The sequence below is a fragment of the Kogia breviceps genome, chromosome 1 (assembly GCF_026419965.1).
Source record: "Kogia breviceps isolate mKogBre1 chromosome 1, mKogBre1 haplotype 1, whole genome shotgun sequence".
In the NCBI taxonomy this organism is placed as follows: Eukaryota; Metazoa; Chordata; class Mammalia; order Artiodactyla; family Physeteridae; genus Kogia; species Kogia breviceps.
This window is the reverse complement of record NC_081310.1, coordinates 100,935,153-101,079,331: the sequence shown is the minus strand read 5'-3', so window position 1 is coordinate 101,079,331 and position 144,179 is coordinate 100,935,153. Positions and strand designations below refer to the sequence as shown.

At 38.2% G+C, this 144,179-nt stretch overlaps 2 protein-coding genes across 4 annotated transcripts; one reads left to right on the top strand and one right to left on the bottom strand.

Annotated features, from left to right (window-relative positions):
* Positions 1-66,630: 66,630 nt before the first annotated feature.
* On the top strand, positions 66,631-143,617 carry ARHGAP29 (Rho GTPase activating protein 29). Of its 3 annotated transcripts, none has more exons than XM_059069860.2 (23): positions 66,631-66,810; positions 82,561-82,797; positions 96,728-96,862; positions 106,225-106,321; positions 106,689-106,761; positions 109,641-109,689; positions 110,120-110,257; positions 111,157-111,221; positions 111,647-111,757; positions 111,858-111,938; positions 112,142-112,330; positions 113,054-113,191; positions 124,812-124,969; positions 125,512-125,651; positions 125,932-126,036; positions 128,721-128,819; positions 130,387-130,526; positions 130,816-131,004; positions 131,269-131,406; positions 135,738-135,970; positions 137,191-137,521; positions 137,655-137,763; positions 139,929-143,617. In XM_059069860.2, exons 2-23 carry the CDS (start codon positions 82,593-82,595, stop codon positions 140,810-140,812), a joined length of 3,807 nt encoding a protein of 1,268 aa, XP_058925843.1. In that variant the 5' UTR covers positions 66,631-66,810; positions 82,561-82,592; the 3' UTR covers positions 140,813-143,617. The 3 variants fall into 3 exon arrangements, with proteins under 3 accessions (XP_058925843.1, XP_066896270.1, XP_066896272.1); XM_067040169.1 differs by lacking the exon at positions 66,631-66,810 and adding an exon at positions 77,138-77,315; XM_067040171.1 differs by lacking the exons at positions 66,631-66,810; positions 82,561-82,797 and adding an exon at positions 84,485-84,572.
* On the bottom strand, positions 106,897-107,416 carry LOC131760221 (large ribosomal subunit protein uL24). The gene has a single exon (XM_059070138.2). It carries the CDS (start codon positions 107,382-107,384, stop codon positions 106,947-106,949), a length of 438 nt encoding a protein of 145 aa, XP_058926121.1. The 5' UTR covers positions 107,385-107,416; the 3' UTR covers positions 106,897-106,946.
* Positions 143,618-144,179: the final 562 nt, after the last annotated feature.

Here is a 144,179-nt window from a genome sequence, read left to right as displayed (position 1 = left end):
CTTTGACGGCTTCCCAAGTGTACATATTTTCTAAAAAACAAAATCATCCTGCTGGTGGAGGAAGCTATATGAGGTGACCTATCTCCTGCACAGGACTGGTTTGAGAAGGAGCCAAATTAAACACTAAGCCAACAGCCTAGCACCACAGTCATTAATCCAAAATGACTTTTTCTCTGCAGATTGATTTTGTTTTTAACTGTTGCTTCTCACCTATCTACTCTAATGGGTGGGGAGGCATAGGATGAATAATCCAAAACAGGGTAATAGAAAACTAAACTGTGGAACATATGATATATTTGTGGGAGGGTTGCTATTTATGTCACATGGTGGCCATGCTCCACGGGGATTTGGCTGTCCATTTGTTGTTGTGGCAGAACAAACGTGCACTGTGTCCTGCAGGAAATCTGGCCCTGGCCCATGGGTACGCCTTAGTTGGCCTCTTTACAGAGGTAGGTCTATGCAGGCACCTGGCCTGGGTAGGAGCCTTTGTTTTCATTAAGTAGATGCCATGCTCTTAGTTATAGACCTGCATCTAGTGAGCAATACAGAGTTTTGACACATTAGGTCCTTACCAGACAATTTATCCTTGACTCCGCTATTGCTTGATTCTTTTTGAAGCTTGATTGGAGAAAATAACATGTATGGGAGGATGCAGTCCTTTGTTTCTTTTAGATATTTTAAACTTTATCTCTGGATCAAATCAGACAATTAAAGAACTTTATATTTGAACTACATCACTTTGTTCTCTTAGAGAACTGAGTTTTTGAGGACTTCACTTTGCTGTTAGGGGCCTTAAGTTAAGGCTCCTTGAGTGACACTATAAGAAACAGCTATTGGAAACTCACTTTAAATGTTATTTATGACATCAAGTGTCCCTTTGCAAGATGCCTGGGAGAAACTTCACATCTCCAGTCTCTGAGCCCCTGGTATCCATCTTACAAAACATCTTGAATCCTATGACTGGTTTGGTTCCTTCGTTGCCCAGAGCCAATTTTGTGGTCCCTCTGTAGTAACTGCTTAAATCCCTATGGTTGGAATTTCTGTGCAGTGGTTTTACTTCTTGCTTCATTTTACTGTCTTTTTCTCTTTGCTCTGACTTATCTCTTTTATTATTGCATGATTTTTATGTCACCTAAGATACATTTCAAAATGAGGCAGGGGTTAAATTGGATACCTTTACCATTCTTATGGCATTTCCTGAGCAAACATCAATAAGAAAATACCACTGGAGATACTCCCCAAAGTATGAATGATTATGGGAGAAAATTTTTAAATGTCTTAATTACCTCTGATAATTGAGGATTGGAGATATGACAGCTATTTTTAATCAATTTGACTGAGGCACAGAGGAAATTGAAGGACATGTTGATCTCAGACTCGATGAAGAGGAAGCAAAAATGCTCCATCAGCTAGGACTCTCCTGTTGAAAAAACTAGGACTCACAAGAAGCGAGGAAGATACCATCTGGCCCTCACTGGATAGAAAAGGTCCCGAAAGGGCCCATCTGGAGACCTACTTCATCTGGAGGGAAGGGTTACTCTGCTGAAAGAGCGAAGGAGGGAGAAAATTCATTCTCCATAATATAATTCAATGCTTCATACCCCCTTTTTTCATACTGTTTATACATTATGATGATGATGCTTAAAGCTGAGCAAACCATAACTTGATGCCTGTGTCAATCCTTAGTAATGAAGCTTATTTATGCAGATAAAGTCTATCAGATACATTCAACAATGTGCCTGGCACTGAGGATAAATGAACATGTCAGAGTCCTTGTCCTCAACAGGCTCAGCCTTTTAAGCCCTTTTGTTTATTCATTTATTCAAACAGTATTAATTGAGAAACTGAAAAGAAGGCTGTAAGAAAAATTATGATAGGGCACCTAAAGTTCGGGGACCAAGAAAGCCTACCTGAGGAGATGGCATTTAGATGAGATCTGAAGGACAAGGAACTGGTCCAGGAGCCAGGGATGGGAAGGGAGAACGCTGAGCTGGCGGAACATTGTGTGCAAAGCCCTGGGGTGGGAAAGGAATGGCTAGCTAGCGTGGCTGGAGAGCAGAGAGGAAGGCGAATGCACATGAGAGGAGGTGATAAGGTACCCAGTGAGGTCATGCTGTAGGAAGGCATCTCTCCTTCTCCCAGATAGCCTCATGGCCCATGCCCTTCACCTCCTTCAAGTCTTTGCTCCAACCATCTTCTCAGTTAGGCCTGCCCTGACCATCTCACCTAAATCGTAACAGCCCCCTTATTCCAATTATTTTCCTTTGCACTCATCATCTTCTAATATAGTATAATACATTATTTATTTATTCTGTTCTTTGTTTGTTTTCCCCTTACCCTCTTCTGTAAGCTTCAGGAAGGCAAGAATTTTTATCTGTTTTGTTTACTGATATATTCCCAACATTCAGAACAGGGCCTCACAGATACTCAACCAATAGCTGTTGAATGGAACTAAACTGAAAGGCAATGAATGTTTTAAGCATGGATGTGACCTTACCTCACTTATATTTTTCAAAGATAACTCCAGATTCTGAGTGAAAAGAATATTTTAAATCTGAAAGACACTTTTCTGCATTGCTTTACATCAACACCATAATCTAAAACCAAGATTCAGCCAGGAGGTTGTTGAACTTCTTTCCTTTTTAAATCACCCAGGTAGAGAAAGAGACAGAATGGGTATTATGGAGGCTTCAGGCACATGGACGAGAGCCACAGAAGGAAGTCCTATGAAGGCAGGTCAAGTTAGAAGCACACCCTGCATGCGTGCCTACCAACAAAGCCCAAAATAAATGGGGTCGTTAAAGGACAGGTTACAAAAGGTGTGTTTGTACCTTGATTCTCTTTGTTGGGGCTTGCTACTGCCTTGAGGAAGAAAATGTTTACTTTTCATATCAGATTTTTTTTTTTTTCAGGTTTCACTCAAAATCAAAGCAATTTGTACTGGTTAACTCTTTTCAAAGAAGTCTGTTGAAAGAAATTGCCTCGGGATGGGGCGCTCATACTCCATTAACAGGAGATTTATTGGTTACACAGGCTTAGAAAGCCTACTCTAGGCTGATTCATTCCTTCAGCAAATATTTATAGAATCTTTTCTATGTGCATGGCCTTGCTGGGGAGTTAAAGGTGCAGTTCTTATACAGGCTTCTTATAAAGCTTACCTTCCAGTTGAGGAAATGACATATGTGCACAAGAAGTTAAATAGAGTCAACAATGCAAAATATGCCCCAAGGCAGCTTGCGAGTAAGAGCTAAACCCGAGGTTGAGAAGCCAGTCTAGTTATTTTCACTACCTCAGATGGTCACACAATAAAGAGAAATGCAGTCAATTTTCCTAAAGCTGAGTGTACTACATTGAAAGAACTGACTTTTACTCTGAGAATATGTCTTTTGTGCTTTTTGAGGGATAAAATGTCTTTTCTTTAGTAAGATAATTGTGGTGGTGGTGTTTGTTTTAAGTCTTTATTTTGGTAAAATAAAAAATTGACAATCCTGAATTGGACTTTATTATTATTTTGAAAAGCCTTACTGGCCCGTTAAATCCCTCAAACTAGAAAGTGCTACATTTGGGGGAAGCAGGATGGATAGGAGGGGTTCATTGACCACGTGGGATAACTGGGTGGGATTCTGATGGTCAGACTGGATGCACACGGACATCCTATCCTGCCTGGCCACATCTTTGTTGAGTTGAATTCAACCATACTCCGGATGGAGGGGATGCGAACAAAGTCGAGAGGTGACAGTGGGAACCGCCAGCTTGGAGTCTCCCTCCATGAGGAGTGTGTATAGGTGATTCTTGGGAAATAAGTTTGAAGAGTAAAATTGGGTTAGGTTATGGAGAACCTTGAATGTCTAAGTAAGGAGATAGACTTTAGAGAAATGGGCACCATTTTAATAAGCAGTCTTAAAGTGGGAACGTGACATGAAGGAGTATTCCCTTTAAAAGACTAATCTTAATGTAAACTACAGACTTTGGATGATAATGATGTATCACCGTAGGTTCATCAGTGGTAACAAATGTACCACTCTGGTGTGGGATATCTACAGTGCGGGAAGTAATGCCTGTGTAGGGGCAGGGGAAATCTCTGTTCAATTTTTCTATGAACCTAAATTGCTCTAAAAAATAAAGTCTATTTAAAAAAAGGTTAATCTGACATCTGAGTGCAAAGTTAATGGGGATGAGGAAGATCCTGTTTTGAGAGACCGAAAGCTTATGTGGTTTGGGGAGTCTTCTTTAAGAAAAGGAGTATAAATTCACAAATACAAAACTAGGTACAAGCACTTGAAAGAGGTTTGTCTAGGCAAGGAAGGCATCCTGGAGTTTAGGATTTATTAGCTAAATGATAAATCCACTTCTAGAAGGGAGTGACTCTAAAAGCAGGGGATCCAGTCATAACGCAGTTGTAATATCCCAGACCCAAGAACAGAAAGACAGGGAACAAAGTATCAGCCGAGAAAATGGAAAATGGAGAATGAGTTTGGGCATTAACAGGGGAGGAAAATCCATAGTGATTAGTGGGATATGAGGGGAGGGAGGGATCAGCAGAAGTGACTCTAAGGTTTGTACCGCAGTCAGAAAAAGGGAAATCAGGGCAGGAAACTGGGGTGGGGGGTGGGGAGGGAGTGTTGCCTTTAGGTTGATGGCAGCACCTCTCCGGAGAGGTGGGAGTCCATGGGCAAGCTTTCCTAAGTGCCGGACAAAGTGCTAGGCCCAGTATCTTGATAGAAGCTGTGCATGAGAGAGATTTCTAAGCCAGAGAATCTGACTCTGAAGAGAGGCAGCATCCTCAATGGGAGGAAATTTTCAATCCTGTGACATTTCGATTCTGTTTTCCCGTTAGCCCCAAGAAATCTTAGAGGAATAGAAAATTGTGTTACTTGCTCCAAGAATCAGAATAAAGACAGGAAGCAGTGGTTGCTGGTTACCTTTTCCGGGAGTGGCCCAGAGGATGTTTACAGGAAAGATTCCTTTCTGACCTTTGACTTGTAGATCTTTTAGACTAGAAATAGGGCCTCCAGAGTAGAAATCCTAAGGGGACAGAGCAAATACAAATAATAGATAAAACAGAAGAGGAATTTTCCAAGTCACAAAGCACCCTTGCACATCCCTCAGAAAGAAAGGAAAACGGCTGGGGAGGGGGTGTGGAGAATCTTCCTTGATACAGGATTACATCTCCGTTCCTGTCGCTCCCCTCTTCAGTCTCGCTCTTTTCACCTTCCCCCCTCATTTCCTAAATTCCCTTCCACTGACTAAACAAGAATATTAAATGGAGGTAGGGGCAGGAAAAGCCTATATATAAGTGGTTTCCCCAAATCGTAGGTTATTTTAGAAGATGAGCCATCCTTGCTGTCAGTACAGTTACATCAGGTAAGGTCACAGTATTTACCAAGTACACAACTAATTCAACTAGGACTGCAGTCAGGTTTGGCCTCTCCTAGTGATCAGTGGAGTTGTCAAGTTGTTCTCAAATATCAGGGTACAAATCCTTGCATATCACACCCTAGTGGGGTAACTGTGGTCAGGTTATCCTGTTTCCTTATCTGAGAAGTGGAAATAACAAGAGGTGACCATGGAAAGTAATTAGCAGAGTCCTTAGACAGGCAGGAAGTACAAAGGCAGGTCCAGATTTTTGGGGGCCTGAAGATTACATAACTTTGGGGGGCCTCTTAAATAAAAAGAAGCTAAATCTTACTTTTGCAAGTTTTATATGAATACATTGCTAAGGCCCCTCCCAACGTCTGGGAAAGACTTGTTAAAGTGGGAGGACCTGAAGCTTCAGCTTCATCAGATTCAAGGTAAACCCACCTCTGAATAAATGTTCAAAATTGATGGTAGCTTCTGCTGTTCTGTATTTATTTTTAAAATGTTTATAGAGCACTTACTATGTGCCAGGCTGTGAGGTCCTGCTAGGTGTTAGGGGTGTTGCACATCTGGAAATTCTATGCCCTAGGTAAAAGGAAGGTCATTAAATATCAAAGCAAACCAAACTCCTTATCTAAAGAATGTGGTTTGATTTGACAAAACATCCCTAGCTAATAAATGACTGCAAAACCCTTTGCAGACCTCCTTAACAGAAATACAGCACCAGTGGAATGATGAGCTTTTTGTAATCAGTATTTAAATTGTTTTTCATTAAAAAAAAATGTGGTAAAATACATATAACATAAAATTTGCTATCTTAACCATTTTTAAGTATACAGTTCAATGGTATTAAGTATATCCATATTGTTGTGCAACTATCACCACCATCCATCTCCAGAACAATTTTTATCTTGCAAAACTGACCCATTAAACCCTAACTCTCCATTTCCCCTTCCCCAGAGCCCCTGGCAACCACCATCCTATTTTCTGTCTCTATGATTTTGACTACTTAGACTAGTCAAATACTCTAAGAATATTTGTATCTTAGATCTGTAAGAATCCACTTATAGAGTACTTCATGTAAGTGGAATCAGACAGTATTTATCTTTTTGTGACTGTTTATTTCACTTAACATAATGTCCTCAAAGTTCATCAATGCAGTAGTATGTGTTAGAATTTCCTTCTTTTTTGAGGCTGAGTAATATTCCAGTGTATGTATATACCACATTTTCTCATTCATTCATCCATCGATGGACACTTGGGTTGATTCCATGTTTTAGCTATTGTGAATAATGCTGCTGTAAACATGGGTGTACAAGTGGTGATCATTTTTACTTTGCTTTAGAACTTTTGCATCCCCACGATCACTGGTTAGAATGTACTTGGATTATTGCTTTCCTTTGTCACATGTGAATTATATAAAGCAGTCAAATGCCCGAGAGCCAGTAATCAAACTTAAGTTCTTCCTCATAGTCAACCCCTATATTACTGCCAGGACAAGGACAGTGGGTCAGTGGAGCCCCAATCTAGGACATAAGAGATCTGGGTTCTGGTGTCAGCAATGCAGTGAGTGTTAGCTACTTATGTGATATTAGGGAAAATTCTTTCATTTTGCTGGACCTCAGTTTCCTCATCTGTCTTGTGAGTGATTTGGACTAGGAATTCCTTTCCAGGGTGATCAGTTCAGCCTGCATCTTGGGAAATGCCTCATTCCCAGGCAAACTAGGATGGCTGGTCACCCTCCCTTCGTCAAGTACTCAAATATGACAGCAGATTTTTTTAAAACGTGCTGGATTAAACAGAGTAAGGCTGTTTACCACTCTCCCCCAGGAAATATCAAAAGAGAATGCAGCAGCTGAGTCAGGTTAGGACAAAATTCCAAATGTGTAATTTTTAACAGGCCTTTTGGGAAAGGGTTGATTTCAGATCCCGTTAAGTAGTCATCCCTCACAAATGTTCTGGTTAGGGAGGTTTGTATGTTAACGATTAGACAAGAGCTGTTAAAATCTCAGCTGAGCAGCTTAAAATATTTTCTACTATTAATAAATAGCTTGGCTTCTCATGGAACCAACTGTAAAGCAAGTAGGATTTTTTTTCCCTCAAAGTGCACACTTCTATGTCATGGAGGAAAAATAAAACAAACAATAATAGCAAGTGAACAAAATTAAACTAAGATGTTCTCCTTGTCTGATCTGCAATTAAAAGGAAAGCTGAGCCTGGAATATGTTGTAATTCCCCCCCCCCTTATATAGGAATGTGCTGATGTGCCTGCCTCAAATCCCACATGAGCCCCCTTTACTGGGAGGATAATTCACCCAGATTTCAGCTACCATAAGCAAACAGGCAGGGCTGGTGTGAATGAAGTCAATGAAGATTTTGAGGACTGTTAACTTCTAGGAGTGAAATGAATTCCTGGTTGATTTGGACAAAAGAAGCATTTCAGCTCAATCTGTTGGTTGCATATTTTTAGATTATTTGTGGTTTCAATATGAGGTCCATGGGCAGTTATAGTGCATTATTGATTAGATCGGGTCTTGACATAGGGCCTAAATGGCAACCTTGGGCCCATACAACCTTCTACCTACAAGTATACATAGAAATAAAAAGACAATTCCCCACATCAGTTATTATTCCCTGTAGAAAATAGTTCAATGACCATTTTTTTCCCAGGCTGTCATGATAAAATCTGTATTTATAGAGCAAGTTATATTTTATAACACATTGTTTTATAAAACAAATACATCATTCAAATTTCATACATTAAGATAATATGTGTAAGGTAAGACATTATTATCCCCATTTTGTAAATGCAGAAATGGAAGCCCAGAGAAGTTAGGAGTTTTTCCCACAGATACAAAACTGGTAAGAGACAGAGCTGGTCTCAAACCTAGGTCTTCTCAACCAAAATCGGGACTGATTACAATGCAAAGCAAAATGTGTTTTGCTTTTTAAAGATATTCCTCTAGCCATTTTGCTAATCTTTCTCATGCATTGATACCGTCTAAAGATAATGATTCACAGGAGTTTAGAGAGAGTTTTAAAAGAGAAGAGGGTCAAAAGCAATGTTGGGTAACACCTCCATTTAAAGGGCCAACAGGAGGAAGAGGAGACAGCAATGAGGTCGGTGGGGTGCTCGGAGAAGGGGCAGGGGACCCAGCCAGCTCAGTGCTGCCTCCAAAGCCGAGGGAGGGGAGAGGAAACATGGTCTATAAGGATAATAACTGACAGCGACCTGGGGTTTGGTGTTCAGGGATGTACTGATGACCTCAGGGGGCACAATTTCATGTAGCCAGAGTCTTGGGTTCAGTAAACCCAAATATTCACCCTCAGCCCCACAAACCCTCAGATGCTGGCTGTGTTCCCACTGCACTCCAGTGACACTGATGAGCAGCTCTCCAAGCAGCCACTGCACTTTTTAATAACTTTCACTCCTTATGAGTTCATTCTTAAACAGAGTGTCTGCTGCGCTCTGGGCACTCTTTTAACTGCTAGGGTTGAGAGCTGTAAACAAAATGTTCAAACTCTCTGCACTCATAAACTTACCTTCTAGTGGTGAGAAATGCCTAAAACAAAACGAAGTGTGCTGTCAGGTGGGAAGAAGTGCTATGAAGAAAAATCAAGCATGAGGTGATTGTGGGGAGGGAGAGGGGCTTATATCTTGCATTAGATAGTCAGGGAAGTTCTCTCTGACATAATTCTTTTTGGGGAAAGTCCCCAATGAAATGAAGAAGCAAGCCATGTGGATGGATAACTAGGGAGAAGAGCATCTCAGGCAGAAAATACAAAGGCCCTGGGGTAAGGAACAGCAGGAGGAGGAGGATAGGAGGTGAGATCAGGGAGGGATGGTATGAGGGGGAATATGGGCGCACCATGCAAGGCCTTGAGAGCCACGGCCAGCTCTGTGTCACCATGGTTTTTGCCCAGAGCAGCTAAAAAATGAAGTTGACGAGTACTGAGATGGGAAAGTCTAGGGGAGGTGCAGGCTTAGTGGTAAAGATCAGAAGCTCAGATTTTGAAATGTTAGGTTTTACCTGCTCATTAGACATCTAGGAGGATATGTTGACAGGGTGAAGTCTTCAGGGCAGAGGCCCAGGCTATCAGCAAACAGACGGTGTATAAAGCCACAGACAAAATGGAGTGTAGATGGAGCAACGATGAGGTCTCCCATTTACAGTTCAGGAAGCTGTGGCCTCCAGCAAAGGTTGAGAAGGAGTAGCCAGTGAGACTGAAGCACTTGGAGAGAATGATGCCTTAGAAACTAATGAAGCAAGTGTTTGACGAAGGAGGGCAGGATCAGATTTGTACAATGCTAATAGGTCAAGCAAAATGAGGATCAAGAACAGGCCACCAGATATGGCAACATGGAGCTCATCGGTTACCTTGAGTTTTTTGTGAGGGGGAAGTGGAGTAATGGGGAGAAAAACCTGACTGGAGTATGTTCAAGAGAAAATGAGGGAAGAGCAGGTGGAGATAGAAAGTATGACAACTTTTTCAAGGAATTTCGTCATAATGAGAATCAGAGAAATGAGGCAGTAGCTGGAAGGAGATATGAGGTGAGAGGAGAGTGTTTGGTTGCTTGTTTAAGATGGGAGATATTACAGAGTATTTGCATATTTATCCAAATAAGCCAGTAGAGAGAGGGAAATAGATGATGCAGGAGAGGAGACAATGGCAGGAGCAAGGTACTTGCATGGAGAATGTGGAAGAGAGCCAGGGTGCAGGTGAGTGTTGGCCTTGGAGAGGAACACAGACAGTTACAGAAGGAGCCTTGCAATGGGAGGAACACAGAATGCAAGGACACAGATGCAGACATTTGATAGATTTAGTAGTGGTACATCTGTGGAAGCTCTCTTATTATACTTTTATTTTCTAAGTAAAATAAGAAGCAAGCCCAACAGTTGAAAGTGAGAAGGCTTGAGGAGAGAGAGAATCAGTGAAAACCTGTCTTTGGAGAATGGGAGAGTCAGTTGACTGAGGAAATCGGCGAGAATTGCCAGGCAGCAAAGGTTTGAGGTCACTTACTATGATGTTGTTGCATCACTGAGATTAAACCACCAGACTCCAGGCCTCCCTATGCTCCCACTCCTCAAATGTAGTCTCTATTAAAACATATAGCATCTATCATTTTATTTGATCTACAAACATTTGTGTCACACTTAACCAAGTCCCAGGTATTCATAGCTGCTTGTTCTCTCCAGGGTCAGGCTCAGAGGTGGGTAGGGAGGAGAGAGGCGGGAGGGGGAGGTTGAATCCATAGGGTCGTTAGCTCTCATGCCCTATGAACAGAGGGAATCAATATTGTTTGAAGGTGGCAAACTCCCTTCAGGATGGAGAAAAGAAACATTTGGAAAATGTGGCTTTGATTTGAGAACTAAATGAACTTTGATATACTGAACCCCAGAATTAGGCAGGCCTACCCACCCAGGCTTAAGCTTTGATGGACCTTCACAGACCTTCCCAAGGGGCCCTGTGTGAAATTTACAGCATGGAAGAGAAAAGGCAGAAAACAAGTGACCCCCTGTAGGCAACTAACTGCCGAGAAGAGAGAGGCAAGGAAGGTGTGTTTGCACCTGGCACAGGTCCAATTTCTCCTTCCAAAGTCACCAGTGAGGTACATCATGCTATCTGGTGGGGATAGAGTGGGAGAGGGCTAGTTGGAAAGAAGGAGAGCAGGAGTGTGACACTAATTCATGTCCCCCACATGGAAGAAAACAGCAGGTATGGGGAAGGAGGTCTCCCTCCTAACAGTCATGAATTGAAAGAAAGGTCTTGGACCATGAGAAGTTGTCCAGTGCCATGCCTGGGCCTTGAACCTCCCTTCAGCCCTGAAGCGAGCACTGGATAGGTGAGAGGGAGTGAGAAATTTGAGGGTATAAACAAGGTAGTGATTACCAAGTTGGCCTATGTAATCACTCACCTTGAGCTGTCTGGCTACTGCAACTCCCATGTTTTTTGGTTCAAGTACTGCTGCCAGGTAAAGGGCCTTACCACCCTGTACCTAGCCAGCGGGATTTTTTGGACCTTATGTGTATATTTACGCATATTAAATAGCAAAGGTTGGAGGAGTGACTTATTTGTGGGTTATTTCAACTCACTAAAATTTCTTGCTTCATGACTTTTTTTTTATCCATTTCTTGATGATTTAGTATTAGTCTCAGAAATTTTTGGTGGTGAAGGGAAGTATATAATTTATTTACATCTATTTATTCAGCAACCACAAATCTTTATCAAGAAGCTTCTAAAAGGTCAGTATTGGGATATAGCATTAGACAAATCAGACATAGCCCCTGCCTTCGTGGAGTATGCAGTGTAGGATCAGAAGAAGGGCCTTTCCTTTTGGTTTGTATTTTTAATAAGGTAGATCTCAACTTACCTAGAGACCTGAACTTATCTATTGGAATTTCTTCTTTTCTCCTCTAGTTATAACAGAAGAATTGACCCTATCCCTCCAAAAACCAGTCTCTTTGCTTCTACTTTTGGATTCATCCCTTCTTACCTATTTCCTCTCTCTCCTGCATCATCCATCTCTTTCTCTCTACCAGGTGATTCCATTCAGCACAGGCATCTGCTCAAATATTTCTCACCTTCAAAAACCCTTTCCTTGACCCACATTCCCCTCTCCAGATACTGCTCGATTCCTTTGTGTTCCTTCATAACAAAACTTCTTGAAAAAAAAATCCTCTATGCATGATGTATCTGAGGCTGGAAACAACGTGGATGTATTTGGAACAGCTGTGAGTATCATGGCAGAGAGCTGAAAAGCGAGGAACAGCACTTTCCAGAGTGGTAGACACTGAGAGCAAGGCCCTCTGCAAATATTTTGATGGTAGGTGGCTGTGTCATAGCAAAGCAGGAACTGACCTCCCCTCGGCAGACCTATGCTGAATCCTGGTCCTACCATTCTCTAGCTGATGTGACCCTAATCAGGTTACTTAACTTCTTTGAGCCTCAGTTTCCTCATCTACCAAATAGAAGTAGAGATATTGTTCTCATAAGTTTGTTGTGTCAATGAAATAGAACACCTGAAAGTGTGAAGCAAATGTTAGGATGTATTATCATACAGTAACATTTAAAAGAAGGAGGTTCACCCCAGTCGGCACCTGGGTTCATACCAAACCAGAGCCTGAGCCAAAGGCTTGCATGCACGACACCCCTATTGTACACTTGGAAATGTGATTTGGGGAAGCAGGACTGAGAAGAGGAGGAGTGAAAGAGAGAAGGAGGGAGGGAAGGACAGTACAAGTATGTGTTGGTCAGGGCTGCGGGTGACAGGTGCTCAATGTCACACAACCTTCTGAGGAGCCTTATGAAATGCATCTCTGAACAGTCCCCTGAGGAACTTAAAGGGGGAGCACTTATCCAGAGATTTGTACCTCTGTTGGTCAAGGGTGGCCCACTAGCCATTGACTCCCCATCTCTTCAGGGCTGCACAGATGTGAGTGCCAACTGGACCCCAGGGGAGGAAGTGAAAGCAAATGGTGCAGGATGAGGAAAGGCTATATCAGGTTGTACCTTTGACACTTACTCAAAAAGGGTTCCTGCAGCAGCAGCTGGAGTAAGGGAAGGGATCAGGAGGGTTTGAAATGGGGCAGAAGATACAATCCCAGCTGACAGAAATGAAAACAAAGAAGATGATGACATGCCTTGGCTTTAGGATTGATAGCAGTTATTATATACCATCTCTCTGCAGAAAAAGAGGGTAGATCTTAGACATTATTTTTCCATCATATTTTCTGAGGAACTATGTATTTCTGTAGAATTAAGAAATGCAATCCCCAAATGCCCCACCGGGCTTTTTGTAGCAAATTATAATTAGAAATGTCATGACCTAATTGAAAGAGACCCAGACCAAGACCAGACAAGAGGTGGATGGATGTGTGAAGATCAGGGAAAATTTTCAGAGACAGAAGATAGTAGATTATGTTTGGAAGCCGATGAAAAGAATTCATGATAGTAATGTTACCTAAATCGTTTTTTAAGGTGCAAATTCCAGTAAGAAATATATCTTACTCACTGGGACTCAGTATGTGCTCTACACACATACAATTGAGACAAATGTTTCAGAAAACAATAGTTTAATGAAATAATGTTTGCCTTTATTATGTGCAATGGCTCTGATAATTTCTATTCTATTCATTTAAAATTAAGTTTTAGAAGTATAATTGGGGCTTCCCTGGCGATGCAGTGGTTGCGAGTCCGCCTGCCGATGCAGGGGACACGGGTTCATGATCCGGTCTGGGAAGATCCCACATGCCGCGGAGCGGCTGGGCCTGTGAGCCATGGCCGCTGAGCCTGCGCGTCCGGAGCCTGTGCTCCGCAAGGGGAGAGGCCATAACAGTGACAGGCCCGCGTACCGCAAAAAAAAAAAAAAAAAAAAAAGTGTAATTGATTATATGCTCTATGTAATAAATTCAAACAAAAGTAGTACAGTAAAACTAAAATTTCTCCTTCATACCTGCCATCCTTCCAAATCCCATTTCCCAGCTCAGAGGAGGATTGGGAATTAACAATTTGATGTGTATCCTTTGAAAGCATTTCCTGTGCATTTAAATAAGTATGCACACACACCACAAAGTTGTTTTGTTTTGTTTTTGGTTTTTATGAATGTAATCATACATACTCATGTTATGAAACTTGATTTTTTTTTTCTATCTCTCTCTGTTGAAGGGATTTTTATGTCAATACATTATTATCCACCTCATTCTTTAGAAAGGCTTGTAGCTTTCCGTATGAATGTACTGTGATTTATTTAAAGCATCCCTTTATTGCAGGACAGTGAAATTGATTCTAATTTTTTAGTTTCACACAGTGCTACAACGGACATCTGTCTACAGATGTGAATAAGTTTAAGGAAGAGAACCTTGGAAATAAATAAATAAATAAAAGAATAGGAACATTTTGATAGATATTACCAGATAGGCTTCTTTAAAGGCCAAGGTCAGTGTACACAATGACAGATGATAATCAATGATAGACTATTGTCAGTGATAGTCTATAATCAATTTGTCCATTTTTTGGGGTCTATTTCTTGATTTTGTCTTGCTTTGTAAGGACTTTCTCATTATGAAAATCATAAACACTCTCCCATATTTCTGTTTATTAATTTTATAGTTTTATTTTGTATTTAACCTACAGCTTTTTAAATGTATCCAATTTTTAAAATTGGTGAGAAGGGGAAATAAAGCTATTTTTTTCCCACATGGACAGCCAATTTTTCCAACACCATTTTGTTAAACATTATAACCTTTCCCAATGTTGTAAAATCTACCTTTATCTTATCTGTATTCTAACCTGTGGTCTCTGGTCTGTGCCATTGATGTATTATCTACTGCAGCAACAATTCCACATGATTTAATGAAGCTTTATAGTTTATTTGATAACTGGGAGGGCAATATTGTCCCTGTTGCTTTTGTTTTTATCATTTTCTTGGTTATTCTTGTGTACTTACTTTTAAGGACAACCTTTACAGTCACTTTTTTTTTTTGATTGATTTTTTTATTTTTTAATTTTTTTTAACATCTTTATTGGAGTATAATTGCGTTACAATGGTGTGTTAGTTTCTGCTTTATAACAAAGTGAATCAGTTATACATATACATATGTTCCCATATCTCTTCCCTCTTGCGTCTCCCTCCCTCCCACCCTCCCTATCCCACCCCTCTAGGTGGTCACAAAGCACCGAGCTGATCTCCCTGTACAGTCACTTTATGTTCCATTATAAAATCCCTTTAGGGTGTTGGCCGTGATTTGCCTATATTTTCTTCATGAAATGTTATCCAAAGTCATCCATTTACAGTAAGGCATAGAGGATCAGATGTTTGAGGAGAGTGAGGGTTTGAGATCATTGTAATGCAAAGTTGAAGAGAGGCGTCCCTGGTGGCACAGTGGTTAAGAATCCGCCTGCCAATGCAGAGGACACAGGTTCGAGCCCTGATGCAGGAAGATCCCACATGCCGCGGAGCAACTAAGCCTGTGTGCCACAACTACTGAGCCTGCGCTCCAGAGCCTGCGAGCCACAGCTACTAAGCCCGTATGCCTAGGGTCCGTGCTCTGCAACAATAGAAGCCCTCATCCACATGCAGCAACGAAGACCCAGTGAAGCCATAAATAAATAAATAAATTTTAAAAAAACTGGCTTAACAGAGTGTCCTACAGAGGAGGAAGCAGCCAAGAATTTATAAGAGTGTCTATCTGCAGTTTGGGTGATTTTTTCATCCACGCTCAGCTGCTCATGAGCAGGCATGAAGAAGGATTTAGCTGGGTTCATGCTGAGATTGGGTGTGGCTAAGACAAGCATAATGGAGGGAGAGAAGAATGAAAGAAATGAAGATATTTTTATCTCTTTGTCTTCCTTTTGTTAAAGACAGAACACAAATAATTTTGTTTTCTATTCATCAAATGGGAATATGTGTGAACAAATGAAGAGGTGCAATTTTTTGTTTTGTTGTTGCTTTAAACATGTTTGTTAGTAAAGTAAAAATGTTAACTTGTGAGCAAGAAAGCTAAATTACAACTGATCTTAATATTGTATAAATAATTTATCATACGTATATAATCATGTTATACTTGAGATACTTCCCTTGTAACAGGAGAGCACTTTTGGTGTGAACTCCTATTTTTTGAGTGTGTATATATTTCCCTAACATTTTCTTTGGTACTAAGCATTCTCAAATGTGTTCCCAGGGGTATCTGGAAATGTTGGTACATATCCATTTGGCAGTTTAGGGATTTGTTAGAGTGTGGGAAAATTCCAAGGTTATTTTCAGGTTACAACATCTGAATACTTCTTTACAGGTCCAAAGAATAATTTAGTTTTAAAACTGTAAGGATACCTTAGTCTTGGTCCTCACTGAGAGGAGAAATTACTTCTATCTTTGAAGAAATATCATTCAAAAGAAAATCCTGAGTTAGAAAATTGTAGACCTAAATCCAGATGAAATTTAAAAATCTACTAGTATTTCAAATTGCTTAGTGGTGTATTATATTTTCCTTTACTTAGACAAGCAAAGTTAAAGTACTACTGAAGAAGGTAGTCATAAGGGATATGACCATGGATATGATGGATTCACCATGGATGTGATGGATATCACCATGGATATAAAAAACCAATATTTTTACATTTTTCCTCTCTGTGAACCCAGGCTTCAGCAGGGTGATTTTCTGTTCCACCCTGAGGAAATAACTCAGAGTCACTCCTTTGGGGCTTTCCAAACTCTTGAGATGCTCTCCATTCTCATCATAGCTCTTTCAGCCTGACTGCCTTGTAGGTAGGGAAGGATCCAAAAAAGCTGTAGCAATCCCACTGATACCCAGGGCTCAACTACTGCAAAGAAGAGGACATGATGTCCTATAAGTTGGTTAGGAAATGGCCTCATCTGAAGGAATCTGGCTGCTGTGTCCATAGTTTCTATCAGCCTTCAGAATATTCTCCGTATCTCCTTCAGTCATGGCAAGCCTGGACTCATACAAATTTAAATGAGTTGTTGTTCTAGTCTAGACTCTCACTGAACCAAAATGTGATCAGATGGGGTGACTGCATTTTGCAAGAGTTGCCAGAAACCTCACATTCAACTGCCCTACTCACGTATCCTATGCATGATCAACCACAATTTATTCCCTGAACTTTGAGGGAAGGCAGTGAAAATAAACATGAAACTTCAGTGTATTCTTGCCATGTTCCACCAATTAGAAAATTCTTATTTCAGATTCTGACTCCTTTTGACACTGCCTCCATCCAATTATAAACCCAGTCGATTTTAACTCAAAATATATCTCTTACATCATCCCCTCCTATCCATTGGCACTGCCAAGCCCTTGGTTCAAGCCTTCATCATTGCTCATCTGATCCACTCTAAAGCCAGTCTCTCTCATCTTTTGAAAAGGTACATCTACTCATAGTACTCTCCTAACAATTCTCTGTGACTTATATGCCCAAATGGTTGATCTGAATTCTTTCAAGTTCTGGTCCATACCTATATGTTTCCTGCCTCACCTTCTATCATTCTCTCATTGACGTTCTGTGCTCCTACCACATAGAACAGCCTGCACTTCCAGTGCTGTTCCCCTTGCCTGGGGATGAAATTAAAGATACTTAAAGAACACGAACAAGTCAATCAGAACAAACCACATGACCACTGAGAGCTACTCATTAGGGCATTCTGCTGAACATCAGCTCAGACTGCTGTTTCTAGCACCTCGACCATGATTCTCTGGGGAACTTCTGCAGATCCTTTACATGGTCCACAGAAGACTGGCCATTAAGCAGTGGCTGGAGGTAAAAGACAGCATCATTTAGATGGTTTATGGACATGAAGACACCATGATTAACATTTCCAGCACCTAGGTAGAGACCGAAGTATTTGCACAGTAAGCACTATTTGCAGAACCTGAAATGACCTTTTCTATTTTTTGAGATGTGCTCAAAAAAACCACTGCCTCGTCTCTGGTTGCCTTGCAGATAGTTTTGCCTGCTTATGTTTTTCAGAATGTAATCAGCCAGAGACATCTACGTCTCACACAGGCCCACCAGCAGATCAGTTTTTTTTTTTAACCAGGCTTAATCTTTTTATTTCCATGCTGACTAGTAAACATTATGTCCTGAACTGACCTAAAAGTACAAGGAAAAGTTCCAGGATCTTCTCTAACAAGAAAGAAAATAATACACGTTTTACTTCAATCCAAATAATGGTTGTGCTAACTAGTTGTCATTAATCATATTTCCTACATCAGCATTGTTAAAAAATTACTGTATCTTCAAGTCACTGCTCAATACAAAACACTAAACTAACATTGAGAGGAATTTAAAGAAGTAACCGGCAAAATCCACGCTGTGGAGATAAGAAATGAACAACTGAAGTCATCATTTTTATGAAAGCAGTACATGGTGTGTTGCTCTCTGATAATAAACACTATGTCAGTTAAGGGGAAGAACTGACTATGCCTCTTTTTCAGTTAGGTGAGGCTTCCTGGAGGAGTTGGGTCTTGAGCTGAGCACTGAAAGGTGGGTAGAGTTTCAATACCGTCCCAGCGGGAGAACCAGTATGTGCTATGGACACAGATAACATGGGTCAGAGGGTAAAACAGGGCCTAGACCTTGAGATGAGGCTAGAAAAGTCAGTGGGGTAAGACTGCAAAGAAAATTGTGCCAGGAGGAGGCATTTGGGGTTTAGACCAGGAGTAAACCTCTTAAAGTTTTGTTAAACAGGAACTTGACATAAAGCAGCATTTAAAATACTAATCAGGGCTTCCCTGGTGGCGCAGTGGTTGAGAGTCCGCCTGCCGATGCAGGGGACACGGGTTCGTGCCCTGGTCTGGGGGGATCCCACATGCCGCGGAGCGGCTGGGCCTGTGAGCCATGGCCGCTGAGCCTTTGCGTCCGGAGCCTGTGCTCCGCAACGGGAGAGGCCACGGCGGTGAGAGGCCCACGTATCACACACACACACACACACACACACAAAAAAAAAATACTAATCAGGTGATAGTAGTTAGCAAGCAGTGTGCTGGGAAGAAGCGTGGAATAGTAGAAAACAGCAGGGGCTCTGGGGTCAAGTATTGGGTTTGAGTCTGGCTTGGACACCCTCTAACTAGGTAGGCTTGGACCAGTTACTTAACCTCTAAGCCTCCATATAACCAGTGATAAAAATAGAGATTATACCACATTCTAAGGATTATTATGAAAATAATAATATTTCACATTTATGCCTGTTGTCTCATTTAATCCTTACATCACTGTTCTATTATGGTAAAATATAGATAACATGAAATTTACCATTTTAACCTATTTTAAGTGTACAATTCAATACCGTTAAGTACATTCACATTGTTGTGCAACCATCACCACCAACCATCTCCAGAACTTTTGTCAGCGTCCCAAAGTGACACTTCATATCCATTAAAATATAACTCCTCGTTCCCAGCTTCCAGGCCCTGGCAACCACTCTTCTACTTTTTACCTCTGTGAATTTGACTACTCTAGGTGCTTCATGTAAATGGAATCACACAGTGTTTATATTCTTGTGTCTGGCTTCTTTCACTTAGCACAATGTCTTCAAAGCTCATCCATGTTGCAGCATGTGCCAGAATTTTCTTCCCTTTTAAGGCTGAATACTATTCTATTGAGTGTCTTACATCACTGCTTTATCACAAGAAAATGGGATTTAGAGAGATTAACTCATCCAAAATAGCATAGCTAGTAAAAAAAAGAGGTAGGATTTGGACTGAAACAATCTGATTCCACAGCACATCCTCGTTTCCCCTGTATCTCCTGCCTCGTGTAGGTAAAGGACCTACCACTGCACCTGGCACAGGGTGTATTGCAAGAAGATATTTAGTTGTTCTTGATTATCTGTCACTGCTTCCTCAGCTCATCCTGGTAATGCAATTCCTCTTTTCCTTGAGGAGCTCTTTCTGTGATTGTATCACCCTCCACACAAGGTCTACAAGGTTGAGCACATTACCCAGGCCAGGCCAATCAGAGTCTTGCCACTTTCCCCCAACAGGGACCTATTCAGGAGTGGTCACAAGGGTGCAATCAGAGTCCTCTCTGCTGCTATGAGGAGGTTGTGAGCCAGGGGTTGTGGCGGTCATCAATTTCCCAGATACATGATCCAATATATTCCTGGTTTTTGCTTTTAAGTTAATTAGAACTGAATTTCTGTAACTTGCAATAGAAAGGAAGTTGACTAGTACACTGTATCAAATGGCCCTCATGGGAATGGAAAGGAAGAAACTAGCAAGAAGCATTGTGAAGGTGTGTGGTGTGAGGAAAAGAGTCCTTCTGAGGTTTGGATTCCTGGTGACCAAGAATAATTTATTACTGAAGAAGTGGAAGAAGTTGCTATTTTGGGTATGGAAGAGAAAATTACTGGTACTCCCAGGAGTCTTGAGTGCTATCTAGCTTCCAAAGGTAAAATGCACATTACTTATGATTACTAACCACTTCATCCCCTTCTGGGATCTCAAACTCATGAAGTGTTCAAGGTCTGATTGGGGTAGGGCTTTTGGACTCTCACCTTTATCCTCCATCCCCACTTAGTAACCTAGTATAAATTCTCCTTCCAAATATAATCTATTCACTAATGTGCTCATTTATTCATGTAACACATACTTGCTGAGTGCTTGCTATATGACAGATACTGTGCTAGGTGCTGAAAATATAGTGATGAGAAAATAAACATGGTCCCCTCTCTTTCAGGAGTGTGTAATCTAGTGGAGAAAGCAGGCATAGAATGGATTATCACACAAATGAATAGGACTAGAAATTGTGTTAAGTGCAGTGAAGAAAATGGAGTTTCATAAGAGGTATGTTGGAAGGATCTAATTGAGATGGAGGAGAGTGAGGGCATTAAGGGATAGCTGCTCTGGGGAAACAATTAAGCTAAGGCCAGGCCAGGGTGAGAGGTCAACACTGAAGTGAAAAGTAGAGGTGGGAACCAGAGGTGTTAGTCTCACCTACCCAGAAGAAACAAGTGATTCACCCACCAGGAATGTGAGGCAGGAAGGCTTGAAACTGGCTTCTTTGAAGTAGAGCTACACAGGGCCTTAGAGAGGGACTGACAAATAAATTAGCTATTGTAGGGACCCCACTGCCTGTTGCCCAGTCCTCTCTCAGTGACTCTGCTCATTCATTTGTTCATTTATTTACTCATTCAAGAAATATTTATGGAATACCCACAGGTGGGGGATATTTTGCTAAATGATGAGAATTCAGGCGAAGGAAGACAATCTCTAGTCTAGTTCTCAGCAGGAAGGCAGATGCACTGGAGCACCCTCCCTCAAAAGGCTCCAAGAGACACCCAGATCTTTCCCTTAGGGAACCATTAGACACAGGCTTATGTGCACGTTTGCTAAGACTTCTTTCTCTAGGCACTCACCCCTAGCAGACTTGTACACTTTTGTTTTTCCTCAGAGATTTATATCTAGTCCTTCCAGCAGAAGCAAAACTCCTTTACCTACATAAAGCAAAGAAAGAGATCATGTGCGGCAACATGGCAGAAAGATACCAACCAGCAGGGCTGCTGCGCGGTCCCTCCAGATAAACATAAGAAAAGGTCATCCAAACACAGGAAGACACCCGTCCCCTTCCCTTTTCCTTTACCCCCTCCCCTTCCTCCCTCTGGCTCCCTTATCCCCAGAGGGTGGACCCAGCCTTTCCCAAAGTTTATTCTGAGCTCCAGGCTCCCACAGTGGAACGTGCTGTGGACATGGGAATACAGCAGCCCAGCCAACAGGGAAAACCAAAAATATAAACGGAGAGATTTAATAGATTCCTTTCTCTCTCTCCCTCAAAGTTAGAGCAGAAATGCCTGCTATTACTGCTTTTATTATTCTTGATATATCAGTCCTTTCAGGGAGGAGGCCTTCTGATGTTTATTGCAGTTGTCAGCAAACACTTTGCCCAGAAAAAAGTTAAGGTCTGTTTTAGGATCTCAGTGCCACTGACTTGGTCCATTAAACAAATGCAATAAACTGTTAGGAAGCAAAGTCCCGAAAGCCTTGCATCTCAAACCCTGACAATGAGTTTATGAATAACACTAAAACTGCAGGAAAAACTTTATAAGGTTAAATTTCCTTTAAACCCACTACTGGAATTTTATAAATAGGAACCCTGAGCCCATAAATAGGAAGTCATTTTGTCTTTAACGGACATATTCTGACCAAAACAGTGGTGAGAATATAAGCTTTGGTTTTTATTCTCCACTTAGGAGTAAAAAGGTTAATACTACAGGACTGTGTACCTCAATGTTATAAACCCATCTGTGAAGAAATGTTCAGTACCAATTTCAAAACAAACACAGTGTTTGAAAGCAAAGCATAATGGTGACCTTTCTCATTAGCTGTTGCTCAAACAAAGATATGTTCCAGCAATATCCGATGCTTCCTTCCTGCCAGGGCCTCCACCCTCTGCAATTTAAAACACTTGTGTTACATTCAAACCAGAGCTGAGGATGTGGTGGAGCTGAGTTTCAGCAGCATTGTGTTTACAGTTTATTATTACTTTCTAAGTTTTTTAATGCTTTGTTTTCATAAGTTTATTGTCATGAGTTGGATTTGCAAGATTAAGTCTGTGAAACCATACAAATGAGCTCATTATTTACTTATTCACTCTTCTTCATCTCTCTATTTTTTTGTGGCACATAGCATCTTAGGTTATTTTTTTTTAATATAAATTTATTTATTTATTTTTGGCTGTGTTGGGTCTTCATTGCTGCACACAGGCTTTCTCTAATTGCTGCAAGCAGGGGCTACTCCTCATTGCGGTGTGCGGGCTTCTCATTGCAGTGGCTTCTCTTGTTGCTGAGCACGGGCTCTAGGCACATGGGCTTCAGTAGTTGTGGCGCAAAGGCTCTAGAGCGCAGGCTCAGTAGTTGTGGTGCATGGGCTCAGTTGCTCTGCAGCATGTGGGATCTTCCCAGACCACGGATTGAACCCGTGTTCCCTGCGTTGGCAGGCAGATTCTTAACCACTGGCCACCAGGGAAGTCCTGCATCATAGGTTCTTGACCATAAGGACAGATAATTATATCATTGCTCTCTGGTAAATGTTTTTATGAATACATTGTAGGCAACAAACAAACTAAAACAAAAATAATTTTTAAGGACTATGCTTAGCTTGTCTTATATAAAATGCTATAGATCTAAATAAACACAAATCTGAGAATGAAAGAGAGAGATTGAGAGACTGCTTTCATACAAGTAATCCTTGTGTTCATCATGACCAATGCTCCTAAATTAGGTAATATAAGTTGAAAATCATCGAAATCAAGGTGATTTTCCCATGGAACAACAAATAATGAAGAAGTGTTCTTCTGGTCAAAGACCTAATGCTAAATCTTTATAGAAATGACCATAAACACTAGGTCCAACTATAAATGACAAAAGCCATTTATATTTTTTACAATGGACATAATTTTATAAAAGAAAAAATTGAATACATGTTATTCTAAAAGTAATTTTACTTTTTTATACTTATGCAGTATAAATTATTCTAATATACATATACATGTGTTAAAAAGAGCTACATACTAATAAATCCCATGAAAGATCAGGGAGGTGAGTATCTCTGCTTAGCTTAAAACAGTCCAGGACTCTCCCTGCATCCGAGAGTGGAATCTGTCATCCTTTAACAATTTTGCTAACAATGGGGGAGGTCCTTTTTCCCCCATGGAAAATCTGGACATTACTAGGAAAGGGGAAGGGAGAATGGTCAGTGGAGAGGCAACCAATGACCATCAAATTCAGTAGCTCACAGGAATTGTCATGAAAATTAAATAATACTGTGGATATAAGAGAGTTTGCATAGTGCCCGGTGCACATAAGTGCTCAAAGGATGGGCTGAGACCTAAGCATGGTCAGTCTCGTTCCTTACAGAAAATTTGGTCTATGGACACTGGAAGAGTCTCTCTTCCTAAAGGACCATGAGGTGCTGTCAGGTGAGCTTAGAGCTGCCAGTAACCATATTTCCCTAGGGGGCCATATGGAGAAAGTCTGTCTTTTGTAAGAGAGATTAAGGAATAGAAACCTCTAAGAAAGCTTAGAAATGAAAAAAGAGAGCCTTGATAGTGTCCTCCAAACCCATGGATCCAGATGTGTCTGAGGCTACCTCTGCCCTTGCCCTTGGACCAAGTTAAGTGAGCCAATAACTTCCTTTTCATTTTAAGCTAGTTTGAGTTTAGTTTCTATTACTTATGACTGAAAGGGCACAGGCCAATGCAACCTTCAAAATCATGAGTTCAAGAATCTTGTTTTTTCTACAACTTGTCATCTTTCCAACTAGTTTGTTCGATTATGCCTTATTAGAGCACCCATGCTCTATCAACTCCTCTATTTTTCCTTATGGATTAGTCCCCTCCTGCCTTTACTTTCCCCCCTTTGCAACTTAGATTTATGGTTCATCATTTCAAAAACTCCCTTGCCTCCATGTTGCAAAAATTCCATCCATGGAGCCTAACTACCTGCTTTCTCCATACTTGAACATGAGCAATTAAACAACACTAGAGAAAAATCACACAAAGAGCAGACTGATTTCACCTTAAGTTCATGATCATACCTCAAATGACCCTCAGTATGGTTCAGCAATCCTGCTACAATTCTCTGGTTGGCTTTCTCTGATGTTCCCCAATGGTAACAGCAAACCTTTCATCACTCTCACCTCTTCCTCCAGTCATCTCAATTGATGACCTCTGCTTCATAGACAAAATGGAAACCATAAAACTACCTGCTATGATAGCCCATCCTCTATTAATTCCCTCTTCTTATAACAAAGGAATTATCTTTCCTATTTAAGTCCCATTCTTCTATCTGAGACCGGGATCTCATCCCCTCCCACATTGTCAGAAATCCACACTGTGGATTTGCACTTCTCTAGTCTGCATCTCTAACATCACTAAGCTGAGTCGTGCTGTTTGCCTCTCTAGAGGCACTTTTATCTTGTCTACCCTGCTTATGCTGGGGGAGGCTGAAGTCTGTATGAACTGTATCAGCAGGCATTTTTGCCCTCTACCCGCTGGAGGTGTGGCCAGTGGGAAACCCCAGCAGGAGATCTGAGAGAGGGAGGACCATGGGATAGGAGTATTTATTTCTCTGACTTTTTCTTCTCTAAGTCTTCTTGGGTTTGCTGTTTTTTCTGACCAAAGTCACTGTCCTCTCAAAACAGCCCTCTCCTTCTGGTTTCTGGGAATTACTGTGTCCGCACCCCCCACCCCCCTTTAAATCTAAGGTAATGGTTCCACTGGTTTTTTGCCCCAGGATACTCTACAATCCCCTGTTGGATCCCTATATTGTAATGACACCATTGTAAATTGTCCCTTCCTCAAATTAAACTAATGTGAGTATGTCATCTGTTTCCTACTGACTGACACACTCTTCCTCTCTAATGTATTCTTCTCATCAACGTATAAACATGTTCAAATATCCTAGCCTCACAGATCCTTAATCTTTACCTGTTACCTACTTTTTCTATTCGACATTCTTGATACACCCCAGATCTTGTCATCAATTGGAATTGTTCCATCTCTGAAATCTTAAACTCCATTATCTGAGCACCATCTCTTAACCTTATCAATGCATATTTTAAAATTGTATCAAAAGCGTGAAGCCTCTTGATTCCTCCACCCCACCTCCATTTCTCAGTCTCATCTTGTCCTCATTTCCTTTTCCAGGCAGTTTAAAAGACAAAGGTACATCCTTTCAACCTCTCTCTTGTCTAGTTGATACTAGCAATTCTATTTCTCCTCATTCTTTTACATACCCATCTGAAAAAACCCCAATCCTGGGTCAATTCAACTAACCACTTTCTCCACCTTATACTTAACACCGGTGGAGAAGAACATGCATTTGTACATATTGGAGTCACTATTTTTTTTTTTTTTTTTTTTTTTTTTCTGTATGCGGGCCTCTCACTGTTGTGGCTTCTCCCGTTGCAGAGCACAGGCTGCGGACGCGCAGGCTCAGTGGCCATGGCTCACGCGCCCAGCCACTTCGCAGCAGGTGGGCTCTTCCCGGACTGGGGCACGAACCCATGTCCCCTGCATCGGCAGGCGGACTCTCAACCACTGCGCCACCAGGGAAGCCCTGTCACTATTCTTTTAAGATCTCTAACCTCACCTCTGACCCTTCTAGATGTCCCTAGTCAACAACTTCCCTTTTTCCCCAAAACAATGTAATTTCAAATCTTCTTAAACTGAATGCAGGGTCTATGCTTGCCATTTTACCTTTCTCACTCTTTTTCTCTCCTTAATTCACTCTAGTATCTTTCAGTTTCACACTGTCCCCTGATGTTGCTTTTGCCATGGTCAGCAATGAATTCCTAATTTCTCAATACAATTGAATTTTCAGTCTTTGCCTTATTTGGCCTCTTGAAGAAATTTAACACTGTTGTCAATTTCCTTCTTGAAACTCTCTTTTGTCTTGCCTTCTAGGACAATATTATTTCCTGCCCTCCCCTTTTTCTTAAATGTTGACATTTTCCTGGGGTTCCTTTTCCCTCTTCTCATCTCCCCCTTCTCATTTAATGCTCTTCTCATCTCTCCAAGTATTCTTATCCACTGTCAATGGTCACTAGCATGAACAATCTGTTCATTGATGGTCCCTAAGTCTAGAGGTCAAATTTTGTTCCTAAATTCTAAATCTAATTGCTGAGAGTTTTGACTGTATATCTGATCAGTACCCAGAACTCAATGTATTACAAATTAAATATTACTATTTCTCTCCATGTTACAGTCTGCTGCAACCCTCCTCCTTTATTGAATGGCACCGCTTTCCATTTTCCCAAATTTCTGCAATCATCTCTGACTCCTAATGCGCCAGTTCTTACCCTTTCATTTGATCACCACCCTTGTTGATCCTATTTCTTTCTCAGTAGTTCTGAAATCCAATCATCCTCTCTATTCCGTCTGACCTCATTCTTTCTTTTTTTTTTTTTTTTTTTTTTGGCTGTGTTGGGTCTTCATTGCTGCCCAGGCTTTCTCTGGTTGCAGAGAGCGGGGGCTACTCTTTGTTGTGGTGCGCGGGCTTCTCATTGCAGTGCCTTCTCTTGTTGCGGAGCACGGGCTCTAGGCACACGGGCTTCAGTAGTTGCAGCACTCGGGGTCAGTGGTTGTGGCTTGTGGGCTCTAGAGCGCAGGCTCAGGAGTTGTGGCATGTGGGCTTAATTGCTCCGCGGCATGTGGGATCTTCCCAGACCAGGGCTCAAACCCGTTTCCCCTGCATTGGCAGGCGGATTCTTAACCACTGAGCCACCAGGGAAGTCCCCTGACCTCATTATTTCTTGCTTAGAATGTTAAAACAACCTTCTAGCCAATCTCTGTAATTCTAATCTACTCATCTTCCATACCACCAAAAGAATGGTCATTCTAAAACAAAAGTATTATTATGTTAATTCCCTTCTCAGACCCCTTCAGTGACTCTCCATTGTCTTGAGGGTAAAATCCAAACACACTATCATGATATAATAATCTTTAATAGTACAAATTCTTTTGGTTGCAAGGAACTGTTTTTTTAAAAAACTTCTGGCTAAGTTAAGAAAAGAGAGGCTAGTTTATTGAAATGATATTGGAGAAGCTTGTGGAATTGGAGGAATTGAACAACCAAGTGCCAGGAAGAACCCCAACAAGGGCTGCTCTGAGGATGTCAGCAGCAGAAGTTTGAAAACCTTAACCAGGGCTACCACTTACAGTTGTGCACTGTTTGTGGTGGTCCTTCTTTTTACGGAATTGTCATTAATGTGACTCAGCTTAAAGATTCCCAGGCTCTGTGTCCCTCACTTCTAGTTTCAAAATTCACAGGAATAATATTCTGATTAGCCCAGCATGGGTAAATCAGTTAATCTCTATACTCTCTGAAGGAGCACATGGCACAGGTGTGACCACTGGGGGCTCCCTTCTGTGTATAAGGCATTCACAAAGAACTGAGAATCACTGTGAGCTGAAAAAATATCTAATGGGTGTCTGCTATACTCCGCACTTCTTACCTCTCAATTTTCTTTTTCCACTATTCTTCAAATTGTACCTTACTTTTCCAGCCATGGTGTATGTTATGGACTGAATGTTTGTGTGCTCTCAAAATTCATGTGTTGAAGCCCTAACCCACAATGAGATTGTTAGAAAATAAATCACTGTTGTGTAAGCCACCTGGTATAGGCTATTTTGTTATGGTAGCCTGAGCTAAGACAGTGCGCTACTTGTCTCCTGGAACAAATCATATTCTTTCAGACTATCTTGTCTTTGTGACCCGCCTGGCTTTTTCACTCACTGTTCACTGGGGTATGAATTAATTTCTCCTTCTCTCCACCAGTACATCCCCTTTCGTTCTTCATAATGCAATACTCACTCATCTGTTAGGCATCAACTTAAGGATCACTTCCTCCAGAAAACCTTCCTTGATTCTTCCAGGCTGATTCATATTCCTTCTCTATATACCACAGCTTCCTAAGTTTAACTTTATCACAGCTGTTATTGTAATTCCCTATTATCAAATCCGTCTCTCTCACTAGCTTGTGAGATCTTTGAGATCAGGAGCTGTATTTCTTAAATTTGAATCTGCAGAGGCAAACATAGGACCCAACTCATTGTTGATACTCAACATATATTTGCAGAATGAATGAATGAAACTCATGGCTTCCTAGTTCTACACTCTGTCTATATTCAACAACACACTCTCTCCAACCCTCTACTCATTGCCTTGTGACCCAGTTGCTTGCAAATGTGTGACTCTCACTCATAAAATCATGACTAGCTAGGAACCAATTATTTCTACCTTTTGTTTTTGTATCATCCATGACATCTCATTTTGTACATGTTAGATGGACAATACATTTTTGTTAAAAAAATAAGTATGATTGATCCAAAAACAGCTAATGCACTTTAAGCCTTATTAACAGATGTTCAGAGTTAAAAGAGTATTTGTATTCCTAATGATCCTTATGTGGATCAGATCACATCTGAAGCACTGTGTTCAGTTCTGAGCAATAAATACGCATTCTTGGGCTTCCCTGGTGGCGCAGTGGTTGAGAGTCCACCTGCTGATGCAGGGGACCCGGCTTCGTGCCCCGGTCCGGGAAGATCCCACATGCCGCGGAGCGGCTAGGCCCGTGAGCCATGGCCGCTGAGCCTGCGCGTCCGGAGCCTGTGCTCCGCAACAAGAGAGGCCACAACAGTGAGAGGCCCACGTACTGCAAAAATAAATAAATAAATAAATACGCATTCTTCCATCAACAAATACTTATGAATGGAGTGCCGAGTTTGTGCCAAGCACCTTTCTGCTCTGCCCAGGGCTTGAAAATTAAACAGACTTAGGTGTGAATCCTAGTTTTGCCACTTGCTATGTATATCCATCAAGATAGGCTAGGTTTTGCTGCAGAAACCAATAATTCCCAAACATTAGTGCCTTACCACTTCCCAATTTTGTTTCTCATTCATGCTACATGTTTATCATGGACTGAGTGTGGCTCTATTCCACATAGTCTTCACTCCAGGACGCAGACTCCCTCCATCTGCAACATTGCTGTTTTCATGGCAGAGAGAGAAAGCACGATGAACCATGAAAGCTTCTGCCAGGAGTGACACACATCATTTCTGCTCACACTTCATTGGCTGAAGCAAGTCATGTGACCACATGCGGATTCACACAGAGAGGGGCATAAAAGGATGAACCATACCCTTATTTGTATGTACGTACCATACTATGGTACAATACTATGTGTCCTAACCTGTTCAAGTCCTTGTTTTATCATTTGTAAAATAGTAATAATAAAGATAATGATAATAATCTCTGCATTGAAGACTGAGGTGAGGATGCAAAATAATGTATATAGTGTTTGATATATTGAAGTCTTCTGTCAGGAAATGGTGACTATTTCAGTTTAAGAGTTTAAAAATCCTGATATTCATAAGTAAAGTTCTCCAAACACTTCAGAATAAAGTAAATTAGTTAACTCTTCCTTTTAATTTTGTCTTTGAAGACCCCACTGAAACAGTCTGAACCATATTTCCAGCACTGGCTTCATGTTTTTTCCATCAAGGCCATTCTTGTCAGAATCAAGATGATCTGTGAAGAATTAGGTTGGCTAAAAGTTCTATGATTTATTTTTCATTTTTTCATGTTTGAGCTCTGTTTTCCGAACAGGATTGTAAGCAACTGGAACAGAACCACGTCACATACCTTTTTTGCATCACTAGAAACTCACACAATTCCCCACCCAGAGGATTTCTTGGTGCTGATAAGGATATTTGGAAGTAGAATTGGGATTTTATGCTGTCATTTCACAGTATCCACTGATTTTCTAAGTTTATAGTTACATTTTGAAGATAATTCTTTTTATTTTTAAACTTTATTTATTTATTTTTTAGATGCTGGGGGTAGGAGTTTATTTATTTATTTATTTGTTTTTGCTGTGCTGGGTCTTCGTTTCTGTGCGAGGGCTTTCTCTAGTTGTGGCAAGTGGGGCCCATTCTTCATTGCGGTGCGCGGGCCTCTCACTATCGCTGCCTCTCTTGTTGCGGAACACAGGCTCTAGACATGCAGGCTCAGTAGTTGTGGCTCACGGGCCTAGCCGGTCTGCGGCATGTGGGATCTTCCCAGACCAGGGCTCAAACCCGTGTCCCCTGCATTAGCAGGCAGATTCTCAACCACTGTGCCACCAGGAAAGCCCGATAATTCTTTCTAAAAGCATCTTATTGACTTGCTAAATTTATACACTGTTTCCTACCAAAATGTCAAAGCAAAGAGCATGGCTGTCTGATTTGGTATATAGGTTGAGTTATAGAAATCCTGGTAAGATTGCTTCTGGATACACCCATTAAAAAGTAAGTAAAATAGTAATTTACCACTTTTTCATTACTCTTTCTAGAGTGACTAAAATAAATTCTGTGTATGTATAGAGTTGAAAATTCTTTCCATGAGGTAATTGATTCTAGTTCTCTTAAATATTTGGTAACCAGGTGAATTATCAAATATGTTTTTTGAAAAATTGTGCAATTGGGGCATTCAAAAGTGTGATTTTGAAATATATTATATATCTTCCACTTCAATCTCTTAAGAAATCTCATTTGAAGTGAGGGACAGGAGTGATGCTCCCAAGTTTCATGGGTGGTGCCTTTGCAGACTTCTCTAAACCATTCAGCCCTATGAACCATGTGTGCCAGGCACAAGGCTCTCCCTCAGCAATGTCATCTTATGAAGAATATTCTTCATGACCATGCAGTGCTTTAAATACAGAAGCAGTGGTACACAGGCTGCCATTCAAATGGCTACCTATTTGGTACAAAACCAGAACCCACCACATTTGTAATCTCATTAAAGTAAACTCAGTAATAGAAAGACCTTGTAGAGTTGGCAATGGAATTTAAAACAATGCTTTTATGCATTTTTTCTTAAGCTTTAAAAAAAGGTTGCTGATCACTGTGTCTTTGCTAAACTTTTTAACTTGGTATTTATAGAGCTTTAAATACTAGGCCTATACTGTCAAAGGAGAGAAAAGTGAGGGAAGGACCATGTCCACAAAAGGGGAATGGATATATCCTCCCTTACCCATAGAAGGAGAAATACTGATTTGAACTAGACCTGAGTAAATTAGATTTGGTCAGATGTTCAGTCATAATTGTTGCCTGGGGACAAACCACACAGAGAGGAAAATCATCTTCATCAATTTACACAAAGCCCCTTCTTGGTTCTTTTTCTTTAGCATAAAGCAGTTCATTAGTCTCCAGGTTGCAAGGCTTCCCCTCTCATCATCCAGTAAATACTTCAGAGCCATGGATATTCACACAGCAGAGAAGAGCACTGAAGACCCTGAGCACTGAAGTGTTCAAATCCCATTCTGCCATCTTTCTCTTATTTTTCATTTTTTACCAAGAATTAGCAAAAATGGACCATTACTTAAACCAATGGTTCCCAAACCTATTGGATTACAAAAAGTTCCACTGATTTTCTAAGTTTATAGTTACATTTTGATATATAGTTTTATAGTTACATTGGATTTAAAAAGTTCCACCCATGGAACTTTTTAAAAGCACAGGGTTCTGGGCTCCCGCACAAATCTTCTGAATCAGAATTTTTGGGTGGTAGGCCCTAGGAATCTGTGTTTTTAAAGAGTTTCTTGGTGATCGTTATTATCTGCCAACTTTAGGAAGTATTAAGAGGCTTGCCAGGCTATGGGTTACTTTGGTCTCTGCCTTTGGTAAAAGAGCTGTACCTGGAGCTCGGATCATTTTGGCACTAGAGAGACCTGGTGAGTTCCATAACCCCCCTCACCATCTGTCTGCACTGCCCCTTCCCACACATATGCCATGCTCTCATAAACACTGAGGAGTGTAAACCTATGGACCAAAGAATATTCCATGCAGAGGCCTCAGTAATTGCATGTCCATCAGCATGATAGTCCTAGGACATGACATCCCCAGGGGAAAAAAATCCCCCAGCAGTGCTGCCAATGCTGCACACATAGCTCAGATTTGATTTTCACCAACCCTAGCTGCTCTGTAGAGCATTTGTCCAAGTGTAGGTAGCTAGTCGCTAGTTGATTTTATCCAGAACCCCTTTTTCCTTGAGTACTTGTAAGCAGTACCTGCTGCAGGAACTCATTTAAAAAGAGAAGACTGCGTGCACATAATTCAAATTCTACAGTTCCCAATGATAACACTATTATGTGTGATTGCAATTCTCTAAATTCTTTCAGCTCATTTCCTGCCACCAGAGTGAAGAATGCTTTGATACATTCCTGAATTTCTGTGATGCGCTGCCATGAAGTCCTGTAACTCGTCTCACTGATGGTGTTGATCTCAGGGTTAGCTTTAAGTGCTGGGCTGTTTCCAGAAAGAGCAGCCTCTAACGTACCTCCTGCCTTGTGCTTACCCAGAGAGATAGCACAGGGTCCTCAGTTCCTTCCCTATCATGCTGTCATATTTGGCAAACATACGGATTTAGAGTAACTTTAGAAAATTATAAATCCTTGTTTTAGAAAGTAAGTTTAAATGTGTATGCATATATACCTACATGAATATTTTGTAAATGCATGTGTTTGTACACGTGTGTGTATGGGTTTGTATATGTGTGCTATACAGTGCATGTGTATACTAATATACTATAAGACTCAAATTTTCTACTGTTTCTTGTCTCTCAGAGAGCAATATTATAGCTATCTCTATATCTAATAATCATAACAGGGCACAGTTGTCAACTGTGGCAATATGATTAATCCTTGAAGGGAGGTGAAATGTTTCTATGTCACTGGAAGTCATTATTCAAAGTTGGGAAGTGATGCCTAGAAATCCAGGATTGATGGAGGATGTGACACAGGAGAATGGAAGGGAGGACATCAGCTTTCTCTACTTATCCTGCTATTATTCCAACTTTTAGGTAATTTGACAAATCCATCCCATCCTCCTGGTTACAACAGCTGGAGACTGGATTGTAGTTTACAGAAAAGAGTCAGGATAAGCTCTAGACTTTCTTTCTCTCCTTCCCAAAACAACTCTCCTTCCTGCTAGTGTCCTCCAAGTTGTCTTCTTTTATTCTTTATTTCCCTAACTCCAGGGCAAAACATTTCTGGTTTTTATTGGAATAAAATATAAATAACATAATGTTTATCATTGTAACCATTCGTAAGTATACAAATTCAGTGGCATTAAATTTCTGTACTTAATGGTGAAATGCACGCGTCAACTGTGCTCATTGTGACCAGTTTATGTGGCCCGTGGGAAAGGTTAGTAAGGGTATACGTGCAAGAACTGTGGAAGCCTCCAACCTTCCAATCTTCCTCTATAGGTTTCTTAATGGTTTGTTAATTTTTCAATTCAAGAGATTTTTTACTGTGGGAAGGTTATCTACAGAAGACTATGCCAGGCTGGTGACTTCCCTGGTGGCACAGTGGTTAAGAATCTGCCTGCCAATGCAGGGAACACGGTTTGATCCCTGGTCCGGGAAGATCCCACATGCTGCGGGGCAACTAAGCCCATGCACCACAACTACTGAGCCTGCACTCTAGAGCCCGCAAGCCACAACTACTGAGCCCATGTGCCACAACTAATGAAGCCCATGTGCCTAAAGCCCATGCTCAACAACAAGAGAAGCCACCCCAATGAGAAGCCCAAGCACCACAAAGAAGAGTAGCTCCCACTCACCAGAACTAGAGAAAGCCCATGCACAGCAACAAAGACCCAACACAGCCAAAAATAAATAAATAAAAATAAATAAATTTATTTTTTTAAAAAAAGACGACTATGCCAGGCTGAGTGGGAAATACAACTTTGCAGACCATTTCTTGTCCTCCAAGAGCTCCTCATTTGCTGGAGAAAAAAGCCAAACCAAAAAACCAATCATCATCAAACAAAATAGAATTAAAAACAAACAAACAAAAAAAGACCTCCAGAAAACAAGTGCTAAGAGGGAGAAGGAGAAGGAAGAATTAGGTCTAAGCAGGGATGATCAGGGGATGAACAGAATTCCTAAAGGAGGAGAAGGGTGATCTTGGTAGAACACAGTAAACAACAGTGCTTGGAATATGGTAAGTGCTCTTTTTGAATGAATAAATGAAATGTAAATATGTGTGAATGAATAATGTGAATGAATAAATGAATGAGGTCCAAATCTGAGCCAAGGCTGGGAACTGTGAAAGTGTAAGGGAACTGGGATGAATGGTGTGTAAGAGCTGGATGTGGTTAGGATGTATGGTAGAAGGTGGTATCAAGAGGCTATGAGACAAAGTTAGAATCAGATTAGGGAAATCTTGGCCAATGCTCATGAAACTTCCATCAGAATAAATGGAAAGAAAGACCCTGACAGAAAGACAATAGGTACAGTGAAAGTTCAAGTCAACACTACCCTTTCATGTGCTCTCAGGACACTGGGGTGGGAGTGAGGGTGGAGGTGGGGCCCAAGAATTAAGACAGAAATTTAGACCAGAGAAGAGATTCCATGAACACATCTATTGAGTGAGCCATAAACAGTGAAGCATTGGCATGCATTTGACAAGCATGGACTAAAGGCCCACACAGGCCATCCCTGTGGCCACAGAGCTAAGCAAGACAGTCACTGTCTCCAAGGTCCCATTCTACTTTTAAAGATATGAAGGTAAATTAGTGATTTTGATAAGATCTGAAAGGTGCTATAACAAGCTTATGTGTTAAAAGAAATGATGTAGAGTGGAAGGAGAGATTTGTACCACCCCTCGAGGTCAGGCAAACCTCCTAGACAGATGACATTCAACCCTAGTCTTTGAAGTATAATGTAGAAGCTCATGAGTCAGGGAAGAGTGGCAGGGCTCTTCAGGCAGAGGGTACGGCACAGACAAAAAGGGGCATGAAATTTCATGGCAAGCAAAGCATTGCTTCATACCATAAGCAGCTGCCCGCTAATCTATGAAGAAATATTGAGACTGCTGGAGATTAACCATCTGGAGGACCCTCACAGCTGCTCTTTGAGAGCCACGGTGTTAACGGAAAAAAGGAAACCATGAGAAATACCAAACCTGGCCAAAACAATCAAAGAAGCTAGAAAGTAGGACACTACTGTCTGACACTCATACGAATGTAGCTGGATTAATTACAAGCTGCTCGTCACCTTGACTTCTTACAAATGCACACTGTAATTAGTCTTCTTTGACTCTTTAACAAATATAAATTCATCAATATCATTACCATCTTATTCTCCTACACATCATAAGTTATGGCCACATCTGTGCATTTACCCAATAAGCCTGACTACAGTCCTCATCACTCCTCTTCCTCTGAAGCTTGTGACAAACCGAAGCAGCCACAGGAGCTCTCTCAGGCAGCTGGCCTCGTGCTGTGGAGCTGCTAAGCATTTGCTCCTGTCTATTAACAGGTTGATCCAAAACCCATCTTTCCAGAATGGCATGTCTACCGAGTAATTAAAGTGAGGCTTTTATATGGCTTAAAATATTGTAATATGACTGTGCCCTGAGGGTCCTCAGCAAAGGGTTTCGTTTAATAAATTTAATAATTAAGACACCCTCAATTTCAGCTTCTATTAGGTTAACTTTTTAATGAGTTTCAGAATGTCTCTCAGGATATTTCTTCCCTGGATGTGGTGAGAAACACATGCATGTGCACATACCAGCCATGGATATTAGCCTTTGATGTATCTGGTACTAGCTGTGTAACTTTGGAAAGAATCACTGAACCTCTCTGGGCTGCTTTTTCCTTATCTATAGAGAAAAAAGTTTGGACAAGGTATTCAAAATCCCTTCCAATTCTTACCTTTTATTAAGGCAACAGTTGAATGGCTGTTCTCAGTACTTCACCTTTAGGGAGGCAGAGGGTCCTAAACTGTACAATATATTTAGTGTGTGTGTGTGTGTGTGTGTGTGTGTGTGTGTGTGTGTGTGTGTGTGTATGTTTGCACATGCACACTTAAATGAATAGCAAACATTCTGATGGCTTTGTGCAAGTCGTAGAATTAGGACTGGGTGTATTATCGGTGCACAGAAGGATACCTTGAAAGATTTGATTAACTGGCTGATGTACAGATAAAATTTGGAGACAGTCTGGTGTTACCAAGATGTATTTATTTTCCTTAAACTACATAACTCTTCCACTCCTGAGGGCTTGAATTGCTTTCCTTCCAGGAGCTACTTCTTGGAGGAGGACGCATCAGCAATTGATGGAGAAGAAAAGCTCTAACCAACCTGCCTCCCTCCAGTAGGGATCTGAGGCTAAAAGCAAATCACCAGCCTATCCTTTTCACTTCCTTTCGCCTATCACCATGTCAGGCAGATCATACTGTGGGATATTTACCTTGATGGGGTAAGGAGGAGACAATTTCAGAGAAAGGGGAAGGGGAAAATTAAAATATCAACGATTTCACAGCTACAATGGAATTATCCTTTTTCCCAGGTCGGGGAGTATAATCCCTCATTTTTTTCTTCTTCCATTCTAAGACAAAACACACAAACACACACACACACACACACAAGATAGAATCAAATACTGAATTTGATCCATCTAGTACCTATAAAAATAATTGGTCCTTTAAACAATAACTAAATTTGTTTAAAATCATAGTCAAAATGAGCATTTTCTTTCACTTGAAGCAGTAATTTAGGAGAGCATGATCTGAGGAAAAACAAGGTCTGAATTGTCTCATTCAGTACAGTCAAATGTTGATTATCCAAATCCATGACAAATCTGCCTTTCAGTTTCATTGTGACATTATTCCCTCCCCCTGCATATTTAACTCATCTTTAAGAATGAAAAGTTGGCTTGCTCTCCAATTTCTTCAGAGCTGGATCTTCCCAGAATGGTAACATAATTGTATTTAAAGTCCATTGAATTCCCAGAATTCTAGAAACATCCCTATTCAAATGTTAGAATAAAAAGACATTCCAGAGCAAGAGGAAAACTGCACTCTGCTCCAAAGCATGGACAATTAAGAGTTGACTTTTGGGGAAAGTTTCTGCTGTGTCAAAACTGGTTGAAAGGATGTCTATTTTCATTTTTAGTATTTAAAAAGGCCTCAATAACAATTTGGGGGTCATAGCTAAGACTCTTAGGATATAATTATTCATTAAAGTTAGCTGGCTCTTTACAGTGCTCAGGAGCAGGGTGACAAATATTACAAAAAAGAAATTGAAAAACTTACAGGTGGACTATTTTTTTCCAATACACCAATATATTAGTAATAGGAACTACAATGACAGTGGAGAACTGGGACTCATGAATTTCTAATACCTATGTTATATGTTTTAAAATCTCTAAAATCAACACTATACATGAATAATTAGACATTAATGTGTTTATTTGCTGCCTTTATAAGATTGTCCATATGAGATCATCTTATTTACATTTCTAGAGTCTAACAAGATGCTCCCTTCCTTATACCCTCTGAAGAGACAAATGCAATCATTTAATATCCAGGATGGCTTCCAGAAACTTTTTTAGCTTGAAAATCCTCCTGCTAGGTGTGTGGCTTTGTTTCTACCCAAATGCTCTAATTTAAAATAGAAGCTGACAAATAAAGGGGAAATTGACAGTAACACAATTATAGTAGGAGACTTTAACACCACACTTCCACCAATGGACAGATCATCCAAAATGAAAATAAATAAGGGAACACAAGCTTTAAATGATACATTAAACAAGATGGACATAATTGATATTTATAGGACATTCCATCCAAACACAACAGAATACACTTCTCAAGTGTTCATGGAACATTCTCCAGGATCCATCATATCTTGGGTCACAAATCAAGCCTTGGTAAATTTAAGAAAATTGAAATCATATCAAGTATCTTTTCTGACCACAATGCTATGAGACTAGATATAAATTACAGAAAAAAAATCTGTAAACAATACAAACACATGGAGGCTAAACAATATACTATTAAATAACCTAGAGATCAATGAAGAAATCAAAGAGGAAATAAAAAAATACTTAGAAACATATCACAATGAAAACACGATGACTCCAGACCTATGAGATGCAGCAAAAGCAGTTCTAAGAGGGAAGTTTATAGCAATACAATCCTACCTCAAGAAACAAGAAACATCTCAAATAACAACTTAACTTTATACCTAAAGCAATTAGAGAAAGAAGAACAAAAAACCTCCAAAGTTAGCAGAAGGAAAGAAATCATAAAGATCAGATGAGAAATAAATGAAAAAGAAATGAAGGAAAAAATAGCAAAGATCAAAAAAACTAAAAACTGGTTCTTTGAGAAGATAAACAAAATTGATAAACCATTAGCCAGACTCATCAAGAAAAGAAGGGAGAAGACTCATATCAACAGAATTAGAAATGAAAAAGGGGCTTTCCTGGTGGCGCAGTGGTTGAGAATCTGCCTGCTGATGCAGGGGACATGGGTTCGTGCCCCAGTCCGGGAAGATCCCACATGCCATGGGGCAACTGGGCCCGGGAGCCATGGCCACTGAGCCTGTGCATCCAGAGCCTGTGCTCCACAATGGGAGAGGCCACAGCAGTGAGAGGCCCACGTACCACCAAAAAAAAAAAAAAAAAAAAAACAAAGGAAAAGGAGAAGTAACAACTGACACTGCAGAAATACAAAGGATCATGAGAGATTACTACAAGCAACTATATGCCAATAAAATGGACAACCTGGAAGAAATGGACACATTCTTAGAAAAGAACAACCTTCTGAAACTGAACCAGGAAGAAATAGAAAATATGAACAGACCAATCACAAGCACTGAAATTGAAACTGTGATTAAAATCTTCCAACAAACAAAAGCCCAGGACCAGATGGCTTCACAAGCGAATTCTATCAAACATTTAAAGAAGAGTTAACACTCATCCTTCTCAAACTCTTCCAAAATATAGCAGAGGGAGGAACACTCCCAATCTCATTCTACAAGGCCACTATCACCTTGATACCAAAACCAGACAAAGATGTCACAAAGAAAGAAGAGTTCAGGCCAATACCACTGATGAACATAAATGCAAAAATCTTCAACAAAATACTAGCAAACAGAATTCAACAGCACATTAAAAGGATCACACACCATGATCAAGTGGGGTTTATCCAAGGAATGCAAGGATTCTTCAATATATGCAAGTCAATCAATGTGATAAACCATCTTAACAAATTAAAGGAGAAAAACCAAATGATCATCTCAATATATGCAGATAAAGCTCTTGACAAAATTCAACACCCATTTATGATAAAAAACCATCCAGAAGGTAGGCATAGAGGGAACTTACCTCAACATAATAAAGGCCTGTATGACAAACCCACAGCCAACATCATTCTCAATGGTGAAAAACTGAAACCATTTCCTCTAAGATCAGGAACAAGACAAGGTTGTCCACTCTCACCACTATTACTCAACATAGTTTTGGAAGTTTTAGCCACAGCAATCAGAGAAGAAAAAGAAATAAAAGGAATCCAAATAGGAAAAGAAAAAGTAAAGCTGTCACTGTTTGCATATGACATGATACTATACATAGAGAATCTTAAAGATGCTACAAGAAAACTACTAGAGCTAATCAATGAATTTGGTAAAGTAGCAGGATATAAAATTAATGCACAGAAATCTGTTGCATTGCTATACACTCATGATGAAAAATCTGAAAGAGAAATTAAGGAAACACCCCCATTTACCACTGCAACAAAAAGAATAAAATACCTAGGAATAAACCTATCTAAGGAGACAAAAGAGCTGTATGCAGAAAACTATGAGACACTGATGAAAAAATTAAAGATGATACAAACAGATGGAGAGGTATACCATGTTCTTGGACTGGAAGGATCAACATCATGAAAATGACTATACTACCCAAAGTAATCTACAGATTCAATGCAATCCCTATCAAACTACAAATGGCATTTTTCACAGAACTAGAACAAAAAATTTCACACTTTGTATGGAAACACAAAAGATCCTGAATAGCCAAAGCAATCTTGAGAAAGAAAAACGGAGCTGGAGGAATCAGGCTCCCAGACTTCACACCATACTACAAAGCTACAGTAATCAAGACAGTATGGTACTGGTACAAAAACAGAAATATAAATCAGTGGAACAGGATAGAAAGCCAAGAGATAAACCCACGCACATATGGTCACCCACCTTATTTTTTGATAAAGGAGACAAGAATATACAATGGAGAAAAGACAGCCTCTTCAATAAGTGGTGCTGGGAAAACTGGACAGCTACATGTAAAAGAATGAAATTAGAACACTCCCTAATACCATAAACAAAAATAAACTCAAAATGGATTAAAGACCTAAATGTAAGGCCAGAGACTATAAAATTCTCAGAGGAAAACATAGGCAGAACACTCTGTGACATAAATCACAGCAAGATCCTTTTTGACCCACCTCCTAGAGAAATGGAAATAAAAACAAAAATAAACAAATGGGACCTAATGAGACTTAGAAGCTTTTGCACAGCCAAGGAAAACATAAACAAGATGAAAAGACAACTCTCAGAATGGGAGAAAATATTTGCAAATGATGCAACTGACAGAGGATTAATCTCCAAAATTTACAAGCAGCTCATGCAGCTCAATATCAAAAAAAACAAACAACCCAATCCAAAAATGGGCAGAAGACCTAAATAGACATTTCTCCAAAGAAGATATACAGATTGCCAACAAACACATGAAAGGACGCTCAACATCACTAATCATTAGAGAAATGCAAATCAAAACTACAATGAGGCATCACCTCACACCAGTCAGGATGGCCATCATCAAAAAATCTACAAACAATAAATGCTGGAGAGGGTGTGGAGAAAAGGGAACCCTCTTGCACTGTTGGTGGGAATGTAAATTGATACAGCCACTATGGAGAACAGTATGGAGGTTCCTTAAAAAACTAAAAATAGAATTCCCATACAACCCAGCAATCTCACTATTGGGCATATACCCTGAGAAAACCATAATTCAAAAAGAGTCACGGGGCTTCCCTGGTGGCGCAGTGGTTGAGAGTCCACCTGCCGATGCAGGGGACACGGGCTCGTGCCCTGGTCTGGGAAGATCCCACATGCCGCGGAGCGGCTGGGCCCGTGAGCCATGGCCGCTGAGCCTATGCGTCCGGAGCCTGTGCTCCGCGACGGGAGAGGCCACAACAGTGAGAGGCCCGTGTACCGCACAAAAAAAAAAAAAAAAAAAAAAAAAAGAGTCATGTACCACAATGTTCATTGCAGCTCTGTTTACAATAGCCAGGACATGGAAGCAACCTAAGCATCCATCGACAGATGAATGGATAAAGAAGATGTGGCACATATATACAATGGAATATTACTCAGCCATAGAAGGAAATGAAACTGAGTTATTTGTATTGAGGTGGATAGACCTAGATTCTGTCATACAGAGTGAAGTAAGTCAGAAAGAGAAAAACAAATACCATATGATAACACATATATATGGAACTAAAAAAGAAAAGGTTCTGAAAAACCTAGGGACAGGACAGGAATAAAGATGCAGATGTAGATCATGGACTTGAGGACACGGGGAGGGGGAAGGGCAAGTTGGGACGAAATGAGAGAGTGGCACGAACATATGTACACTACCAAATGTAAAATAGCTAGTGGGAAGCAGCGACATAGCACAGGGAGATCAGCTCGGTGCTTTGTGACCACCTAGAGGGGTGAGATAGGGAGGATGGAAGGGAGACGCAAGAGGGAGGGGATATGGTGATATATGTATATGTATAGCTGATTCATTTTGTTAGAAAGCAGAAACGAACACACCATTGTAAAGCAGTTATACTCCAATAGAGATTTGAAAATAAATAAATAAATTTGTTTAAGTACCAGGGTGGGGGGGAAAATAGAAGCTGAAAATTCCAGGTCTTTGGAGTACCAGAGAACTCAAAACTCAATAATTGGTTGAATGTTTAAAGCAGAATCAGGAAACAGGAGACTATCTGCCACTCTAACATTGCTTTTCTTTCTCATTGCCTTCTAACACTCCCTCTCTTGTGTGTTCTTCATCCGTTACCCTTTTCCTTCCCCTGCTTATAGCTTTTGCCAACTGGCACTCAATGACCCTGAGGGACATTAAACCAATTTGGGTGCTAAGAAGACCTCCAAACCCCAGCCTGTCCAGAACCTGGGGGCAGAAAGAATCTTGCTTGTGCTTTGCCAGGCTTGATTTGTACACAGGTGCTGCTCTTTTTCTTTGTAAAGCACACCTGAAGTAAGCACACAGGCACGCTCCATCCAAGATTCACATTTTTGTTCTGTCACCTACCAAGGAGGAACTCCTGACCATTCTTCAGCATATTAGGGCAACAAATTTGACTCCTCCACCACAACCTGTCACACAAATCATTGTCCCTGTATGGCAGTGATAGGAAGGTAGAAACGGTGGTAAACATCCCAAAAACCAGTTAGATTTTTCCTTCCTTCTTGGTAGGATGTTTGTAAATGTAGTCATGGCAATAAACACAGAATAGCTGGCTGGAAAGGTTAAAAGCAACTTTAGAAATCCTCCTGACCAGCAGTTTCCAAACATAGCTCATGCACATCAGAATCACTTGTGACGCTTGTTAAAAGACTGGATTCTCAGACACTAAACCAAGAACTTCTAAATCACAGTCTCTAGGATTAGGGCCCTAGAACTTTATTTCAAGTAAGTATCTCATAGACAGTCAAGTTTCAGAACCACTGGCAGGCCAATCCACAGTTACTCATTTGTCCTACAGGCTATTCTTTGGGGGAGTGAACAACAAATGAGCACGATGGCTTCTTAGAGAGGGTCTGGGTTGAAGGCCATGTTACTAAGATCCTTAAAAATTAACTGGGGATTTCTTTTACCTTCGGGTGACAATGTCAAGCCTTGGTGCATGGGACATTTACACTCGAAAGAGCCTGAGACTACAGCAAGCTAAAGCCATGCTCTAGCTGTTTTATTCAAATAACCTTTGCTCCTGGAATGCAGTTGAGTGGTGGGAGCATAGAGTTGGCATTGGATCATCGGTCCGTTCTGCCAGAAACCCCCGATTCCCCAGGCCAGGTTAGTTGCCATCCTCTATGTTTCCTTGGGGCCCTAATCACTGCCCCTATCATACAGCACTTGTCACAGTCTATTAAAACAATAATTGTCTATTTACTTGTCTTTTTTCCCACTGTAAATTCCATCTAAGTTATCTGTTGTCACTGTATTGCCAACATCCCAGCAGTAAGCACTCAGCTAGTATTTGCTGAATTAATGACTTTGTATTTTAGATAGTTCCAAAGTGATTAGAATTTTCTCTGCAGGACTCCAATACATTTATTTTGAAAAACAACCTGTATGCCTCACAATTTAAAACACTTTCACCTGAGAACAGGGAAGAAGATTCACAGAGATTAGACCCACTTGTCAAATCCAGATGACCTGTTTTTTTTTTTTTTTTTTTTTTTTTGCGGTATGCGGGCCTCTCACTGCTGTGGCCTCTCCCGTTGCGGAGCACAGGCTCCGGACGCGCAGGCCCAGCGGCCATGGCTCACGGGCTTAGTTGCTCCGCGGCATGTGGGATCTTCCCGGACCAGGGCACGAACCCGTGACCCCTGCATCGGCAGGCGGATTCTCAACCACTGCGCCACCAGGGAAGCCCCAGATGACCTGTTTTTATAAATAAAGTCTTATTGAAACACAGACATGCCCATTCATTTACATTATCATTTATAGTTGCTTTCATGATGCAACAACAGAGCTGAGTAGTTGCAACAGAGAGACAGAGACTATATGGCCCATAAAGCCCAAAATATTTACCATCTGACCCTTCACAGAAGGGTATGCCAACTTCTGCCCTAGAGTTGTATAGATCTGATTGTATGACATTGGACACATTGCTTAATCTCTCTTGGTTTTCTAATCTGGGTACTGGGGATAATAATGACATTCTATCTTATAGGGTTCTTGTTCGGAATAAATGGGTTAATCCTTGTAAACCTGCATATAGTAGGTGTTCAGTAAATATTAGCTGTTATTTTCACAATTTTAAAAAACTTGCCTATACTCTTTCTTGTCCTTTTTCTGCTATTTCTCATCTGCTTTAAAAAGTTGTTTAATAATAATAGAGCCAGAGCATTAGCTTTAATAGAGGCATTGTCATTTGAAAGAACTTTGGGTTCAACCACATTTTTAGTAATAAACTGCTCAGCTCCTGAGAACAAAGACTAAAATATTTATTAATTCTATAAAAAAAAACGAAGGCAAAATCTTTGGGTGTTTAATAAACATGTTTTGATATAAGACGTTTGTTTTACATACATTTCTATCGTAACAAACAAAAATGGGGCTTGGCTTTTCACATGTCTATCCCCTAATTTGGGATCTGTCCAACATATTACTCCACTGTCTCTAAAACCAAACACGCACAGCACTTCTATTAAATTTCTTGAAAGTGTGGAGGCAGGGGTGGAGCACTAAATATATAAAAGGATTTTTCTTTTTCTAACAAGAAACGTCTGAATGATAAACAAAAGACCAAGCCAAGAATCCCCAAAGGCATCTGTTATTTAACTTGTAACCCTCATAGCTGGAAAGCCTGCTGACCACTCTTGTTAAAATAAATTGCTTAAGTCCTTTAATCAGACAAATGTCCTGCAGAGTGGATTGTAGCTCTTGCAAAGGAGGACAGCTCTCTGACTCACCTAATATGTTATTTATTAGTTTTTCTTTCTGATCATGAAGCTTGAATGGAATTTCAGTTTTTCCTTTAGCATTCAAGATTTCCAAAGTCTTGGCATTGACCAAGACTCTGCCCTACAGGAATTGAGAGAAGTCGGCCACTCCTACCTTGACTCCAGTCAGTAGTCATCTACCCACCTGAGGAGTCACCTTCTTGGGCACTGTGTCTATTTTTCCATAGCAACAGGAATTGTACAGTTTTTGTTAATGTAAAAATCTGTGCTCTGAAAGTTGGACTGCAGTGTGGATTTGTATCTGGGATGCTCACGCATTGGATTAAAATCTATCTAGATTAAGAAATCTATTTTGGAATTTTACCCTGACTCCGAGGAGTAAGCTCACTGCTTTCTGTCAGTTCTGGTAAGGATGTAGAAGCAGTCACTGAGAGGGAATTAGACATGCCCAAGATCTACTGGGGGCAAAGCCCATGAAGGATACAAGGGGCAAGAAAGCAGGAATAGACAGGAAGAGCCTTCAGACTGTGATGCAGGTCTAACATAGGTGAAAGGAGAAAAGAGGAGGGAGAATTGGGTAGGAGGAACCTCCAACTATAATACAACTCTGCGGAAGTCGCAGCCAGGCCATTGGAGAGCTCCAGAGCTAAGATTGCTCATCAGAGGAGAGCAGAAATAGCCCAGCTCCAGTACCCCCTCATCTCAGCCATTGGCTGGGGAGCTGTGGCCTCAGAGTGAACACTAGAATGCATCCAAAGGCTGGAGGCTGCACTACACTCCTTGCATCTGGTTCTCTTGAAGGGAGATCTGACAACCCACTTCCATGGTCACCACAGTCACCCCATGTGCCTCACAGACCCACTTCTTCACACAAGATCAAAGAGCAGCTCCTCTGTGGTTCCCATAGTTCTCTCTTCCTCAGGAAAAACTTAGAAGAGGAGGTTAGTGGGACAAACTATAGTCCCATCTCTGCAGTTAGTCTTAGAGTCAAAACTGGTACTCATTCTTTCCTACTTCTACTATCCATTCTAAATCTCCCTCATCCTCAGCCTTCACTTTGGCAGGTACTGGTGGCTTTCCTGGTGGTTGAATACAAACCCCCATCCTTGAAGGGTATTCATATTCTTTCTGCACCAGGGCTGCTATATGTGACTGTTCATAGTTACAATTGAGTAGCAGATTACCAAGAGGTGGCCAAGTGGATAATCTACATGTCTCCATCATATAAAAGCATCCCGATTTCTCTCGCTGATCAGGGTCAATGGATACAAATGTTCCAAAGTGTCAAGGTGGGAACTATACTTTGTAATTCAGTGGGACTCCTTGCTCTGTCCCCTGGCTAGAGGGCACTTCCTTTGAGCACCGGTACTTCTAACCCTGCAGAGCCCAGAATTAGCAGGATAAGTCATTGGGAGTAACGGTAAGTGAGATTATGCCTGCTTCTACTCTTTGTATTTTTTGTAGAGGGGATATAGTCTCATGAAGAGGTCTTTAAAAGCTATGTCCTGAAGAATGGCACTGCATCCATCCTGTAGGGTATTGCCACCAAATTGGCACTGCAGCTGTACCTTCAGTATGCCATTCTAATGCTCTAATGGGCAGTCACTACTGGCCATTGCCCAGGAATCTATTGTGGAAAGCAGTTTCTAAGATGGCTCCTGATGATCTCCACCTACGGTATTCATGCCCTTATATAATCCCCTTCTTTTGAGTGTGGGCAGAACCTAGTGACTTACTTTTAACAAACAGAACACAGTAAAAGTAATGGGATATCATTCTAAGATTAGTTTCAAAAATGCTGACTTCCATCTTGTTTGCCGTCTCTTATTCTCTTACTCGCTCATTCTTATAGAAGCCAGCTGCCGTGTTGTGATTTATCCCATAAAGAGGTCCACGTGGCAAGGAACTGAGGGAGTATTTCGGCTAACGGGCCCTAAACAGGACCCCAGGCCCTCTGTCTAACAGCCTGTGAGAAACTGAGTCCTGTGAACGAACACATGAGTGAACATTGTTGCTGATCCTTCCTCAGTCGAGCCTGGAGAGACTCCAGCTTGGCTGAAATATTGGTTGCAGCCTTGTGAGAGACCCTAAGCCAGAGGATCCAGCCAAACCACACCCGATTTCTAACCCACAGAAACTGTGAGATATGTGTTGTTTTAAGCTGCTAAGTTTTAAGGTAATTTGTAATGTAGCAATAGATAACAAATATACATTCTTACCTTGGGCCGGTTCTCCTTCTTCACAAAGTAGATATTCAGGTGTGCTGCTTGCAACTCTGCCTGTTGGGGAGATTTTCTTTCTTCATTCTCTTTCAAGTCCATCCCTGAGGGTGGCTGTAATGTAGCTGCTGTCCATTTTTGGCTTGCTCCTATAAGCAAAGTCAACTCATCCATAACTCAAGCTCAAGCTTTTCCACTCTGTTTAAGCTAGTCATACAGGGATCCCCCTCCCTCTCTTAAGCCATAGGTAGGTGCAAGTTAAGGGAGAGATGCTGATATAACTGTGGTGGGTGACATGGAACTCTGGAAGCTTACTTGTACCCTGTGGTACTGCTTGACTTCAATCCTGGATGTACCAGTTCAGTTCCTTCTTTTAATCGACTACTGCTGGATCTGTCTGATTTTATGACTTGGTGGGCCCCAAATAACCCAACTTATAGATAGTTCTGGATAATTGGTGTCCCAGGGTCAAGTATTCTGTCTATCAGGGCTCAGTAACACATCAAGAACTATTTTTCAAAAGGTGCATAATGTTTAGCTACAGATGGCACAACCATCTACATAACTCCAGGGGCCTATATTGTGATTCTCCCACTGGGACTTACCATAAACTCCATTTTTCCACCACTGACAACTTAGCCAGTACAGGTTTGTTGGAGCTTATGGCCCAAGCAACCCAGCTGCCTGCATTGGACCTGCTGCAGAGCTCTTTTCTGCTTTGGACTCCACTCACACCTGGCAATCTTTTGTGACACTGATATATGACCTGGAACACTATTCCTAGGTGTAGAATAGGTTGCTTCCAGAACCCAAAAGGCTTATCAGGCACAGCGCTTCCTTCTTTGTAGTAGAGGATGTAAGATGTTGTAATGTGTCTCTTACTTTGGAGGCATATTTCAGCACACTCTTGACCACTGGACCCTGAAAACTAAATCTTATTAGCATTTATTTCTCACCCTCTGGTGTGCATGTATCTAAACAAGGTCTCCAGCATGCTAACTATCTCTTGTTTTTTTTGCCTGATCAGAATGATGTTATCAAGGTAATTATGTTCTGAGAGAAGTCCAGCTCTCTCTTCCAGATCATATTATGACAAGCAGGGTAGTTAATAAAGCCCTGGAGCAAAACTGTAACATTGTTGTTCATCCCCTTGAATTTCTCTATCGCCAACTTCCATGTTTGTCAATCTCAGTTATACACTTGAGGACAAGAGAAATGACCCCATTTGGATCCATGGGCCCAGTGGACCCACCGTAAACTGGGCTTCAGCTGGGACTCTAATTACAGGCACCTACATATTATTTGTTCATTTGTTTATTTTATGTCTCTGTTGTATTTCTTGTTGTTTATTCCAAAAAGAATATAAGCTCTTTGAGAGCCATGACTTTTCAGGCTTTAGTCTCTGCTCTATCTCCAGCACCTTCAACAGGCCTGACACACATTAAGCAAGTGCTCAATAATTGCATAAATCTATTGCATTCTTATTTTAATATTATTTTAATTTGCATTGCTTTAATTATGAGTAAGATTATAGTTCTCATTCTGTAAACTGCCTTTTCTTCATGATCATCATTATCATTAAAAATGTAATATTACTAGTAGTAATAATAATAATAGTAAAGTTTGCTCCCTCTATTCCTGGCCACAAACAACTGCCAACTCAGAGCAGACAAAAGGACTGATCCAATCTCAAAAATTTGATTGTCTAAAGGTGAACGTGGTAGTGGTCTGGATTACTTAGAGATTGTGAGTATATCCTAGCCTCTTGTTTTCCTTTAGCATTCTGTTGTCAGCTGTACAGAGGCACTTATACTGCATTATAATTGCCTTTTTACTTGTCTATTACTTCTCCTATATTATATTCCTTAGAGGAGTGAACTTTGTCCTTTCATCATATATAGCATCATATATAACCAGGACTTAGCACAATGCCTGACAAACAACAGGAATGAATAAGTTAATTAAAATGAATGTTCATGAATAAATGAATCAAGTCAGTCTGCCAAGGCTAAGCAGCTAGAAACAAATTTATTTTAGATAAAAACAGATTCCTCCTGAGCTTCGCTCTAAAATGATGCTCTATATTCAAGCACCAACATGGTAAATGATTCTGTTGTCTAACTGGATCTTGACCAAAACTGGACTCAACTCTGGGAGTTTTGAAAAGGAAGTTTTTCTGGACTTTCACCCCAGGACATTAATTGCTCTGTGGGATATGTGAAGAAACATCTATGTTTTTAGAAATAAACATTGCCTCAAAATAGAAAAAAAGAAAAAACAATTATACTCTTTTGACAGACTTAAAAGTTATTGCAACAAAAGTTATCTTTTTACATATGTGGATATATGTGCATTTATATGTGTATGATACATGTATATGTGTATACATGTATATATATGTGCATACATATGTAAATAGCCATTACTAAAGTCTAGTTTGGTTTAGTAGGAAAATATGGAAAGACAAATAGAAGTTAATGGCTCAGACAAGACATGGAAGTAACCTAAATTGTCCATCAACACATAAATAGATAAAGATATGGTACATATATACAATGGAGTACTACTCAGCCATAAAGAAGAATGAAATAATGCCATTTGTAGCAACATAGATGGACCTAGAAATTATCATATTAAGTGAAGTAAGTCAGAAAGAGAAAGACAAATACCATATGATATCACTTATGGGTGAAATCTAAAATATGACACAAATGAACTTATCTACAAAACAGAAACAGATTCACAGACATCAAGAACAGACCTGTGGTTGCCATGAGGGAGGAGGGTGAGGAGGGATGGACTGGGAGTTTGGGATTAGCAAATGCAAACTCTTATATATATGTACAACTGAATCACTTTGCTGTACACCAGAAACTAACACATCTTTGTAAATCAACTGTATTTCAATAAAATCTTTTTTAAAAAGTTAATGGCTCAGAGATTTGTCTATATTTCTACTACAGAAGATAATCATTTGATAGTTTAAGTAGACCTACTTTAATTAAATGTGCAAATATATTTATTTAGCAAACATTCAACTGATATTTACTGTACTTATGGAGCATCTACTATATCTCAGGCACTATTCTAGGCACTTGCGATATATTAATGAGAGAGAGAGAGAGAGAGAGAGGGAAAACCCTGTCCATGTGGAAACATACAATAAACATAGTAAAATTACATGGTATGTTAGATGGTGATAAGTGCTATGGAAAAAAAATTGAGCATGATAAGGTTGTTCAGGGGTACCAGTGTTTGTGTTGGTGGGGGGTTGGCAGGAGTGAGTGAAGGTGAAAGCTTGCAGAATTCAATGGGATGATCAGAGTAAGCCCCATTAATAAGGTGAGATTTGACCAAAAACTTAAAGAAGGGGAGGGAATTAGTAAAGTGGATATCTTTGAAATTAACATATCAAATGTTGCTTATAGGTCTTGCCACTTAATACAAATATTTTAATTAAACTAAGAGTTTCAATAGTCATATTCAAAATGAATATCTGAACTGACAGACATAATTTAAAAATCAAAGTGTTAAACAGAACTATACTTAGTGCAATTTACTAATCATTCTTTCTGTTTGTTGGAAGAAGCCCAGTTTAATTGAGGTTTACACAGTGTAAAAATAATTAAGAGAGCTAGAGAAAGAAGGACAAGGTACCAGAACAAATATTAGCATTGCCAATATGTCAAAGAAATGCAATTATTTCATCAAATAGCTTGAGTATTCAGGCTCTTATTATATAGTGAAGACTGAGGCAGTTCAAAGTAATGCAATAATAATAAATCATTATTTGGGGGCATTTGCTATTGGCCACACCCAGGGTTAATCCCTTTTCATGGATTATTTTTATAATTATTTCAACTAATACTCACTTTATGAACAAGAAAATCAGATCCCGGAAATGTTATGTAAGTTACCCAAGGTCACACAGCAAGTGGTCAGGTTAGGATATGATCCCAGATTTGTTTGACTTCAGAATCCACCATCTTACTCTTTATGCTGAACCACCTTTCTACTACATTTTACTATTACATTCATGTCTATGATGGTAGATAAAATATAGGTGAGTTAAATCTTCACAAGAACATAGCAGAAATGTACATAAGATTTGATAATCGTATTGTATTTTTACCTGGTCCCAGAATTTTAAAAAGGGTTACTTAAGGACGTCATAGCCATAATCCACATGCAAGCACTGTGACACTACAGCCTTTGGAAACCAAGGCTGTAGAACTACATCTATTTCTAAGCTATGGAAGTAATTTCAACTCAAGAGACTGTTGCATAAGCCAAAGATGAACAAAGCTCTGAGGAAGACATGATAGGGTAATGAAAAGTTTCCTGAAATGAAGATGGGAGATCTGAGTTCTTGTCCTGGCTCTACCATTAACTCATGTGACCTTGGGCAAGTCACATCACCTCTGAGTCTTGGTTTCCTCATACATTTGATGCTCAATGCTGTAAAGCTTAAAGAATGCCAGTGAGTGTACTCCCTCCAAGAGTTGATGATTGGTTGTCACAAATAATTTATTTGTATATGTGTCTCTGGAACCACAAAGTTTGACTTATAAAGCTTAGAATGGGAAACTCCAGGGCAGGGCAGGCTATGAATACTAAGTGATAAGTTTTTATGAATTTAGGAACTAAATGGCCAACAGGTACTCCATTGACCCCAAAGAGTCCTCTTTAGAACTAGAGTTATTTAATGGGAATGAGTTGGTTCTCCCAGACTCTCTCTGTGTTCTACACCCTGAACCCCACCATGATGCAGATGAAAAGAAGCAAAGCCCACAGCACTGAGGGACCCAGTCCATGAAGTGGGGAGGAGAGAAGAATAGAGAGGAAAAGAGAAGAGAGGCAAGGAGATATTGTTAGCTCTTAGGTGGGCACAGTAAGCACAATATTCAGGAAGGGAGAGAGACTCAGAATCCTATTAGAAGCTCTGATAATTCCTCAACATGGTTTGGAAGGGAGAGAATATAATATAGACTGTTGAGAGCAGTTTCTGGAGCAGCATGGGCTTCAGGAGTTCCTAGGCTTTGTGTAGGCAGGAGGGAGTGTAGGAATAAGCATGCGGCAGAAAGGGAGGAATGACAGTGACCAGTGTCCATTTAGTGCCTGGCATTTGAGCTTGGCTGACTTGCTCCCCTGGACATGTCAGTCAATTTGCCTATCAACCCCACTGCCCTGCTAATTTGCCTTAGAAGGGCCAGCCCCTCCTCTCATTCCATTTGCCTGAACTCTGAGTAGGTTTTGGTTTCTTTTAATCAAAAGCAATTTGACCAGAAACAATGCCACCATGAGCCTTGCCTGCTGGCTCATAAAATAGGCCAGAAACAAGGACAGTGATTCTCCCCAGTATCCCTACATCCACATTCCTGGTTCTGTGCCAAGTCTGTAACAGCTGCTAGAGTGGATAGAGAGGACCAGACTCTCCCCATGGATTTGAACTTTGGCTTTACAAATCAAGAGATAGCTCCTCACCTTCTTGGTTTTGGTATTCCTCATTACCTCTGGTAAAATAACCCCTGGCCCTGGTGCACTTACTAAGGCAACCAGCCCCCCAACCCTTGAAGCAGTGGAATTCAGAGAGTCAGCAGCAGGTCTAAGGAAAAAGTCACTGGAACTTAGGGAACAAGCAGCAATAGCAAGGAAAGGAGATCCCAACTATGTGGTGAAGGCACTGTTGTAGCTCCCAGTAACTGACGATGTGGACTTGGGTAAGAATATCCCATAGGGGCATGATCGGGGAATTCTAGGCAATGAATGATGGCTTGTTTCTTAGAATTTCTTCAGATCTGAGTGGCTGCCCCTATTTTCCACATTCCTCCCCAGGGCATGTCCCTGGAAAGGGTTTGCTGGAAAAGGATGGTCTGAGTCTGAGCTGCCCATGTTCAAGTATTAGGCCTTAACTTTTCAGGAGAAAACTGAACGTGGAGGGGTTAAAATATCCTATCCACACAGCTTCTGGAGCAGGGCCAGAGCCTGGAAGGAGGCAGGGCCTTCAAGAATGCCAGGTCATCCTTGCCAGGGAAGCTTATGGATACAGATCATAGGGGAGCCAGACCAGGCCAGTAATGCCAAGGCAGGAGGGGAGAGCCAAGTAATGAATGAGAATATCATATGGTGGGCTAGGGGCCAGAGGGGAAGGTCAACCAAGATGCCAATGCCAGAGACGAACCTTAAACAAATGGGAGGCAGGAAGGACCAAACTGAAGTTGAGCAGGGAGGGGATAAGTCTGTGGAATGAAATAGGGTTTATTAAGATGAAACTGGCAAACTGCCACAGCCCTTTGGTGCACACTTAGTACACTCCCTTAATATCCTGAAGCAAGGCCTTGAAGTTTCAGTTTCTCACTGGACTTGCAGTGCAAGGGCCAGGGCATGCTGGAAACAGAGAAGAAGCCCTGAGCCAAAGTGACAGGTACTTACCAGAGTCAGGGGAAAAGGTAGGACAGAGGTGGCAACCCAGAGGAGAAGATGGCAATAAGAGACCAAGAAGGTATAGAAAATACCACCCCTTTTCATAGATGTCAAAGTCAAAGGGACAGCTAACATAGAGGAGCAGCTTAAGGGAGTGGCCTTACTGGCCTCTGGCTGAGACCAGGAGTAAGATGGTCTAGAGGATTGTTGGGAAGGAGGAATGTGAGATGTAAAGCTAAATCTTTTAGGAAAGTCTATCCAATAGAGGTGGAGAAGAGTGTGAGTGGCCCAGCCCCGGGAAATGGGGCAGGAAGGGTAATGCAGGGAAAGCAGATCCCAGCTTGATGGTGGGGTATAGGGTGGGACTCCCCTGAGTAAACTCAAAAGCCTAAGTGAAGCAAGTGGAAGGAGCTACAGAGGGGCATCCAGGGGCATTCAGGGAGTATCATTGCCCAAAGACCCTGAAGCCCCTGGGTCTTATGTTTCAGTCAGTAAACCAAAGACCATTCCAGAACTCCATTGACTAGTTCAGCAAGCGCCATTAATGTTCTTCCCAAATGGAGCCTTCTCAGTCTTGAGCTAGAGGGGGTAGCTTTGGATGTCTGGGTACCAATTACAAATGGTGGAGATGAGATGAGGATTAGCATAGAACCTAACAAAGAAAGACTCAGAGAGATCCCAGCAAGAACTCCTGAGGCTCAATGGGACTAATGCTAACACATGGGAGAAAGAAATCAAGGGCTGCTGAGGTGAGTTGGAAATTCTGATATGCTACTGCCAAGATTATGAGGAGGTATATTCTTTCTGGAGACAATTCGGCAATACGTAGAAAGATCCATAAAAATATGCCTACGCTTTGACCCAAAACTCCACTTCTAGGGATTTAATCTAAGGAAATAAGGATTGGTGTGGACTCAGCTTTACGTACAAGGAAGCTCACCATTGTGTTATTCATACTCAAGGAAAATTGGAAGTAATACAAACATTAAAAGGTAGAGAACTGACCTGGCAAAAGTAAGGAACTTCTGGAAAATGAACTATTATGTAGTCACACTAAATCATGCTTTTGAAGAAACCTAAATGGCATGGGAAAATGCGTATATTATAAAAGGCTAGTGGAAAAAAGCAAAAACAAAACAAGCAAACAGAAGTAGAAAGTGACATATATAGAAAAATTTCAATTTTGTGAAAACATTTAAATATATCAACACACACACAAAAAGACTGAAAGGAGGAATACTAAGGCATTAATAATCACTATCTTGGGTAGTGATATTATAGATTATTTTAAAATTCTCACAAATTTTCTAAAATAAACTTGTGTTATTGTATGCAGAAAACATAAACATATTGTGTAACACCCAAGGGGAATTAGAGGATGGGGTGAACTTTATTACATTGAGGGGTTCTGCCTCCCTATGTGACCCTTCATAACTGTATCTCAAAATTACACATGTACATAGGGTTTGCAAGTCCTCTAACATCTTTAGACATTACCATTTCTGATGGCAGATAAACCAGACACACAATACCACAAATCTTTTACTTCTAAATTACTGAAACTTTAAATTTTATTGAGATGTAGTTATACTTGACCTACATGCATAACACTGTCAAGACAAATGAGACCCCATCTTGTTGAAGCAAACACAAGAGTTTATTATTTCATTATTAAATGGGATCAGTGTTATCATAATCCATGTGCCTTGATTTACAAGGCATGTCAGAGCTTTTGCAGCAAGAGAATTGGGAAAGGAGAAGCAGCAGAGATGGGGGTAAGAAGGACTAGCCAAGCTAGAGTAATGAGTAGTCCAAGTGTCAATGTCTAACAGAAGACTGGATACTCAGGATCACTGGGCTGGTATCCAAGAATTCTAATCTAATGGAATTCAGCAGTGGCAGTTGGTTGTTTCATGGCATGGTTTTTAACGTTTCAAGAATAGAGACCGGGCTTCCCTGGTGGCGCAGTGGTTGAGAATCCACCTGCCGATGCAGGAGACACGGGTTCGTGCCCTGGTCCGGGAAGATCCCACATGCCGCGGAGCAACTAAGCCCGTGAGCCATGGCCGCTGAGCCTGTGCGTCCGGAGCCTGTGCTCCGCAACGGGAGAGGCCACAACAGCGAGAGGCCCGCATACCGCAAAAAAAAAAAAAAAAAAAAAAAAAAAAAAAAAAAAAAAGAATAGAGACCCATTTACCTCAGTTAATGGTGGGGGATACAGGGATAAGAAGATGGTATATAGGGATGTAGAATGTAAGAAAGTCAGGGAACACTCTTAACAACTGCACAGTTGTGCTTCAGAGGCCAGATCTGTGTGTCTTTTCAACTTCTGTCCTTGTTACCAACAGCAGGGGCTCTCCAAATGCCTCTTATTTAAACTCTCCAACACAGAAGGTCCTATTGGGGCTGTTGCTATCTTTTCCCTCATTGGGTAGAGCTCACTTGCCAGACTGCTTCATAGAACACTGATAGGCCTATGGATGGGCTGGCCTTGGATAAGACATCCAAATTTGGTTGAATCGGCTGAGGTCAGAATGTAGGAGCTGTGACTAGCTTTCCTCAAAAGGGGATGGGCATTTCAGGAATTGAGAGTATAAGAGATTTCCCCCCAATACAGAGAGTCCATCCAATTTGAGGCAGACCCCAGCCAGAGGCTAGAGTAATGCAGGGATTTGCCCTTAGAGAAATAAAAGCTGGTGATGTCAGAATCATAGTCCCAGGAGAGAAACTGAGCCAGATACCAGTCAGATAAACGGGGTAAATATGGCAGAGAATGGGAAAAGACTACCACGTAATGCACACTCCAGTGCCTATGACTCACCCCAGTTCTATCAGATTTCAAGTTTAGGACAGGATGACTAATGGTGGTAGATTGGTAGAGGGATTCCCTAACACAGCCAGTCTTGGTCAGGATTAGCACAGAATTGAGCCATATTGAATCAACATACTAGATGCCTTTTGTCTTCTGCAGAAATTCCACAGATGCTTTTGTATTATATAGGGAGAGAACTTTTCCTCTCTGAAGAGTTTGTTCTTTAACTAACAGTGGGTCATGAAATACTTCTTGAACTTTTGACTTGTGAACTCTGAATTTAAATATTCAATACAGATTCCTCTGCTGCATCCTGAAAGGGCATTACAGCATTCACATTTTTTTCTTTACATGTACAAGTTTCTTGTGGCTGCTGTAACAAATTACCACAAACTTAGATAGTTTAAAACAATAGAAACTTATTCTCTCACAGTTCTGGAAGCCAGGAGTCAAAATCAAAGCACTGGCGGGACCATACTCCCTCTGAAATCTCTAGAGAATAATCCTGTACCTCTTCCAGCATCTGATGAGTGCCTGAAGTCATTGGTATTTCTTGGCTTACAGTTGAATTGCTCTAATTTCTACTTATCTTTATATGGCCACCTTCCCTCTGTGTACTCTCTGTGTCTCTATCTCATTTTATGAGGATTCCAGTCATCAGATTAGGATTATGGTCCACCCTAATCCAGTATGACCTCATCTTCACTAATTACTGGCTGCAAAGAACTTATTTCCAAATAAGGTCACATTCTGAAGTTCCAAGCAGAAATGAATTTGGCCGGTGGCAGGGGGTGGTAGGGTGGGGATTATTCAACCCAGTATAACATGTTAAACATTTCCCAATCTTTGGTCAAATTAATAATGGAAAGAAAATCCCATGCTTTTTCTTAGTCCCCATTAGATGAGGTCTATTTGTTACTTGTATCTCTAAAATGGATATGGGATACAGAGATGACTGGGGTTATGAAACCTTAAATCTATGACCAGCTGCCTAGCATCACTATCAATTCTCAAAAGGTCTGAGTAGAAGGGGACACCTGGTAAATGAACACTGCTTATGACTAAGTGGAATGTTGGCTTTAAACTCCCTTGGGGTTCCCCATTCCCAGAGAAGTGAGCTGAACCACTGGACCTCTGACTTAAAGCCCTGAATAAAAGCAAGAAAATGTCTTCTTGTAGACCCAGAGTCAAGACTATAATTTTCCATAGTGACAAGAGATCAAAAAGGATTTACTCAAATGAAAAATGTCCCAAGGGAAAGAGAAAGTTGATCTCTCTACCTTGAAAGCAGCAGACACAGAGGAAAAAGGCGTGGGCTTTGGAGTTAAGTTTGTCAGGAGTTCAGATCCTGATTTTGCCACTTACTAGCTGAGTGACTTTGTTCAAACTAATTAGTCACTTAAGTTTCAGTTTCCTCATTAGAACAATGGAGATAGTAATATCGTCCTCACAGACCTATTGTGAGGAGTAAATGAGACAATCTATGCAATGCATGTAGTACATGGGAAGTGCTAGCTACAATCATTAGAAAGGCCTAGAACAACAGGCTTAAGCTGCTCATATCATATGTCCTGACTCCACACTGATTTCTACTGGAACTTCATAGAGCAAGAAGGCCCTCCCATGTAGGAGGCATCCGAAGACCCTTTGTCACCAGCTACAAGAGAGAAAAGTTCTCCAAAAAGGCAAACCGAAGAGCATTCTCATATTAGCCAGAGGTTTTAACCTAGAGGTTGCAAACTGGCAACTCCCAGGCCAGATCCTGCTCCTTATGAGTTTTCCTTGGCCTGAACAAAATTTTTAAAAATTTGGAATTTGTTGGCCACATTAAAAAAATCCAAAGATGTTCTTTAAAACCCAAATTTCTGGCTTGAAAAACCAAAAGACCAGGCTATACTATACCTAAATTTTCCTATAACTAGAGTGCCCGTATACTGTATTGTACAAATTGGCACACTTCTGAGAGTAAGGAGAGGCTCTATTAATAATTACGCCTGAACAACAGGCATTAACTGAATCTGCCTGAGGCAAATGAGAATATGTGGTTGATTATCCTACCCGTGACCTCAGTGATCTGGAGCTAAGTAAGAGTGAATACCTCCTGCAGGGGATCTGGCTCTCTCAGTTTGCCCCTACTTCTAGGGTTTTGAGTTTTAAACCTGTATTTTAACTAACCTTTGTATATCACATGTAATAATTGGTCCTCCATCATTCGGAATTTAACATCTCTGAACTGGGCTTCTATCATCTTCCTTCTCTTAGAAGAAAAGAGTGTGGGGTGAGTTATCAATCAGTGCATATGCTGGACTTCATTCAGTGCTATCATGGTTTCTGACAGAATTTCCTATAGCATAGCAACACCTATGTAATGTCATTAACACTTTATCATCATCTGGTGTCTTATTAGTTAGTCTTTCTTTGAATCTAGAGAGCATTTATCATTGGGCTATGTCACATGTGTTGTAACAATCATTTGTAGACAATGCAAGATTCTTGAAGTGGCTTCTGAATCATATAAGGATTGGTTTAAGGGGAATATAAACAAATTCTCTGAAAATTCTTAATTTTCAAGGAGTTCCCATCCAATGAATGGACTGTATTCCAAAAGTTTGCTTGTAAGTCTAGCATAAAGAATCAAAAGGCATATTCCTATAGGAACAATGTTGTTGCCTCCTCATCTCACAGACATATACACACCCCAAATAAAATACTCTATATGTGTTATAAAATAAATACACTATAGAATATCTAAAGATTAGTACTGGATCTTAATCAATCCCTGGGTATCAGTAGATGGAACTCTGTATTTATATAAGGAAAAGTATCTTCTAAGTATTCTTTTTTTAAAAAACACTCATTCTTTAGGAATTCTGGACCAAGGCCAATGGCGTGAGAAATAACTTACTAGGAGGTTTTGGGGACAGTCTCCTCTTCTGCCCATTTGCATGTGCAAAGTATTTATTCATGTAGTATTTGTAGGATAGGTACAATTTGTATAATAAATATCGAATCTCTTTACTACCTAGAATACTTGATGAATACAGAATGTGTCATTTTTTGATTAAAGTGGATTGTTTTAAACTTACAGTGGATTATTTGAAACTTACAGCTCTAAACTTATTTAGAGCTGGTGGGGGTATTGGAAAGAGTCCTGCTTGAGGAGACAGTGACCTTGATTTGAGTTCAATCTCTGCTATTAGTTCATTGTGCAGTTTTGGGTAAATAACTTACCCTCATTAAAATATAGCTTTCTTATGAGAAATCTGAATAAGAATGATCACAATAACTCATATTTCACCAACTTATTTTGAAGATAAATTGAGATAATGTAGCTTTGTACACTGTGAAATGCCATAGAACCAAAAATAATAGAAAAGTAAATTAACACTTATCAAGCTTTTATTATGAACCAAGCACTGTGATGAAATTACTAGTGTTAACTAGCCACTAATACTGCTTGCAGTGGCTTAAAATTGTATCCTTAAAATTGCCACTCTCAAATCTTCCTCCACTGGATACAAATGAAGAGACCAGGGCATCCCTTCCACTCTGAGTAGAAACTAATCAGCCTCCTCCCACTGAAAATACTCACAGAATACCAGGCTTGTAAACATCCTGCCTTCTGATTTTAATGATAATATTACAATGGATATGATGCTCCATCCTGGCCTACACCCCAGAGTAGGAGTGATATTGACTTATTGCATCTCGTGAATATTATGAAGAAGAAATGGTCCACTTAAAAGAGTTGGATTACGGCACTTTCAGCCAGACTTGGACTTAATATTTCTATGGGGTAGGGGAAGGAAATTATCTTGGGTCCAACTAGAACCCATTAAAGGTATTATTATTTGATTCCTAGAACTTAAATGGTGTTGTCTTATATGTTTTTTATGCTTGCCATAACAAAGTACCACAAACTGGGTGGCTTAACAGAAATGTATTTTCTCACAATTCTGGAAGCTAAAAGTCTGAGATCAAGGTGATGACATGGTTGGTTTCTTCTGAGGTGTCTCTCAGCTTGTAGATGGCTGTATTCTCTATGTTTTTGCATGGTGTAGACCTGATCTCCCTGTATTTTATGTGGTCTGTGTGTGTCTGTGTCCTACTCTTCTCTTCTTACAAGGATACCAGTCATATAGGATTAGGGCCTACACTAATGGCTTCATTTTAACTTAAATACCTCTTTGAAGACCCTATCTCCAAATACAGTCACATTCTGAAGTACTAGGGGTTAAGACTCCAACATATGAATTTTGAGGGGATAAAATTCAGCCTACAGCACTTTGTCTGATAAATCAGTGATCTACTTTGTTCTTAAGAAATTTTCCCAGTAATCGCTATCTCCGTTATTTTTCCTCTTCCCCATAGCCCTGCCCCACCCCCACTACCAAATCACCTACCACCTACAAAACTACAAAAAGCCCCTTCAGTTTTCATTGCTCTTCAAACATTGGTTCGCAAATACAACAATGCCATTGGCATTGGCAGCTCCATTTCACTGACTTGTTGGTGTTCAAGAAAAGCTTGTGTAAATTAAATACCAGTTCTCTGTGAAGCACATTTAAAGAGTCCTTCTAGCATCCACTGTTCCTTGATCCACATCCTATGCTTCTAATTTTTTAGTCCCTAAGTAACTCCAAGGTTTATAACAAGACCTCTTGTCTACTGGTCTATTCATTTCACTAGATTCTGGTTTCTTGGTAAGCTTGTTTTATCTTTCAATAACTTTTCCAGAATGGAACTTTTTTTTCCTCTTGGTTCTTAGTTATTACCCAGAAGGAAGATATTAGAAATCAGCTTGATATTGTTCATTCTAACCATGAGGATTGTCTTCATCTATTCACAGGAAAGATCTAAAGTACTTCACCTTGCAACCCAGCTTGAGCTAACTCCGAAGCAAGGCAACTGACTGTCTTAATAGCTTGTCATTCCATCTGTTCTCCACCTTGCATATACTAAGCTGATGTTTTCAGTGATATTACATAACAGGTATTTCATCAGCTTTTTGGTTCGTAGGATATATGTTATGCTTGTGACCTCCTATAGTCTAATACCATGTAGCTCCCAGGAAAATTTAATTACACTGATGAACATCCTAAACTGAATATGTCATCAAGCACAGTAAGTAAGTCAAATCCATCAGCATCAAAGGATGTCAATCCATCAATGATTCTCAGTTACTATTTTTCAAGGTCTTTGACACAAAAGTTTACAGACATTTTGTGATACCAATATTATAGGATTATTAAGTCATATAATACTCTTTTTTCCTGTATTTTATTTCTTCTAATTTAAGTCATACATTGTCAGCTATTGAGTTAATTTCAATATTAATTTAATTAATAATATAGAGTTTCAAAATAAAATCATTTAAATCCAGATATCTAAATGATTGAGTAATAATAGTTCTTCTGTTGCTATGGAATGTAATGTCCTCTTGAATGAACGTAAAAGATGTCACTGAAAAAGGTTCATATAACTAAATATTTTTCAGCTTTTACAAGCAGTCCCTTCCCAATCCACTAGCAAGCGTGCCACAGGCAGCCACCCCTATATAAATAGGCAGTTAGAAAGATAAACACTCATTAAAGTCCCTAGTGGTTGCATTGTTTCTCAGGGTTCAGCAATATTTGCTCAGTGGGTAGATAAAGAAAGAGATTAGCAATGTTTCCATTGGGCTCTACTCTTTCCTGAAGCCAGCCAGCCCTCTCCCTAGGAGAGAGGCGGTAATCTGTGCGTGTGTTCCAGAATGCCTCAGGACAACTTTCTACTTCTAGAGCAAACCAAGCTCCTCATTGGCTCCATGCTAAGCCACCCATTTTTTAAGGGCCATCATTTTTTAGTAACTTAATAAGTCAGACCTCTGAAATAATAGTAGTAAATTTGCAGAACAAATTCACATTTAAACATGTTAGTATAGCTTAAATATTTACACATAAATTAATAATAATTCAGGTAGGGGCTTTGATCTAATTTCATAGACTTACAGACATTTTAAAAGTTTAATTTATCAGTTGGTATAGAAAGAACCCTGGTCTTGGTTCCAGTCTACTTATGCCAATGACTAACTGTGTGATCTCTGGAAATGACCTGGGCTTTTTTTTTTTTTTAATAAAATAAAGGAGAATGTAGTAGAGGAGCTCTAACATCCTCTGACTCTGAAAATTACAATATTCTTTGGGGGAAAACAGATCTCATCTTCCCATCTCATAAAGGTTTTTGTGAGGGTCAGAAGACATGATGTACTCCAAAGCACAAGGTCATCCACCGAATAGAATATGTAGGTGAGGAGTAGCTGTATTTGTTTACTTATCTAGTCAGCATCTGGTGGAATAGATGAAAGAAAACAATAGCAGAAAATGTTCACCCCTTCACTTTAAAGAAGGAAGGAAATAATTTAAGATTCTAGAGTTATTTATGGTTCTTTCAGATAAAGACTAGGTGAAGTAATTAAACTTGGCATGTGTTAGTATGTCGGTTATAAGCAGCTAATGTAAAATTTTGTCAAACAAAGCGATATGTTTCTCTTATCTGATTAAAACCTTCAAAATGTTAAACTAATATTTTTGAAAGATAAATCTAGTATTTGAGCTGTACTGTTATTTTCTTTAAACTATTTTATTTATTGATTAATTCCAAATACTTTTCCAGGAGCTGGGGATACAATGGTGAACAAAACAGGCAGAGTCCCTTTCATCATGGCACTGACATTTCCACACTAGTGAGAGGAAATGAAAAATACACAAATAAATTAATAACTATACCAAGTCAGTAGAGGGATACTTGTTATGGCACTTTATGTCATTTAAAGCAGGGTAAGTGATAAGTTTGCCCAACTCATTAAAAGTGCAGAAACCCTGTGGGACATCCAGATGGACGTAAAGGACCGGTGACTTCTGGCTTCTAGGCTGTAGAAACTTAAAAACTACAGTGTGATTAACCATGAGCCTTTAGTTTTCATCCATGTACATGGAGCAGTTTTTGCTGTTATCTTCCTAAGTATGTGAATCTGGGCTCCCAGAATCAAAACCCAGGCTTGGTTTAATGCTTGCAAGATGAGTCCTTGAACAAATAAAATTAACTATTGTAGTAAAAAAAAATAAAGCAGGGTAAGGAAGATAGGGAGTATCAAAGAGGGGAATGCTCTTTTCTACAGAGTGGTCAGGGAACATGTCAATGATATGGAACACTTGAGCGGAGACTGGAAGGGAGCAAAGAGCAAGTCACATATATGGGGCAGGGGAGCCCCTTCCAGGCAGAGGGAACAGCAGAGGCAAGAGGGACCTTGGGGTATCAGGGGAACAGCAAAAAGGCCAGAGGCAGAGCAAGAATAAGAGTGAGTCCTCACTATCTTTTTCTAAGAAAAGTATGATCAAATTTATCTTCATTTTAAGATCGATTTTCATAAAATCCAAAAGAAACTCTTTAATGAACTTCTTTTGTTCTGTGCCTCAGTTTTTAATTTGTAAAATAGGGATGTTAGTATCATAGGGTTGTTGTGAGGACTAAATGACTTACTAAATATAAAGAATAATTAAGACAGTGTCTAGCACAGAGTAAACCAGGGAGGGCTACTTATTATTACTATCATCATAATTATCTCTTTATTCACAACAATATCAATAATTCAATTTTTAGGGCAATAGTATTATTTGGCACCAATCATTAATTATGTGGAGAGCTTCCTTACACGTGTTAGGACATTAGGTAGAGTCATGGTATGTGGTGACTCAAGCACAGAGGTTTATGTCATCAAATGTCTTATAGAGAGCTTAAAATAACATAAACAAATTGGGGCTTAAAATTTAGTACCTTAATCTAGACATAAAAGGAGTATGATATCATATCCATATACTCACTTGGTTTTCCTTTATTTTTTTCAGTCAATCTTACTCAGTTCCCACTCCTCAGACAACACAGAATTCTTGGATGTTTGTAACATCTTTCACATTCATTTCCAGCATGTGGTCTGAATTGATTCCTTTGTTTCTCAATTACAACCATCACAGAATCAAGATTAATAACCTGCTTGGTGAGTTTCGTCCACTTTGGAATCTGGAGCCTTTGTCTCACTATGGCCCATCAGGCTCTCTGTGGTTCTTTCTGAGTGCTCCAGCAGTGAGGGGCAAAGACAGCCTCAGTGACTGGGAACATGCCTGCTTCCATTATCTCTTTTCCTTTCCCAGGCATTTAGCCATGGTTGAAGAAAGTCTGAAAGTGGATTGAAAGGTCACTAATATAACCCCTGGGCTTAGAACAATGCCTGGCACAATGGAGGTACTCAATAAATATTGTCTGGTAGATGATGTTGTGCTCTCCTAAACAGGCTGTCACTGAAGCGTGACTGACAGGAAGAGCACCTGTCCATTGTACTCTCCTTTGGGGCTGGGCTCCCACCTCTATCACTCACGTGGAACATCTGCCTTCATTATCAGCCCCTTCGCCTCTGGGCACAGGGTACCTGGGACCCTCTTTGCTTTAGACATGTGGTTTTTGTGGCCATTGCACTTGATTTTATTAGTTACAACAAATTGAACAGAGCTTACGGTAAAAAAAAAAAAAAAAAGCATCCTAGAAGGATTTTTATTCCTGGACACACTGGTCAGTCCCTAAACATTCCTCTAGAAAATACTTAGTAGGGACCCTTTGTGTACTGGACACAGACTTAGGTAACATAACACTGTAGACCTCCACAATCTAATTAGTATAAATAAACATTGGTATTAGTGTAAAGTAAAAGACTGCATGAAAATCAAAAGTGCCATGAGAATAAGTTTCCATGTACCATATAATATTAAATGGGATGACTAACTTTCAGTGAGAACAGAAGGCTTCAGAGCAGAGGTTGTATCCTCTCTATCACAGAAAGACTGAAGAACATTTCAATAGGGAGAGTAGTTATGTGTTATTAATAAATACTATAATTATAAAATAGTAATACTACACCATCTGTCATGAATGTTTCATTATTGATCCAGCATCCAATCATGCCTCTGATTTTTGTTTGTTTGTCTCTGATTCCTCATCCTCCAAAGACATGACCCTGAGCCACTTTAACCAAGAAACATTTACAGGTAAAAAACAAGTTGGCTTATAAGGGTAAATGCTGTGACAGTGTTATAGGATTTGGTGGAGGTTATTTATTTCTTCTTTTCTTTACCAAACACATGAGCCACCTGTCCCAGATAACAGAATTTTTTTCCTTTTTAAAAAATTTTATTGAATTATAGTTCATTTACAGCAGATAACAGATTTTTAATGTTCATTCTCAGTTAATTGTATTTATTTTATTGCAAAAATGAGTTACCATTTTCCTCTGAGAATGTTTTTAAATATATTTCTCCCAACTAATGAAGAGGAGTGGAGAATATGGCAGATGTTTGATGTATTTTGAAAAAGGTTTAAGGGGAGGAAGAGATTGAGGAACTTTTCCAAATTCCCTTCCCATAATTTTACTTATTTACTCAGCTAACATTCACAGAGTGCCTGCTATGTCTCAGCATAGATGACAGGAAGGGTATTCTTGGTAGTTAAGTGTTACTACTATGTACTCTAACTATTCAATAGAAACGCTGTACTTTTTTCATTATGATGTGTGATCCAAATCTAGATAAATGCTTTAATTTTTGTTGTTCATTTTCCCTATAGCGTTGATGAGTCCCATCAGTAAAGGAGCATTTAATGGTAAGAACCAAGTAGCATGATTAGGGGGACATGCATTCGACTAGTATTTATTGAGTAACTCGCATGAGCCTGGTACTGTACATAATAGTTGACGTTATGGGTAATTTAGTTTTCTGAAAATGACAATCAGTCAAAGACAGAAAAGAGTGTGGCAGTTTTAAAGTTAAGCACAAAATGTATTTTTGTTCTTAAAGGGAGAAGGAAGGTGTGGGCAGGGATAGGACTAAACAAGTTGGGGACCAAATTCCTGACTAGAAGGAATTCAAAATGTCCACCTGAGAAATGTCCACTTAAACAACAAGGACCTGCTCCCTACTGGAGGGTGCAAAAGGTGACTTATCCCTAAGGTTCCTCTGCCTGTCCTGCCGCAAGCCGCACAGGGCGGCTAACACGTCCTGCAGACCTCGGGACAGTGTGCAGGCCGAGACGAAGGTGACAGCCTGCGCTGGGCGCGCGAGAGACAGTGGCCGGCCCCACCTGCCTCTGGCGCTCGTCCCCGCCCCCGGGGCGCGCGGGCCAATGGGCTGGGCCCCAGGGGGCGGGCCGCGGCCGGGCGGGAGGTGAGAGGCCGGGGGCGGGGTGGCGCGGGCTGCGGTGGTTGTGGCTGTAGCTGCAGGGGCGGCGGCGGCGGTTTGGCCGGGCGTCCGCGGGCCGTGGGGGATGGGAGCGGCGAGCTCCAGCCCTCGGCGGCGGCGGCGGCGGCGGCGGCGGCGGCCGTGAGTGTCGGGCGGGCGTCCGCGTTCGGGACGCGGGATGGAGCGCCGCGGTGAGTGGAGGATGGCGGCACTCGCTGCGGCCGCGGCTGGGGGTTGGGGTCATCCGCAGCGGCCACCCACGAGTTGCCGTCCAGGGTCCGGGTAGCCCAGGCGGCGGCAGGGAGTGGAGGCAACTTAGGGCTGCGCTGGTGGCTGGCGGCGGCGGGCCGGGCCGGTGTCCCCGGGACTCCTGGTCCTCCGGGAGGGGTCCGACCGGACGAGGGGCGCGGTGGGCGTGGCAGGAGCGGAGGAGCGGGGAGGGCAAGAGCGGGCGTTGCAAGTACCATCGGACCCCGCTGTCCCCAGTTAGGCGACGCCGCCCCGGCCGCTGGGGAGAGGCTCTCGGGGCGGACTTTACTCCCTTTCCAAGTCCCCCCTGAGCGTCTGTAGCCCCTCTCCCTTTTCTAACCACATGCCCTCATCTGCCTTTAAGCGGAGTTCAGGCGGGGGTTCCTTTACCCCTCCCCGCCCGCCTTTTGATTTCTTTAACCGTGTCTTCACATTCGTCTTCTTTACTTGGGATTTTTTTGGAAGTTTGGTGCCTTTTTCTGAAATTTTAGTCTGACAAATGCAAAGGCTGAGATAAAATAACAAACACCTCGTGTTCCCTGGCTACCTTTTATCACACTTCGTCTCACCTAAGCCCAGCTGTTTATTTATTTATTTATTTTTGTTGGGGAGTCGGGAATGAAAAGTAGAAAACCACTCCCCTTTCTACCCAAGTGCCCTACTCTGGTGCATCTCTGTCTCTCTTCACACTCTTCCCTCCCTCTCCCACCACCCCGACCCTTCTCTCTCACACCCCTGTAGCCGTCCTACACACACACACACACACACACACACACACGCATGCACGCGCGCACACACACACACACGCATGCACGCGCGCACACACGCATGCACACGCGCGCGCGCGCTAACCCAGCCTGGTCCTAGGGCAAGCCCTGTGCTTTGCGAAATAGAAGTTGACAGGTGGGGGATTGCAGCTACTGAGAGGAGAGGAGAGCGTATCCCTGTGAGTTTGTTTCCCATGCTGTCCCAGGACTCCTGTTCCAGACCTCAGCTCGAGGGAAGGCCTTCATTTGGCCAGAACAAGGTAGCTAGGGACTCTCCTTGTCTTTGAGCCCCTCTGACATTTCGAGGGTCTATCTCGCTTTTTCATCACCACTCCTCTTTAGAAACGAGGGGGAGGTTTGTTTACCAACTACCCTCACTGGTGGTATTCTGTTTTGTTTTGTTTTGTTTTGTTTGATCTTCGACATCCTCTATCTATCTCTAACGGTGGATCTTTTAGGAGCTGTTAGGAGGTGAAAGTTCAAAGACGTGGTGGAGCCAAAATAACCAAAGAACTTTTTGTTGCACATTTACCTTTTCCTTTTCTCTTCTTTTTTGACAATTAGTTTCGCCCCTTTGTTCGGTTTGAGGGAGGGGAGTTTCCTGTTAAAGAAAAAGAATTCATAATTAAATATGAAAGTGAATATTTAGAATGAGTCAAGAAATTACAAATCAAATTATGAGTCTTCTTCAGAGATTTCTATAGGCAGTTGCCAAGAATGCATAGTTAGAAATGCTTCCTGATTGTAGGAACTGTGCAATTGAGGAACCTGGACACTTAAGCTTCATTAGCTTTATGGTACAAATAGCTTTAGTCTCCTGATTCTGAGGAAAGTTTTAGAGTGAATTTGAAGGGAAGTAAGATAGACCTGGGCTGAAAATGTTTCAGTCCCCAGATTGGCAGGAGATAAAACTTTGGCTGAGATGAAGAAAGCAATGTTCAGCAAATCTATGGTGGCTGGTCATTCCTGCTCTGCCCACCTCCCTAAAATAGAACATCCACCTAAATTATCAGCACCTTCACTTCCCAGCTGTAAAAGCCCTTGACCTAGGAATGTGTGCTTCTGCAACCACTGCTGTTGGTCCCAGTGGTTAGTACTGCATTGAACAAAGCTCATGCCCAGAAGGTACCCTGGAAAGATTTTCATTCCTGTACCATTGGTGATACATTAAGCATTCGCTCAGAAAATTTAGTGTGATCCCACTCTGTGTTAGACAAGTTTCTGTGGAACCTTTCAGTCTATTGGGTAGAAGTAGACAGTTCCAAATAAATAGGGCCCAAGGCATAGTATCTTGGGTTACCTGAGAAAAGTATGTAGAATGTCCAATGGGAAAGTTAAAGGGATGATTTATTTTCAGTGGAGGGAATGAAAAGGCTTCTTGGAAGAAGTGATGTTTTGTGTGAGATTGAAGTTAATTAACAGAATGATTTTAATAAGCACAGAAGGCAGAAGGATCCTTCAGGGTGGAATTGCTGGCTATCTCTAATACATACAAGGATGTCACTGATCAGCTTCCATGATTCTGCTTTGAAGGCTATTTTGTTTGTTTTTAATTTCCCGCCTCATCTCCAGTATGATGATGAGCCACAACACAGAAAGACACATTCATGTGTAAAGAAACAAGGAGGTTTAAAAGGAAGGTTAGGAACACGTTTTGATATGGTGAGGATTTTTGTGGAGAGTTTGCATTTTCTTCCTTGCCTTTATCATTACTCTGATAAGCAAAAGAACCATTTGGTGATATTGCCTCCCTAGGATAAGGTTTTTTGCTTTTTCTTAAAAAATGTTCCAGTATTTGTCACTGAGAAAGTTTTCAAATACCATAGTCTTCCTTTCTAAGGAAGAAGATGGAAAATATTTTGAAAAATATTAAGAGAGAAAGGAAGTTGAATTTCAGGGATTATTCAAACAGAACTTTCTACAATTTAACTTTTAATTTACTTATCTAATATTCTTTGAGCACTAAAAAATGGTAACAGCTTTTTATACACTATGAGTGAGTTTTGACAATTGTATACACTCATGTAATGCCCATAATCAAGATACAGAACATTTCCATTACTCCAAAAAGTAATGCTCATTTGGAACTCCCCCTACCTCCCATACTACAACCCCGTCATCAGGCAACCGTTCGTGCTTTTTATTACTAAAGATTAGGTTCATCTTTTCTAGAATTTCATGTAAAAGGAATCATACAGCATATATTCTTTTGCTCCTGACTTTCATTTGGCATAATGTTTTTGAGATTCACCCATGGTTTTTTGCCATGTCATAGATATTTATTAAGTAGCATTTCATTGTAAGGCCATATCACAATTTGTTTAACCATTTATCTGTTGATGGACATTTGGGTTGTTTCCAGTTTTTGACTATAATGCTACATACATTTGTGTACAAGTTTTTGGATGAATGTATTTTTCATTTTGGGAGGGTATATAAAAGAGTAGAATTCCTGGGTTGTATGGTAAATGTATGTTCAACTGTATAAGGAACTGCCAGGCTATTTTACAAAGTGGAGTGTACTGTGTATAGCAACAGTGTGTGGGAGTTTTGGTTGCTCTAAATCCTTTCTACACCAAGGTTGGTATTTCAGTCTAGCTAAAATTGAGAATTCCAGTAGATATTTAGTGGTATCTCATTGTGGCTTAAATTTGTGTTTCCCTGATACTAATGATGTTGAGCACTATTTCATGTGCTTATTGCCCAGTTGTGCATCTTCTTTTTTGAAGTGTCTGTTCAGATCTTTTACTTATTAATTTATTGTGTTGTTCACTCTATTATTGAGTTGTAGACATTCTTGATGTAATTTGAATACAAGTCCTTTGTCAGATATTTTCTCCCGGTTTGTGGGCTTAACAGTTGTCTTTCAAAAAGCAGAAGCTTTAAATTTTGATGAAGTCCAGTTTACCAGTTTTTTGGGTTTTTTTATGGTTCATGATTTTTGTGTCTGAAAAATTGTTCCCTGGATTTTCTCCCAAGTTTTCCTTTAGAATGGGGATCCTCAAACATATTCTTAAAGGACCAGATCATAAATATTTTAGGCTTACAGGCTACAGCACCTCAACAACTCAACTCTGCTGTTGTAGAGCAAAAACAGTTATTGACAGTACATAAACAGTTGGGCATGGCTGTGTCCCCCCATAACTTTTATTTATAAAAACAAGCAGCTGCCTCCTCCAACTCCAGTATTTAAAAGACTGATAGTTTTAGGTTATATGTTTAGGTCTATGACACATGTTGAATTAATTTTAGGGTATGCTCTGAAGTAAGGATCAAGGATCATTTTTTTTCTCAAGACCATCTTTCCCCCTATTGAATTACTTTAGTAGCTTTTGAAAATCAACTGATTATAGTTGTGGGTCTGTTTCTATACTCTATTCTGTTGATCTATGTCTATCTCTATACCAATATCACACTGTCTTGACAACTGTAGCTCCATAGTAAATCTTAAAATCAGGCATTGTGAATCTTCCAAATTTGTTCATTTTTCAAAACTTTTTTGGCTGTTCAGATTTTTTACATATTTATATACATTTTAGACTCAGCCCATCAATTTCTATAAAAAAGCCAGGAGGGATTTTGTTTGGGATTGCGCGAACCTATAGGTCAATTTAAGAGAAATTAAAGTCTTAACAGTATTGAGTCTTCTAATCCATGAACATGGCATACTTATTGATTTATCCAGTTCTTTAATTTCTTGCCACTAGTGTTTTGTAGTTTTAAATTTAGGATCTTGCACATGTTTTGTCTAATTTATTCCAAAAAATATCTTGTTTTTTGATGTTATTATAAATGGTATTTGTTTCTAAAATGTCACTGTCCAATTGTTTGTTGTTAGTATATAGAAATAAAATTGACTATGGTATATTGACCTTGTAATCTGTGGCCTTGCTATATTCATTTATTAGTTGTAGTACCTTATTTATAGGTTCCTTAGGATTTTTGAGGTGCACAAACATATCAACTTGTAATAAAGTGTTTCACTTCCTCCTTTTCAATCTGAGTGTATTTTATTTCTTGTTCTATTGTACTGGCTAAGACCTTCAGTAACAATATTGATTCTAATCTTAAGGGGAAAACATAGTCTTTCATTATTGACTATGATGTTAGCTGTAGGTTTTTGTAGCTGTCTCCTATCAGGCTGAAGAAATTATTTTCTATTCCTACTTTGGTGACTGCTTTAATCATGAAAGATTGAAGAATTTTGTCAGATGCTTTTTTTGCATCTGTTAAGATGATCACATGTTTTTTCTCTATTGAATATTAAACTAAGCTTGATTCTTGGGACAAACCCTTCTTGGTTCTAATGTATTATTCTTTTTTACACATTGTTGGGTTTGACCTCCTAATACTGTGTTAGGAAATTTGATCTGTAGTTTTCTTGTAATATCTTTGTCAGCTTTCGGTATCAGAGTAATGTTGACCTCATAAAATGAGTTGGGAAGTTTTCCTGCCTCCTCTATTTTCTGAGAGTTTTTGTAGGACTATTTTATGTGGTTCAGTAGATTTCATTAGTGAGGCCATCTGGATCTGCAGTTTTCTTTGTGAGATATTTTAAATTATGAATCCAATTTCTTTAATACATATAAGGGTATCCAGATTTTCTGTTTCTTGTGTTAGATTTGGTCATTTGTGTCTTTCAAGATATTTTTCCATTTTATCTGTGTTGTTGAATTTTTTGGCAAAGTTGTTTATAACATTCTCTTGTTTCCCTTTTAATATCTGTAGGGTCTGTACTGATGTTCCTTATTTCATTCATGATATTAGTAATTTGTGTTTTCTCTCTTTACTTTTTGATCAGTTCAGCAAGCTATTTATCTATTTAATTGATATTTTTTAAAAACCGACTTTTAGTTGAATTGATTTTTTTCTCTGTTATCTGTCTTCTATATCATTGATTTCTACTCTTACCATTATTTCCTTCCTTTTACTTACTTCCTGTTCAATTTGCTCTTTACTTTCTAGCTTCTTAAAGTGGAAGCTTAAATCATTGATTTTAGGCCCTCCTTTCTTTCTTTCTTTTTTTTTTTTTGGCTGCATTGGGTCTTTGTTGCTGCACGTGGGCTTTCTCTAGTTGCAGAGAGCAGAAGCTACTCTTTGTTGCGGTGTGCGAACTTCTCATTGCGGTGGCTCCTCTTGTTGCAGAGCATGGGCTCTAGGCACGCGGGCTCAGTAGTTGTGGCTCAGGGGCTTAGTTGCTCCACGGCATGTGGGATCTTCCTGGACCAGGGCTCGAACCCGTGTCCCCTGCATTGGCAGGTGGAGTCTTAACCACTGCGCCACCAGGGAAGTCTCCCTCCTTTCTTTTTAATAAAGCAGCTAAAGCTGAATATTTCTCTAACCACTGCTTTTACTGTGTAACTTACCCATTTTGAAATATCGTGTTTTCATTTTTATTCAGTTCAAAATATTTTCAAATTTGCCTTGTGAAAATTTAACCCATGGATTAGTTAAAAATATATCTTATAATTTCCAAATATTTGGGGATTTCCCAATTATCCTACTGTTATTTATTCCAAATTTAACTTTGTTTGGGTCAGAGAACATACACTGTATGATTTCAGTTCTCTTAAAGTTATTGGGACTTATTGTATGGTTCTACATATGGTCTATCTTAGTGAATATTTTATGTATATTTGAAAAGACTGTGTATTCTGTTGTTGGGTAGAATTTTCTATAAATGTATATCAGGTCAAGTTGGTTGATAGTATTATTTAAAATTTCTATATCCATACAGATTTTCTCTTATTTGTTCTTTTTTTTTCTTGTCACACATTTTTCTTTGATCCACTTTTTAAAAAATTTAATTTAATTTTTAAAACAGCAGGTTCTTATTAGTTATCTATTTTATACATATTAGTTATATATGTCAATCCCAATCTCCCAATTCATCCCTCGCCAGCTTCCTCACGCCCACTTCCCCCCTTTCCATACATTTGTTCTCTTATTTGTTCTATCAGTTAATGAAAGACGATTGTTGAAATCTTAACTATCATTGAGATTTGTCTGTTTTTCCTCACATTTCTGTCAGGTTTTTCCTTGTGTATTCTGAAGCTCTATTTTTAGGTGCATACACTTTTAAGATCATGTCTTTATGATGAATTGACTTTTATCATTATGAAATGTTACTCTTTATCCTTAGAAAAACGGATTGTCTCATGTAATAGAGCTACTTCTGCTTTCTTATGATAGTGTTTGCGTGGCATATCTTTTTCTGTGGTTTTACTTTCAACCTGTTTGTGTCTTTATATTTCAAGTCTGTTTCTTACAGGCAGTATGTAGTTGAGTCTTAAGTTTTTATACAATTTAACAATCTCTACCTTTTTATAGAGGTGTTTAGAGCATTTATATCTAATGTAATTATTGATATGATTGGGTTTAAGCCTGTAATCTTATTGTCTTTAATTTTTCTCATCTGTTCTTTGTTTCTTTTTTTTCTTGTCCTGCCTTTTTTTGGATTAATTTTTTAAAATTCCATTTATGTCCACTGTTGGCTTATTAACTGTACCTCTGAATATTTTAATATACATTTTAACTTATTATAATATACCTTCAAATAATATTAAGCTATTTCACATATAATGTAAGAACCTTACTTTCATTTCCCTCCTCCCTTAATTTTTGCTATTGTGATACTTTTTGCTATCCTGCATGTGTTGTAAATGCCACACACATTGTTATTACTTTTGTTTTAAATATCAGGTTTTTAAAAAAAGAAACTTACAAAATGAGGCTTGTTTTGAAGATTTGTTGGGGTGAGTCTAGAATATTATTTTAGTAGGGCTGGATTAGATGTACTAACACATGTCCTTCTGGGATCTCTCCTTGACTATTCCATAGGTCTCTCTACTCTGGCTGATGAATACTCTGAGGTCTCCCAGACCTGTGAGAGCCCTGGGAATTGTTCAGCTACAGGTCCCTGGAAATTCTTTGTCTATCCTTGAGGGGATTCACCCTATACATGTATAGCTTTGTATTCAGCAAGAAAATTAAAGAGTTGCCTATACAAATTTCTGGAGCTCTTCCTCTGCCTACCTTCTTCCTATCTGGTACTCTGTCCTACAGATTCCAGCTGTCCCAGTCTCCCTGAACTATGATCCCTTTCTCCTCAACCTAGCAAGAGAACAACACTCTGTTTGGCTTCCTCCTTGCATGCCATGGTCTAGAGTGTGTCTCCAGGCAGAAAGTTGGGGTGACTGTAGGAATCACCTCATTTGTTTGTGATCCCCTCTCTCCAGGATCCACAGTCCTGTGCTGTTTATAGTCTAATGTCTGAAAACAGTATAGTGGAAGGGCAAGTCTGATCTCATTTATTCCTGCACTTGATATATTTAAAATTTTAAGATTTTTTTTTAAATCTGGAGATTTTCTTTTCATTTTCCTTGCAATTTATTTGTTTAAGAAACAGTGGTTTCCATGGTGAGTGTCCATGGTGCATCATTCTCCTCCATTAGGATTTGAAGGAACATTGGTTGTTAGGTGTCCCCAGCATTTTTAGTGCTTTTGATCTTGGCACAGTTATGTTTAAAGTTTTTAAAAATTAAGCAAAGATAAAAGAAATTATGATAAATAGAAATTAAGATAGTTCTACTATGTGCAAAATGATAGTAGAGCCCAGGTAATCAAGGAGCCTGAGGTTCTCATATTTATCCTTTCCAAGTAACAACCTAGGGCCCTAATTGGGTTTATTGGTCCAGAATTGTTTGGGTGTGAGAGATGTCCGTCTCCCCTTTTTCTGTCCCTGGGTAGTCTCCCTATTTCTTTCTCTCTCTATCATTTCTGTCTCTTTTCCTTATTCTATCTGCATCTTATTTTCCTTTCTCTGCCTCCATTTGTCTCTGCATCTTTCTTGGTCTTCTTTCTATCTTCTCCACAATTGTTTCTCACCTTCTCACATCTCTCTTTCACAGCTTTTTCCCCTCCTTCCCGCCCATGTGCTCCTTTCTGTCTCTGTCGCACCACCACTTCTACCTCACATACCCTTTCTCCCCATGAGGATCTTGTGCGAGACATTGTTCAACTTTAATAAGGAAAACAATCCTCTTTATTAAGGAAATGGTGATAATGGAATAAGAAAGTACAAAATAATTAATATACAGGTATTTAAAAATAGATATAAAGGGGTGTTTGAGATTGAGTGACTGCCTTATATTTCTTCCCCAAATCTTCCTTATGATTTAATAAGGGTTGGGATGCTCCAGCCTCCTTTTGCCCTGGCACCCCTGACCTCTCAGTTTGCTTCAGTTCAGGGCATCATCATTTTCCATGGTGAGAGTCCATGGTGCATTGTTCTTTTTAAGTGTGGTTAGAAGGAGAGTTTGGTTTTGAGGTTTTCTTAGTGCCTGTGGCATGTCCTTGGTACTGTTGTGTTTGGGGTTTGAAGGGGTAAATTTGTGTAAGTTGAGTCGGACAATTCCAGTGTGGAGCTAAAATATCCAAGACGCTGAGCATTTTCATATTTATCTTTTCCAAGTAGCACCTGAAGGGCCAAATTAGCTGTTTCCCCAACATTGTTTTTAGTATAAGGGTTCAAAGATATGAGAGATGTTCCTCTTCTCTTTGCCAATGAGTGTTTTCTCCCTGTCTCACTACTTCACTTGTTGGCTCTTTCATGCTCACTTCCTTTTTGTCCCTGTAAGTAGGTAGTCTCTCCTTTCTCTTTTATTTCTCAATATTTTCTCTTTCTGCCTCCACCTGTTTCTGCCTTCCTTGTTTTTGCCCCTCTCTCTCCCTGTGTCTGCAGCCCCGCTTTCGTCGTACTTCTCCTCACACTCTCCCGTGTCTTTTCCTTTCTCCCACATGCGATAATATTTTTCTCTGCCTCCACCACTACCGCCAGCCACCCTCCCCATGTGCCCTTTGTTTCTCCATCAGTTCTTTCTGAATGTTCCAGAACTGAGATAGCTAATGACGAGGCTTCTTCTCGTGAGTAGAATGATGTAGAAGCTTTCAGCTCCTGCTGCTTTCTTTAATTATTCCATCTTTCTCAGACATTTTTCTCATTCTGAGCGAGTTTGAGAGTGCAGTTGAAAAGGAAAATATGACCCTGTACAGAGGGCAGAGTAGTTGGCTGGTTTTGAGGAAGTTTATTCTTCCGGAAAGGAGCCAGGCCTGTGTTAACACTTTACCTGTGTGGGGTCTTGTTTTTGTTTTCTTGAGTTGGAGAGAGAGGAACGAGGTGGTCAAAAGAAGTACCTCATAAAAAATGTAGATTGCTCATCCAAGAAATTCCGATTTGCCAGATGAAGTCATCAGGTGACCTGTTCCTAAGGTTCCTCCGCCTGTCCTGCCGCAAGCCGCACGGGGCAGCTACACGTCCTTCAAAGCTCGGGACAGTTTGCGGGCCGAGGCGAAGCTGACAGCCTGCGCCGGGCGCGCGAGAGCCAGTGGCCGGCCCCACCTGCCGCAGGCTCCCGTCCCCGCCCCCCGGGCGCGCGGGCCAATGGGCTGGGCCCCAGGGGGCGGGCCGCGGCCGGGCGGGAGGTGCGAGGATGGGGGCGGGGCGGCTGGGGCTGCCGTGGTCGTGGCTGTAGCTGCAGGGGCGGCGGCGGCGGCGGCTTAGCCGGGCGTCCGCGGGCCGTGGGGGATGGGAGCGGCGAGCTCCAGCCCTCGGTGGCGGCGGCGGCGGCCGTGAGTGTCGGGCGGGCGTCCGCGTCCGGAACGCGGGATGGAGCGCCACGGTGAGTGGAGGGTGGCGGCGCTCGCTGCGGCGGCGGCGGCGGCAGCGGCAGGGGCCTGGGGTCACCCGCGAGTTGCCGTCCGGGGTCCGGGCGGCCCAGGCGGCTGCCCGGAGTGGAGGTGACTGCGGGCTGCGCTGGGGGCCGGCGGCGGCGGGCCGGGCCGGTGTTCCCGGGACTCCTGGTCCTCCGGGAGGGGTCCGACCGGACGAGGGGCGCGGCAGGAGCGGAGGAGCGGGGAGGGCGCGAGCTGTGGCCCTGAGCAGATGATGAAGATTATAAAAGCAAACACATAGCACGTCCCACGTTCGGCGTACAGTTTTCTAAGAGCACTACACGTTTTAACTTCACGAGAGTTCCACGATTATTTAACTAATTTTCCACACGGGGGAAACCTGTCGGAGCACACAGACTAGTAATTGGCATAGTGTGTGATTTAAAGTCGGACAGTTTTGCTCCAGAATCTGTGCTCCCTACCGCTACAGAGTCTGATCAGATCCTGTCCCACCCCCCCTGCCCTGACAGCAGCCCTCAGTTCAGCTGGGTCTCTGTCCCGAGATATCTTAGGATTTCCGTGGTGCATTGTTCTCGTCCCTGTCTTTTGAGCCGAGGGAGGGGTGTTTCGTTCCGAGGCCTCTCCAACCTCAATATTTTTTTCCCAATTCCGTTGTGGACGTGTTCGGGGCTTGACTTTTTTTTTTTTTTTTGACGGGTGAGCCCAAGTCTGAGACGTTTCAAGCTGGAGCGCTAGTGGTTCACGAGCCTTGTGTCTCCATATTCATCTTTTTTGACTCTCTTCCTCAATAAGGAATTAGCCTCATACCTCTTCGGAGAGGAGGACTGTTAGTTGCTAAAGGCGGGATCTGAGCACCCCTTCCCCTTTCTCCAGGTGTCTCCGAGACGGTATCTTTTGTCTATCGCTATCAGTGCCTGCAGCCCTTTTTGGTTGCTCCATGTTCCCATTCTGTATTTAAATCCTGGGATGGGGAACGTGGTCTTTGGCACTGGGTAGTTTTGGAGAGCCCTGCCTGTCAGGAATGCTGGACATTCTGGAGGCGTGGGAGGTTGGGCAGCTTCATCTTATTTAAACGTGCTGAATTCTAACTGCCCAGGAATGAAGTGTATGTGCGTTGCACGCCTTTCTTTAGAAATTAGTTATTTGCATATCATTGATAAAACTTTTTACCATGACCCATTCTGTTTTTGTGAAGAGTGCATTTAAAAAACGTAATCAAAGACCTCCAGAATGAATTTTTCTGATTTTTAAAAAACATCTCTAGGTATCAATAGATTCTTACCAATCAGAAATTTGTTGAAATAGCAGATTTCAGAAATATATGGCAGTTTTTCCTGAGGTAGAAATAGTAAGATAGGGAACTATTAAGTACAGATATTTGGGTTTGTTTTACTCTTCAGTTAGGCAGCCACGTGCCTAAAATGAAAATACTTCTGTAAGGATACATTTGGGGAGGAGGAACATGGGGCAAGAACATTTGATTAACACAGGCTTCTGAAGTCTTGGAAAAGCCACATTCCAGGGTACCGGAAGTTAGTGTTCACATTTCTAATACACATATTACTTAGAATTTAGAACATATAGAGAAAGTAGTTTGGCACAGTGATTTTCTCTTTGCTACAAAGTTCTTTGCGAAGTGGATAAAATGCTTTTTTTATGTTGATGGTTTGGAGTTGGAAGATACACAGAGAATTAGGAGAGTTTCACAAATATTTTGCTCAACAGTCTGTTTGCACAGTTCAAACTTCACTTGGAAGCCATTTAGTAGGCTTCCATGAAGTCAGTTAAGTTTCTGGAATTGTTTCCAGTCCTATATTTCTTGCTCACAATTTACAGATATATTGTAGTGAAGTCACATTTTGTTCATTACTTATGTATGTTAACAGTCTCCCACAGTAAAGCACACTAGTGATAATGGCTAACAGTTATTGAGTCTTCATGATGAACCAAGTGTTGTGCTAAGTGCTTTCCATATTATTATCTCATTTAATTAAATTTCCAGTTGCAATCTGTTAGTAACTACATTTTATGTTACCACCAACTAGAGGATGTTCATTTTGGGACATGAGAAAGTAATGTGGATGATCTCGGAAAGTGTATAATCTCCAAACTTTCTCATTATCATAGTTCAATTTTGTGAAAGCTTGGATTAACTTTATGTTAACATTTTTTTCAACTGTAATGTTTCCTTTTTTTCAGTTTGAAATATGAAAAGTAGTAAAGTATATGTAGTAAAAGTAGTACATTGCTCACCGTAATCCTGACTAGAGGTAGAGTATAACCCCTTTTAGTTCCTCACTTCCCCATCGTTTTTGTTCGTTTACAGACATTCTTAGTCTTGACTAAATATATTCAAGCATTTCTGAAACACTTTTTACAACTTTGGGCTACTAATTTGACAGTTAAAATAAATTTTTTTTTACTGAAATAGGTGAATTGTTTTATTCGAAGCTTGTGATACATGCTTTAAAATTTATAACCATCTTTTTACCAGTGACAATGACCAGTTTTCTAATTTACTAAACTAAAAGCCATCAAAATTAATCAGAGTGACTTTATTAAGTAAGCTGCAAAAGTGATAAATTAGGCTAATAGTCTTCTCAATTAACGATTTGTAAAAGAGCTTCCCAAACAAGGCACTTGAGTGTTTTGTTTGTTTTTGTTGGAGGGGAGACTTAGGACAATTTGAGGGGCACTATTATTATACTTAAGTTCATTTTAGAAGTTATTTATACATTTAAGGATTAATGTTAGATAGGTTTGAAACTAGATTAAATGTAGAAGTTGCATTTCCAGAAATAATTTGAGATTAATAAGAATACTGAATAAAGGAATTTTAAAAGCCATTGAAGAAGTGTCAGGACACCTTATTTAATAATCAGAAGTAGAGAAACAATAATAGAAATCAACCTTTGATTTCAGTTTTATGTACTCTTGCCTTTACTCAACTTCATATGCTTGGTTTTTTGGTAGGATACTATTTTAGAGACAGATTTTTAAAAACCGATTCTATTTTCTGTTCAAAACACTGCAACAATCCAGAGTTAAGCATTTTTATTTCTGTAAAAAATTAATTGAAACTTTATAAATTTTTAAAGTTTATAAATTCATTATAAACTACTGATTTATTATTATTCATTTTTAGTTCTGCAAATTCATCACTCATTCTGCGGACAGTTTTGAGTTGTTTATCCCTCATATGCCAAGCACTGTGCTATAAGCAGAGAACGCTTGGTTAGCAAACATTGGTCATGATTTCCTTGAGATTATAGTCTGGATAGGGAGACACGAATCACCTATGGGAACTTTGATAAGTGCAGTGATGAAAAGTATAAGATGGTATAAAGCATGTAAAGGAGATTCTGTTCTAGTTTGGTGGTGGTGGTGGTGGTTATGGGAGCAGGGGAGGTCCAGGAAGGTTTCTTTGAGGAAGTGATCTTTGAGCTGAGATCAGAATGAGTAAACAAAGAGGAAGGAGTAGTCCAGGCAAATGGAACTGCATATAGACAGGATCCTGAGTGCAACAGTTGGTGTTTCTCAAGTTGTAGGGACAGAACCCATTATAAGTCTGAGACCAATTTGGTGGGTTACAATCGGCTTTTTAAAAAATGAAATGGGATAGGAAAGAAAACGTCTGAGTACATCACCTGCCTCCTTAGCCAGAATCTGTTTTATGTTTACGCATTCCTACACACACACCACCCACAAACATAACATACTTAATGTGTATACTGGCTCCACTGTGGGTCACGGTAAACAAATACTGTTGGAAAAATGAGAAAGAGGTGTGTGTGGCAGCAGTGTTGAAAGTGTTGAGTAGGAATTGTGACTCCAGACGACGTTGCAGAGGTAGGTAGGAGCCAGGTCTCATGCTGAACCTTGTAGTGCATGACAGCTTCTCACTTGTCTTTTGGAAGAGTTTTGAGCAGAGAAATGACATGATGAGATTCATGTTTTGAAAATGTACTCACTTACATTTGGAATGAGACAAGAATGGATGTGGAGAGATCATTAGGAAGTTAGTAACAGCAGCTAGACTACTCCTTCCTCTTTGTTTAGTCATTCTGATCTCAGCTCAAACATTTGAAAAATGTTTTAATGATAATGCTTGAGCTAATTTAATTCCTCCAGTCATTTCCTTTTTGATTTCAAACAAAATTAGGACTTTTGATTCCAGAAAGGTAAAAGGTAAGGATGAAGCAGAAACAAACTAAGATTTTCTTGTATGTGCCAGGTTTAGGTGTTTTAACATATGAAGTCTTTTAACTTCGTGTTCCCTTTTAATCTTCATACAGCCTGTAAGCAAATTGTACAGGTCACACATTTAGGAAGTATTCAGTAACGATTCAATTCTCAATCTTTCTCATAACAAAGATTGTGTTTTTATTATACCACCCTGAAATTACCAAAAATATTGCTCCAGTAATCATACATTTATTTGTTCAACCAATCCAGGTGTGTCAGATTAGTGGACATCTTTAGAACTTGTTTTCAGCAGAGAAATATTCTTGATGAAAGGTGATAATTCAGAATATGTGTGTGTGTGTGTATGAGTATGCATTATTATTGAGAACATACTGTACTTGAACACTTGGACACTTCTATACCATTGTCTCTTTTAATGCTTACAATAATCTCATGAGGTAGGTATTGTCAAGATGTTATTTCCCTTTTATAAATGAGTTTACCAAAGTGGGGAGATTAACAGCTTGTCAGGTCACGCATAGTAAGTGATGGAGGGGGATTTTGAAAACAGGTCTTTCTTTTTTCAGAGTTCATATATCACCTTTATTTTTGAAGGTGATGTCATGGAGGGAGAATACTTTCTTCCACTAATTGACATTTCAGAATAACTTTTACAGTTTAAAAAATTCTATACCTTAGGAGTTAAGAGGAAGTTTATTAAGAGCATGGGTTTTGGTGACAAGGCAGATGTGGGTTTAAGTACCAGTTCATTTATCAGCTGAGAGCTTAAACAAATTATTTAACTTCCAAACCTCAGGTTCCTGACTTGTGAAATGAAGAGAATAGTAGCTTGCATATCATAGAGTTGTCAAGATTATTGGCACTTAATAAATGTAAGTTGCTTTATCAGTAATACAGGGTTTGTTGTTGTTGTTATTGTTTTAAATAGAATATTGAGGCGGGCTTTGGGCTATTTGTGAAAATCTAGTATAGTGTCCCCTGATTAATGTAGTATTTGTGTTTCTCTCTTTTTCTCACCCCCTTAAGGAGTTCCGTTTTTTTGACTGTTATATGAAAGGATGATTGCTCACAAACAGAAAAAGACAAAGAAGAAACGTGTCTTGTCAACAGGCCAGCTCTCTACTGATGTTACAACTTCTGAAATGGGGCTCAAGTCCATAAATTCCAACTCCATTTTGGATCCTGATTACATCAAGGAGTTGGTGAATGATATCAGGAAGTTCTCCCATGTGTTACTATATTTGAAAGAAGCTATTCTTTCAGGTTCGTCAACTCTTTTCTCTTAGCATTCTTACTGAATAGTTTGTAAAATTTTAAATGCCAGCCGAGCTACAGATAAGTGTATACACAGTAGTAGCAACAGGGTATTCTGCTTTAGTTATTCTTTTTTTTTTACCAAATGTTTGATGTTTACAGTGTAAAGTATTTTATAATCAGATACAGTGCAATACATAGATACATAGTAGAAACTTTGGTAAGTGAGGGAACAAGAATACAAAAAAAAATTCATTCTTTGTTTCTTAGAAGTTGGACCCATTTGACATGGGAGATTTTTAGATAATTGGAATTTTAGCCTCCTTGTTAATGGTAACACAGTGCACGATTGGTCTTTAATAAGCAGACTGATGTTTTTAATTTACAGTGTTGACACTTCTGCCTAGATTCAGTTTTCTATGTTGTTCCTAAAAGAATCTAAAATCACTGATTTGAGTGAATTTCTTCCTCAAAAATCAAACTTAATTCTGTTTTGCTATTCTCTTCCTCAATTAAGAGATAATCACAGAATTTATTCTCTGTCTAGTTAGAAATGGATAATAGAGCATGAGACTTGATTCTCTTGAAGTAAAGAGCTATATGTATTTGTACTCCCTGACTTGATCTTAGTACTTAAGTCTTTCAACTTTCCGTGCCTCTTTTATATCTAATTTTGATGGCAATGGTAATAAATAATCATACAGTTCCTGTTCTTTTGTAATAAGTAGCAGTTCAGTCCATATTCATAAAGGTATGTCTGGATGTAGAAAAATGAAGATTCCTAGTGTTACTTATATGAGACCTTCTGAGGCTTCAGACATTTTTAAGATTTCCATAAATATTTTCTGTGTTTATAAATTAGATACTCATTTTCTGACATGCGTTCTGAAAAACAGAAACTGCAACTATGTCTTCTATTTGTCCTAAATGCTGCTTTTAGGAGTTTATTTCTAACCTAATTATAATTTTCAAGTTGAAATGCCCAAAATACCTAGACTTGAATTGTAGCCTCAAAATTTTAGTATTTGAATTTTCCTTAAAATGACAATCACATAAGTCATTCTTTTGACACTATATATATGTTTTTAGAAAAGAATTTACCTACACTTTTGTTCATTTTAATAGCTTGAGTTTGAAGTCTAATTATGGATAATTAAATGGTAATAAAGTTATCTTGTTAATGTGGAAAGATATTGTAAATACATTAAGCATTATACTGGTAACAGATTCATTACTAAAATGACACATCTGCCATTTATTTAAAGAAGCATACCTTTATAATAAAGACTTGTTCTTAACTGAGTTACTTGTTTTAAATTTGTTTTTTAATTTACATATGGTAAAATTTACTCTTTTTGTTGTAGCTGGGTTAATTTTGAATTTGAAATTTAAAATGATGTATTAATTATTAACAAATCATTTACTTCACTTTAGGGTAAAATCTGATTTTATTTAATGTATCAATAAAAATAGGTTTTCATTAATATAAATAAGATTTTTAGTTTAGGATATCGGTTTGTTTTTATTTGTTTTCCATAGGAGATTTATATCATTTGAAATCCTCATCTCGCATATTTATCCCTTGTTTCACAGATTTAAAATGATGGTAATTTAAAACAAGTTGGATCCACTCCTTATCTCCACAATTTTTTTATATGAGTTTTAATTTGTGAGTAAACAGTTCATAGGTTAGGAAGAAACAGGACTGAAAGCTGATCCTAAGTGAGAAGAAAACAGAAAATTGGTAATAAGTATAAGACAGCAAAAGGAGATTACCTTTTGAGGTAAAAGGGTATGTGTGGAAATATATATATATATATATATTTTAGGAGTGTGTCTGTACATGTCTCCTTGTTTTATTTAATTTATTATTTGTTTTTAGACCTTTTATTTTGTATTGGAGTATAGCCAATTAACAATGTTGTGATAGTTCCAGGTGCACAGAAACGTGACTCAAGGAAATATATTTTTTACAGAAATGTAATATTAAAAATCCAAAAGGATGTTATTCTTTTAATAAGAAAACCAGTACTTCATAATTTAAGACTTGATTATATTGCTAATAATAAAAAAGCTTGCCGTTTATGATTGGTAAATTAATTTTAAAATGTGAAAACCGTCTTTTGGGTAACCAACTCTCATTAGTAGGCAGTGGCCAGAGTATTTTCATTAATTTATCTTTGGATTGATTTTAATGCTTGGTTCTTCAGTCAGAGTTAAAAGGATTTATGTATGCCATCTCAGAGTAAATCTTGGATTTAACCATAATTTATTTTCTCTGTCTTTGCATCATTGTTATCAAAATCTGGAAATATATTCTTTAGTTTATTTGAATTGATAGAACCTTTTTTGTTTGTTGTTTTCCTTAAGGGAGTATGTTAAACATATAAATTAACCTCATTATAGATGACAAGAAATGCTACATAATAATATGCTTCTTTAATTTTGCTCATGATTTTTAGCTTGTTAGAGTATCATACTATTTATTTATTTAATAGAATTATTACAACAATCACATGAGATCTTCAGGAAAACAGGTAAAAAGTTTAAATTCTGTAACTATTTAAGGTGGTGTTATTATATATGTTACTGGACATAGACATAGGCCATGCTTTTGTCTCTGGGTATTGAGAAATATCCCTGGACTTCTGCTGTTCTTTAGTACCAGCATAGCTGTAAACTGTGGCCACTGTTTTTATTTTGAAGTGAGGGATCCTTGTCAATATCGTATCAGCGGCCTTGCCAGTATTTTGTCTTTTGCCTCCTTAAAAGAAGGAAGCCAAATTTTTGGTATTGTTTGTTACTTTTCAATTCATGTCAGTTGGCTGTTAAAAAGCTAAAAAGTTAGCTTTTAAGAATATAGACTGTTGGGCTTCCCTGGTGGCGCAGTGGTTGAGAGTCTGCCTGCCGATGCAGGGGACACGGGTTCGTGCCCCAGTCTGGGAGGATCCCACATGCCGCGGAGCGGCTAGGCGCGTGAGCCATGGCCGCTGAGCCTGCGTGTCTGGAGCCTGTGTGTCTGGAGCCTGTGCTCCTCAATGGGAGAGGCCACAACAGTGAGAGGCCCGCGTAACGCAAAAAAAAAAAAAAAAAAAAAGAATATAGACTGTGGGTATACTAATCACCTTTTGATGTTATCTGAATACCATTTTCTTTATGTACTTTACCTGTCATGCGGCAATGATGTGCAAAATCACTTGACTACTGCTTCAAGTGTTAAATCATGTTGTTGAGACTAGGCTTAGGTTAATAGCTTTGTGATAAGTTTATAGCCACATTTCCCTTTCCTAAACTAGTTACAGACATGATATATAATTGTATATGGTGCTTCACATTTTACAGAGTACTTTTACATACAAACGGTATTTAATCATGCAGTCCCCACAAAGGCAGGTACTTTTAAACCTGTTTCACAGGTGAGTTGTATGTATAATTTAGATTATGTGATTTCATCAACCTCTTTTTTTTGATTTTTTTTTTTTGTGTGTGGTACGCGGGCCTCTCACTGTTGTGGCCTCTCCCATTGCGGAGCGCAGGCTCCGGACGCGCAGGCTCAGCGGCCATGGCTCACGGGCCCAGCCGCTCCGCGGCATGTGGGATCTTCCCGGACCGGGGCACGAACCCATGTCCCCTGAATCGGCAGGCGGATTCTCAACCACTGCGCCACCAGGGAAGCCCTCATCAACCTCTTATTGCTGGGTTCATTTGGAACCCAGAGGTCATGAATGCAGAATGGTGTGTTCTTTTCTTGCTATCTCAGCTGCTTCACGTGGCAGGTACTATAAAAACACTGCTCAATTTTCATTATTTCATTAACCAATTCTGTTTTCCATGGGGTTTATCTCGACCTGCACTATCCAATATGGTAGCCTCTAGACATATGGCTATTTAAATTTAATTAAAATTTAAAATGCAGTTCAGTTGCAGTACCATGTTTCAAGTGCTTATTTGCCACCTCTGGTTAGTGGCTACCATTTTGGATGGTGAAGTTATAAAAATTACCATCATTACAGAGCTTTCTGTCAGACAGTGATGGTACAGACATTTGGCTTTTATCAATCTTGAGAATATTGAGATGAATTTTTGAGCTATAAGTATTTTTGATTTGTATAGCATGAAAAGAAAACCTAGAAAAAGTTGTTATTGGAGCAAATTAAAGAAAATTTTACCTAGTAATGGGAACTCTTGGAATCTCCCTCAAATTGCCTTTGGAATGTTTAGCTTTCATGCCGTTCTTTGATTTGAACTAGCAGATCACTTTCCAAGCATTTTATACAAGTTGGTGAGATTGGTAGTAAGGAATGGCAGAAAGAGCTCAGGAAAGAGAATCACACAATCTAGGTTCTAGGCCTAGTTTTGCTATTAACTAGTTTTGGAATATGGCTTAAGTCATTTAATAATTTGTTAAGAATGAGGCGCTTATACCAAATGCTATTGATTTTATAATTCTGTGATCCAAAAATTGATTGGAGTTGGAAATTCTATGTTGTTCGGAATACTGACAATTCAAGGCTGAAGAAAACAGCTAAGTATTTGTTTTCAAACTATATAATGCATTTTAGAGGACATTTGCCTCCCACCAGTCTGTAGGATTTTTTTTTTTTTTTTTTTTTGGTACGCGGACCTCTCACCGCTGTGGCCTCTCCCGTTGCGGAGCACAGGCTCCAGACACGCAGGCTCAGCGGCCATGGCTCACGGGCCCAGCCGCTCCGCGGCATGTGGGATCCTCCCGGACTGGGGCACGAACCCGTGTCCCCTGCATCGGCAGGCGGACTCCCAACCACTGCACCACCAGGGAGGCGCTGTAGGATTTTTTTAATGTGAATTTTATGATAACTTTCTTAAGTGTGGGTGTATGACATTTTCCCAAGTGAGAACGTGAAGCTCGTATTGCAGTAGGTGTTGATGAACTGATTAGAGCAAATTAGTGTCTACCAAAGAACTCTTTGCCCCCAGCAGATTTAAGATATGTATGCACTGTCTCTACTGGTTTTTTTTTTTATTATTAATTAATTATTTTGGCTGCATTGGGTCTTCGTTGCTGCGCACGGGCTTTCTCTAGTTGCGGCGAGCAGGGGCTGCTCTTCATTGCGGTGCGCGAGCTTCTCATTGCAGTGGCTTCTCTTGTTGGGGAGCACAGGCTCTAGGTGCGCGGACTTCAGTAGTTGTGGCTCGCGGGCTCTAGAGCGCAGGCTCAGTAGTTGTGGTGCCCGGGCTTAGTTGCTCCATGGCATGTGACCGCAGTATGTGAGATCTTCCCGGGCCAGGGCTTGAACCTATGTCCCCTGCATTGGCAGGTGGATTCTTAACCACTGTGCCACCAAGGAAGTCCTCTACTGTTTTTATTTACGAAAAGTGGAGAGCTTAATGTGGGAGATCAGAGGACTATGAACATGCTTACTTTGATAGGGTAAGTGATAGTTTGTTGATTCTCTGTCTACTACTTATTTCCAGGAGGAGATTACCCTGTAGTCTTATATAAGTAGCAGATGTGGAATTTGAAGTTTTAGATCTCCATCTAGTGTCATTAAGGTGCATTATGAATAATTACAGCGCAAAATTTTCATCTTATGTTAAAATGCTGAAGGCATGCAATTATGCATATGTCCTTTGTATTTAAATATAACACTGCAGATTAATGTATGTGCAGTCTAAGTACCAGTTCAGGTTTATGGTTGCCGCCCTGAGGAATAATGTGTTCTGAATTCCAAAGAACACATTCATAAATGTTCTTCTAGTTTATACAGTAATCTTAAACTCTCTCTTTGTGACATACCTTCCCATTCCCAGGTGGAACACCAAGCGTGGAAGTTCAGAAACTGGGAATTTGAAAAGTGCAAGACTTTTAATTCAGCTAGAAAGAGTAGTGCAAATTGCTTAATTTGTCTGGTACTCAATGCTTGGCAGTGTCCATTGCCATTATAACATATATTTGAAGAAAAATTGGCAGTTAGTCTAATACTTCTTGTAGCTTTTTGATTATGTAACACTATTTTTTAAATGGATTTTAATAAAAGTTTACTGTTCTGACAGTGGTGGCTTGTTTTTCTGTTTTGTTTTTTAAATAGGCTGAAAGGAAGATTAAACTTTATCATCAGTTTTAGATAAACTAGTTAAGTTCTCTCATTATTAAAAATGATTTCTAATTTGAGTGTATCACTTTTAATTTGCAAAAATGTAACTGATCTCTTAAGTGATAGCTTTTGATGAATTCTGGGTCCTAAATTTGACAGAACTATAGTCAGAAGTGGTATATTAACTTTCTAAAGCAAATTTTATTGAAAGAAGGAATTAAGTAAAAATTTTAATGTCATTAAATATTATGTTCTGTTGTGAGAGGGAAGTTCTGTATAAATTTTCAAAGTCTTAATTGAAATCCTATCTTGTGGATTACTCTAGTTTTTTTCCAGAGTAAATGAATATACAGGAGGATGTGTAAATTTATTTAGGCAAATTCCAGTGAGTATTGTTGACTATTACTTAACTTTCACTCTCTATAGTGTGTAAGATATTTTGTGAAATATTGGAAACGTTAAGTTGCTAGTCTCAGATATGTCCTCCTGCTATGTTTTTAAAGAAGTAAACGTCTCTAGAAGTGATTTCCAATGGTTACCATTTAGGAAAAGCTAATATGAATGTTAGTAGTTTATGGCTTAGTGCCTAGAAGGTACAAAATGAATCCTTGAGGAATGAAGTGTGAAATACAGGTAGCTCATTTATTACACATGTGTCAGCTCTTAGGAGATAGCTTTCCTCTTCTGCACTTACCTAGAATGGCTTACATAATGTTACCATTTACAGTAGTTAACTGGCATATTTGATTGGAAGTTAAAGCCTGTTAAATCACAGATTGCAGAGTATACCTGTCATTAAGCTATAACTTCTTTAACCATGTTGAAGTTCTAGAGCCAGAATCCTGAGGTGGAATCCTCATTGTGCCACTGTTTGTATATAGCCCTGGGCCAGTTACTTGTATTCTCTGCCTCAGTTTCACGTCTGCTAAAGGAGATAATAGTACCTACATTATTGAGTTGTGAAAATTAAATGAGTTCATAATTCATTTATATAAAGCTCATAGAATAAATGTTTTTAAATGTCAGCTATTATTATTTTTACAATCCCCAAGTGGCTGGATAACAAAAGCTGCACTTTAGGCTTCATTTTGTCCTGTAAATTCAGAAGTCATTACAGAAAAAAAAAATGAGTTTCCTAGTGATAAGTTCTGAAACTTTTTCTTTCCTTCTGGTTTTCATTGCTTTCCCAGAGGGGTTAACTGAACAAGACTGATTTTTTAAATTATTGTCATTTTTTTTTAAATCAAGGAAAACACCGTAGTTTTTTCATTTATTTACATAAGCATTTCCATGAAGTGTTTGCAATATAAACACTGTGGTATTGTGTTAATGCATGAGAACCAAAAAGTGGAACTGGCTAATCTGTTCTCACTTGATAAGCTGAATGAAGCAGAAAATAAATGGCACAAATGAATGAAACAATAAATTAAAATTCAGATTACCATATAGGGATGGTAGATAAACAAGCAAACATTGGGATACAGGAGTTTTACTCTTCTATATAACTGGTGTTAAGACTGGTTGAACATTATAATATTTGCATATATAATACCTTTATAGTATAAATTGAATTATTACATTTACAATGTGGCCACTATAAAACTTAAAAATTATCTGGTAATTATATGACTAAATTAAATACTATAACTTGATAGGTATAGAAATATTTTTGTAAAATATACTCTTAATTATGATTTTATTTCTAAGTAATTTAGTAATTTAGACTTCACATATAAAATTAAATTGAAATTTAACTTTAATTTCTCTCTTTCATTAGCCAAAATATTGTGGGACCATACTGTAATTTGTTACTGAGTGTAATTCTGTGTGAGGCAATTCTGTTTTCAAAGGTATTCAGTTTGAATGGTTTACAGATTTAATAGTAATAATAGTTTACATATATTAAGACTATAAAGCAGTTTCATTTCTGTTAATTTATTTGATACTCACAACTGTTTTACTGATGATGAATCTGAGGTCAGAGAAACAGAGTTTTATTTATGGTCATTTCAAGCAAGTGGCAGATCAAACATTGGAATTCAGGTTTCTTGCTTTAAATCTATTGTTTTCTACCACACCAATCAGCCACTTACCTTTCTTCTGTATTAAGGAAGAACAATTACTCTCTCTTTTGCTTTGCTCATTGCTGCTGCTGTTGATGTGGGGATATTTAGTGTTGGTGAAGGAGCTGCCTAAATTTAAAACTTTCTGAAAAAAAAAAAGTTCATGAGGCTTTTGCTTCATAAAAATAATTTGAGGTAGCTTTATTCTACTATAAGAAAATAGAACATTGGAACATTTTTACCACTCACGTAATTAAGGGCTTGCTATTTTATAAAGTCCCAGCTGAAGTATTATCAGAATATACTGATGTCCTAGTTGACTCATCTATTCAAATACAGAGGAGAATTTATGAATCTTTGTAATTCTTGTTAAATTTAGCTGTCTTGTTCATTTCTGTTGATTTATAGGCTTCAGAGATGTGTTCAATCACAGAAAATTGGACTTAATTTATAGGGTAATTTGAGATACTTCTGAAATTTCTTACTAAATAACTCAGTTATTGTTTTCTAGTATTTTGCTTTGAAACAACTTCAATATCTGTTTATAAGGGCTTCCTTGTAGGAAAAAAAGAATTTCAAATTGGTAAAACATTTATGTTGACAATTATTGGAATGTTCTGCAGTGATTTTAAAGAAAAATTATAGCAGCAATCCTCAGGACTCGTTATGCTGTTAAAAATTATTGAGAGTCCAGAAAAGTTTTTGTTTTTGTGGGCTGTATCTGTTACTATTTACTGTGTTAGAAATTAAAACTAGGAACATTGAAAAATGTATAATAATATGTTTTTAAAACATACAAAAACACTATAATAATTTTGAAATATGTTTATTCTACATAGTTAATTTCCTTGACTCTGAGAAGACCAGGATTTATTAACTTTGTTTATTTAGGCATTTAAACCATTAGTATTTTGTAGTTCTTGCTTAATATCCAACCCTAATTTTGAATATTGATGTTGTTGACACACAAAAATCAAGCTCTTTTGTCCTGAGACCTCAAAATAAGACAAAGTATTTTTACTTAGTATTTCCTAAGTATGTTAGTATCTGTAGATTTTATTATGAAACATCAGTAGGGGGGTAGAAATGACTGGCTTTCCTTTCTCTCTCTCTCTCTTTTTTTTTGGCCACGCTGTGTGGGATCTTAGTTCCCCGACCAGGGATTGAACTTGGGCTCCCAGCAGTGAAAGCGCAGAGTCGTAACCACTGGACTACCAGAGAATTCCCACCTTTCTCTTTTTTAAGACAAACATAGATTAGGCTTCAGAAAGAGTATAGCACAACAAGACATTAGATTCAGCCTTGGTTCTGACAAGTAGGCAGAAGTATTACCGTAAAATAGTTTTATTTAGTTATATATATATATATATATATACTATATATATAAAACAAAGGATAGACTTTGAAGTGCAAAACTGGAAAAAATATTTGTTATTTTTTATAGGTATTCAAATTATATTATTGTCCCAGAAGTTTCTTTCATTTTGAAGCTACGTGATTCTATTTCAGACCTAGCCTATGTTGTTAACCTATTTCTACTTCTGTATAAACTAAAAAAAATAACTGCCAACATTTATGGAGGGCTTACTATGTTCCAGCCACTGTTCCAAGTGCTTTATGTGTTTTAACTCATTTAGTCCAACAACCCTATGAAGTAGCTACCAATATCTTCTTTTTTATTAATAGATGAGGCACAGAGAGGTTAAGTAACTTGCCCAAGGTTTATCATCCATGGAGTTGGAATTCAAATTCAGGCAATCTGTTTCTAGAAACTATGCTTTTAACCAACCACTAAGCTGTATTGCCTCAGCTAAGTAAACTGACCAAACTAATATCCACAGTGATAAGACAGACTAAATAGATAGTGATCATTTAATTAAGATAATTCTTGAAATTACATGCTTACATTTTCCTTAGGAATTAAAAAATTATAAATGAATTTTTAAATTATAAAAGTAATATATGTTTATGGGAAAAATTCCAACAGTACATAAAATTTCTAAAATCTTTTGTCCATTTCTATTTCATTTATTAAATAGACTATTTTTAGTACAGTTTTAGATTTGCAGTAACATTGAGAAAATAGTACAGAGAGTTCCCATATACTCCTACACCCAGTTTCCTCTATTTGTTAATATCTTACATTAATATGGTACATCTGTTAGAGTTAATGAACCAATATTTGATAAAAATGATACATTATTATTAATTAAAGCCCATAGTTTATTCAGATTTCTATAAATTGTTTCTAATGTCCTTTTTCTCTTCCAGAATTGTATCATATTACATTTAATCGTCGTGTCTCCTTAAGCTCTCCTTAGTTATGACAGTTTCTCAAACTTTCCTTATTTTTGATGACCTTGACAGTTTTAAGGAGTACTGGTCAGGTATTCTGTAGGATGCGCATTTTTGGTTTTTTTTGGCTGTCTTGGGTTTTCGTTGTTGCGCGCACGCAGCCTTTACTCTAGTTGTGGCGAGCAGGGGCTACTCTTCGTTGTGGTACGGTGGCTTCTCTTGTTGTGGAGTGTGGGCTCAGTAGTTGTGGCTTGCAGGCTCTAGAGTGCAGGCTCAGTAGTTGTGGTGCCCGGGCTTAGTTGCTCCATGGCATGTGACTGCAGAATGTGAGATCTTCCCAGGCCAGGGCTTGAACCTATGTCCCCTGCATTGGCAGGTGGATTCTTAACCACTGCGCCACCAGGGAAGTCCCGGATGCACCTTGATTAGAATTTGTCTGATGTTTTTCTTATGATTAGACTGGGGTTATGGGATACTGAGAAGAAGCTAACAGATGTAAAGTGACATATTTCTTATGTCATTATCAAGAGTACATGATTTATCACTGTTAATGGTGACCTTGATCACCTGTCATAAGTAGTTGTCAAGTTTGTTTAGTTTAATCCTTTCGTCCCCCTTTCCATATTGTACTCTTTGGAAGGAAGTCACTGTGTACATGCTTCACCTCCTTGAGGACAAAATATCTATATAAATTATTTGGAATTCTTTTATACAAGAGAGTTGTCTCTTTCTTTCCATTTATTAATTTATTCAGACATTTATTTGTATCAATATGGACTCATGGATATTTACTTTATACTTTGAGTTATAATCCAGTGCTACTTTTAAAATTTATTGCTCCAATTTTTCCACCTTTGGCCATTGAGAGGTCTTTCAGTTGGTTCCTGTGTACCCTTGGCATACCCTCTTCAATGTGAGGGTTTTTTTTTTAAGCTCTTACTTTCTGGCATTACAAGATGCTCCTAACTCATCTTATGTATTTCCTGACACAGTCCTAGAACCAGCCATTTCTCTAAGGAGCCCTGGTTCCTTTTATTGGAGAATGGTGTTAGAAGCCAAGATCAGGGTGCTAGGTATGTTTGTTGCTACTGGGGCCTCATTTCTTTTAGGCCCTCTCACCTGATGAAGAAAAGAAATATATGTATGTGTACTAACCTGTGTATATACACACATCTATAAATATTTCTAGCCAACTATATCTATATTAAGCTAAATACGAATTCTTACGGAAGTATCCAACTCTGATCTATCACCACATGGATCATTATAGCCTCCTCTCCCTGCTTATTTGTAAATTTCCATTCCAACAGTGAGATTCTTGGCTCCCACCATCCAGTTACCTAGTTGTTCACTTCCAGGATACATGTATAGCAATATCAACATTTTTAACCTGAATCTTCATTGAAAACACTTTATCAACTAGAATACAGTGCTTATGTGCATTTCCTTTGCCTTTAATCTTATAGACTCCAGTCATTTCCAAAGCTGCTTAAGCCAGCACCTAATCGCCTGTGTTTCTTTGTCAATTATTAAAATTTTTGGATGAATGAGTGGGATTTTTTTCCTGAAGGCACTCTGTTCTCTCTCCTTCCATCACTACCTGAACTATTCTTTCTTTACCCCTTCCTGGGATACTCTTTGCCCTAATATACCCAGCTCCCCACCTTGCACTCACCTTGCCTGCTCCTCTTATACTACTTATTTCTCTCTTTTGATAATGCTGTTAATGAATGGAATATTTGATAGATGATAGTAGAATTACTTGTTTTTGGTTTTTGTCCTATAGACAGTTTTTCTTTCTAGTGATTATCTTTTAGCATTTCTGGAAAAAAATTGCATAATTATAAAACACTCTTTTAAAAAATGTTTTTGATTGTTTTTTAAGCTGTTTCAATAGGGAGACAGTATTAAGAGCTTAGCTTCTAGAATTATACTCTCTGGGTTCAAATTCTGACTTGGTAAACTTAGGTTTGCCTCAGTTTTCTCATCTATATGATGGAGATTTAAAAAATCATCTACTTAATAGAATTGATGTGAAAATTAAATGAGATAATAGGTTTTAAATGCTTTTAACAATGCCTAGTACATAGGAAGCACTTAATAAAGTGCCATTGTTAAACACTAGTGCTATGTGTAAGGTTATAGAAATGAACATTACATCAGAGTATTGTATTTCAGGTGGTTGTCTTTTCAAACTTTTGAGGATTACTTCAGGGTTTTTTAAAAAATTATTTTCTTTATTTTTGGCTGCGTCGGATCTTTGTTGCGGCACGTTGGCTCTTCATTGTGGTGTGCAGGCTCTTCATTGCAGTGTGGGTTTCTCTCTAGTTGTGGCACGCGGGCTCAGTAGTTGTGGTGTGCGGGCTCAGTAGTTGTGGCATGCGGGCTCAGTAGTTGTGGTGTGTGGGCTTAGTTGCCCCACGACATGTGGGTATCTTAGTTCCCCGACCAGGAGTTGAACTCACATGCCCTGCGTTGGGAGGTGGATTCTTTACCACTGGACCACTGGGGAAGTCCCTACTTCAGGGGTTTTACAGGTTAGGGTGACTATACTTTCTGGTTTGCCTGGGATAGTGATCCAGGGATATGCCTGTTTGCTGGCATGATTATGAGTAGTACCCACCTTTTCTCTTGCTAGAGTATTTTGGTTTGGAAGATAAATTACATGGTCACCTTATTTCCAGGGGTTATAAAACATTGTCTGTGTCCCTCTGACCAGGGCTGCTGTAAATGGGTAGAGCAGACTAGGGCTAGGCAGGTAGGGACTGGGAAAGAAGCACACCTAAGAGAGCAGTACTGCTCTGTTTCAGCTGCTTGTGGCCAAGGAGGATGTGGGCCTGGTATAACCAGATTTTGATTTTTCAAGAGTAGGCATAAATCTGGAGCTTTTGTAATGATCCCCCAATTTTTCATCATTGGCAATTGTTCAATTTTTCTAAAAAGTACAAAATTTCCTTGAACCATATAAAGATCTATGCATTTTATTGTATGTAAATTATATCACAGTTTTAAAGATGTGCAGGTCAGGTGGTGGTCCTTATATATATGCCTGTGAGTTGCTCATTTCTAATATCTGATAATAACTTAATGTAGAGAGTCAATTCTTATGTAGAAACTTAACATGTAAGTGCTATTTAATATTAATATATCAGGCATTATAGGGCTTTAACTCTGTTACCATATATATTAAAAAGTATATTATAGTAAAAACTGTAAGACAGGAAAAACTTGTAAAGTTGCCTCAGGGGAAATCTGGAGAGCACATTTAGACTGAGAAAACTGAAAAAGGTAGTGCTAAGTTGACCATGACTGTGAGTGACTTTGAAATCTTTAATGGATTAAAATGATTTTGGATTTTTGAAGGCTAAATAAATTGCATATAATTGCAGTAGTGAAGATAAAAGTGAACATACAGTAGGCAAAAGTTGTGGAGCCACTGCTTCTACCTGAAATGTGCTTCAAAATGGTTGATTTAACAAATTAAAAAAAAATTTTTTTTTTCTTAAGACTGTTTTAAAGAAGTCATTCATATACGTCTGGACGAGCTTCTTCGTGTTTTAAAGTCTATAATGAATAAACATCAGAACCTCAATTCTGTTGATCTTCAAAATGCTGCAGAAATGCTTGCTGCAAAAGTGAAAGGTAAGAAAGATAATATTAACAGTGAGTTGGCATGGGCAAAAAGGATCCAGGTGATACATGTTCGTTTATAATGATTATAGAACCATCTCTCTTGGCATCTATATGATGTGTATCAGTAGGAGTTATATATACTTTGGTATTTAAATATCCCCACTAAGTCACACCTAAAACTCTTCTTTCTTTTAAAAATTAAAACTTTATTTGGCAGGAAACACTCTAAAAATGCTAACTGAAATGAACTAAACAACTGAGGTTTACAATTTTTGAGTTTTTTGAAAGAATGTATGCTCTTTTGAAGTAGGTTATTAGGATACAAAAAGTCTTTGTTATCTGAGGACAATTGGTGCTGGAAGATGGCCATTTGTAGTGTTTCCACTTAAAGGAGGGAAACAAATGGAGAAAAAGAAGACTTAATTGGGACCTTATTTTCAAATGTTGAAAAATGAAACTAAAATTGGAAAATGTTTATCATATATGTCTATGTATATGTGTATATATATATGTGTGTGTGTACATTACATATGCTAAAAGAAGTAAGAATTGGGACATTATCCTTTGATGAAATGATTTGCCACCAAAAATTGTTAGAATCTGTTATCCTAGGCTGCATTATATAAAGATTGAGGGTGAAGATTATATAAATATTGAGAAGAATGTGACTGGAACCAGGGAGTTCAGTTAGGAGATTGTTAGAAATAATGGGCTAGATGAGGGTTAATAGTCTGATTTAAGGCAGAAGCTGGGGTGTGGTAGTCGTGGAATGTGCTTGTCACAGAAGAGGGGATGGCTGTTGAAGAAACATGGGACAGGTTGAATGTTAGGGAGTAAGTTGAAGTTTGGAGTTGAGCACGTGGTCTTGAGTGTTGTTGGTCTATGGGTGGTGATGGAAGAGGATGACACCAACTCAGAGTGTGCAGACTAAGTAGAGGACTGAGTGTGAGATCCCAGAGACAGGGAGAAGATAGAGGAACCTGAGAGACACTAAAGAAATAGGGAGATGATCTGAAGAAAGATGTTATGGAATTTTAAAAGTGTCATATTCTAGGAAGTGATTGTCAGTGTTAAATGTCAATCTGATAGCTAATATGAATTAAAATGTCTAACAAAAGTGAGTCACCATGGGTTGAGTAAGGAAACGAAAGGCTTCTTTGGGGACAGGGATTACCTGTCCTGAGTCTCAAAGGTCAGGTGGGCATTAACCGGGTTAGAGTGGGGATTGGCACTGTGATAAAGCGTGCTTGTATGAGAACTCTGGATGTGATTGATGAACATACTCATATGTAGAGAGGGCGAAGGGCAAGTGTCAAGGGGATGAGGCAGGAAGAGAAAATAAAAACCTTGTCAATAAAATATAGTCCATATACTTAAGAACTGCCTTCCCTACTTTTTATGTAGATTAATCATGTTTGCATGGTTCTCTCTTCTGTATTTCAAGCACTGAAAAAAATGTAGATGGCTTCAAAATGGATAGCTTCTGTGGTGACTCTTAAAAATGCTTAGTAACCAAATTTGTTTTAAAATAGATTGTTTGTAAGTGCAATTTAACTTAAGTTAGGGAAATTTGTGTCTGTAGATAGTAAAATTTCCATGCTTGGAAATAGCGACCACAGTTCATTCAATTGTTGTCCGTAGCTATTGTGTACAGTCAGGATGTCCTGGGGAAGGAGTGTGTCTGTTGATGTCCACATTCCAGAAACAGAGTTGAAGAAAGTGGCCTCTCAGCTGCCTTATAGATCTTTTTTTCTTTGAGGTAAAGCAATCTTTTGAGTATTATTTCCCTCTAAGACTGTCTTTACCCTTGGAATTGTTACTATTTTACTTTTTTGTTGGATGAAATTTTAAAAATTACTTCATTGTTGGGGAACTTACTCTGTTTCAGTAGGACTCCATGATGCTAGAAAACTTTAAAAATTGTGTTTTCTTTGGTGTAAGTTTAAGTTTTTAAATACCCCCCTCCATCTTATTGTTGAGGCCATGTAAAAATATCATTGATACCCCCAATGAAAAATATTCAGTAACCTGGAAAATTGATGTCAAATTGGAGCTTATTTAATTCTTTCATTGAATGGTAATTTTGTTTTCAAGCCCTGGAAAGGCAAGGGGGAGGTAGAAACCATTTTTGAATATCTGTCTTGTGGCAATATAAATGTTTTGCATACGCTGTCTACTTTCATGTTTTCAAAAAACTTACAAAGGTACATTTTTACTTCTATATTAAAGAGGAAAACTTTAAAACGATTGTTTATTATGATCAGAAAGCTGTCAGGAATGTGATCATTTTGTCTTAACCTCCTAATTACATTTAAAAAACAGTGGTAACCTGACTTGCTTTGGAGATCTTGCAAGTGTCAGATGTATTTTGCAAATATACCAAACCATTAAAAAATAACATATACAGACTAATAACTTTAGATCAGGGACATATAATCTTATTTGTGCTGCTGCAGGTTTGAATGCATGAAATCTATCCACTTCCTATGCATAATAAGAATTAGCGCATTGGAATAAAATTGGAATCTTTTAACATCTCTTATTTTTTATTTTAAATGTAGAATTTACCTTTAATAACTTTAGAAGAAGAATCCTTAGCTTTTCCCCATTCATTCTAATAGTGATTTGTATTTCCTGTGTCTCCTCTTGTTTCCAAGCAGGAAGTTCAGTCTTACAAAATATTTGCAATATGGTAAGAGAGATACAGCTTATTTGTGAAATAGATGAAGGCATCGTAGCACTCAGTAATTTATTGTGTACTTAGTATTTATGTTTTCATCATTTAGAAGTATCCTGGTAAATCTTATTTGTAATATAATTTAAAAGGACCATTTTTAAGGTTTTTCATGATTTGTATTTTGCCCTATATTTAAAAATTGGGAACAGAAAAATAAGCTTTAATTATGCATCCAAAATTGTAGATGCCTCATGTTTTCTTTCTGTTTTGAAACTTAATTTTTTAATAGGCAATTCATTCACATGATTCATAGTGCAAATGGTATAAAAGAGTATTCAAACAGTGAAGTGTCTTTCTACCTCAGACCTTAGCCACCATTCCTTTCCCTAGATAAACAACAACTATTACTGGTTTTTTGTGTATCTTTCCAGAGACATTATACACATATAGAAGCAAACACAATATGTTCTCTTCTTTACACAAAGGGTAGCATTCTGCTCCTTTCTCATTGTTCTGAGTTATCTGTATATAAAAAGTCATCTTCTTTTGTTGTTGTTTTGTTTTTTCAGAGCTGCATGATAATCCATTATACTGATGTACTAGAATTAATTTAACCACTTCACTACTAATAGATGTTTGGATTGTTTCCAGTTTATTTTGGTTACAAACAGTGCTTCAATGAATAGCCCTGTATATTCCTAGGTGGGTAGTTCCTGGAACAGAGCGCATGTGCATTTATATTTTGTATATTGCTCAATGCCCTCTGTAGAGGTTCTGTCCTTCTGATAGCCATGCTGAAGAAGCTGATTTCCTACCCCTTTGCCAACAAAGCTGGTTACCAAACTTTGTTATCCAATCTGATAGTAAAAACTGGTATCTCAGTATAGATTTGATTTGCATTTGCCTCATTTTGAGTACAGTTGAGTGTCTTTTAATATGTTGCAGAGTCATTTGCACATCCTTTTATGTGACTTGACTGTTTATTCATTTTTTTCTTGATAGTTGGTCTTTTTTTAGTATTGATCTGTAGAAACTTAATATAAGTGAAATTAGCCCTTAATCTTTTATATAAGTAGCAGATTTTCTTTAGTTTGTTTTTTTATCTTTTGATTTGCGTATGGTATTTTGTTTTATTTTGCATTTCTATCTCAATATTTTGTGTGCCTTTTGTATACTTTTTGAGTATTAGGGAAGGACTTCCCTGCTTGGAGATTATAGTAGCGTTCTCCACTGTTTTTTCTTCTAATGTTTTCATGGTGCTATTTATTAAATTTAGATCTGTGATACATTCTAGAGTATCTATGTTTCTAGCTAATTTATTGAATAATTCATATTTTCCCCATTGGTTTGAGATGCCATCTTTATCATAAACACACTAAATTGTCACATATATTTATTTCTGGACCTTATTCTGTCCCCTTGATTTGTTATTTATGTGCCAGTACCATACTGTCTTCATTGTGGTTTTATAGTATGTTTTAGTGTCTGGTTGGGGTAGCTTCTCTTTCCATTACTCTTTTTGTTCAGGATTTTATTTTTCCATCAAGATTTTTGAATTGGCATGTCTAGTTCCAAAAAATACCTATTGGTATTTTGAGGGTGATTTGAGTTAAATATGTAAATTTATAAATTAATTTATAGTTAAGTTTATGAATGTATAAATTATAGTTAATTTATAATTAAATTTATAGATAAAATTAAGGAGAATTTATTTACTTAGCATTTCTATCTGAGAATATAGTATGCATTTAAGTTCTTCAGGTTGTCTTTTTTTGTTTCTCAGAAGCAATGTGAAGTTTACAGATTATAAATCTTGTAGCTTTTGTTTTGTTTTTCTCCCTAAGGAATTTTCCCTGTGCAAATGGTGAAAATTTTCTACCATTATAGCTTTTAATTCGGTGGTTTTCAAACTTTGGCTTTTGACTTATGACATCAAGTTAGTGAACTGTAACCAGCATTTTAAAATATGAAAGAGAATAGAAAAGAAAAATCAGAGTGTAACACTCATTGTATAAGATTTAAGGATGTTTCAGAGACTTTGTAGGTGTTATGTAACTGATAACTATCATGTGTATATGGTATACTTGGTCATGATGTGATATGTATTTCTTACCGAAGGTTGTGGTAAAACTGTTTGAAAGTTGCTGTTCTAATAGGTTATATGTATGAAAGCTATTCATGTGTTTTCTTAAAGAGATACTAAATGTGTCTTAGTGCTCATTGTTGTGACTTAATAGGGAACGGAAGGGAGACAATTATGTAAACTTTAAGCAAAATCTTGATTTGATTTTGAAGGTCAGCTAGTAGAGGGGAGAGAGTAGAGACAGAGAGGCCACTTAGCAGGTTGTTAAATAGTCCAAACTAGAAGTAAAATATGGCCTTTGAACTAAGTCAGTGTCAACGGGAATGGAAAGAAAGAAAAATAAGTTAGAGGCATTTTGGAAGCAAAACTAATGAGCTAAGGAATGTACGGAAGAGAGTAGGCTTAAGGGGCAGAGTAGACAGGAAGAGATGAGAGTTCAGTTTAGTACATGTTGAGATTGCAGCGCTGGTGGGTAAAGATTGGGAAATAGGGGGAGGAATGTATCAAACAGACCATCAGAAATATGGGTCTGGAGCTCAGAGGGTAAAACTAGACAGTTAGTTTAAGGATTCATTCCCTTAAAGGTATTGAAAGTGGGTGAGATTCTCTGGGGGTAATGTATAGAGAAGAAGGCCAAGATGAGAACTGCCGGCTGAGTGGAAACAACTGTATGAAGCACAGATCAGATGTAGAATATGGGGGTGCTCATATTTACTAAATACCAAGTACTGTACCCTAGGTGTTTTACATTTGTTTTCTCAGTTGTTCTTTTCAGTAACACGCCATTTTACATATGGGGAAATTGAAGTTAGGTGATGTATCCAGAATAACACAGGAAGTGGTAAGGGTCAGACTTAAACTCAGGTTTGAAACTCTGAAGCCTTGCATTTTCTAGTTGCTATAATGTACTGCTTCTAAGCAAAATGCTTCAAGATAGAAGGAAATGGTTAATATCTGTATTAATAATAGCTGACATAATATATTGAGGATGTACTTACTGTATGCCGGATGCTGTTAAGCTCTTTACATGGATTACCCATTAATCTTCACAGAAAATTATTATTATATCAACTCCCATTTTGCAGATAAGAAAGCTGGGACATAGAGTGATTTGTCCAAGGTTGCATATGTATGAAGTGGTAGAGTTGTTCAGAGTTGCAGACCAGTGAAGTAAGATGAAAACTTAGAAGGAAGAAGACTTCCCAGTTTGACTAAAACAGTTGGAGGTTGTTGTTGACAGTGTCGTTCAGTGGTATTGAGTGAAAATAACTAACATTTATTGAGCATTTTCTATGTAACAAGCTCTGTTCTAAGTTCATTAAATCTTCACAGTGTTTCTCAAAATACATATTATTATCCCCATTTTATAAACGAGGAAACTGAAGAACAGAGCAGTTAAGTTACTTAACCTCGTTAAGAGGCAGATTTAGGATTTAACCTAGGCAGACTGGCTTTGGAACCCATCCTTTTAACCAGGGGTGCACAAACTACTACCAGTGGGCCAAATCTGGCCTGCTGCCTGTTTCTGTAAATAAAGTTTTATCGGAAGCAACTACTCTTGTTTGTTTATGTTTGGCTACTTTATACAGAGTTGAATAGTTGCAACAGATTGTGTGGCCTGAAAAGTATAAAATATTCACTATCTAGCCCTTTACAGAAAAAGTTTTCCAACCCCTGCTAACGATTAAACTGGATGAAAAGCCAAATCCTGGTGAATTGTCATTATCTATTTATAAAGTTTTAGCAGTAAAGAAATGCTGAATTAAATAGGATGGTAGCTTTAAGAAGAAATATGGCGAATTTAATTTTTTTCCTGTAGAAAAGATTTGAGTATGTTGTTAGTAGCATAAGAAAAAATGTCAGTTGGTAGGAGATAGTGAAGTTATGAGGGAGGAGTAATGGTGGTATAGGGTTTTGGAGAATGCGGGAGAGAATGGGAAGATTTATTATTGGAAAGGAACCAAAGACTTTTCTTTGAAATACTGGACAGGAGCAAAAAAATGAAAGGATATTAGAAGTATAGAGCTGTTTTGAAGTAGAGGCAAGGGCCGTAATAGGAATTTTCATTAGATGGCTGTAACCTCATTTGAGTAGGGATGAAGATAGCGATTGAAGATGGTTCAAATAATTGTCTTTTTACTACTTACAATTATTTCACTACTTACAGTTATCTCCCAGTCATGTTTAGTTCTTTGAAAAATATATTTATCGGAAAAGAAGAATAATTATAGAATTTTGCAAAGTGTTATAAAACATTTTTTTCTTTAAAGTCTAACAGGTTAAAGTTGGGAAATAGGAGTAGGTTTTACATTTTTGCTGGTATTACATTATAAATTACATTTAAAGTCTACTTTCAAGTGCAGTTTTAAAAACAGCATTATTGAGGTATAATTGACTTAAAATAAGCTGCACATATTTAAATTAAGGGTGCAATTTGATCAATTTTGATATGCATACTCTTGTGAAACCATCACAATCCAGGTAATGCATGTCCCTTTGTCATCCCTCCCTTCTGTGCCTCTCTGCCACCACCTTCACCAATATTTATATGTTGTGTTTTCATTTTCATTGTGTTCAAGATACTTTCTAATTTCCCATTTTCTTCTTTGATCCATGGTTTATTTAGAAGTGCATTAGTTTCCTAATATTTAAGGATTTTTCCAGAGATTTTTATAATTTAATTCCATCTAGTCACAGAACATATTTTGCCTGACTTGAATCCTTTTAAACCCATTGAGACTTGTTTTATGGCCCATAATATGGTCCATCTTGGTAAATATTCAGTGTGTGTTTGAAAAGAACATGTATTTTGCTGTCATTGGGTAGAGTGTTCTTTAAATGTCGGTCTCGTCAAGGTGGCTGATAGTATTGTTGAAGGCTTTCACATCCTTTACTGATTTTCTGTCAACATGTTCTGTCAATTATTGAGAGAGGGTTTTTGAAATCTCTGGCTATAGTTGTGAATTTGTCATTTCAGTTCTATTAGTTTTTGCTTCATGCATTTTGAAGTTGCTCATTAGGTGCATAAATGTATAAAATTATGTCCTCTTGATGAATTGAATCCATCATTATAAAATGACCTTCTTTATCTCCGGTAGTTTCCTTTGCTTAGAAATCTTTGTGTGTTATTAGGCAGTAAGCTTGGGGCAGTTGTAGAGCTCACCATGTTCGTTTCTTGTCTGTTAGGATTTTTGTTCTGTGTTGCCTGATAGCTAATGTCATGAAAACTGCTGTTTCGTATATTTTGTACAGATTTCTTTTAGTTGTTTCAGCTTGTTTTTCCATCTTGACTAGAGCAGAAATAAAAAAATATTAAATAAATTATTTATGGCAGTTCTTAAGTTTTTCTTCTTGTTTGTATCAGGGATATTTAGAAGAATCTGATGAAAGGTGTGGACCTTACCCCCTCATACCTACAAAGGTGGTTTTTAAGTTTTTCTTCTTGTTTGTATCAGGGATATTTAGAAGAATCTGATGAAAGGTGTGGACCTTACCCCCTCATATCTACAAAGGAGTGTAAAATCTTGGTTGTAATTTCATGAGGCTTCCAGGCTTAAGGTTTAATTCATCCCTGCTTAGGAATCCTGGCTTTCCAGAAAACATTTTCAACCGTAGTTGCACATTAGAATCACCTGGGAGAGCTTTTGAACAAATATATGTGCTTCACCAGACCTGTGAAATCTGAATCTTTGGTGGTGGGACTCAGACTTTGTTTCTAAAGCTGCATAAGTAATTCTGATGTGCAGGCAAGCTCAAGAACAACTCTGTTTTAAAACAAAGGATAGCTTCCTCTCCACTTGGTTTCTCTCCTTCCAGTTATTGGCAGGGATCCTAGGGAGGGTGGGATACAGGGAGCCGGTTGCTCCTTAAACTCAATCTGAGTAGAATGAGTTACTTTAAAAAATTTACCTATTCAGCACTCAGATTTTGTCTCTGTAGATTGTATCTGGGCTTTTAACAAAGGTGCATACAGATGAAGTTATGATAAGAAACCTTTTTCAGTTAAGTTTCATAATTTTAACAAAATGTAAAATGTTAGACTGTCCCTGTGATAAACAAAAGACAGCTATGTATTAATTAAAATGGACCTCAGAGCCCAAGACCCTATAAGAAATAAGGGTATAATATAGGTTTTATGCTATGTCAAATGTATATGTGACTTCAAATATTGGTAATTTGTAGTGGAAAATGTACTTCATATTGACTTAAGTGAGCCACAGTGCATTTAGCTGTTTTAAAAAAATGCCGTGAAGCAATAAGCAAGAGAAAAAAACAGCACTCTTCATGAGAGAAGGCTGGTGTAACATGGACTGTGTGACTCAAGATCAATTGATTTCACATTGAGTCACTTTTTAGATGTGTCAAATTATGTAATGTGTGGAGCAGTCAGGTTGGAATGCCGGCTACTTTTATTCAAGGTGATTCTTTTGTATGATTTCTTTAATGAAGAACTTGAACATCATATTTATTTTGTGTATTAGGCTTTTCAGTTTCTGAATCTTCTAATGCTTCTAGTAGTAATGATGGATTTTTAAGGGATTTAAATGACTTTGTATAAAACTAGTTTAAAGTATTTTCTCCTCATTTATTGTAACCAACTTTTCCCTAAAGCTGTGAACTTCACAGAAGTAAATGAAGAAAACAAAAATGATCTCTTCAGAGAAGTGTTTTCTTCCATTGAAACCTTGGCCTTTACCTTTGGAAATATGTAAGTAGAGGACTGTCATTTAAAGAAATTAGGGCCTAGATGTCTCAATGAGAGTACGTCACAATAATTCAGTACATACATGCAAAGTAAAGTATTAACTAGCATGAAATATTATCACAACTTCAGAAAAGCTACATTCTGTGTTGCTTTATTGCTGTATTTGGAGGTGTTTATAGCTGTTTAGAAGCAACATCCATTTGCAAATGACTATGTGGTTTATGTGGATAGATTCCTAGCAGTTTATTTCTAAGGTTCTTACTTAAAAAAAATTTAACCTAGATGACATGTTGAATGTAAAGCTTGTGACAGAGCAATGTCATGACTTGTTTATTTCCATTTCTTTTTTTTTTTTAATTCCCCTGGATAGCCTGACAAACTTCCTCATGGGAGATGTAGGCAATGATTCATTATTGCGACTGCCTGTTTCCCGGGAAAGTAAGGTAGGCCAAGTTTGTATGAAAACAAAGATTTTAATGTTTTTAACTTAATATTTTAATAATATCCTAATCTTAATCTCAGCATTAGTCTTTGATAGTTGTTTAGTTCAGCAAAAAAAACAGCTCAGTTCATTTTTTTTTTTTTTTCATTTTAACAGTTTTTAATGAAAGTTGTATACAAGATTACTTCATTCCTGCATCTTCTCAATTGTTTCTTCCTTATATTTGCCCTTTTCCTTTCCTACTTGGCGAGATTTGGCTTTACGTTCGAGGATCTTTTTGCGGTCTTTGTCCAGTTTTAGTCTGGTGATAACCACCTTGCTGGGGTGAATGCCCACGTGGACAGTCGTGCCATTAGCCTTCTCCCGCTGCACTCGTTCAATGTAGATGACATACTTCTTCCTGTAAACCTGGACTACTTTGCCAATTTGCTGCCCTTTGTAGTGCCCTCGTACAACCTGAACTTCATCATCCTTCCGGATGGGCATGGATCGGACATTGTATTTCTGTCTCAGCTCTTTAGAAAGAGGGGAAGACATAATCTTCCTGCGAATGTGGGAAGGCGCATTGAAATGCCTTTTCCGGTTCTTGCTTCGGTCAGAAGTCACAAAGGGATTGAACTTCATTTCGGCCGTTGGCACTTCAGCGATGGCCACAAAAGGGCTCAGTTCATTTTAAATATGATAAATTCTGGTCAGTTTCTGGGCCAAAAATTTAATTGTACTTTTGAAGTGGAGCCATCATTTAAAAAAAAACATAGCTGGTAATTTTATAGTGTCTTATGTAATGAACCTAATGTCTGTGGTCCAAAATTTTAGTAAGAAATTCATAGATGTTTTTCCTTCCTGACATTGTCGCAGATTTTAAGACTGGTAGAAAAATGATGCAAGAAGTAAAGAGGGTGTTAATCTTTTCACACATCCTACAATTTGTTACCATGAAACACTTATTAACAGAACTGAAGGTCTGAATTCTCCCTGAGAGCATCCTTATAAGTATGTTAGAGAATTGGGGTTCTGATTCCTAACTGGAAGAAAAATTGCTATGAAATAAAAGAACATTAGGAATGTATGTAGAATATTGCTTTAAAGATTTATACTAATTGTAGTAGTAATATTTTCATTTGACTAAAATTTTTTCACCAAATGCAAGATATTTAAACAAACTGCATTAGGGACATATGTTGATCATTTCCTGTTAAGGATTTCCAAAAAGGATTGGAATCCAAAAGGATTTCAACAAATATTTGGAAATGTGCCAAGTACCTTTTATTATATCAAAATAATATAAAAACTACAGATCTTTCTTAAATAATACAAAATATGAATGACTAAAGGCATTTGTTATATATACTACAGTATTTAGAAAACAGTTGTGACTACTGAAGTCATCCATTTGGTGACTGAAGGACTAAAGGAGGATAGTGTAGAAACCAAATCAGAATGATGAAGAATTTTAAGATCTTTAAATATTTTACTGTTATTTATGATTTTTCCTCAATTTCATATTTTCAAGCTTGCTGCTTATTTAGAAGGTGTAATAAAACATTATATCAGTGTAAAAGGGGTCTAAACAATTTAAATTTTAGGTGTAAATCATATCTCCTATTCGTGTACTTCTGTTGTGCACATGTATAACTAATTCTTAATATGATAATACTTTTTCCTTTTTGCAGTTTTTAACTTATCCTAGAAATTGAAATCTAAAAATCCATGATGATATACTACTAATAAAATTACTTCATTCGATGAAGAGTTTTGTGGTTTTTTTGCGGTACGAGGACCTGTCACTGTTGTGGCCTCTCCCGTTGCGGAGCACAGGCTCCAGACGCGCAGGCTCAGCAGCCATGGCTCACGGGCCCAGCCACTGCGCGGCATGTGGGATCTTCCCAGACCGGGGCCCGAAACCGCGTCCCCTGAATTGGCAGGCGGACTCTCAACCACTGTGCCACCAGGGAAGCCCCCGATGAAGAGTTTTGAAAAATACCTTTGAAAATAATAGTTGCCATTTATTTAATAGTGCTTAATAGATAACCATGCACTGTGCTAAGCCTACATCATCTTAATCCTTAAAATAATCTTATGGAGTAGTGTTCTTATCCTCATTTTATAGAAGGGCAAACCAAAGTTAAATGAGTATAAATACATAGCTCAGTGTTATACAGCTACTAAGTGATAGAGCTTGACTTCAAACCCAGGTTTTACTTGATTTCTGTTGCATTGAATTCCTTCATACTCCATATTGCCCAACTAAATATAAACTCTCACAATTTCAGTAGATAACCTTTTCCTGCACTGTCCAATACTTGTCACATGTAATTCATTAAATTAAAAATTTAATTCTCATTTAAATTAGCCACTTGTCAAATGCTCATATAGCTACATGTAGCTATTAGCTACCTTACTGGACAGTGCAGATATAGAACATTTCCATCATCATAGAAAGTTCTGCACTAAGCTGTCCAATGGACCTTCAGAGACAGCTTATCATATAATGAAATGGTAAAAGATGGCTGAAAGAGAGAGGTCTTTGTCTTCTATTTAGATAGCAGTCTATTTAGATTGCTTCTATAACTTGCTGACTAATATTTTTGAGATCTGCAGAATTTAAAGTTTTGAATGGATTCATTAATGTTAACTAATGCTGTTAGTAAACAATGAGGTTATTCATTCTTGGACCTTGAGAACTGCAGTTGTAAAAAGCTATATAATTCTTATTAAATGTTCTGGCATTTAAACAGACTTCTCAGGCCCTTTGAGTTCTAAATGCTTGAAATTCTTTAGTAGGAATTATGTCAGAGTAACAAATTAGAGTGAAAAAAATTTGAAGCAAAGTTCTGTTATCTTCTCTAATCTTAAATTTGTTTTCTTCCATGTTTTAAGTCTTTTGAAAATGTTTCTGTGGAATCAGTAGACTCATCCAGTGAAAAAGGTAATGCCTGAGGTACTTAAAACTTTAGTCAAACTTTTTACAGTTACTTTTGATAAATGTTTTGGATTACTTAATCTCTCCTTGCTTAGTAACCTAAAATATTCATTTCAGACATAAAATGAATGATGTGTGAAGTTTTACATATAAAACTTGAGGAAAAAAACCTGCTAGCGTAGATAGATAATGTGATGATAGAGACTGATCAATAATTATATAGGGCTTGTAACTTGATGAATAATAGAAATACACATTGATTTAAAAATATAATTTAAAATTATTTTCAGTTTAAACTGTGACCCTTTAATTATGAATTTGTCACATATTTTTTAACCAGTTTTCATTGAAGAACATCTTAGGATATGAATGCTTCTTTGTTTAGAGTTATGAGCTCATATTTAATGTATACTTACCTTGGTATTTTTATTTTCAGGAAGTTTTTCTCCTATAGAATTAGACAGCGTGCTGTTAAAGAACACTAACTCTATAGAATTGGCTTTGTCATATGCTAAAACATGGTTAAAATATACCAAGAACATAGTTTCATGGGTTGAAAAGAAGCTGAGCTTGGGTGAGTTGCCCTTTAGGGCATCTGATTAACTTTGGAACGTAAGAACTGAATTGTTTGTGATTCATGTTCTATAGACTATAAATAATATAATTCCAAATTAGTAGCTCTTTCATTGTAGTGCATAAAATCATTGCCCATTTTCTCTTCTTAAAATAGGAAAGACTCTTCTTACAGTAAATATACTTATTGAATATTGATGTGGACCAACCACTAGATCTGGGGGCACCAAGACAGATAGTATACTGTCTTTGCCTTTAAAGAAGTCATACTCTAGTGGGTGAAAAGAAATGCAATCAGATAATATGGTTAAAGGTGACAAAAACAACAGTAGCTGTCAGATCAGAAGGCAATGGAAACATATAAAGAACATCTTAATAGCTAATATTTTCCCAGTGTTTTACAGTTGACAAAATGCGTTCAACATCCATTATCTCATTTAATCCTTACCAAAATCCTGGGAAGTAGGTAAGACAAGATTATTATCCCCATTTTACAGTGGAGGCAAATGAGATGGGATTTGCCTAAGGTCAGTTGATTTGCCTAAGATCATATAGTAGTAACTGGAAGAGTATAGAATTTACCCAAAGCCTATGCTCTTTCCCTACATTATTTGCTTTTAATAGAGAATGCCCATCAGATTCACCTGAATAGCCTTAGAAACAGATAATACACAGGCCTAGGTCCCATTCCCCCAGAGAAGTGAGATTTAATCAAGTGCATTTTGAAAGTTCCCCGGTTGATTTTGATGAGTACTTCAAATTAAGAATCATAACTTCATATCATGATGCAGACTAGTATTTGTGATCACTTTTTAATTGGGGGATTACAAATAATTTTAGAGTATGGAGGGGGAAAAATAAGTTGAATTTACCTTCTGATGCCTTCTTTGACCTTTTCAGAATTGGAGTCCACTAGAAATATTGTCAAGTTGGCAGAGGCAACTAGAACTAACATTGGACTACAGGTAAGTGGTCAGTGAACTACTAGGGTCCTATGCCGGGAGATTACTCAGATGAGTGCCTTGCAAAATCAGAAAATTTTGTACTTAACATAGGAAAGAACTTATATGCTAAATAACCTTTTTACTGACAAAATAAAAATCTTTTTAAACTTATAAGGATACCCATTATGAAGAAACTAGGAAATCCACAGTTTTATATGAATGTTGATTATCTTGTTAACTACTAATTTTGCTAACGAGGTTTAGAATAACTTCGTTAATTTTCTTCAGTATTTTTCTCATATGGTCATATTCATGAATAGTCATTTTTCTGAAAAAAATCTAAGCTTAAAAATTTCTCTTTTTGAAGAAGTTTAGTGGCGGTGGGGAGAATCTAGAACTCTAGTACATTTCTATTGGAAAATTTACTTTTCAATTTTAAATTCTAGGAGTTTATGCCACTGCAGTCTTTATTTACCAATGCTCTTCTTAATGATATAGAGAGCAGTCACCTTTTACAACAAACAATTGCAGCTCTCCAAGCCAACAAATTTGTGCAGGTAAAAATTTATAAATACAATATACTTAAAAACAAAACAGCAGTATACCTTTAGAAACAGCTTTTTTCTCTCTTTCTTTTTATAAAAATACCCTTGCCAGCCTCTACTTGGGAGGAAAAATGAAATGGAAAAGCAAAGGAAAGAAATAAAAGAACTTTGGAAACAGGAACAAAATAAAATGGTTAGTATTATAGTAGAGTTTCATCTATTTGTGAACATCTAAAAATCATCTGCAGTCTATAAGCATCTACCCTGGGAAGATGCATATCTTACTCTATAGTTTATCTAAAATGCAGTCTTAACTATCTTGCTGAATATGCTAAAGAAACTTGTACATTAGGATTTTTCTTATTCTGTATTTAATACTCTTTTTTTTCTGTGTAGCTTGAAACAGAGACTGCTCTTAAAAAGGCAAAATTGTTGTGCATGCAACGTCAAGATGAATATGAAAAAGCAAAATCTTCCATGTTTCGTGCAGAAGAGGAGCATCTGTGCTCAAGTGGTGGATTAGTAAAAAATCTCAACAGGCAGCTAGAAAAAAAGCGAAGACTGGAAGAAGAGGCTCTTCAAAAAGTAATCATCTTTTTTGTTATTTGTTATTATTGAATTAGCACTAATCTGCTAAGGCTTTGGTTCTCAAACTTTAACCTGCATCAGGACCACCTGGAAGGCGTGTTAAAACAGACTGCTGGGCCCCATCCCCAGAGTTTCTGATTCAGCAGGTCTAGGGTTGGCCCCAGACAACCTGCATTTCTAAGTGCCCACGTGCTGCTGCTGCCGGGGATCCACACTTTGAGAACCACTATGCTAAGAGATTTTTGCTTATCTTTTGAATTTTGGGGTTTGTTTTTAAAAATATATCTTAGAGCAGTAGTTTAATATTTTTTACTTGATTGTTCAGAAAGTTCACCATTTAGGCAACTGTGTGTATATGTGTACTTATTCTAATACCTGGTAGCAAGACTAGGCTGAAGCTTTGTATTATTTATGAAATATAAAAAATGGTAACTATAAATAGAAAAAGCTATTAAGTAGAAGTGGATGTTTATTTTATAGACAAACAGTATACTAATTGTAAATCATACTTGACTATTCATAAAAGATAAGTGCCCTTGAATTGCTGACCAAAACAGAATATTTCTCTTTAGAAATATTCTATTTAAAATATAGAATATTTCAGAACTTTCATGCATAAGCCTTTTCAGTTATTTAAATTGAGCCTTACTAGAGTAAGCATTTGTTTTAAAATATAGATTCAGTGAACCAGTGTCACTTTTTTCTCTGATACTCCTGAAGGTAGAAGAAGCAAATGAACTCTACAAAGTTTGTGTGACAAATGTTGAAGAAAGACGAAATGATCTAGAAAATACCAAAAGAGAAATTTTAACACAACTCCGGAAACTTGTTTTCCAGTGTGATCTTACCCTTAAAGCTGTAAGTAATTTCTTCAGTATTTTAAAGAGGAAAAAAAAGTCTGTATATCTGAAGAAGGGAGAGGAATTCTTGATGAGTCATGATTCTTATGGGATTTAATTTCTGAGATTAATGGAAAGTTTAGACTTTAAAAGTCGACTCTCAGTTTTTAATACTGGTATGTGGTTTGAGTTTCATTTTTTTAATCTGGTTCTCCACTCCATGGATTGATGATTTGTTCGGTTAAAACTGAAGTCTGAGAGTTTGAAATTGCCTCTATGCCACTGTCTTTCTTGGCTTGGTTGACAAAATGGATTTAATCCCTGGAACTTCTATAAGCAGTATGAGATCTTTCTTCAAAATTTGAGTAAACTAAATATTGAAATTGAACCCAATGGTTTATTTGAGGACAAAGCATCCTGTTCTCAAGTGTTTTCATTTGCCTCTTTACCATGGTTTTTATTTTTAAAATGTATGTGCAAAATACAGTCAGCCCTCTGTATCCATGGGTTCTACATCAGTGGATTCAACCAACCATGGATTGAGAATATTCAGGGGGAACAATTTTCCAGAAACTTCCAAACAGCAAAACTTGAATTTGTCCTGCGCTGGTAACTATTTACGTAGCATTTACGTTGTATTTACAGCTATTTACATAGCATTTACATTGCATTAGGTATTATAAATAACCTAGAGATTACTGAAAGTATACAGGAGGTTGTGCATAATATATATGCAAATGCTATGCTATTTTATATAAGGGACTTGCACATCCGTGGATTTTGGTATTCATGGGTGGTCCTGGAAACAATTCCCCTCAAATACTGAGGAGTGACTGTACCTTTTTTCGGTGTACATTTCACGAGTTTTAACACGTATATAAATTTGTGTAACCACTACTGTCACAGGATTCAGAACAATTCCATCACTCCAAAAAAATTTCCTCATGCTGACCCTTTGTAGTCAAACTCTCCACCCATTCCTTATCCCTGGCAAGTATTGATCTGTTCTCCATCTCTGTAGTTTGGTCTTTTCCACAATGTCATATAAATGCAATCATAGTATGTATCTTTTGGAGATTGGCTTCTTTACTCAGCATAATGCTTTTGAGATTCATCAATGTTATGCATGTATCAATAGTTCATTTCTTTTTATTGCTGAGTTATAGTCCACTATATGAATGTACCGCAGTGTTTATCCATTCACCTGTTGGACAATTGCGTTGTTTCCAGTTTGGGGTGATTAGGAATAGAGCTACTATGAATACTTATTTACAGTTTTTTGTGTAACTATAAGTTTTCACATTTCTTGGGTGAATACCTAGGAGTGAGATTAATTGGTGGTATGGTAAATGGCTGTTTAACTTTATAAGAAATTGCCAAACTGTTTTCCAGAGTAGCCATAACATTTTTCATTCTAACCAGCAATGTGTGAGAGTTCCAGTTGTTCTGCATCCTTGACAACACTTGTCAGTTTTTGTTTTTATATTTTTGCTGTTCTTAGGTAGTGGTTTTAATTTGTGTTTTTTAGAATGACTTACAATATTGAGCATCTTTTAAGGGGCTTGTTTGCAATCTATGTTTTGCCTATTCTTTTGGATTGACTTGTTTGTTTTCTTATTGTTGAGCTGGCATATATTGTCTTCCAGTCTGAAGCATATCTTTATTCTTTCAGCAGTGTCTTTCAGGGAGCAGTAAGTTTTAAGAAATTAAGTCTAACTTAATTTCTTCCTTTATGGGTCATGCTTTTGGTATTATATCTAAGAGTGCTTCATCTAACCCAAGATCGCAAAGACTTCTATGTTTTCTACTAAAACTTTTATAGTTTGACATTGAGAAATGATCCACTTTAAGTTAATTTTTTATAAGGTGTGAAGTATAGGTTGAAATTCATTTTTTGCATATGGATGTTGTATTAAAATTATACACATGGGACTTTAATTTATAGAGGTGACTGAATGTTGACGTGGAGAGGTCAATGTCATTGAAAAATGAATTACTTAGATTTCCTGAGAGAAGGGAACACACTATGCCACACAGGGCCATAAAGGTACCAGGTATGGTGAAGCAGAAGCAGGAGTGAGGGGAGAGTTGAGTATAAAGCCTTTATTGGGGTTTCTGGGGAAAGGCAAGGTAGGACAGGATAAGCAATAAAGGATTGGCTAGTTTGTGTAATTTCAGTGGGCTTTGGGGGATAGGGATGGCCTGCAATTGCTTGGTACCTGGCCCTGGGATGATTTAGGGCAAGGTGAAATATTGGCTTGGTGTTTGAGAGTTAGATAGAGATGGTTGGAGTTGCATATGAAAGACATGCATGTTCCCCGGCTAAGAATGGGCTAGCATTGGGAGGAGCAGTCTCTCCCCAGCCAGCAAGCTTTTTAAGATATTAAAACATCATGAAATACAGAAAATTTTTTGAAAAAACATGGTTAATACAGATGTCCACTTGTTCCAATACTGTTTGTTGAAGGCACTGTGCCATCGCCATTGAATTGCCTTTACATCTTTGTCAAAAATCAATTGACCGTGTTTTTGTAGTTCAATTTCTAGTTTATCTGTTTTGTTCCATGGATATATATATATGTTTCTATCGTTTTGTCAAAACACTACTAGGTTGATTACTGGTGTTGTCTAGCAAGTCTTAAAATCAGGTACTGTGAGTCTTCCAACTTTATTCTTTTCAGAATCGTTTTGAGTGTTTCAGATCCTTTGACTTTCATAAAAATGTTAGAATCACCTTGTCTGTATCTACAAAAAAATCATGCTAACATTTTGATTGGAATTGTGTTAAATCTTAATCAGATTAGGGAGAATTAACTATATACATAGCATCTTAACTATATGTTTCCAATCCATGAACACAGTATGTGTCTCCATTTATTTAGGTAAATGATAGTTTTAATCAGCATTTTGTAGTTTTTAACATGTAAGTCTTTCCCATGTTATGTTAGATTTAAGCTTGTGTATGTAAGTGTTTATTTGGGGGTCTGTTGTGAATGTGATTGATATAAATAAATACGTGATTTATGTGTACATGTGTATATGTATCTATGCATACATACATACACACTTATTTAATTTCAAATTCATTTATTCATTGTTAGTGTTGAGAAATACAAATGATTTTTGTATGTTGATTTTGTATCTTGCAACCTTGCTAAACTCACTTATTAGTTCTAGGAACGTTTTTTGCAGAATCATTGGGGTTTTCTACATAAAAAAATCACATTTGCAAAGAGGGATAGTTTTCTTTCTTTCTTTCAAACTATTCCTTTTTTACTTTTTCTTATTGCACTGGCTGGGACTTACAGTTCATTGTTGAATAGGAGTGTGAGAAAAGACATCTTTGCCTTATTCTTGATCTTAGGAAGAAAACAGTCTCATCATTAAACATGGTGATAGCTGTAAGTTTTTTTAAAGATACCTTTTATCATGTTAAAGAATTTTCCCTTTTTCTAGTTTACTGAGAATTTTATCATGAAGATCTTGGATCTTATCAAATGAGGATTTTTTTGCTTCATTTGATGTGATAATATAATTTTTCTTCTTCAGTCTCTTAATACGATGGATTACATTTGATATTTGAGTGTTCATCTAGCCTTGCATTCTTGGGATAAGCTGCTCTTGGTTATGATGCATTGTTCCTTTTCTATATTGCTGGATTCAATTTGCTAATATTTTGTTGAGTATTTTTTTTCTTCTCTGTTAATGAAAGATGCTGGTATTATGTTTTTGTTTAGTTAGTTTTTTTCTTATACTGCCTTTGTCTGGTTTTGGAGTCAGGGTAATTTTGGCCTCATAAAATAAGTTGGGAAATGCTCCTTCCTATTCTATTGTCTGGAAGAGATTGTGTAGAATTGGTGTTATTTCTTTAAATGTTTGGTGGCATTCCCTGGTGTAAGCATCTGGGCTTGGAGTTTTCATTTTTGGAAGATCTTTCACTATGTATTCAATTTCTTTTTATATAAGCCTATTTGAGTTAGTTATTTCTTTTTAGGTGAATTTTGGTATTTTGTGGAAGTAGGTCCCTCCCTTTCATCTAAGTTATTGTATTTATGTGCATAGAGTTGTTAATAACTCTTATCCTTTCAGTGTCTCACTGGGCTGTAATGATATCCTTTCTTTCATTCCTGATTTTGGTAATTTTGTGCCTTCTCTCTCACTTCCTCTCTCTCTGGTTAGTCTGGCTACAGGTTTATAAATTTCATTGATCTTTTCTGAGAAACAGCTTTAGATTTCATTGGTTTTTCTCTAGTTGTCTTTTAAAATTTTTATTTCTGCTTTTTATTGCTTCTGCTTGCTTTGCGTTTATTTTGTTATTCTTTTTAGTTTCTTAAAGGTAGAAGCTTAGGTTTCATCAAGACCTCTGCCTTTTTAATACAAATATTTAATGATTTAAATTTCCCTCTAAGCACTACTTATCTACATCCCACAAATTTTGAATTCGTACTTCCATTTTTATACAGTTCAAAATATTTTCTAATTTCCCTTGAAACTTCATATTTTACCTGTGGATATTGTAGAAGCTTGTTATTTAATTTCTAATTATTTGAGGATTTTCTGGATATCTTCCTGATATTGATTTCTAGTTTAATTCTGTTATGGTGAAAGAAATACTTTGTATGATTTTAATTCTCTTAAATTTGTTATGGTTTGCTTTATGATCCAGGATATGGTCTATCTTGGTGCCTGGTCCATGTGTGTGCACTTGAAAGAATGTGTGTTCTACTGTTGTGGGCTGGAGTATTTTGTAAATGTCAATTAGTTCCTTTTGGTTTATGGTGTTATTTATTTCTTCTGTATCCTTGATGATTTACTTTTTATTTATGTAATTATTGAGAAAGGAGTTTTGAAGCTCTCAATATACTGTACATTTTTAATTCTATCAGTTTTTGCTTTATATATTTTGAATCTCTCAGTTGCTTATATATTAATGATTGTTATATATTCTTGGTGACTTGATCCTTTTATCTTTATGAAATGTCTTCTTTTATCCTGGTAATTTTCCTTGCCTTTTAGTCTACATTATTTAATATTGATAGAAGTATTTAAGTTTTCTTTTTATTATTTTTAGTATAGTATATCTTTTCCATTTGTTTACTTTTAATCACTGTATCTTAAATGAAGTTCTTATATAGCATATTGTTCAGTGTTGATTTTTTAAAAATCTATTTTGATGATCTCTGTCTTTTAAATGAAATGTTTGGACCATTTATATTTAATGTAAATATATGTTCAGATTTAGGCCTACTATTTTTTATTTGTTTTCTATTTGTACCTTATGTTTCCCTTCATCTGTTTCCCTTTTGCTGCCTTATTTTGTATAAATTGATAATTTTTTAGAATTATATTTTAATTCATCTATTTATCTATTAAAGATTTAATCTGTTTTATATATTAGAATTATATTTTAATTTATCTAAAAGGATTATCTAACTTAATTTATCTCTTATGTACATTTTAATTTATCTATTGGGTCTTTGATTATATCTGTTTGTATAGTGATTTTTGTTTAAATGGTTACACTATATATATATATGTATATGTATATATATGTACTTTTCAGTCTACTTAGAACTAATATTTTACCAAGTTCAAGTGGAATGTAAAAACTATACCACCATATAAGTTCCTTTATTCATTTTGGGTTGTGCTTGATACATGTATATTATATCTATGTACTTTGAAAACCTCACCAGACAATCTTATAATTTTTGTTTTCAAAAGTCTCATATTTTAGAGAAGAGAAGAAAAATAGTCTTTACATTTACCCAGATATTTACCGTTTCTGTTGTTATTCTTTCACTCCAAAGTTCCATCTTCTCTGTGGTATTATTTCTCTTTTGTCTAAAGAACTTCCTTTCCCATTTCTTTTATAGTTGGTCTCCTGGTGATGAATGCTCTTGGTTGTCTTTCATCTGAGAATGTCTTTACTTCTTCGTTCCGGAAGGATATTTTCACTGGTTGTAGAATTCGGTTCTTTTCTTTCAACACTTTAAAAATGTTATTCCACTGCCTTCTTGCATCCATAGTTTCCAATGAGAAATCTATAGTCATTTGAATCAGTGTTCCCCTATGTGGCATGAATTGTTTTGGTTTGGTTTGGTTTTTTGGCTGCTTGCAAAATTTTTTCTTTATCTTTCAGTTTCAACAGTTTGATTACAATGTATTTGGGTGTGGATTTTGTTGAGTTTCTCATATTTGGGGTTTACTGAACTTCTTGAATCTGCAAGTTTGACTTTTGCAGTATTGGGGAACTTTTTGGCTATTTTTTCTTTAAATATTTTTTTGTAACACACTCCCCTCTTCCTCTAAGACTCTAAAGACTCAAATGCCAGACCTTTTGCTATTATCCCACAGGAACGTGGGACCTTTTTTCCCCCCAATCTTTTTTTCCTCTTGTTCTACTGATCTAGCTTCAAGTTCACTGACTCTTTCCTTTGTTATCTCCATTTTTTTATACAGTCAATCCAGTCAATTTTTTGTTTTGAATATTATATTTTTCAGTAGTAAAATTTCCTCGTTTCTTTTTTATATCTTCCAATTCTCTGATGAGACCTCAGTCTTTCCACGTTTTAATATTGTTGGCCCTTATTTCTTGAAACCGTTATAATATCTGCTTTAAAGTCTTTATCTGATAATTCAAATAGCTGAGTCATCTCAGGGTTGGTATCTGTTTATTATCTTTTCTCTTGTGAGTCACTGAGATTTTCCTGGTTCTTTGTGTGACAAGTAGTTTTGGATGATATCCTAGACATTTGCAATATTACCTTATATGACTCTGGGTTTTCTTTATAACCTATATTGAATGTTGATTCTTAAAAGGTTTTGCAGGCATTTGATCTAGCTAGGTTCACTCTTCAACTTCTAAGGGCTCCCTTCTAGGTCTTCTGACTGGGAAACTGTAGTCAACCTAGTCTGCTGCTTTAAGAGCCAAGTAGGGGAAGGATAAAGAGAAAGAAAAAACAGGAATTTCAGACCCCTCACTCTTCAGACCACAGTTCATCTACTTATAGAGAATTCCCCTCTGCTTATAGAGAAGAGTTTTAGATGTCTATTCTGCTGCTACTGCCATCACTGCCACTGCCACAAGACTTCATCTTCGGGCTTGGGGCTTGCTTTGGGGGCTGGGGCAGGAGAGAAAACAAACATACAAAAGAAACCAAAGCATTTGCCCCACTCTTTCAGTCACATTTATTTGAGTAGGAGCTGTGTACTAGCTGGGAAACACAGTAGCAGAAAAAAAATAACAGGAAGCATACCACTAATTGGTCATACCTTGATTTGTAGTTTATTTCCACAGTCTACCTGCTACCATTTACTTTTCAGAGCCCTCAGATAGCTAATCCATGCATTCTGTTAAGGGTTTTTAGGAAAATTCATTGAGAGACTGTGGGAAGTGAGCTTATTCCATCTGAATCAGAAGTCTTCCTTACAATGTTTCAGGGTGTTTAAAATTGTATTTCATTTATTTATCAAATTCTGATTAATTATTATGTGGTTAATTTACAGAATCAATTTTCATAAAATTATTTAAAAGAATTACAAAAATCCCAGGATCCAAAATTCCCATGTAAATTATTTAAGCCAGTCTTTTACCTTTAACAAGTCCTTTTCACCTCAAACAATAGCTAATGATAGCTAAGATTATGTGCTTGCCAGTGCCTTATGCTCTTTGCCTTCATTAACTCATTTAATTTTCACAGAGTCCTACTAGGTAAAAACAGTTATTTTAAGCTCTATTTTACCAATGAGGAAACTAAAGCTTAGAAAGCCTTTCTTCTCAAAATGTATTCCTTGGACCAGTCACATTCTCATTCCTTTGGAAGCCTGTGAGGAATGCAGAATCTTGGGTTTCAGCCCAGACTTTTGGTATCAGAATCTGCATTTTGAACAAGATCCCCTATAATATATATTTGTACATTAACTTTTTTTGAAACACAGGTTTAGAGAAGTTATAAATAACTTGATATCAAGGTCACCCAGCATGTAAGTTGTAAAGCTAGGGTAGACCCTGGTTGAATAACTTCAGAGCCCGTGCTCCTAAATACTATGCTGTCTTACTGAATGATTACTTAGCCTGGATTTGAACAGCTCCAAATTTAATATGATGTTTATATTGAGCTAAAAAAAAAGACCTGTTTTCTTGTGGACCTTTCAAGTTGTACTGTACTGATATAATCCCTCTTCCACAAGATAGTACTTTAAATATTTAAAGATAGTTATTACCTTCTCTCCCGGGATGTTTTTTTTCCAGGCTAAACACCCCCAAATCTGATTACTTTTCTTCATGTGACATGGTTTTGAGTTCTCTCATGAGCTTAATCTTGTTTGTCCACCTCCCTCTTAAAAAGTGATGCTATTTGGTGATCTAACAATTATGATTTCTTTTAATTTGATGTGATATAAACAAGAAGTTACCTAATTTTGTATATAACATCTGTATTTATTAATGCCTACTATTTATTTAAAAGAAATGTAACACAGATACCTGCTCTCAAGGAGTTTAACATTTATTTAGGGGGAGAGAATTAATACATCTGAAAAATTGGAGAGCAGTACATATCAGTGTATGAAGTAGACTTTGAGGTTAAAGTTCCCCAAACTTGAACAAATCCCCAAACTCCTGAAAATCACTACAGCATGTAATGTATAGAGACAGTTTATAGAAAATTTCTCTCTATATATTTGTGAGCAGAATTTCTTACTAGCTGGAGTTCTTTTGAACCAGTTTAATCAGTTTTACTTATTCTGTATGGCATTATTCACATGAAGATCCAAGCAGATACCAAATCCAACATTGAGTTCTTGAATATTGGTGTTTTTTCCCAGGTAAGAGCCATAATTTTCTCAGATTTCTTTATGTTTTCTTCTCCATCAAAGCAGGAGAATTGGGGGATTTTGGTGACTTATTTTACAACACCATCTCCCAAATTGTTTTTAAAAGAATTTTATTTTCACTCTAGGATATGTTATTGTTTATATCATTGCAGAGAAAACAAAATTATTTGAAATGTAAGGATGCTAGACACAGTTATATTCACTCACTGTCTTAAGAAGGATATACAAATCAGTTTCATGTCCCAGCAAAATTGTAAGTTATATCGTGAACATCAAGAATTACTCCTGAATATTCAAAATTGTCTTGAATTATGAAGTATTGAAGGGTATGGGATGTAGATCATAATTACATTACTAAGTGAGAGGAAGGAGAAATTACCAAGTCAGTCACTAAAGACCTAATCAAATCAGTGGGCTTTGAAGAATGGGAAACAATAGTACAAGAGTTTTTCCTTTTGTTTTAAAGAGTATTCAAGAAAAATTTATCTTTTTAAAAATATAGGATAGACAATTATTATATTGCACAAAAATTAATTTTTAGATTATTGCTAATCTATATGGGAGACTCTGTTCCCATTGATTTGATATTATGGCATCTTCTCTTTCAACAACTGTCAGAAAAATGTGTGCTAATCTATGTGCCCATGGAATAGCTAAAAATTATATGTAGGTGACAAAAGCTGGGCATAGAGTTGGAAGTCCTATGTGCTTGAGTGAGCAGTACCAGGAAATGTGCAGAATTGCAGTATGACCTTGACTGATAACACATTCTACTACTATTCATTTGGTCATTTCCCCTTTATGAAGCACTTAGGACACTGTGCTACACATTGGGGACCTAGAAGAAAAGGACCAAGTCCCTGACTCAGGAAGGGATTGGCGAACAAAAAGATCTTAAGAGGCATGATGGTTTTTGAGGTACCCATGAGCCACCCCAGTTAAGATGCCCAGCAAGTCCTGCCGGATCTACCCCAAGGGGACCTCCATCTTTAGCATTTCTGTTAGGTGAGGGAGAAGGCTGAATCATTTAGGGAAAAGAGATTTTAAGATTGGGCTTCCAATATATATTATTGCTTAAGTCTTTATTATTAATAAGTACCCAGAGACAAACATTCAGCACATGAACGATTATGCCAGTATATTCATTTGGCTTTTTAAATTATTGGTGTTTCTAACTAGATTCATAGAGCTTATTAAAAAGTATTAAAAATGAACAGTCAGTTAGTTACCTTCACTCAAGAGAGTAAGTTCAGTTTACCATTAACTGGAGAATTCCCTGATTGTAGCTAATTGCTGGACTTAAACTTTACCATCCACAGTTTGAATTTCCTATGTTCCTTGAAAGAGGGCACAAACAAGCTATTCATTTATGTGCATTTTTCAAATACTATTTATGCTGACTCTTAGTTTTCCTTGGAGAAGTCCTGTCTATCTTGGAAAGGACTTAGAGGCTAATCAGAAGTTCAACATATCATCTGGTATAATCAAAAGAGATGAAAGAGGAAACATGGCAGTCTTTGAAATAACATTAAGCCAATTGAAATTTGGCATTCATTCACATTTCCCACACAGGAGTCGGAGTGGCATTTAGAAAAATAAATCAGATCATGTTATAGCTCTTAACACCCTTTTAAAACCTTCCACTGGCTTCCTTCAGTTGTACTTAAATCCAGACCCTTACCTTAGTTTAGATTACATCTTCCCCTTCTGGCTTCATCTCAAACTGAAATGCCACGCTGACCTTCCATCTGTTTCTTGAGCATGACAAGTTCTTTCTTACTCACTTTTGCCCTAGGATCTTTGCACTACCTCTTCCGTTTGTCTGGATTGGTCTTCTCCATGAAACTTCACACTGACTCTTTCTTATATCAGGTCTCAGTTCAGATGTTTCCTCTTCAGAGAGTCCTTCACCAAACTGTCATGTCAAAAGTACCCTTTTGCAAGCATATACCTGGTCATATTCCATAACCTGACAATATTATATCATATTCGTAGCAGTTTTCAGTACCAGAAATTATCTTATTTACTCAGTTTGTCCTCTCTCTCCAACACCACCCTCAGGAAAATGCAGACTCTTATGAGGGCTGGGATCTCATCTGTTTATTTGCCATAGTATACCCAAAGCCTGGGTTTCTGTGAACATGAGAGTAGTTAATTCATGTACAGCTCTCAGAATGGATCTGGCATATTGTAAGCACGCTCCAGCTGCTATTGTTGTTGTTACTATAAGTGGCAGTAGTGACAGTATATTTAGTCATTTGTAGAAACTCAGTGGAATAATGTATTTTGAAGAGACTCAGGATCGTACCTAATTATAAAAACTGAGTGCTGTAGGACACATTATAAGTATAAAGCATTTCTATTTGTAAAGAATTGAAGAAGTGAACGTCAGAATAACAGAGTTCTGATTGGAATATTTTTCCCCATGTTTTTCAGTTTAGACAGTTGTGGTCAGACCATCATTACAGAGCTGGAGATCCTCAAAAAAATATCTGTCTCCTAAAATTGTGAACCGTTAGGGACATGGGGTTGTGCTTTTAAACGTTTCAGATTAAAAACAGTTTTGTCAGAAATGATTGCTCTTAGGTATTGGATTAAGACGTTCTTTTTTTTTTTTTTTTTTTCCTGATTTAGACCTGGTACTGACTCAGGCAACATAGTGTGCTCTTGAGAAGATTCACTGTTGAGCTCTTCACTGTGTGACCTTTTTCTTGGTGCTGTCAGTTGAAATAAATGTGTATTTACGCAGCATTCTCTATAACATGAGTTACATTGCCTTTTGTTTCTATCTGTTCCCACAGGTAACAGTTAACCTCTTCCAGATGCAGCACCTGCAGGCTGCCTCCCTCGCGAACAATTTACAGTCTCTCTGTGATGGTGCCAAACTCTATGACCCAGGCCAGGAGTACAGTGAATTTGTCAGGGCCACGAATTCAACTGAGGAAGAAAAAGTTGATGGGTGAGAATTAATGTTAGGTGAAATTATTTCAAGGCATAAAACCTTTACTGTTAAGTTTCCTATCTAGTGTCAGGTGATGTTTTTTTCTAACAGTGGTAGAATTGACTTTAAAACCTTCTGAATTTTTAAAATATTATTTAAGATGTGACTCACTTAAGAGTAAAGCTTTCCATTTTAACACAGAGCTCAGTTCTTTGAGATTTAGAAATCCTTTGAGAATGGCAAATCATGGTCATATCAATTTCGAATGTCCACAAATTTAACAACCTACATTTTCCACACAGGTTATACCAGATAAGTTTAACCTGATATGAATAATGGACTGTACTTTTGCTATTCTTTTCTGTGTTTCAGCTATAATAAATACAAATGATTAATAAGTTTTATTCACATCTCTTTTAAGAAGTTCAACAGTATAATATGGTTTGTTCCTAATATTTAGTTAATTTAATTACTCTGTTCATTAAATTAACAGATTTTCCTGAAAATAGAATAAAGTAGTCATGCTTCTGAATGATGAGCTTTATTTGGGTTTTTCTTAGGAATGTAAATAAACAGTTAACAAATACCCCTCACACTTCTGGATATGGACCTTCCGACTCTTTAGAAGATGTTGTGCGCCTTCCCGACAACTCTAATAAGATTGAAGAGGACACATGTTCTAACAGTGCAGACATATCAGGTAGTGTTTCACATTAAAGAGAGCACTAATTTATGAAAGATCAAATTGTTTAAATGTGATCATTAAATGAATTGCAGCTCTGGAATTTAGAAATCAGGCCTTGAATTGTAACCTTATGAGGTTTTATTCACAGTTGTGAGCACTGTTCTTGTCTTACAGTCAGTTGCTTAACATTGTTAAAGAAGTTTGACTTGTCTCATTTTAAGTAATGTCATGGTTTTGAAACACTTATGAAATTTGTCTGTAGCCAAGTTTGACTTTAAATATTCTTTTCTTAAAGGTCCTTCTTTTATAAGGTCATGGACATTTGGGATGTTTAGTGATTCTGAGAGCACTGGAGGAAGCAGTGAATCTAGATCTCTGGATTCTGAATCTATAAGTCCAGGTACATAAGTATTTAAGTCTAGAGTGAAAAATTCAATGACAGATTAAAATTTTCCTTTTGGGGGATATTTTTAACTACCTTCTTTCTCTTTTTTTAAATTGATGTATGGTTGATTTACAATATTGTGTTAGTTTTAAGTGTACAGCAAAGTGATTAGGTTATACATATATTTATGTGTATATCTATATACTTTTTTTTTTTTTTTTTTGCGGTATGCGGGCCTCTCACTGTTGTGGCCTCTCCCGCTGCAGAGCACAGGCTCCGGACGCGCAGGCTCAGCGGCCACGGCTTACAGGCCCAGCCGCTCCACGGCATGTGGGATCCTCCCAGACCGGGGCACAAACCCGTGTCCCCTGCATCAGCAGGCGGACTCTCAACCACTGTGCCACCAGGGAAGCCCTATATACTTTTTTGATTCCTTTCCATTATAGTTTAGTAAAAGATACTGAATATAGTTCCCTGTGCTATATGGTAAATCCTTGTTGTTTATAACTATCTTATTTTTATAATGAACTGTCTCATAGAGAGGAGTTTGTACATATATGTGTACAGTTTAAATAAAAATAATAGAACAAAAAAAAATAGAACAAACCCTTATATATTCAACACCTAGCCTAAGAAATAAAACATTAGTATATTAGAAGGCCCCTATGTATACCTCCTTGATAACCTTGCTCTATCACCCCCCGAGATGAGCCATCATCCTGAATTTTGTTAATCTTTCCCTGGCTATTTTAAATGTTTTAGTACTTATCTAGTTGAGCTTTGCCCACTTTGGAGTAGTATGCAGATGAAATCATACTATTCTTTTGTGACTTCTTTCAAGCATCTTTTTTTTGAGATTCATATTGATATGAGAAGCTGTTTTTATTTTATACTGTATAGTATATAGTATTCCGTTTTATGAACATAACTGTGATTATCTGTCTTTTGGATTGTTTTGTAGTTAATCACTATAATGAACTGTACAGTTAACAACAGTTCTTGTGCCTGTGATAATTTCATTTTTTATAAATGTGCTTTAAGGTACTTTGATAGTCTCATGCTCCTTAGAGAGGCAGAATAGATGTTTTTAACTCTCCCTTAGTGGCTTCAAAGAGAATGACTTGCCAGAGGCAATGCAGCTAGCAAGAGAAGGTGTCACTTGAACCCTTGAGATTATTACTTTCGATGTTCTTTCTCTTCCGCTTTTCTACCAGAGACTTTTCCCAGTCTTGTTCTTCCTGGCTAAATTTCTTTCTCCTAAGATCTTGGCACTGCAGGAGATAAGTTAGGATTTAACCTACCTCAGAGTCCAAGGCTTTGTTTTTTTTTTCTGGTGTTCTACATATTACAGAAATTTTATTCATGTAAATAAAGCCCTTGAATTTAAAGTTAGAAATGACTTCCATGCCGTACTGGGGTTTACAGGCGGATTGTCAGCAACTACTTTGCGTCCTACTTTAAAATTATAGCTGTTCAGGGACACTCTGGAGATGCAATCCTAAATATTTAACTGAATATTTGTAATTAGCTTTGTAAAAACAGAGTGGTTCTAGCTATCCCCAGAAATTAAGAGGCAGTCTAGAGCCAGCTCTAAATTATTTGGAATCCTGTAAGACTTCATGTGGTAAAGACAGAAATTTGGAAACTGGTCGCATGATAAATGGGTGAAGACTGAGGGATGCATAGCCTGGGAAAGAGGAAAACTGGGGACGTGACAGCTGTTCTCAGACATTGAAGTGTAAAAGGGTGAGAGTCAGAGTGCTTGTTTGCTCCTTTAGGGAGACATGTGACCAAGAGCTGGGATTTATAGGTGGCAGCTTTCTGCTCAGCAATACAAGGAAGTCATTTTACAGTTAGAATAGTTCTAAAATGAACATGTGGTCTCATGATTTCTTAGTCATTGGAGAATACATTCAAAACAAAAACTAGATGACCACCTTTTAAGCATAGTTTGAAGGCAGGGGGAATCTTTTGGGAAAGATGTGGTTTAAATAATTTGTAAAGCCCTTTCTAACTCTGAACCTAAGACTGTTATGTTAAGGCCTTGAGTTAATTGTAACCTTCCACTTAGACACAGCCCTGTGTGTATATCAGCAGGGAGCAAATAAACCTCATTACCTGGTTGGGCTGCTTCCAAACATGCTTTGAGACACATGGCAGAGTCCTTGGCTGACAATTTGTATCCTGTGCTCTCAGCCCTGCCAGGATCATTGGTCCTGGTTCCTGATCTTTTGTCTTACTGGCAACATAAATGTGACGATACTATTGTATTGCTATATTTGTAGATTTTTGTATATTTTAGAAAGCTTTAGGTTACATTGTAAGTATTTCTTTATCACTTAATTCAACAAGCATTTAATGATAACTTTACCATTGTGCCAGCTATTCTGTCAGACATTAGATATAAGACTTGAATAGAAAATACTCCCTGTCCTTGAGTTTATAATCTCCAGCACGTACTATCAGAAGTTGACAGTAAGGTTCATTGGAATGTGTGATCCTCAATTTTAAATTTATTTGGAAAAGTCAGATTTGGCTCAGTTCTCTTTTGTTCCCGAGAGTATCAGAATCCCCTGTATCCCAAGTCTGTGAATGGAAGCAAATGTTTACACTGTAGTTAATATAATAGTATGACTTGCATTATTCAAAAAATGTTGTCACTACCCATTTCTTAAATTCTACAATGAATTTTCTTTTAGGAGACTTTCATCGAAAACTTCCACGAACTCCATCCAGTGGAACCATGTCTTCTGCAGATGATCTGGATGAAAGAGAGCCACCTTCCCCTTCAGAATCTGGTATTACACTCACCTGAATCAAGTTTTCACTCAACCAGTTGAATCAGTAGCATTGCATGATATTAGAGAAAAAATAGTATGATTTAAAGAATTCCTTTACTGTGTATTTTTTAAAAAGGCATTATGGTGACTTAAATATATCCTAACAGATTATGTACAGGTATGGGTTGATAATGTATTAATCAAATGTTACAAGTAAAAATATAAGAATAAACAGCAAAACCACTGGAGCCAAAATGTATTAGCATGTTGATAAAATAGGCTAGATATTTTGGTGTTTCGTAAATCTAATAGTGACTTAATTGTTCAGAGTGTTGCAATACATGAGACATTATATTCATGAGAATTTCTATATGAGAAAAGCCTCTTCAAAAGAAATAGTCTGGGCTTCCCTGGTGGCGCAGTGGTTGAGAGTCCGCCTGCCGATGCAGGGGACGCGGGTTCGTGCCCCAGTCCGGGAAGATCTCACGTGCCGTGGAGCGGCTGGGCCCGTGGGCCATGACCGCTGAGCCTGCGCATCTGGAGCCTGTGCTCCGCAACGGGAGAGGCCACAACAGTGAGAGGCCTGCGTACTGCAAAAAAAAAAAGAAAAAGAAAAAGAAATAGTGTAAGAAGCTAGGCAAGAAAAGTAAATACATGTACTTCTTGAGGGCAGGGAAAGTTGTGGATGCTGAAGGGTATAAAAGAGAAGTCATGTTAATGGCTTCATTTGAGACCTCCAGATACCTGTTCTGGTATCATTTTCTTAAATAGTATAAGAACATCTGACCTCTGGTAGGATTTTTTTTTTTTTTTTGGCTGCGTTGGGTCTTTGTTGCTGCGCTCGGGCCTTCTCTAGTTGTGGCGAGCGGGGTCCACTCCTCATTGCGGTGCGCAGGCTTCTCCCTGCGGTGCGCAGGCTTCTCCCTGCAGTGGCCTCTCTTGCTGCAGAGCATGGGCTCTAGGCACGTGGGCTTCAGTAGTTGTGGCTTGCAGGCTCTAGAGTGCAGGCTCAGCAGCTGTGGCTCACGGGCTCAGCCGCTCCGTGGCATGTGGGATCCTCCCGGACCAGAGCTCGAACCCATGTCCCCTGCATTGACAGGCAGATTCTTAACCACTGCGCCACCAGGGAAGCCCTCTGGTAGGATATTTATAGATAACTAGCTAGTATTACTTATAATTTTGTAATGAATTGAGAATAGCTTTATCTTCAATGCAAATAATGCTGACACACTGACCTCATGTAGCTAGTTTTATTCCAAGCTTTCATAGGGTCATTTTCTAAGAATGTAATGCCGCCTGTGTAATAAAGGACATGTTAATAACAGTGTAAATTCACTGATTCTGGAAACATTATGCCATGCTATTTTAGAAGTATCTTATTGGTCTGATGGTGATTTTTACTCGTAGCTTAAATGTTTGATATATGTGTGCCTTGTAAGAGATCTATAAGTTGGATGCTTATTTTGTTATTATAGTAAGAGCTTTTTGTAATCTTATTTAAAGATTTTTTTTTAATGTAGTATCATACGTTATAATTTTTCTGTAGTCTTACAATTCTTACATACTATTCTACTTCTGTTACAAGGACCCAATTCCCTCGGAACATTTAAGAAAACTTTGATGTCAAAGGCCGCTCTCACTCACAAGTTTCGCAAACTGAGATCCCCCACGAAGTGCAGGGACTGTGAAGGCATTGTGGTATTTCAGGGTGTTGAATGTGAAGAGGTAAGATCTTTCTGGAATTACATTAGCCCTTTTATGCTTTTTGCTTTGAGCAATGCTTTTTGTTATTAATTTTACCGATTAGGATCTTTTGCAAATGTATTTTTAATAAATTGAACCACGGTGTACTTTCTATAATTGTATATTTCATTTTGCTAGTAAATGTATTTCAAACACCGTAAGTAATACCTTTTAAACTCATTTTTGTTCTGTTACCACTCTACCTATAGTTCTTTCAGCTGTGAATAGTTTTAAGGTGAGTTAACCATTTTAGACTTTCATTTTCTTGTAGTGTCTCCTTGTTTGTCACCGAAAGTGTTTGGAAAATTTAGTCATCATCTGTGGTCATCAGAAACTTCTGGGGAAAATACACTTATTTGGAGCAGAATTCACACAAGTTGCAAAAAAGGAACCAGATGGCATCCCTTTTGTACTCAAAATATGTGCCTCAGAGATTGAAAATAGAGCCTTGTGTCTACAGGTACATTATAACTTTTAAAATTAAAAATTTTTAAATGTAAATGTGATTTGTTCTAATGATAAGGAGACATTAAAGAAGAACAATGCTCTCAGTTTTTACTAAATAACTGAATTTATTCAGATTTATTTGGAAAATATTACCTCATTGGGTCCTAGTTTTTTTCTAAAATATTTAGAATTGAAGTAGACATTAAGTATATTTAGAGGTCTGCATTTAATCATTTATACTGAAGCAGAATTTTGCAAAATTTTTTCTCTTCTCAAGGGAATTTATCGTGTATGTGGAAACAAAATAAAAACTGAAAAACTGTGTCAAGCATTGGAAAATGGAATGCACTTGGTAGACATTTCAGAATTTAGTTCACATGACATCTGTGATGTCTTGAAATTATACCTTCGACAGGTAAAGTTTTTAGCCTTGAAATTTACCATTAAATAGAGCAAAAATATAATTTACGATTTGCTGATAACGTTTGCCACACATATTTTTTTCAATGACATAGACCATGTTAATATCTTTCCTATTATTAATGTACAGATGTACAGATCAAAGAGGGTGTAAAATATATGTACAATTTAAAGACCCATAATAGTAAATACTCATTTTCCATCACCTAGCTTAAGGAAATAAAATGTCTCTGTACCTTACTGAAGTCCCCTGTATGCCCCTCCCCAGTTGTAACCCACAGCTCTACCCAGTGGTCTTTCCTATGTTAATACCTCCCTCTCTTTTCTTAATAGTTTTAATACCTGTTATGTATTCCTAAACAATATATCATTAAGTTCTAGAAAACTGAGTAGAAAGCATAAATCTAGCTGTTTAAGAAACGTCCACCATTCACACTGTTATATGAAGAATTCAGCCAGTAGAACAGTGTCTGGGTCATAGTTTGGCTTAACTTTCATAGATATTTTAAAATAGCTATTGTGAGAGGTTAGTAGTCAAGGTGTGACTGCATTCAGGGAACATGAAGTTCACCATAGTTGCGGGGCAGGGCTCTCCTATAAGCTAGGTACTGGAAATTCAGCAGGAATGTGGTCGGGAGTGGACTTGCTCTATATTTTCTTTCTTTGCTCACTCTTGTACCTGCATGTTATAGGAGTAGGTCTGAAGAAAACGCTTCTGTGGGTGAAGTAAGTGGCTGTAGTGGCTCAGGCAGCAGTTCATGGAAGGGTTACAGGAACAACGAGTACCTTGTCATGATAAGCCAAGTACAAAAGATCTGGGACAAGCCCAGCTGCATTCTGTCCTTGGGTGAAGCTCTCCGTCCTTGGGTGAAAGTGAAGAGACAGTTGGAGAGAGCATAGGGACGATGGTCCTTATTGTGTCCATCTCAGGAGCTTTGTTCTTCATTTGGGTCCTTTTTAATATGGTGAAGAGCTGTCATCCTGGGATCTCTCTTCTCTACCCTCTTCTGTGTCATGTCTTCCTGTTTTTTATTTATTGTCCTGTTTTGGTCATGTCCATCATTGAGCAAGGTGGAATAAAAGTAAATATTTGAAACTGTTTGATCTGTAAAGGTATTTTTTCTGCTTTCTTGAATGGGAATACTGTGAAAGTTTATAGTATTGTAGGCTGAAAATTATTTTTCTTCAGAAATTTGAAGGTGTTTTTTAATTCTCTTTGAAGCCTGAAATCCTTCTCATTCCTGATTCTTTTTATATGGCCTATTGTTTTCTCTCTGAAAGCTTGTAGAATCTTCTTTTTCTCTCCATTATCCTAAAATTTCATAGTGTATGCCTTGATGTGGGTGTATTTTCATCCATGGTTTCAGGCACTCCACAAGCTCTGTCATTCTGCTTACTTGTCCTTTAGTTCTTAGAACTTTAATTTTCTTGCTTATTTCCTCCTCTCTATTTTCTATTTTCTTTCTGGAACTTATATTTGGATACTTAACAACTGCACTGGTTCTCTAGTTTCCTTCCCTTTTCCCTATTTTCATTTGTTTTTGTTTTCTTTTAACACCTTCTAAGAAACTTCCTCAGCTTTTTCTTCCATTCCTACTGTAAACTGTTTTATTTCTGAGAACATCTTTTAATTTCCAAGAATTCTGGCTTTCTGTCCCTTTTATAGCATTCTTTTTTAAATTGAATGCAGCATCTCTTCTACCTGAAATATTCATAGCTTTTTTATTTTTTATTTTTTATTTTTTTGCAGTACGCGGCCCTCTCACTGTTGTAGCCTCTCCCGTCGCGGAGCACAGGCTCTGAACGTGCAGGCCCAGCGGCCATGGCTCACGGGCCCAGCCGCTCCGCGGCACACAGGATCCTCCCGGACCGGGGCACGAACCCACGTCCCCCGCATTGGCAAGCGGACTCCCAACCGCTTTGCCACCAGGGAAGCCCTGTAGCTTTTTTTAAAGAGGATTCTTTCCTCTGCTTAGCTTCTAGCCCTGTACAATAGAAATATAATATGAGCCCTATATATAATATTAAATTATCTAGTAGCCACATAAAAAGAAACAGGTGAAGTTAATTTTAATATTTTATTCAACATATTGAAAATATTATCTGAACATCTAATCAATATTCTTAAATTGTTAATAAAACATTTACCTTTTTGGCCCTGACTCTTGGAAATATGGTATATCCTTTTCATCTAGAGCACATGTCAGTTTGGAGCAGCCAACTTGCCACTGCTCAGCAGCCGTTATGTGGCTAGTGACCACGATATTGACAGCATAGTTGTAGACCTTCAACTTGGTTTTTTTCCTACTTATTTTGACTCTGTCTTCCATAGTTGTCTCCTTAAAATTAAAGCTTTGGGAACTGAAATCTATCCAGAAGCTCTTGAATACATGAAGGCTTTGAAGATTTTGAGCTTTACTGTAGTGTTATCTAGGAGAGCTGTTTGAGAAGTACCTGAGGTCTGTATCTCTAGTTCTCTGCTCTTGGGCTGGTCTGATACCCCAGAGAAAGGTCTTTCCCTGCTTACAGGTATGGTTCCAGAACTCTGGGAGCCATGTTAGGTCAGAAGCTCCAGGATCTCTGCATTCAGCAGGCATACAGTCATTAAATCCTTATTTTAAGATAGTTACCCACCTGTTCCTTGTGCTTGGCATTGCCCGTCCAGAGACCCTCTGTTTCACGCCGCCCAGAGAAGAAATCTCCAGACTTCTGAGGTTGCTCAGGAGCATGGAGTGGAGACAAGGATCTAGAAATCTAATGCTGTTTAGATAGCTCACCCTTCCCTGAGATCAGAGGACCTAGTCTGACAGTCCCTGAGTCTCCTTAGGATCTGCTAAATCATGTTGGTTCTCAGTTTGGAATTTCAGCTTTCTCAGGAGTGCTAAGTCAGCACTTGTTCACCTCCTCTTCAGCTTGTGAAATGTTACTTTTGTCCCCATTCCTGTTCTTCCAGTCCTGTAAGCTTAACTGTATTTCAGTGGGGTTGTAGAAGGGAAAGAAATTAGGTACAAATGTTGGATGTGCCACGTTAGCCCAGGAAACTATTATCACTTCAATCACATTTTATAGGATTCTCAACTGAGAAGTGGAAACAGTATCTTTGAATGACTTTTAATCTCATAATGAATCATCCTTTATTTCTTTTAGTCAGTGGAGGAGAGGAAAAAATGTCTAATACTATCAGCTCTCATTTTATCCTAGGAATACTATGGGACCAAAGCTTTAGTGTGGGAAACCATGCTCAATTCTTACAGTTAAGAGAGTAGCCTTTGTTTACTCATTACCAAGTGGTAAATCTGAAGCTCCAAGAGTGACCAAGATGGTAGAGGTAGAAATTAATCTCAAGGCTTCCCCTCTTTGGGAACAGAAGGGGAAACTGGAGAAGTGGTGCCTACCTCACCACAGATGTAGGACATCAGCTAGCCAGAGAGATGCTGTATTTTCCATCGCTGAGCAGTGGAATCATTGAAATCAGTTATGCCAGTAGACAGATCAAGGTGGTATGCCCATTGACAGTTTGAGAGAGGAACTTTTTTTGACCTACTTATGGCAATTCAAGTGGTATTTAAAAATTGGATAACAAAATGTTGGCAGTTTCTTTCTCGTAAGTCATATTGTCTTTTGCTAATCTTCAATCTGGCCCGAGTAAAACACAGCACCCTATAGCTTTTTGTTCTCTCTCTCCCCTATACCAACAGAAAATAAGCTTTTTCTAATTAATTTGACTTATATTGTATATTATCCTGGGTTTGTTTTAATAAAATAGTTGAAGATCATGCTAACTTTGGGGCAGTCATGAATGTAATTGGTATATAGAATATCTATCAGAGCTTTAAAATCATGTCATGTGGCTTTAGGCTTTAGGTTTAGAGTTTTACTTATTACCAGTTAAGTCATTTTTAATATAGATATAATGTATGGTGATATCAGATTCACTTTATAGATCACATCTAGCAAACATATGTACATTTCTTTTTTTTCTTGTCCTTGGGTGTAATTTTTTTTCTTCTAGTTGTATTGAGATATAATTGACATACAGCACTGTATAAGTTTAAGGTGTGCAGCACAACGATTTGACTTACATACATCATGAAATGATTATCACAGGAAGTTTAGTGAACATCCATCATCTCATACAGATACAAAATTAAAGAAATAGAAAAATATTTTTCCTTGTGATGAGACATGTACATTTCTAAATGTGATTGACCTTAAGTCTTGTTACTCTAAAAAGAACATGTTAAACCACCCAGTAGCTATTCAGTAGGTTATTAACAGGGAAAAAATGGGCAGAATGATATTTTTAATGTAATTTTATTTCTTTAGCTACCAGAACCATTTATTTTATTCCGATTGTACAAGGAATTTATAGACCTTGCAATAGAGATCCAACATGTAAATGAAGAACAAGAGATGAAAAAGGATCATCCCGAGGACAAAAAATGTCCAAGTACGTGTATAGAAATAAACCGAATTCTTCTAAAAAGCAAGGATCTTCTAAGACAATTGCCAGCATCAAATTTTAACAGCCTTCATTACCTCATAGTTCATCTTAAGCGGTAAGAATTTGAATAAGACAGACATTGATTAGTGGGTGGATAATTGATCAGTTTTTTGGTTTTGCTTTTATGGGTTTTAAAAAAATTGTGGTAAAATACACATAACATATAAATTTACCATTTTAGCCAATTTTAAGTGTACAGTTCAGTAGTATTAAGTACATTCACACTCTTGTAGTATTTTTACATTGAATGTTTCATTTCTAATATGTGTTAGGGAAAGAGAGACATTGAATATATGTTCATGCAGCCAACATCTTTCCCTCAGATGCCACTTACATGCCAGGCTCTGGCTGGGGAAATCAGGATGCAAATATAAGTTTTCTGTCATCTGTTGTGCTTCTCAGCTTGAGGGGCAGACCTGCACACAAGTGCTGTGCAGCATCATTCTTGTTCTGATGGAACTTTGCTCAACATGCAGTGGAAGATGGGGGAGAGGGGGTCATGAATCAGAGAAGGTAACCCTGGGCCAGACTTGAAGAACTGAGTAATGGTTTGGTGACAGAGAATGTACAAAAGAGCATTCCAGGCAGAGGGTAATAGACACAGAGACACAAGAGATCATTTTGCTTTTGATGACATTTAAGTAACTTGGTTAGGCCAGGATATAGCAAGCAGTAGCACAAAGTGAGCTGGAGGAGTCCTGGTAAAGTCATACATACTTGGCAGATGAGTTGACTGTCTTCTTTCTGTACTCACTAAAGAATTTTAAGCCAGGAATTTAACATGCTCAGGTTTGCCTATTAGATCTTTATGGCAGCAATATGGAGAATAGGTTGGAGGGGAGGTATTCACTTCAGTTCAGATCTCTTTGAATAGCCAGAGAAATAAAAGGTGATGAGAGCTTGAAGTAAGACCAGAGCAGTGGGATTGGCAATAAAGCAGAGAGATCTTTAGGCTCAGCTGGGCTTGAAGACTAGCAGTGAAATAGAAAGTTTCCAGCATATGGACCTGGGAGGATGTAATATATATTTACTAAGGTGGGAGCAGCTTTTAGGGGTGTTTTTTAATTTCTGCTGGTAAAACTGTACTGATTCCTTCTACTTACTTAAATATAATCCTAATACTGTGAAACCCAACTTAGTGTGTGGTCAGTATTTAAGCAAATAAATATGTCCTTTCCCTAGACTTTCGCAGCCCATTTTTCCTCCACCCTTCCCAGCCCATAGTAAACTACTGTCAAGGAAATCTAATACAGCTTTATGTGTTCTGCATCACAGAGTCGTAGATCATGCAGAAGAAAACAAAATGAACTCCAGAAACTTGGGGGTGATATTTGGACCAAGTCTCATTAGGCCAAGGCCCACAACTGCTCCTATCACCATCTCCTCTCTTGCTGACTATTCAAATCAAGCACGGTTGGTGGAGTTCCTCATTACCTACTCACAGAAGATTTTCGATGGGTCCCTACAGCCACAAGATGTAGCTGTGTGTAGTGCAGGTGGTGGTGCACCTCAGGTTGACCAAGGCTATCTTTCGAAGCCTCTGTTATCACCAGAAGAAAGAGATCCAGAACATTCTATGAAGTCACTGTTTTTCTCTTCAAAGGAAGTGAGTTTTGCTCTTACGGAATTGTGTTGGAACTTTGTAATGTTTACATTATTAATAAGTTAAGAATCTTTGAACTGTTTATTTTGAGGTGTGTTTTGCGTCTTCAAGTTTAAAAATTTTCTTCCATCAACAGGATATCCATACTGCAGATAGTGAAAGCAAAAGTTTTGAATCCACTGCATCATTTGAGGAATCAGAACGGAAGCAAAATGCATTCGAAAAATGTGATGCATGTCTTATTGGTGAGTGGCCATGTAAAATGCATATTTGCTGACTTAAAACTGTCCTAATAAACCATGATTAAAAGCCAAGGTGAGTGTCGTTAAGAGAAGTCAGAGAAAGAAGCTTCATTAGTAAGTGCATCTTTGCCAGCCATTAAGAAAGTTGGCTTCATTCTTTACAATAACCCTTCTTATAAAAAGACATCTTGGAGTTCAAAGGTGTGTTTCAGGTGTTCTGAAAACTTTTTTTATTTTTATTTTTGCCATTAATTAAAGTCAAGGCAGAAATCTGTTAAGCAGTATGATGATGATGATTCATTAGCATCTTCTGTTGCTATAGATCATTGTATTGATCTCATTACTCATAAGGTGTCAACTAGACTCCTAAAATTCAAAAAATTTAGACTCAAAAAACCTCTAAAATTTTTTTCAAATGCCTTTTCCTGTCACCTGCCTCTAACACATTGAGCACACTTATGTGTATATCTTTTTAATTTCCTTGACTGTAATTATTTTATTCACTGTATGGTAATTCTAGTTTCAGTGATAGCTACCAAGCTATTCATTCGTGGAAAGGCTTCTACTTGTTACTATAATTCTGTACATCACTAGAGCTAACTTGCAGTTTTTTTTAAGTGCAGCCATATATTTTAAATTTGAGTATAATGAAGTATTAGTGATCACAGCCTGACAGGTCTAAGAAGTAAGGGAGCTGACATTCATTAAGTACCTGCCTGCTCTGTGCTAAGCACTGTGCTTATTGTTTGATTCAGTTTATCTGATTTTATCTTCGGAACAATTCTGTGCTTTAAATAGGTAGTAATAGCCCCATTCAACCCATAGCCTAATAGTCTGAGAGAGGTTAAATAATGCCAGAGGTCATGCCCCTAATAAATTGTTCAGTCTTTGGACCTATGTTTGTGATTCTTTCACTATTCCGTGAGCTAGGGCTCCCAATTAGGAATAGTAATAAAAATAAATGTCATTTTCAAGGGCTAACTCTATACCAGATAAATAACCTCTTTTCATGGTTAGATCTTTTAGGCCACATATAATCATAGATAAAATTATGATTCCTTTTGACAGATGAAGACACTGAGGGGCAGTGAGATGGCCTTGCCTAGTGCAGAAGGGGTAGAGCTGAGTTAAACCTGGCCAGTGGGGTTCAGAGTCTTCACTCTTACCCAGGACACTCAAGTTTTTTCCCTTAGAACTTAAGAATGCACTTTGGTGCCTACAGCCCGACCGCAGTGTGTCAGGTCCCTTAGGGTGTTCTATACACATGGGGAAGCACCTGGGAAATCAGAACAAGAGAGCACTGCCCTGGAAGCCCAGAGAAGAGAGGTCCACAGTCTCGGGTAAGAAGGAAGGTCAGAGGAGGTAAGGACTGTCAAGGCGTTGTGATGGGCTCCTGTCTGCAGGCCGCCGCCCCAAGGAGCAGCATGAGCAGAAGGCTGGAGCTTACCAGAAGTGGGGCTGTTTCGGGGGAGGTGCTGCAGAAAAGGGCAGGGTCTGAAGGACCTCAGGGTCCCAGTCTGACGAAACACGGGTCCAGAGTTGACAGGAAGGAGAAGAAAACACGTCTGGGAGTAAACAGCAAATAGGGAGAATGGCATTTTTTTACTGAAAATAAAGCTATTCAGCCTTAATCAGATGGGATGAATGTTATAGTCCATGTATTAGTTGATCAGATGAGGGCATCTAAGGCATTTAATATGATGTGATGTCACTGTGAGTTGAATGTAACTGAAAAGCAGATTAAGTTGGCTTCAGGGCGTACTCACATTTGGTTGGCATGTAAATTGGTGTAACTTTTCTGAGGGTAACACACCAATATCTTCCTGTTGAAATCGTGACAACCCTTTCAGCCAGCAAATACTTGTTCATACACAGCACATAAGAGAAGCTACATCAGCAAGTGTGGGTTTTTTTTTTTTCACTAACCTGCAGTGAATTTTGTAGCTGTTTATTATATTGATTTAAATAAATATGGAATTCTAACATTTTAATTCAAAGTGTACCTTTAATATTTTATGAGTATTTTACTCCTCTGCCTAGAGAATAACTTGGAAAAAATATATGAAGACCCTTGTTTTGAGGGGGTGTTCATCTATAACTCATTTAGACTCTCTTCTTAACTATGTGCCATAAAGTTTGATTTTTAAATGAATCTTTTCCTTTTTCAGACAACAAAGTGCGTTTGCTTGTAGACCAAGAGCTTGAATCAGCATCACAAAGGATGGAAGATGTTTGTAAAACCTCCAAGCTGCCTACTCTGAAGTCTGATAGGGAAGTAAATGGCGTCGAGAGGCATACTCCAAGGACCAAGATTAGACCTGTAAGTTTGCCTGTAGACAGACTACTACTTCTTGCAAGCTCTCCTAATGAGAGAAATGGCGGAAATATGGGGAATGTAAATTCAGATAAGTTTTGCAAGAATCCTACCTTTGAAGGAGTTAATAGAAAAGACACCCCAACTATTGTTTGTTCCAAATGTGATGGCTTTGATCAGCAACCTCTACAGAAGACTCGGGAGAAACAGTATGAACAAAATGAGCTGACTGCAAAGACTGCAGTGATTGTGCCCAGTGCATTCCAGGAAAGAGAAGTGTCAGTGAGCATCAGGAGTGGTGGGGACCGCCCAGTCAGCACCGCCAATAAGCCATACACAGAACCCATCAGGTCAGCCAGACAGGTGTCCGAGAGGCGGTCTTCTGACTCCTGCCCTCCTGCTCCTGTCAGAGCACCCAGAACGCTGCAGCCCCAGCACTGGACCACGTTTTATAAACCACCCGCTCCTGCTGCTAGTGGGAGAGGGGATGAGGAGAAGTCTGCGACACCCCCCGCAGCTGCGCCCCCTTGCACAACTCACGCTCTCCAGGAGCAGGCGCTGAAATCAGTGCCAGGTTCTGAACATGCATCAGCTGCTCCCGTGCGGCCGGTTAGCAAGCCCAAAGAGAAGGCTGAAGAGCGAGACGTACCTGGTGTGCATCCAGCGTGTCAGAGACCAAGGCTAAAACGGATGCAGCAGTTTGAAGACCTTGAAGATGAAATCCCACAGTTTGTGTAGGCTTGTCAGAATTCAGTTTTTCTTTTTCGTTTGGTTGTTTTGTGGTGTTGTATTTGTTTTCTGGAAGAAATTTTTGACAGGGCCTGTCTTGCATAGAATTGCCAAATCATGGATTTTGTTTTTTGTCATTGTGTTGTGTTATCCTGTGTTGGTTATATTGAATGACAGAATGTTTTGATAGGGCCCCATCTGTGCCTCACTGGAATTATATGTATTTTTGAAGTTGTGAATAGATAGACTCATGTTTTTTAAAGTTCAGTTGATTCCCCATAATATGGTCCATTTAAGTGCATCCCTAATATATGATATAGCTCTCAACTAATAGGTGCAATGGAGGAAATCAGCTTTATTTTTTTGAAGTGAAACTACATGCTTATTTATAAAAGGAATGTCTCCGAGTGCAAGTGCCTGAAAGATCTGTGTTTGGTGTGATTGTTTCTTCACACAATTTTATAGTGTATCTTTGACCGTTTGTGCTTTTATGGTATGTGTGTAACCTTTTATTTTTCAATTGGCGAGTCACTTAACTTTTTCATATTTGCGTAATGGCCAAAAGGCTTGCAAATCTGTATTTAATTGCATTTTAATTAGTTGCCAGATTTTACACGTGATAGGCAGTTGAATTGTACAAAGAAAATGCACTTAAACATGTTTCTAAATTGTATAGATCAGTCATGTTTTATTTGGTTTTAGCTATTATACGTTTAATAATTTTCACTTCAAGAGGCTTTGTTCTGCATAAACTTTTGTTGTTCAACAGTTCTGAAACTTTTGGTATTTTATATAATAGTCCTAAACAGTGTTTTAAAATTCAGTACCTTTCCTTTTAATATTGTCTGGGATTTTCTTTTAAAAAAACCATTTCTTTTGTATGAAGTGTTTTCACTTATGAATAATTTTATGTACTTTTTCTACCTGAGTTTATAACCATTGACAATGTATGTTTCATCTGAATCATACAAAGATATATTTAAGTTGATTCTAAGTATAATTCAATAAGCCTCATTGTTTGGAATTTGAGAGGAAGTATAGATGATTGGATATATTTCATTTATAAAATCCCCAGTTTTTAGAACTAGTATAGTTCTGTTATTTTCTTGGTTTTGTCATTTTGCGTAAAATAGGATATAAAAGGGACAAAAAAATAAAATAGCCTCTTTTTATATGTGTGAATTATATTTGTAACAAATGCTTTTGTATGACCATGTTATACTTGATAAAAAATATATATATTAACCTGTTAAATTATTTCAAGTCCTTGTGGTTTCTCTGAAATTGTTGCCTCTTAGGGTGTGAGACTTTAAGGTTTATTAACCATTGGCTTAGTGGTCAGCACTTGGGGCTCATATGTCCCTTGACTACAGCATGGAACTCATTTTATGGGAAGTTGTTATATAGTTCTATATGACATTAAGGACTAGGAAGAAAGAATAACCCATCTTTTTGTATTGGAGGCTTGTTTTTAGTCCTCATTGTAAAAAATATAAAATAATTGTATTGGTATGAAAACCTAAAAAGAAAATAAGAACCAACATTGATTGAGCCCTTTCTGCGTGCCATGAACTCTGCTAAGTTCCACATAAATTATTTCAAGTTTACAGCAACCTATAATGTGTAGGTAAGTACTTTATTATTCCTGTGTTATGGATAAGGAAACTGACGCTTAGTTAAATAATGTGCTCTAGGTTCCACAGGTGTAACAGTTGGAGTCAAGTCTAAAACACAGGGCTGCCAGATTCTGATGGTTGACCATAATGTTTCTTCGGGTTTTAAGTAAAAATAAAAGACACATTTTTCATTTTCACCAAGAACTTTATTGAACATGTATTCACTGTTTTGTTCCACTACCTTCTTCCATTTTTCAGGCAACTTCATAGTTATATCTTCCCAAAACTTTATCTTTTTGAGCAAAGAACTGTTCTAGGTGCCTTTTACAATCTTCCAGGGAATTGAAATGTTTTCCATTAAGAGAATTTTGTAAAGACCAAAATAAATGGAAATCCGAAGGTGCAATGTCTGGTGAATATGGCAGATGAATCAGAACTTCCCAGCCAAGCTATAACAGTTTTTGCCTGGTCATCAAAGAAACATGCAGTCTTGTGTTATCATGAAGGAAGACTGTGCGTTTTCTGTTGCCTAATTCCAGATGCTTTTTGTCGAGTGCTGCTTTCAGTTGGTCTAACTGGGAGCAGTACCTGTTGGAATTAATCATTTGCTTCTCCAGAAGGAGCTCATAATAGAGGACTCCCTTTCAATACCACCATATACACAACATCACCTTCTTTGGATGAAGACCGGCCTTTGGTGTGGTTGTTGGTGGTTCATTTCACTTGCCCCACGATCTCTTCCGTTCCACACTGTTGTACAGTATCCACTTTTCATCACCCATCACAATTTGTTTTAAAAATTGAACGTTTTCATTATGTTACAGTAGAGAATCCCATGCATAAATATGGTCAAGAAGGTTTTTTTCACTTATGTGGAACAGAAGATGAAAGTGATTAACATAGCCAAGCTGGTGCAAATGATTTTCAGCGCTTGATTAGGATATTTTGAGTATGTCAGCTATCTCCCGCATGATATAACGATTGTTCTCAATTAATGTCTCGATTTGATCACTGTCAACTTCAACTGGTCTATCCGACCATGGAGCATCGTCCAGCGAGAAATCTCCAACACAAAACTTCACAAACCACTTCTGACACATTGTCAGTCACAGCACATTTCCATATACTGCACAAATCTTTTTTGTTGCGTTTCAGTTGCATTTTTACCTTTCTTGAAATAATAAAGTATAATATGCCGAAAATGTTGCTTTTTTCTTCCATCTTCAATATTAATGGATACACAAAAATTCACCAATTTTGATGTTTTTTTTAAATGCACACTGATATGACAGCTGTCACAATACAATCTAACAAAATTGTTTTGCATATAGTTAAAGACAACTAAGTACTACTAGAGCCATCTTACGGAAAAAAACTGAGCAAACTTTTTGGCCAACTCAATAATATCAGGTAGTGTTTAACAATAGAAAATGCACCTTTAAAATTTTTTTATTGTGGTAAAATATGAGTAACAGAATTTACCATTTTACTGTTTTAAGCGTACAGTTCGGTGGCATTAAGTACATTCACGTTGTTCTGCAACTGTGACCACTATCCATGTCCAGAACTTTCTCATCATTTCATACTGAAACTTAGAAAATGTATTTTTTTAATTTTTAGACTTTTTATTCCATAATTTCCTCATAATGTACATAGAGTTTTATGTTTGTTTTTTTAAATTTCCCCATAGCATATAAACCCCCAAATTCACATCTCAACACTAAGTTATCATCTTTATTTTTCTCGTGTGGACAAAGCAA

Coding starts and splice junctions, on each gene's coding strand:
- LOC131760221 (XM_059070138.2), bottom strand. CDS start 107,384: ATGAAGTTCAATCCCTTTGTGACTTCTGACCGAAGCAAGAACCGGAAA.
- ARHGAP29 (XM_059069860.2), top strand. CDS start 82,593: ATGATTGCTCACAAACAGAAAAAGACAAAGAAGAAACGTGTCTTGTCA. Junction 109,690..110,119: donor AGACTCATCCAGTGAAAAAG/GTAATGCCTGAG, acceptor TTTTATTTTCAG/GAAGTTTTTCTCCTATAGAA. Junction 137,522..137,654: donor TGTTTTTCTCTTCAAAGGAA/GTGAGTTTTGCT, acceptor TTCCATCAACAG/GATATCCATACTGCAGATAG.